Here is a 144,179-nt window from a genome sequence, read left to right on the forward strand (position 1 = left end):
TATTTTGCATGCTTTCTTGAAAGTCATATAAAACGAACCCCTTTTCATAGTTGCTTCTCTTTGACAATCCCCAGATCCTGTCTTTCTTCTTGGCTACCTGATATTTGTCCCAAGAGTGTCTGTAGAGCTAATAAATAAATCCTTTCTTTTATTTTAAATCCAGTCCCTTAAGAACTGGACTGCCAAAGCTCCAACAAGTTGTTCATGCTGTAGTTAGCACCATGTTATAGTAACTTTGTGTGTTATTACAAGAAAAAAAATGAATAGCTAAAGAAATATGTCATAAAATCAAGGAATTGATGACATAATAAAGAGTTAGGCAGCGAGGTGCAGTATTGTTGAGGTGAAGCTTAAGATATGGTTCTGGTGAATAAAACTCTTATGTTCATGGAAGAATTCATGGTATATATGGAAGGAAATGCAGAAAAAAATCTCCATAAGTAGGAAAAATGAAAATTCAAGGATAAACCTGTTTTCTGGTGCCTTAAATAGAATAATGGTTCTACTAAAGGGGTTTTGATATTCCTTCTGTCTAGTGTCTTATTGCTATATGGTGGGTGGTATAAAGGTGTGTGAGATGGTAAGATTTCAGTGGAAAAAATACTATCTCAGATGTGACCCATGGCTCCGGAGATCCTGAATTTTAAGTAATAATGGTATGAGAATTTCCTGGGTTTTTTTTTTTTTTTTTTAATCCCCTGCTTTACAATTTCTCACTTTCAATACTTCTAACCTTCAGTTTTAATTTGAAGCAGTTCCTTGTTTTGGTCAGGGATGATAGAAAGTTAAATTTAACTTATTTAGAGCTTCCTAAGAAGCATGTAGGTCTCTAGGGAAAGTATGTGTCTGGCCTTTTTCAACAAAGTATTTTCAGTAACAAGTTGTCAGTGAGGTCACTGACTAGCCCAGGATTAGATACCACCCACCCTGGCTTGTAACCTCCCCTTCCTTTCTTATCCTGGGTGAGTAGCGGCTCAGCTAAAGTGACTGCCCCCACCATCACTGTCTCTCAGTTTGGTCCTCTGTAGCTCTGTGACTATCAAGAGGCTTTTTCCTACCCTCAGAGCCCTGTTTGGAAAACTCCCTTCAAGAGCTGAACTCCAAGTACAGCGACTTCATAGGAGGCAGCAGAAAGGTAAGAGTCAAGTTTAGGAAGTGAAGAGCTGGGCTTCAGTGCGCTCTTGTTTCTCCCCTGGATTCCTGTGTCTCCTTTATACGCCATGGGTTTATAACGTGGGGTTTCTCCTGAATGGAGGAAGGTCACAGTATTATAGGAAATGGGGATGTTTTGACTAGCTGCAATGAGAAATGTAGGCTTTCATGCTAATTTCAAAGTTAAAAATAACTTTCAGAGTATGCCAGGGAAAGCTAGTAGCCAAGGTCGTGCTTAGCATTCAGAGAGTTTCTGGCTATAAAAAGCCAATTGGATGCTCTGCAGGGAAAGATAAGATATGGCCTGGATGCTTGTGCTTTGGCATGGGGCTGGGGAAAAGGAAGCAAAGTTGAAAGTGTTTGAAGGGGCTTTGCTTTCAACCAAAAATTTATTCATAGGTGTTTTGAATGAAATAGTGGCAAAGAGCATCAGTTTCTGCATTGGTCATATATTGCTTATGTATTTGGCAGTAATATTGAGAGGTTGAGAAATGATCTCAGAACTCTTTGGCATTTTTAACCATGACAACCACAGTGTAGAGTGATTTATTTTACTTATGATGTAGTGTCTATACAGAGGGAAGGTTGCTGGTTGAATGGGTTTGAGTAAATGCAAGTATCTGCTGTCACCTAAATCGAGAACAGGGTTGGAAGAAATGAGTTCAAAAGGAAAGAGGGAATGCAGGACAGACACCAGGAGCTTCATTGGCTGCAGAGGTTTTGAATCACAGATCTATGCCACTACGAAAGACTTGCAACATGTCTGATGATACTTGGGATCAATTGCTTGTTTAAGACACACAAACAGGAAAAGCAAGAATTTAAATGAACCTTGTGGCTAGCTCATTCAGCTAGAATGGAGGAGCAACATAGAGAGAATACTTAGGATTTGAAGCTGTGGGTTATCAATAGCCAAATGGAATGTTTGGCTATGCTTTTAATATTTCAGTGTTCATTATGAAAAAATTATCTCAACAGTGATGAAGGAGGGAACCTAAAATACAGACAGTCAGATATACTCATTTATATTTGTTATACCCTACACATAGTTTGGATGTTTCTTGCTATTTGAATAAAAGATTGGTTTTGGTTTTTAGAATAACATTTTTATTATAAAGCAATTTGCTCATTGTGTGATTTTGAAAGAACAGAGGAAAATTATTGTTTGTGATCTCACTGATATGTGTTTCCTTCTAGTCTTTTCCCCTTGGCTTTATAATATGCTATAATATGCTATAATATAGAGCATCATATTTTTAACCTTGCTTTTTCACTTTACCTGAAGCTTTCATGTTTACATATAATATTCCTTGTTGTGTTGTATCACAACTTTTCAGTGAATATAATTTTGCTAACCATCACTGAACATTCAGGTGCTATAAAAAGACTTTTGCATATTTTATGTGTATTTATATCATGCATTTATATTTAAGATTATTTCCTTACTCCCCATTCCTAAGTGTGGAGTTGTTGGAATGCAGGATGTTACACTTGAAGGCAAAGCTTGTGATTTTTTAATGTGGTTTTTACTGTTTCTCTTTTAAAGCATTATAAAATTTGTCAGCCAAATAAAATATTTATTAAACACAATATCAGGTAGATGGATAACAACATACTAAGTATGTGTAAGGATGCAATCTCTTCTACTTAAAGAATTTCAATTTATAAACCTCAACAAAGCTATACATTGAGTTGAAAGAACTTCAGCTCTTTCTGAAATCAATTATTATTTTGTTGATGATTTGTATCATGTTGACTGTAGAACAGTAGCATTTGTAAATCCTGCTGGAAAACCATGGATGCACAACACTAATTTACAGAAATTTATGATTCAGATGCAGAAATAAATAGCAAAACCAGGAAAAGTCAGTAAATACCTCAGTTATAGGACAACTGGGGAAATCACAATTATTTAGAGTAAATCTATAGGCTGCCAAATTGAAAAAATAAGGAATAAAGGCACGGAATAAGGCATCAATTGAGTGGGAGCTTGCAGATTGAAGGGAAAAGCTAAGACATGATAATAAAAGTGTCAGAGATGGTGGCTTGTGCAGAGAATTCAGGGATGGGGCAGAGATCCTAGTAGTATTTGATGGGAGATGAGGTGTACAGTCATGAATTCTTAAAGGACATATGTTGACTCTTTACAAAAAGCTTTCAACCATGGTCCCTTATATTTGGTGGTACACAGAGGGGCTTCTTAACCAAGGGCAGGCAGGAGTTCTTTAGCCTCTGTGAACTTTGGTTTGCATGTTTCCCTTTTTGAGTTGGAATGGAAAGGATTCATCTTTAAGGAGAGAAGTTCACAGCCCAGTCTTGCCTGAAGAGATACTATATATCTCATAGTGAAGACTTAAAAACAGTATTTATTTGTGGATCATCAACTCGTGCAAATGTTAGTCCAGAGCTTCCATACCATGTTTTTTCTTCTCATTCTTGTTTGTATATTGGATTTTAAGTGACACTGTACTGAGTTAAGTGACAGACAATTGGGACTACAGAACTTTTGAAAGTAAGGACTGTTACCCACTGCTCCTGTTTTCACATGCATAGCTATGCTTCATAATCATAGTGCTGCTGCCTGGAACTCAGCCAGAAATCTATAACCAATATATATTATCTAATTTTCAGGACTAGAAAGTGACTTAAAATTCCTGTGTGCAAAATTGTTGCCTTGGTACCTCTTTTCCTTTCCATTCCTTGCCTTTCATTTCTTTTCTTTTTTATAAAGTTATTATTATTGGTGTGTAGGTGTCATTTTTTGTGTGTGTGCATATGGCAGGCAGATGGTAACTACTGGGAGTTAGTTCTCTCCTTTCATGATTACATGGATCCTGGGACTGTACCTCAGCTTGTTTGATGTCAGGTACCTTTATTCACTGAACCATCTCACTGTCTTGCCTTTAATTTTCTTAACCATTATGCCTGGGTACTTCTGGTCTCTCCTGTCAGTGGGAAAATTGATTTGATATAGATAGAGCAATGGTTAATGTAAAGAAAGAGTAGGTGTTTCAGCCCTCCTTTAATATAATGCTATCCAAAGTATGATCTGCAGTTCTCACTTTGTTACTGGTCCCAGCAAGGACATAAAGAGCTTGTGCCAAAGTATAAATCAGCCATACTAGAAGCATTTTGTATAAGGGGTCTGCAGATGAATAAAGCTGTTATTGATTTATAGTTTCATGGGAACTTCTTGCATAATTCATCTGGAATAGCATTGCTTAAGTAGTTAAACCAAGCACTGATCTCCCCTACCGATATATGTAAAGGCAGAGAATTGGGATTAAGGCATCCAGTTATTACATAATAGATGAATGCCAATGCAAAGAGTCCCTTTTGCACCTCACTGAGAAACCTACAGAATGACTCAGAGGTAGGATTGCTAAAGGGATAGAGGGACTCTTCTAAGAATATCCATTCCGAGACCCCCCACCCCAGCCAGGTAAGCCTTAGTTTTAGGGTTGAAAGTTACAAATTGTCTCCATTGAAACTTATAGGATTAACAGTTTTTTTTTTTTTTAAAAAGATTGATTTATTTCATGTGTATGAATGTTTGCCTGTATGCCCGTGTGTACACCATATGCATGTAATGCCCATGGAGGCCAGAAGAGGGCATCAAATCTGGAGCTGAAGTTAGCTGTAAAGTTACTATGTGGGTACTGGGAACTGAACTCAGGCCATCTCTCCAGGCCCTCAAAATGCTATTCTTATCATAAGGGAAGTTTATATTGGAGCTCACATCTCAACTTTTTAATCTTTTTTCTATTAATATTGATGTTTGTTTCCCCCCCATTCATTATTCTTGTTACTATTTTTGGAGAGTGTATCTCACTATGTAGCTGGCAGCAATTCTCTTGCTTCAGATTTTTGAAAGTTAGTATTACAAAAGTTTTCGACCATGTGCCTGGCTCCATCATTATTTTTTAAAACAATTTCATTTTATAGCATTTTACTTTGGTTTTTCAAGACAGGGTTTCTCTGTGTAGTTCTGGTTGTCCTGGAACTCACTCTGTAGATCAGGCTGGCTTTGAACTCACAGAGATCCATCTGCCTCTGTCTCTCAGGAGCTGGAACTAAAGGCGTGCATCATTATCAACTGGCTTTTATACTATGCTTTTTTTTTTTTTTTTTTTTTTTTTTTTTAAAGAGTGTTGTGTGTGTTTCCATGAAACCAGAAGTTGTCAGAGCCCCTGGAGCTGGAGTTACTAATGGTCCTGAGCTGCACAATGAGGATGTTGGGAACTAGACTCTGGTCCTCTGGAAGAGTAGTGAGATCTATCTTTCTTTTGCTCAAGGTCTGATTATTTACGTGTTACTCTTTAGAGACTTATTTGACTTAGAAGTAGAAGCTTTCAGTGAGGACATCCTATGTCTCTTGGCAATCTGTTCTGGCATTTTACTTTGGCATCCTTCATACTCTTGGCCAAAAGTTTAGCACATTCTGCAGCCCCCTCCTTGTTTTTCTTAGTGCATTGTTTCTTCAGAGCAATAAGTCAGTTGGTGTTTGTGTTGTAGGACAGGTGAAGTAACAAGATGCTGAATCTTGGGTGCTTTCGTCCAGGGCTTCTTACCTTCTTTAAGGACTTTCTGACAACATATTGGTGGACATCATCTTCTTCAGAGAGATCAAAACGCTGTCTGATTCTGCTAGCTCTTTTAGGTCCCAGCTGATGAGGCACGGTAGTATCTGTCCGTCCAGGAATGTTTACCCACCCAATAATCGAGCTGAGAACACTCAGGCATCCACAATGCACACACAAACAGACTGCCCCTCCTCTCTCTAGTTTTCCTTGGTCTAGAACAAGAATGTCCCTTATGCAACAGCAAGAACACTCTGCCATGGGTCAAAATGCCTTGCTTCATGGGAAAATATTGTTTGTCATCTCCACCACTGATTTGGACTACATAACCATCCTGATCTTTACTTGGCACATCAACAGCTACTTCTGTGGCCTACTTCTCATAGAGTGTATATGTTCATTGTCCACTTTATGGATTTCTGACAGCCAGTGGCAGAGAAGGAGACATTCTTCTTCATCTTGGTACAGCCAACTGTTTAGGAGGTGCCACAAAAGAGAGGTGGAAGATCTGTTAATTGCTGCTGAGACATTTCTTCAGCCGTTCACACTATGTTTGCTTTTTAGGGGTTATTTTTATTCACTTATGTGTAGTCATATATGTTTGCCACCTGTGTACGGGTGCCTGGTGGAGGCCAGAAGAGGGTATCAAGTCTCCTGGAACTGGAATTACATAGAATAAGATGAATAAATCTAATAAAATAAATCTTAAAAAATTTAGAGATGTAAGGTACATTGCCCCATATGGGTGCTTTGTCTGAACTTGGGTCCTCTGGGACTCGGAACCATTTCTCCAGCCCCTCATACTCTTGTTTTAAAAAGTAGAAGGATTAGCTTCTGTCCTTATTCTTTTTGCCATTTCAACATTTTCTTAGTTATGAGGTGTTTTTTTTTTTTTTTTTTTTTTTTGAGACATTGTTTCTCTATGTAGTGCTGGCTATCCTAAATTCTACATAGACGGGGTTGGCCTCAGACTCATAGAGATCTGCTCTTCTCTTCCTCCTAAGTGCTGGGATTGATTCTTTTTCTTTAGACAAGGTCTCTAGCCCAGGCTGGCTTCAAATTGTATGTAGCTGAGAATGAACTTGAACTTCTGATCCTCCCTCATCTACCTCCCGAGTGTTGGGATTTCAGGCACGTACCACCATGCTTAGGAGGTGATGGAGAATGAATGTAGAGCTTTGTGCATGCCAGGCAAGCACTTTACCAACTGAACTACATCCCAGCCCAGTTAAATTTATGTGTAATAATTTATCAAGTTCTTCTAATGGTCTTGGCATTTCACTGCAAGGGGAATGAACACGTTTTAAGGTTTAACTTGTTAATATATCTTTCTTTTTCAGTTTCCTTAGTTCTTTTATGTCTTTTGTAGAATTTTAAAGTTGTTTTCACATCATATTTATAAAGTCTGATAACATATTCTCTTTCCTTCTATGTTTTAAGTTATGTACAAGAAGGAGAACTAGTGAATTTGAAGAAATGTTATGGTGTCTGAGGCATGGATGGCATTTTATGGGCTGTGGGACCCACGTCACCATGCTGGCTCTTTGGGATTTGATTTGTACCCTTTCCCAACCTCATGCTTTAAATTTTCTTTTTTTGGTTAATATTAATTAATTGTTTGGAGCCAGCATCTCCCTATGTAGCTGGCTTGGAATTTGCTGTGTAGCCCAGGCTGGCCTTAAAGTCACAAATATCTACTTGCCTTCCAAATGCTTGGATGAAAGGCTTATACCATCACTCCCAGCTAAAATACACATTTTAAAGAATGATCTAAAAGTTCTTAGCTGTGTATATGTGTCCCCGCTTGTTTGTATTTGCATGACGTGTGTACATGTACTTGCAAAATCCAGAAGAGAGTGTTGGATCCTTTATCACTGTAGTTATAGGCAGTTGTGAGCCACCTAAAGTACTCTATCTTGCTGGCTATAATAAATATTTTGATACTTCGATCAATATAAAATTTCCCAGTTTTAATTTTCAGATACTTCTTTTCTGACTCTCTCTCTCTGGCTCTATCTTTCTTGCTTGTTCTGAACCCTTCCCACTTCCATTTTCCATGTTAACCAGACAGTCCAACAAGAACTCTTTGATAACACACACACACACACACACACACACACACACACACACACACACATTTCTATTGCTGTTTAACACAGTCATTCTTAACCCATGATCATTTGTTCCACATGAAGTATTTGGCAGTATCTGAAGATATTTTGATTTTTATAACTGGGTGACAGACAGGTGCTACTAGTGTCTAGTGATTAGAGGCCAGGGATGATTTCAAAACTACTGCTATGCTATGAAAAGCCACCACAGCAAAGAATTATTTAGTTCAAAGTGTCACTTAGAGAAATCTTGCACTAATAATACATTCTGAAATAAACAATTATTTGACAGGTAAGTATAATTTCTTTTAAACATTTGATTTAATTTATTATTTATTATACTTATGTTTATTATTTTATGTATATGAGTGTTTTATTTGAATGTGTGTAAGAATACCACATCCATGTCTGGTGCCCATGGAGGCCAGAAGAGAGTTCTGGATCCTTGGGAACTAGTCATGGATGGTGATGAGCTGCTATGTGGGTGCTGGAACTCAAACTCAGGCCTGCTGCAAGTGTAGCCAGTGCTCTTAACCACTGGGATGTCTTTCCAAACACCATTTGCTTTACTACCTCTCCCCAGTCTCAGTTTCCTTTCAGATTGTTGGCATGATCTTTTCATTTTAAAGAGCATGCTCTTTGGTAGACAAGATAAAAACAAAGTAAAATATTGCCATTTTTCTTCCTCCTTGTTGCTTGTTAACACTGTGAACTCTGCCTGTGTGGGAGGAGAGCTTCTAGTTTTATCTTTCACATTTTTCGCAAGTCTTCTCTCATTCTGAGTTTAGTCCCCTCTTCTATAGCCAATACTACACAAGATGTTGTTTCTCTTCTTTTGTATGTCTGTTAAAACTTCTAGTTCCTTAGAAAGCTCCTTGTACACTACAGTGAGTTATTCATATGTGGGCTCCCTTATTTCTTCCTCATTTGTGATTGTAACAGTGATTTCATTTCTTGACCTGCCTTTGACTTGAGTCTTGTATCTTGTATGAATTGCTAAGCCACCTGAGAGACTTGTCTTACTTTGTGCTGTGTTTCTTTTCTTGGCTTTAATGAACTCCAAGGTGATATGTTCAATTTCCCTCAAGGTTTCTGTCATTTCCACTCCAATGGTATATTCCTCTTTGTTGCTGTGTCTTTGGTTCAGGATAGTAGTTTCATTCTTTGCTTCTTCTGTTCTCTGAATGATAAAATTGCTGGGATAGAGGTGGAAGAAACTGCAAAGGAATCATTCCTAGAGTTCAGACTTAAACTATCCTTTTGGTTATATTGAATCCTTGGATATTTAAATCCTTGTTAGGTTTCTTATTTAATCTATAACAATTATTTAATTTTTATTTTTGACATAGGTCCTTACTATGTTACTCAGGCAGCCCTTGAACTGGAAATCCTCCTGCCTCAGCTTCCTGAATAACTGGTTCTGTAGACCAAAGGGACTTTGCTTCTATCAAAACCTTTTCCTTAACATTACTCACATTTTTAGTGTGTGTGTGTGTGTGTGTGTGTGTGTGTTCATGTGTGCATGTTACTGCCTGCATGTTGAGTGGACAATTTATGGCAATTGGTTCTCTCCTATCATATAGGTACTGGGTATTAAACTCAGGCTATTACTATTATCATAATTTTATTATTTTTTGGCTTTTCAAGACAGGGGTTTTCTGTGTAGCTCTGGCTGTCCTGGAATTCACTCTGTAGACTAGGCTGTCCTTGAACTCACAGAGATCTGCCTGTTTCTGCCTCCTGAGTGCTGGGATTAAAGGCAATGCATCATCACTGTTCAGCCTCTGTCTCAATTCTTACTATAGAGTGCAAGCATGTTTATCATGTTTCTGAGCTATGTGAGCATATATATATATATATGAACTTTTTTCTATCCTTGTTACTTAGTTATTCTTTTTAGAGGTAAGTTTATTGTTTATTCCTAGAAATCTTGCTAATTTAAATAGTACATAAATCCTAGAAATTCATATTTCTGCCCACATCATTTTTGTGTCTATTTTTACCAACTAGGCCCTCACATCCTAGGGGATAATAATATATATCAACCACATAGTGAGTTCATGGCAAACTTAACTGTGTTTTATTTCTAGAAATTATAATCTTCTGACTAAAGATTCTTAGAGATGTACTGCTGGGAGGTGGCCTGAAAACACATCCCACTGGCTATCTAAAAAGCAGTTCCTATGCATTCAGGGGTGTGAGTTGCCCTATTGGCTCTCTATACCATTCTCAAGTCTCTGATAGGATGTGAAGGTATATAGGCGGCTTGTGAGCACTTGGCTATCGTGGCTACTATATTCAGACACAACAGAGTTTTGTTTTAACTCCATCCCAATTTGTACCATTCATGAAGCCAGTAAGAAAGTAGACAGATTTTACAAAATGAAAGTATGATAAACAAGGTTAATTAGATATTGAAGAAGATAACAAGTATTTTTAGTAAGATTATGTCCCAAATATTACACAGAACATAGCTTAGACCAGAAGGTTATTTACTGTCCACATGAAATTGAAGTGGGCATTTTGTGTTCTAATTTAACCCCACATAGTAAGGGACTTTGTTCCCCATGTTTGCAAATTATCAATGAGATCTTCATTCTCTTGTATCTCAGAGGGTATGACAGGGTCCTTTTATGGTTTCACAAAGATTGTCCCATCTAGTCTTTTCCACAGTAGGGCTCATCAACACTTGGAAGACAAAAGGAAGTTTGTAGAGGACCTATAAGTCTTCGGAGAGGGGAATGAAAACCAAGACTTCTTCCTTTTCCAACGAACTTATTTTTTTTAAAATATACTTATTAATTTGCTACGTATGCAGTGTTCTGCCTACATTATGCCTACAGGCCAGAAGAAGGCACCAGATCTTATTATAGATGGCTGTGAGCCACTGTGTGGTTGCTGGGAATTGAACTCAGGACCTGTGGAGGAGCAGCCAGTGCTCTTAAACTCTGAGGCATCTCTCTAGCCCTAAGTTTATTTTCTTATTGTCTATCATTTAATTTTGTGTGTGTGTGTGTGTGTGTGTGTGTGTGTGTGTATGTGTGTGTATGTGTGAGCACATGTGCACACTCGCTCGCACATGCTCTTGAGGGTGCAGGGAGTTGAGGGTGCATGTAGAAGCCAGATATTGATGCCTGGATGTTACTCTCCTTTTTCAATTTTATCTTTTGAGGCAGGATCTCTGATGGAGTTTGGAGCTCATTATTTTGGTGAGGCTGACTGGCCAGCAAGTTCCAGAGAGTCTTTTGTATCTGTCATTCATAACAGTGGGGTTGTGTGTATTTTGCCATGGCTGGCTTTAATGGGTACTGGGATACAAGCTCAGGCCCTCATGCTTGAGCAGTCAGCACTTTACCCACTGAGCCAGCTTCCCAGCCCTAGAGGCTTCTAAAATTATTTATTATTATTGTGTGTGTGTGTGTGTGTGTGTGTGTGTGTGTGCGTTATGTATGTATGTGTGCCATGGTGTTTGTGTGGAGGTCAGGGGACAACCTCATGGACTTGGTTCTTTCTTTTCACTTTTATGTGGACTTGGTATTGAACACAAGTTGCCAAGATTGTGTGACAAGTGCCTATATCTAGTGAATCATCTCCCTGGCCAAAGAAAGTTTATTTTGCAATATTTTAAAAATGTTTAAAAATTAAAAATAAAATTACATTTATTTATTTATGTATTGTGTGTGTGTGTGTGTTTGTGTGTACAGACACACACATGTGCCATGTCATATGTGTGGAGCTTAGAGGCCAACTTGCATTATCTGGTCCTTGGAGAATTCAGCTCAGATTGTCAACCGCAGCAGTAAGCTCCTTTACCTGCTGAGAACTTCTATCAGCCCAGAAAGTATTTTTTCTTGTTTCAAAACACCGAATTGAGGGAGGGCTCAGAGATTAAGAGCACTGACTGCTTTTCTAGAGGACCTGGTTTCCAGCACCCACATGGCATCAGCCTATAACTCCAGTTCCAAGGGACCCAACACCAAAGCACATGGGGGAAAAAAAAAAAAGCCAAACAAGCAAGCAAGCAAACAAACCAGAAAAAGCATCAGAACTGGCCCTGGCCCTGATTAAGATTTGCTAGTGAAGACCTGGAGAGGTGGCTCAAGTGTGAGACTTTGAGAACCTGAGTCAAATCCCCAGAACACATTTAGAAATCTGGCAGTTCATGCCTGAAACCCCAGGGTGGGAAGAAAGACCCTTTACTCCAAGAGGGTCGCATTTGGGTCTAAGTGTCCCTGGGACCCCAGGGTGGGGAGAAAGACCCTTATGTTTCTTGTTTTACTTCAAGAGGGGCGGCGCCTTTGGGTCTGCTGGTCAGTGAACTGGAAGGCTCCTCTGACCCAGCCACCATGCTTGGTAAACTAAAAAGTTGGAGCTATGGATGCTGTGCCTTACATCCGAGGGAGCAAACTGCTCTGTCTTGAAGTCATTGTGGCCTCTGACAGGACCCAGAACAGGAGAAAAGGTCACCCTGGGGGTGTGGGGGAGTTTCCACCAGTAAATCTTGTATTGGGGCAGAGCACAGCATCTTTGAACAGAGCCTGCTTGTGTTCTAAGCCCCCGCTCTGTTTTCTTTCTCCTAGGCATGTAAATCGCCCCCGGAGCTTTTGAAAAGTTTAAGGAACAATTTAGCAACCAGAGTGATTTTTTTTAAAAACTTGAAATATTTTAGATATGGTCTCGTTTTTATCTCAAGCTATTAAAGTAGTCCCTACTGTTACTATATGTATTTTACAAATGTGACATTATAACACATTATTTTATAGTTATTAAATTCTGTAAAAGGCTATTTTTTTCCATTATGGTATGATCTCAGGAGACTATATTTCTATTTTTCTATGGTCTTGTTCTTTGCAGCTTTGTATATATTCATGTGTATGTCAGGGTTTCTTAAACTTTTTGTACTTGTGACCTACTTTACATGAGAAATTTGCCTTGATATACAAATTTATAAAACAGTAGTACAAATCAAACATTTACTGATAATAAAGCATAAATGAATTTAAGACAATTCTTTGGCATATATATGTATATGTATGCATATATATCTTATTAAAGATAAAGGCAAATTTATATATGAGTAAGATGGTGTACATGGTTAACTTTCACATAAAGAATTAAATATTGGCTGAATATTTTATACTGCAGGACATAGAGTTTCATCAATATTTTTCCAAACTTGTCAACTTGTTAAGGTTGAGAATAGCATTTTACACAAATATATATTACAAAATGGCAGAAGTATGTTTAGGGCCATTCCAGAAATCATTAGAAATTCTGATGTAATCCAAAGACAAAATTCATTAAAGGTTTTATGAAACTCCAGTCAACAACTTAAGTAGCAAATTAGAAAAGTCAAACATTCCAACATAATTTAAAGGCATACTAATTTGATGCATGTTGAGGAATAATGAAAAATATTTTTTTTTTAAATCTGTAATTCTTTTTTGTTATTGGTGTTTGTTTGTTTGTTTGTTTGAGACAGGGTCTCTCTATGCAGCCCTGGCTGTCCTGGAACTCACTATATGGTCCAGGATGCCTTTAACTGAAGGCGATCCACCTGCATCTGCCTCTTAAGTTTTGGGATTAAAGGGCCACATCACAATTCCAGGCCTTGGTTCACATTTTTGTTTCTTCCAAGATTAGGCATGTCTTTAGTTAGGAAGCACAAGCAGTTTTACCTCTTAAGAGTTCCAGGCCAGCCTGATCTACATTGCAAGTTCTAGGCAAGCTAGGGCTAGATAGAGACCCTGTCTTAAAAAAATATAAATAACTCTTAATTAGAAAGGAAAAAAAAATCAAACAAAGAATTCAAAGGAGTCAGTATGTGGAAAGTACAGAGAAAAAAGCTGACCAATAAGTAAATGTAAATTTCATTGGCTTGTTTCACCAATTATTGGGTAAGTACAAATTAAAACAAAAATGGGCACAATATTTAATACAGTACTACCTATTAGATTATGTATTTATATGACTCGAAAGTGGCCAGTGAGATGGCTCAGTGAGTTAAGGTGACCTGAGTTTGATTCCCCAAATTCTTATGGTGGAAGGAGAGAACTGACTCTTGGCAAGTTGTCCTTTGACCTTCACATGTGTGCTGTGTTGCGCAAGCACACACACACACACACACACACACACACACACACAAATAAGTAAATAAATATAAAAAAACTTAAGAAATAATTGGAAGCAAAGGGAGCTCTTCTGTTCAGAGATAAGTGTTCAGGGCTTGAGACACAGCTCAGCTGTCTAAGGTTAGGCTCACACCCAAATCATCAGCATATGGTGTTCACAGAATTTCCTCTCCAATAAGAATCTGAAGCAGGGGCTGCAAAGCTGTGGGCAAAGGGCCTTGTGTATGTTAGGCAAGTGCTCCACCATGGAGCTGTATCCCCAGCCCAAGATACTATGATTCTTGCAAAACTGATTTTCTTTTATGCATGTATTTCTTTTCTATTATTATGTAAACTCAGGCATTGTAGAGAGTTAAACATGGCTAAGATAAACATGAATAAAATAAACATAGCTACTTGGTGGTGAAATCCATCACTAGTTTTCTGTTATTATCTTTGTAACAAAGTGTGGGAGAAAGGATTTCCTTCCCCTCTCTCTAATATAGCTCAGCAACCAACTGGCTCCCTGCTCTGGAATGAAACAGGTTGGCATGACTCCATAAGTCTCATGTGGGAACAAGATACAGAAATTTCTATTTTTTAACTTACTGTCATTCTTTTCCTTTGGGTTCAGTGTGCTACCCTTTAAACCACTTCATACCCAGTCTTAAAAAATGCATTCTTATTAATATGTATCAGAGTGTCTTTTATTTTCCTTGTAAAGGAAGCATTTGTGAAAACTTCTGGAGCAGTTTAGAAGTGCTTCTATTTCAGGGCCACATTTCTTTGTTTTCTTATTAGAACTTATCACAAATGGGGTAGATGACGTTCCTGGGCAAAACACATGCGCCCTGCTAAATAAAAATGTGTGACCTCAATGACTGACCATTTTAAAACCAGAAGAGCAATCCATTTGCTGGTTTCCACAGTGGTCCTCTAAGATCTCATTTGAACAAACAGAGAAGTGTCTTTCCATAAGACAACGATGATGGGCCTGTGAGTCATTAGCATAGCAGTCAGTATTCCTTTATATTTGCTGTGTGTTTTATGAGTGTCTCCTCTTCATGGATCTCACTTTACAATATGAGATAAGCAGATAAATGTTGGCCATTGTGGATAAAGCTATGGGATGGAGTTTGAATGTAAACTCAGTGATTTTCATAAAAAAATAATTTGTGCTTCATTGGGATACACATACACACATATAAAATATACTTTGACCATACCCATCATATTCATCTTGTTAGCCTCTTTTGTTTAGGATCTCGTGTAGCCCAGGCTGGCCTCAAACTCCATATATAGCTGAGGATGACCTTGAACTCCTGACTTTACCTCTCAAGTGCTGGCATTGCAGGTTTGCATAACCATGCCAGGCTCTTTCTCTGTGATTTCTCTTGGAAAGCTCAATGTAGTCTCATGGATTAGCAGAAGAAATAGATGGACACTTCCCATGCTTTTATCTCTTACTTTGACATTTCTTTTTAGTTCTTGGACTCTGTATTTGTAGATACCTGTGAGATGCATCTCACATGTGTATCACTTCTTGACACTATCTGAAGCGTGCCAGGATCACAGACACTTCTAGATTTGTCCACTACTTGAATATTACGTCTTATATGCCTGCTGCAACAGTTTAGGGAAATGGTGGGTTCTTTTCAAGGTAAGTGTACACACATGCACATGTGTATGAAATACTGAAAAGTAAAATACATGAATACATTTTTTGCTGAAAGTACAAAGGAGTATTCTAAAAAAGTAATATATATTTGGCAGTCTTCTCTCCTCAGCATTATCATTATTATTATTTTTATTTTAAGCCATTTTAAGTAGAACTGAAACTAAAAGGATCTTTAGACATAGGATTTTAAGGCATCCTGGCAAACCAAATCTGATGGGTGGAACAGTGCTCAGGAGATTGTGTATCAGGAAGCAGACTTGTTGGAAACTAAAGTGGAATTAAGTTGTTACATGAAAGCAGGGGAAAGAAAATCAGTTGCTGTATACCCTGCATTTGTGTGGCTGATTGGCAAAAAAGACGAGCTAATTACTGACAACATTGACTTTTCAGTTTTCTTTTGGATTATTGTCCTATTGGTTACTTGTGTAGCAAGTAAAAAAAACAACCCACATTTTCAGATTTGAGAAATGGTGTGTGTGTGTGTGTGTGTGTGTGTGTGTGTGTGTGTGTGTGTGTGTGTGAATGTGGAGACCTGAGGTTGGCATCAGATGTCTTTCTCAACTGCTGTCTACCATATTCATTGAGGTAGGACCTCTCATCTGACCAGAGTTCACCTTTACGTTCAGTCTAATTAGCTAGCTTGCTCTGGTAGCCTCGTATTGTGCCTTCCAAGTGCAGTGGCCGCCATGCTCAGACATTTACTTAGGTGCTTGGGTTCCAAAAGATGGTCCTCACACTTGAGCAGCAAGCACTTCATCCACTTAGATTTTTTATAGAGCAGATGATTTCAGTGAAGAACCTTCTCTTGCCTTCATCGGCAGCAACAGAATTAGTTTTTGAAGGGAACAAAGCTCTCATTTCCTGCTTTAATGTCAGTGATAATGGTTCTTTTGAGTCTGAAGATTGGCTTCAGTTTTGATTTTTTTTTTTTTTTTGCCATAGTAAACTTGATTCATGTGGTATATAGTAGCTTCAGAGAAGTCTAGAAAAATTTATTTATTGTTAGTCAAGATAAGTTTGGACTAGGAATGTAGCTCAGGGGTGGAGTGCTTGTCTCTCATGCTCCTTGTTGTGGTTGGAATCCCTAGAATGACTTAAAGCATATGGAGATAGCAACCAAAATTTTTTTATTTAAATTTGAAACAAGCTTGTTTTACATGTCAATCCCAGTTTCCTCACCCGCCCCTTCTCTCCTGTCCCCCCCCCCCAATTCCCATCCCATCCCCTTTCTGCTCCCCAGGAAGGGTGAGGCCTTCCATGGGTGGTCTTCAAAGTCTGTCATACAATTTGGAGCAGGGTCTAAGCCCTCCCCCATGTGTCTAGGCTGAGAGACTATCCCTTTATGTGCAACCAATATTTTGCTGGGTGTGAAGGTGCACACCTTTAATCTTAGCACTTGGAAGGCAGGGGCAGGAGGATCTATGAGGGTTAGAGGCTAGTCTGGTCTGCAGAGCAAGTACCAGGGCAGCCAGGATTCCTGTCTCAAGAAAAAAAAAAAAAAAAAAAAAAAAAAAGAAAGAAAGAAAGAAAGAAAAATTTGTGGCACTAGTGATTTTGGCTAGATACATAGTGAAGTTTTTATTTTTAGAGTAAATCAGACCAAATCAAGTGCTTAGTTGTGAAATGAGGACTTTGCAGGTTGCATGAGAAATTTGTTAGTCATAATGTTGCATACTCATGAGGCACATAATTATGCTATCATAACAGCAGCCATCTTTCCTATAATTAACCTGTAGCTTCTCATATGTAAGGGAAAATTAGCAATAACTAAGCATGGAAGTTAGAAAATGAAAGTTAAACAGAGTACAAGTCGAATTTATACTGGCTAAACAAACACATATTTCTAAGTAAGTTTTCTAAGGAACATTGAGATGTTCTACTGCAGTTGCTACTGAAGTATGAAAATAAATACGCAGTATAATATTGAGGATATTTAGAATCTAGTGATACCCTCAACTAGAAACTGGCATTTAAAATGAAAACTAAACTAAACTAAACTAAACAAAACTAAGGGAAATAATCATTGGAGAATTGAAAAGTAAAAAAAAAAAAGTATTACAAAATAATATAGAAAAGTTACAAATATGAAGAATTAAGCTATTGCATCAATGAAATATTTTCCTAAGTGAAACTAAGTAAGCAAATAATCACAATTAGAATTTCCTAGTACTTTGTTCTACTTTTTAACCAGAGAAATCAAAGGTAGGGAAAGAATGCATGTATCTGTTGTCTCTATTCCCCATAAAATTTTGATTAATTTGTGATACTTAAATTACTTAAAATTTAAAAATTATTTATCTTATGTGCATGGTGTTTTATTCACATGTATGTCTGAGCACCATGTGTGTGATAGTGTTCATGGGGCTGGAGTTACAAATGGTCATGAGCCATTATATGAGTGCTGGACATTTAACTTGGGTCCTCTGAAAGAGCAGCCAGGGCTCTAAACTACTGAGCCATCTCTCCAGCTCCACTAAATTATTTAATTGAAAATAAATTTCACTATTTAGCTCTGACTAGCCTGAAATTTACTATGTAGACCAAGTTAAACTTCAATTCACAGAGATCTGCCTGCCTCTGTATGCTGAGATCTGGGATTAAAGGTTTAAATTACTTTGACTAGCTATTTTTACATTACTGTTGCAAGAGCTCTTAACATAATATCTAGTGGTGATATATTTTCTCTGGGTACCTTTATTTGATTTCTATAAAAAGGAATTGGAATATTCTTAGGTAATTTATAAGCGTATGGAGAATGCCTGCTGGTAAATTCTTTATTTCCGCTTGTATAAATTCCATTTTGAATTTGCAGTGATTTGGGTGTACAGAGTACATGGAAGTTGTATTCGAGTTGATCATAGATGACTTTTCATTACACCTTTAAAGATCAGAATCTAATGTTTGGTCTCCACTGGCTTGTTGCTTTAAGAGCACCCATCCCCCTCCTTGCTTGAGCCACTGTGCCCTGTCAGTCATCCTGAAATACACTAGAGTGCTTGTCAGGCTGTTTGCTTACAAATGCATCATAAGCCAAACTGTGAGCTGTAACAGTGGTACTGACTTCCTAAACACACGGCATTGCTTAGGCAGTGGGTCAGTATCTGCGTGTATCTCTGTCCTGCCATAGGTGAGTCAAGTGTGAACTTCTTAAGATCAGACTTTGTTATAAGACCAACCCTAGTAATTGCAGATTATTTGTTGTTCAGTAAGACAACTTTGGGGGAAGTGATGGGACCTTTATCTCTAAAATGGGATGACTAGAAACTATGTTGTGAGTTTATTACTTTTATGAGGTAATTTTCCTTTTAGTTACACTGAACTTTGGATTACTTTATGAAAAGCTCAGATTTTAAAAGTCTGCTGTTCTGAGGAGATCAGCAGGATTTTCAGATGCAGATAAAAAATGTAATGTTTGAACATGTTTTTTTCGTGTATAACAACTCAGGCTAACTCAATTCTGCTACTTGGAGTGCTTGATAGCGACATTAAAAATAGCATGAAAACAAATTCTCATGTGTCAATGCCCAAGCTATAGTAGTCTTACATCAGAGCACTTACAGATTCCTACAGTGTAACGGAGTCATTACTGCTTGAGTAACTGTATGTGAGGCACCAGGGACTTCACATTCTTTCAATATAAAACTTGCTCAGTGAGCAGTTTATTTATGCAAACAATTTGGTTTCTATTATCAGCCTCTAAACTTAAATTGTGCACGAATGTTTTCCTTGTATTACTTGTATGCAGCCTTAAGTATTTGCAAAGAGAGAGCTGACAAAGCAAAGCCAGAAAGAACTCAAGGGTTTGGATAACTTGTATGTTGATATAGAGTTAGAATTTGAAAGCTTTATCTAGGGCAAATGAGAAAAGATTACTTTTGTGAATGTGTAGAAAGACTGCTTATTTATTCCTTGCCTGTTGTAGGAAGGATTTAAGGTGCTCACAAGGTTACATGAAATTCAAGATAAGATAAATTAAATGTGGTGTGAAAAAAAAAAAAGATCAAGTGTGAGAATACAAACCAGCCAAGAATAAGATTAAAAAATGAAAAAGGGAGCAGTTCTCAGAAGTCTTACGGAGGAAATTCATGTAACCGTGTTGCTCCTTTGCTCTGGGGGCATCTTGAGTGAGGGAATGGTATGGTTGTGTTTCAGTGGGAATAAAAGTGGGGAAGCCTCCCATTCAGATTAACCAGCTGATTTACGTGGGCATAAACGTGACCTCAGGTTTTCTAGGCAAGGAAAAGAAAAAGGCCCATTACTGAATCCAGAAAAAGATTAGATAGGCTTGGTGTTTGGGAAGAAACTAAGTTGTCTAAATACAGCTAAGCAGCTACATATCAGAGCAGCTCTGATCAAGTCATTTTGTAAAATAAATCATGTTTAGTTATTTTTGCACGAATCTGTTCATACAAGGCTCTTGTATTTTGTCTAATGCATTGGTGTAACGTTGCCAGTTGCTTTCTCTTTTTTTGTTTTTGAGACAGGGTCTTACTTACACTGTGAACCCGGTTGTCCTGGAAATCGCAGGGATCCACCTGCCTCTGTCTTCTGAGTTCTGGGATTAAAGGCCATTTCATTTTTAAACCATAGTAAGATATAACATTGCTGTGAGCTCCAGAACAACCTCTGCCTCCCAAGTGCTAGGGCTAAAGGCAAGGCATGAACCTGTTTTTTTTTTTTTTTTTTTAAGAAAAGCAAAAAACAATTTTTTTATGTAAATTTAACTTGAATTTCAAATTCATTTAGGCCAAAACTAACTGCATCAGTCTAAATTGGAACAGTTTCTGGGTAGGAGGAAGGAATTCAGAGATAAAACTTCCTAATGTATTTTGATCTTCAAATAGCCACCAAACACCTGCTGTCTTGAGGATTCTGTGCTTGGGGCTGTTTCTCATACCATGCTAACCTTGACCTATGTAAATGAAAAAATGATCGCACAAACTCCTGCTGGCAGCACAACATCATACTGAAAAAAGATAAGACTGCAGCAGTTAAAATTGTGCTAAGGCTCTTCATGTGACTATTCAGAGATGAATGTTGATGTACCAGGTCAGTCATCTTAGTTTCTTTTTCATACTGTTATTAAAAATAACTTCAAGAAGAATTTAAAAAAAAAATAGTATAGTATAATCATTCCCTAAATTTGTTTCTATAGTTTTCACTATAAATACAAATGTGGGCCAACTTAGAGCTATTGCGAGAAAAAAAATTACACATCAAATAGATACCACTCTACTGAGTTATAAATGATACATATCTGCAATTAATATGTAATTAGCCAATATAATTGATCAGATATGTGGGATGACATTGAGGATGACCCGGACACATAGGTTTGTAACCTGGGAAGTAAGTATTATAAGTCAAGTTGCAGGACTGGAGAGATGGCTCAGTGGTTAAGAGCACCTGGCTACACTTGGAGAGGTCCTGTGTTTGATTCTTATCTGTAACTCTAGGTCAAGGGATCCAAATGCTCTCTTCTGGTATCCTTGGCCATTGGATACATGTGGTGGACTTAACATGAAGTCAAAACACCCATACTTATATTAACTTGGAGCTGGGTATGATTATACGTACCTGTAATCCTAACATTTTGGAGACTGAAGCAAGAATATATTGAGTTTGAGTTCAGCCAGGAACATATGAGACCCTGCCTGGGGAAAAAAAAAAAAAAAAAGTAAATTCAGAGATTCAGTGAGGCCTTTGTTCTGAAGAACAGCTGATTAACTTTGTGAGAGTATTTGTTCAAAAAACCTAGTAAGACCTGCTCAACGAGCGCAATGTTATCTTCCTCCCCACTTCTTTCTTTTTGCTGTACTTGGAATCAAACTTAGGACTTCATGCACGCCTGGAAAACCCTCTTCCAGGCCCCAAGTCCAGATTTTTTTTTTTTAAATTCCAATTCACTGAGAACTAGTTTATATATATTAAACTAACTCATGGGCTAGAGGAGATGGCTCAGCAGTTATGAGTATGCATTACTTTTGTAGAGGATTGGAGTCCCATTTCCTGCATTCATGTCAGGTCACCTGTAATTCCAGTTCTAGGGAATCTGATGCCCTCTTTTGGCCTCCAGCATACAACACACACACACACACACACACACACACACACACACACACACACACACACACACACACACACAAACACCCCAATTAAAAATATTTGTTGGGTCAAAAACAGTCTGTTGTCTAAAGTGGCTAAAGAAGTTGTTACTAGCTATGAGATTTTGAGGTGTTTCTTGTCTTTGATCTTATATTGCTTTTCCATTTTAGCTATCCTAGAAGATGTTCAGTAGTATCTGTTGTGAACTTGATTTTCATTTCTCCAGTTACTAGAGATAGTGAGCATTTTCAGGCAGTGAATTAGTGTCACTAGAAAGATGTGAATTAAATTCTACAGATATTATTGAACATCTTTCAGCATTACTAAAATGAAAAAAAGTCAACATATTCCTCCTTTCAATAAACTATTGATAAGGACTAGATGATACTTGGCTAGATTTAGGTTCAATTCCTTTGGAAGGAATACTTCCTAGATGGTGTGACATCATTCTCACTGTGTCCTATTAAGAGCTACAATGTCTGGTGAGTCTCACTGTTAGGGAGGGCAAGACTGATCAGTGGGTTCAGTCTGTGTGTGATCTTCAGTGTTCCTTATTACACATTCACCCAATGATCTTGCCTTTCATTGATGACCACTGTTTGGATCTATCATCATGTTAAGGTTAAAATAGTGATTTTTACCATCCTGTAGTTCTTCTTTATTATTTATATTGCTTGGACTCATCCTATAAAAATCTTTTTTTATTATTAATTACCATAAAGTATAGCTCTCATTTCCCTGTATTTGTCAAGTTTCAGGAAATAGGATATATATATATCCTTTTACATTTCACTTTATATTCCAACCACAGTTCTTTCTCCTACCTCTCCTCCCACCCCCATCTCTTACCCCCCCAGATCACCCCCAGTGTACTTCTCCTCACAGGTAAGGGCTTTCATGAGGAGTCAACAGTCTGACATAATAGGTTGGGGCCCCTCTCCCATGTATTAAGGCTGAACATGGTATTCCACCATAGGGAATGGGCTCCAACAAACTAGCTCATGTACCAGGTTTGTATCATAGTCCTCCTGCCAGGGCCCCCTCTGATAGTTCAACCTTCACAACTGTCTCCTACATATGGAGGGCCTAGTTTGGTCCCCTGGAATCTCTACTACTGTCAGTCTAGAGTTCATTACTTTCCATGAGCTTGTTTCAGCTGTCTCTGTAGATTTCTCCATCATGATCTTGATCTCCCTTGCTCATATGTTCCCTCTTCCTTTCTTCAACTGGATTCCTGGAGCTTGGCCTGATTCTTGGTTGTGGATCTCTGTGTCTGGTTCCATCAATTGCTGGATGAAGGTTCTATGATGACAGTTGGGGTAGTCACCAATCTGAATACAGGGGTAGGCCAATTTGGGCATGCTCTCCACTATTGCTAAGATCTTAGCTGGGGTCATCTTTGTGGATTTTTGGGTATTACCCTAGCATCAGGCTTCTCCCTAGTGCCACAGTGGCTCTCTCTGTTAAGATAACTCGTTCATTGCTCTTCCGCTGCATCCCTCCCCCCCCTTTGACCATACCATTTCCTCATGCTCTCATCCTCCTCACCTCCCCTTTACCAACCCTACCCTTTACCCAGGAGATCTCATTTAATTTTCCTTCCCAGGGCAATCCATGTGTCCCTGTTAGGGTCCTATTAGGTGCTAACTTAACAATTTTGAAAGGCAACTATTGAGTTCTTTCCCTAGGCTAATTTTAATAACTCATTTCTGTAATTTCTATTCCTTTCAGTGCTCACATTTGTGTTAGTAAGAATCTTTTAGTTCCTCAGCTTTTTAAGTTTACTTATTTACTTCTATTTCCATTTTAAATATCTCATTTAAAATCAAGCCACATTTCTACCTGGCTCCTGAGCTTTTGACAAAACCCAGTGGTCTTTACTTCCCCACACATGAAGTCTCCATCTCCTGCCTATGGTCCTGGAACTTCCTTTTTCTTTATGGGAAATCGCAGTTAGTGAGCATTCTACACACTAGAGGTACCATGCTGTCTGTCTCAACTTTTACCAACAGCTAGAAAGTAGGTATTTTTCAGAAAGAGTATATAATGGGCTGTACTGATACTTATGATATAGAATCATAAGCTATAATTTAAAATTTTTCATTGTATATTTGCATAATTTTTCAATACTGGGAACCATTTCCTAATCACACAAGTGAAGTTACTTATGTGTATATATGTATGTATATGTATTTATTATTATACTTAAATAGATATACCTATCTGTATTATAATAATATATTTTACAAAGAATATTTTAATCTTTTTTCTTCTAGAAGTTATCTTTTTTAGGGCTATGAGACAAATACTATGTTTTGAAGTCACTTAAAATTATCCATTTATGTGTGGTTATGAAGTTTAACTGAAATATTAATAAAGTTTATTTTGTTTGCTTTTGATTTTAAAGGGGATTGGATTATGAGTTATTTTTAATTATATAAGGCAGTTACATGACGTTTGTCTTATATTAGTGCCCTGTTGCTGTAATAAAACACTCAAACAAAAGCAATTTAAGGGAGAAAGAGTCTGTTTTTCTCACAGTTCATACTACATCATTTTGGGAAAGCCAAGGTGTTAACACTTGAAGCAGTCTCATAACACATCTGTAGTCAAGAGCGGAGAGCCCTGAGTTGATGCATGAATGCCAGTGACAGCCTCCTTTCTCCATTCTATTTTAAAAGTATTTATTATGGATGAGGTTGGGAAGCTTTTTGGACACTCAAAGGCTATTTGTATATTTTTTTGGTGTGAAGTATTTAATTGTATTTAATGTTAGTGTTTATTGATCCTGTGATATGAAGTATAAGTAAAGAAGAGTACACTTAGTTTGTTCTTGTGTATGCATCATGTTCTTGGGCATAATGTTTTATTTTGCTACCATCACTAAAGTTTTACTTTTTGTTTTTGTTTTTTTGTTTGTTTGTTGTTTCTGGACTGTTTTCTCTTCCCATGTTCTCTTATGATGTCCTATTAACTCTCTCCTCCTTTTGGCTTTGCAATTCTTATTTGCATTTCCCCCTTTCCATCTCTTTCTGAGACAGATTCTCACCAGGATGGCCTTAAACTCAACAATCCCCCTGCCTTGTTCTCTGTGGTGCTGGCCTCATAGTTGCACACCAAAATTGCCTTCTTTTAAAAAGATATTTGTGTGTGTGTGTGTGTGTGTGTGTGTGTGTGTGTGTGTGTGTGTGTGTGTACAGGTGCTCACAAAGACTAGAAAAGAGCATTACATTTCCTGGAGCTGGAGTTACAGGTGGTTATGAGACTCCTAGCATGGTGCTGGGAGCTGAACTCAGCTAGCTCCTCTGGAAGAGAAGCAAGCACTCTTAATCACCAAGCCACTTCTCCAGTCCCCCAACCTTCATTCTTCATTAAATAGAGACTATATATTTGTGTGTGTTTTTATGTATGGTATGTGAACACACATGCAATTGTTTCATTGAACTTCTTCTCTGTTTCTACCATTGGTTCTTATTCATATGATGTTTACTTGGGTTCCTTCCTTCCTTCCTCCCTCCCCTTTTCCTCACTTCCTTTCTTTTTCTTTCTTCCTTTCAACAGGGTTTCTCTACATAGCCCTGGCTGTCCTGGAACTCACTATGTGGACCAGGCTGTCCTTGAACTCATAGAGATCCACCAGGGTTAAAAATATGTACTACCAAGCTTGGCTTTATTTTTCAGTTACTTTGTTGAGCTCTCTGAATTGATGATCTTTTATACTACTGGCACTTCCTGGAAAACAGTCTGAGAGGTCAGGGGTGGGTGAGAGCAAGTTACCTAGTAGCTTTTAGTAGCTTGTGGCATTGAACGATTGTTCATCCACATCATTTCCTTTGCTTCTAGGAGATGCTTTCTTTCCTTATTTAGTGCTCCTCAGTACATTCCATGGGAAGCGCTCCTGGCTAAGTGTCAGTCTCAGAACTGGTGGAGACACTTGGTTGGCTTGTGGTGATTGTGTTAGCTAGAGGAGCTAGGTTGTTAATGGAATGGTCTCATTGTCCTGATTTTGTCTACTACTCTTGTGTGTCTGTGCATTCAAACTGTATTTTTACAGGGACATCCCCCTTTGATTCTTTCATTTATTTGTGTGTGTGTAGAGGTTTGGGGCACAGCGCCTGTGTGGAGTTCAGAGGACACCCCTTGGAAGTCAGTTCTCTCCTTCTACCATGTGGGTCTGGAATCAGAACCCAGTCATCATTCTTGGTCCTAAGCATCCCTATTCACCGACCCTGCCTAACTTCCTTTGATTCCTATACCTTCCATACCCTGAATTTCAGTGCTGTCAGCAAGGACCTTAGATAAGAATTTACCATTGTGGTATATTTATTTCTTTGTAGTATTGGATAATAGCAAGTTTTCTTGAAGGTGATGGCTTTAATTTCATTTATTTTGTTTGTTTAGAAGGTATTGATGTAGCATGAATAATAAAAACATAGAGGTAGATAATTGGGATTAAAGCTGAAGATCAGATAATCAAAGTGTCCACTAGAGAGTTCTCACCTCTACCAATGCTCAGACAGAAGGGGTGATACTGTCCTCAGAGTGCATCTCCAGACTGCACTGCTTCTAAGGTTGTCTAGACTGCTATCCACCAAACCTCAGACTGCACTGTTTTCCACTAAACCTTAGACCCCTGTCTCTGTCTCTGGATTTTTATTATTTGTGCTACATATCTTAGATGTGGGATGATGATTATATTCCTGGAAAGCTGTGGAAATATGAGAGCAGGAGGCATTGATTATATCTAGTATGTGTTAAAATTTTACTTTTTAATTATATTTTTGTTTATATATATGTGTGTGTGTGTGTGAAAGAGAGAGAGGGAGAGAAAGAGAGAGAACGAGCACATGTATGTGATGTATGTGGAGGAAAGAAGAAAACTTATAGGAATTGGTTCTTGCCTTCTATCCTGTGGTCAGGATTACTTGGCAGCAAGCACCTTTGCCTGCAGAACCATGTCACTGTCCCAACATGTATTAAGGCTTAAAATGATTGAGTTAAAATTTGAAAGATGAGTTGGTATATGCCCAGTGGCCATTAAGGAGGGACACTCTAGGCAGAAAGAATAGAGTAAAGGTTTAAGGGTATAGGGGGAGTGACTGGTATAGGGGGAGTACAGACAGGAGCTATGTCAAGGAGACAGGGAGAAATTTGTTGAGGCAGGCTAGAAGGAATTACTGAGTTATTCAGTGAAGTCTGAAATTTATTTATTTATTTATTTATCGACAGGGTCTGACTATGTTGTTTGGCTGGCCTGGATCTCACTTTGTAGACCAGGTTGGCTCAGAACTCATATACATCCATTTGCCTCTGCCTTTTGAATGTTGGAATTAAAGGCAAGAGCCACCATGTTTGTCATTGAAGTCTGAAATTTGTATGTGTCAAAAATGAGGAATTGTGATAGTTTTACATAGGAAGTTAATGTAGCATTTTATTTTATATTAAAGGTATCAGTTCAGGAACAATTTGGAAGATAAATTAGAGGAGTAAAAACTGGAGGAAAGAGGCTAATTGGGGTATCATGGCAACTCTGAATAATTTTGTGAGGTCTGAACTAAGATGGGAATATAGGGCAGACTTGACCAATATGGGGGTTACAGGGAGATAAAATGTGCTCTTCTCACTGGCCTGATGTGAAGAGAAGGAAGAATGAAAGAATATTCTAGAAATTTCTGGGTTTGGGTTTGGTGTCCAGCCTTAGGATGATATCTTTAATGTAGTTTAGAAGTATGAAGTATAAAAGAAAGTAATTACTTTTTTTTTTTTTTTGAGGCAGAATCTCTCTGTGTATCCCTGGTTGGCCTGGAACTCACAGAGATTTGTCTGCTTCTGCCTCCTGGGTACTGTGATCAAAGGTCTGTGCCGCCAACTGGATTTTAGAGCTAAGACCACGAATTCAGTTTGTGATTCAGCCTTGTGAGCAATGGATTAGCAGCCCTGAAATACATAGAGGCCTGGACTGTACAGATGGCTTTGTGGGTCTGAGGCTGTAAATAGAACTGAGACTGTACAGTGACCCTGTTCTGAATGAGTGACACAATGAGATCAGAGAACAGAATGTAAGGGATTAAATCCTGGGAGGGACCGCCATGTGTAAGAAGCCAGAGAAGGACAAGCTACAGCAGACCCTGGGGAAGATGGCCACAGGGCATCGGAGAAGTGTGAGAATAATGCTTTGAAGTCAGGGGAGAAAGCCTTCCATCTCCTATAGAAAAGAAGTGTAGTATGTAAGATCAAAAATAGTTCAATAGAGTTAGTAGGCACATAGCTAGAGTCCATAGAGAAATTTAAAAATATCAGTAAACAATGAATTTGGGTGGTTTGATTTAAAGATTTTTTTTAGAGTTTTAAAAACTTAAAAAAAGGCACCTAAGACCTCCCCACCCTCTCCCCCCAAAAAAAGAAAAGAAAAAAAGAAAAACCCAAGGAATTAGAGAAATGTGACATTTTAAAAAACAGCTATGGCTGGGAGTTGGTGGCACACCTTTAATCCCAGCACTTGGGAGGCAGAGGCAGGCGGATCTCTGTGAGTTCGAGGACAGCCTGATCTACAGAGTGAGCTCCAGGATAGGCTCCAAAGCAATACAGAGAAACAGTGTTTTGAGAAACCCTGCCTCGAAAAACCAACAAAACAAAACAAAACAAAACCAAAAAAACCAACCCCCCAAAAAACAAAAACAAAAACAAAACAACCCCCCAAACCCCAAAACAAAACAAAACAAAAAACCAAAAACAAACAAAAACCCACAAAAACCAGTTACATACAACTGGTCCCCCACTTTCATGTCTTTACTAATTTCTGGAAAATGGATTTAATGTTTTCAAAGATCAATGGTTTGATTTTCTTTATATTACCAAAATGGCTACAAAGAAGAAATGTGATTTTGAAAAACCACAGTCTCTCCTCTCTCTCAATTAGTCATCTGTTTATCTAGATACACGAGTGAGTGTGCATCCCATGATGCTTGTGTGGATGTCAGGAACAATGTGGGAGAGGGGAGGTCAGTCTTTTCCTTCTGCTATTTGGGTCTTAGGATGTCAGGCCTAGCAGCCTGTACCCACTGAGCCAACTTGCAGTCCTGAATTTGTTTTGTTAGTTTTCATTTTGTTTCAAATGAAGGTTGATAAGAACTTCCTTCCCTATTCTCTTACTGGTCTTTCCAAACTACCATCCCTAGGAGACTTCACATACATTTATTTGAGCTATCTTATAATCCAATAGCATGTTGAACCTATAGGCTCATTGGACTCAGAGCAACAAAAAACTGCAGTCACCTTGAAAGTATATGTGGTTGTTTAGGCTTGGTGCATTGCAATCTTATGCTGTAGCTGAGTGTTATTTCTGTTCAGAATAATTCAATGAAAGCTTCTCTGATGTTTTACATTTTAGATTATCTTCTTTGATTTCACTTTGACTAATAGTTCTTTGGCTTTTAGAAAAATCCATATAAGGATTTATTTTTAGAAGGCAGTTTGATATTATGTCCCTTTAGAAAAATAATAACAGTAGGGCCCATGTCTTCCTCAGTCAAGGGTTCTTGGCCAGGACTATAGTCCTGGGCATGAGTTTTCTTTTGTGGAATGAGCATTCAGTAGACAATTGTTGGTTACACCCATAACATTCATGTCACTATTGCACCAGTGGGCATATTGGTAGTCTGGTCATTACTGTGATGTGGTGGTTTGAAAGAAAATGGCTCTCATAGATTGTACATTTGAGTGCTTGATCCCCAGTCAGTGGAACTGTTTGGGAAGGATTAGGATGTATGGCCTTGTTGGAGGAGATATGTTATTGGGGGGGGGGTAAGCTTTAAGGTTTCAAAAGCCCACACCATTTCCAATTAGCTCCCTCTGTCTCTTGCTTGTGTGAGATGTAAGGTTTAAGCTACCACTCCAACACCATGCCTGCCTGCTGCAATGGTCCCTGCCATGATGGTCATGGACTCACCTTCTGAGGCTATAAGCAAGCTCCAGTTAAACTTTGTTTTATAAGTTACTTTGTTATAGTGTCTCTTCACAGCAATAGAAAAGTAACTAAGATATGTGGTTTGTAGAGTTCCTTGGCTTTTAAAATAAGATGTAGGTAACTGTCATGCTGGGCTTATATGAGAGGGGATGCCATTTAGAATCTTGGTTCTACTGTTATTTTTATATAGTTCAAAATGTCTTTATATTGGAAGACATTGCTGCATAGAAAACATTCAAATTTCTGTCCTTTCTCCCTTGCTAAAAGGTTTAAAATATGTGCCATTGTGAAATATATGAGAAGTGGTATTTCATATGGTAACAATCGTAAAGTATGTCATTAGAGGAGGGGAATGAGGTTATCCTGTGAAATTCATACAGACAATGTTACATTTCAGTTAAATCAGTAATGAAATTATAGCTCTCTGCTTCTGTTACAATAACAACAAAAGGTAGGTTGCCAGGATGGCTCAGAAGGTCAAGGCACTTGCCATGAAACCTGATGACTTTGATGATATGAGTTTTATCTCTGGGTTCTGTATGAAAAACAGACCCAACTCCCACCAATTGTCCTCTGATCTTCCTAAGGGCACTACGGTATTCATGCTCCCTCTCAAATAGATAATAAATAAATAAATAAATAAATAAATAAATAAATGTAAAAGAGAAAACAAAAAGGACATTAGTGTCAACTGGTTATTTATGACCAGAGGGTTTTAAGACCTATATATAAGTAAAGTGTGTGGTTCTCCCCCCGCCCCCGTGCTTTTTACTTCATATTGGTTAGAGCAATCCCCACCACTTTTCATTTTAAAGTTTTCATTTAGGTAACATGAGGAAAGAAGCTTACCTTTGAAATGACATGTTTTTTGCTTTGTTTTTTGGGACAGGCTAGTTTTGGAACTAGCTCTGTAGAATAGACTAGCCTCAAACTCACTGAGATCCACCTACCTCCGCCTCCTTGAGTGCTGGGATTATAAAGGCATGTGCCACCACTGCTTGGTGGAAACTCATGTTTTGATTTCCAATCAACTTACCACTGAGGGAGGAGGAAACAGATCATTTTGATAATTTTTCACAGAACATCATTAGGATGACTATCCCAGGGTTTAATAAACAACTCTTCAAATATCATATCCCACTGCAAGAAGCTCTTAAAAGTTTCTGCTATGGGGCTGGAGAGATGGCTCAGTGGTTAAGATCACCAACTGCTCTTCTAGAGACCGGGGTTCAATTCTTAGCATCCACATGGCAGCTCACAACTGTTTGTAACTCCAAAATCTGATACCTTCATGTAGACATACATTCAGGCAAAAACTCCAATGCAAATACAACAAAAATAAACCCGTGTTTGTTTAAAAATGTTTCTGTTACTACATGCCTGTAATATCCAATGTTTGTTCTAATATAGACTGTTCTATTTTATTGAAGCTCCTGAGTTTTGGAACTGAGGAAATGGAAAAAAAACCCCACACTCTTGAGGGTAACAGCATTTAGTACATTTAATGACTGTAGCCCCAGCTGAGAGCAGGGAGCACACCTCTTACTCACCTCTCTTGAATCGATTTCAAAGGGCTCAAGGTCCTTCATAGGGTTATTTTTCATTCAGATTTCCCATCTCAAATTCCTAAGAATGCTGCATTTCTAATTAGTTCACTGCAGGAATTATGCTTTAGATTTTAGTCAAGAGATTCAATTCAAGGAGGCACCAGAGGGGAGCTCCGCTTTAAACTCTTGTTATGAGAATGGAGTGGAAGCAGTCTTGAATGATAATTATGGGCTCTATAGATGAAAGATGTTTATGCTAAATGTAAATGTATACAAGCAGATTCAGCTATCTTACTGAAAATGAAATAATAGGATCAGCTAACATTTGTTGAATCCTTGCTAGATGCCAGAGATATGGGCTGAACTAGATAGGCTATTTATGTCTATATATGACTTATATCACCTTTAAAATCTCTGTGAGGTAGGTTCTCTTACTCTTCTCATTTAACAGATGGTGAAACTAATATTTAGAGAGAATCCAGCAGCTTGTCTAAAGTTCCCAGTGAAAGCCTAGAGAGTTGGCTGAATTTGAGTTTCATCCTCAGAGCCCACATGATGAAAGGACACTTGTGGTGTGTGTGTGTGTGTGTGTGTGTGTGTGTGTGTGTGTGTGTGTATGTGTGTATGTGTGTATGTGCGTATGTGTGTGTATGAAGGCAAATAAATATATAATTGTAAAAACAAAACAAAGCTTCTTCATTATCCCACTGTTCCTTGTCTAACCTCCCCCCCCCCCCCCAGTTATTGGCTATACTCTTTCCAATTGCTCCAGACAAAAAACGTCTCTCTATCCTATCTTTACTCAGGAATTCCATTCAGCTCAACCATCAAAATGTATCTGCAATTGGCCTGATATGGTTTCTTCTGTTGCTATTATTCAGGTCTAAGCCATTATATGATAATCTCTAATTTCCATTGTCAGCTTGATTGGAGGAAAATCCCCCAAGAGGGCCACTGTTTGGTGCATCTGGGAGGATGTTTCTAGATATGATTAACTAAGGGGCAGGAGAAAGGCCAATTCTAAATGTGGCTGGCAGCAACACAGGGACTGGGGTACTAGACTGGGTATAAAGGGAGGGATAAAGACAATTGGGTGGGATGGGTTTGGGGGCTCCGACTTTAAATGCCCTTCCCCTAAATGCCCTTCCCTTGTAATGAGAATGATGACTACCTTAAATGCCATTCTAGAGCCTTTATCTAATAGCTGATGGAAGCAGAAGCAGACACCCACAGCTAAACACTGAGCTGACCTCTTGGGATCCAGTTATAGAGATGGAGCAAAGGGGTTAAGACCATGCTGGGGAAACTCACAGAAACAGCTGACCTGAGCAAGTGCAAAGTCATGGACCCCAGTCTGACAGCTGGGGAACCAACATAGGACCAAACTAGGCCCCCACATATGTGTGTTAGCTAGGAAGCCTGGGCAGTCTATAGTGCCTCTGGTAGTGGAACCAGGATGTATCCCTAGTACATGAATGGACTTTGGGAGCCCATTTCCCATGAAGGGATACTACCTTAGCCTAGATATCAGGGGGTTGGGGGAAGGGCCTAGCCTCTGCCCCAAATGACTTGACAGACTTTGATGATCCCTCATGGAAGGCTTCACTCTCTCTGGGGAGTAAATGGGGGACAGGATGAGGGGGTCGGTGAGGAGCATGGGAGGGTGGAAGGGAGGGGGAACTGGGATTGATATTAGATTGCTTCTAATGTAAATAAAACTTATTTAAAAAAAAAAGACATCTGGGCATGTGTGTTCCCTCTTCTCTGGTTCATAGACCAAATCTCTCTTGAAGCTATGCCCTGCTGACTTTGAAAGTGGCTTTTAGGGGAGTTGGGAGCTGTGAACTAGAGAAGTCCCTGTTGTAGGCAGAGTGTAATTAGCAACTATGGTGGGACTGTGGAAGGCTGGAATGCTAATAGGAATGTGATCTTCTAATATCCTTCTCTGTTATTTCCAGGACATGACTAAAACACAGAATGGGGTGTACTGTAATAGAGAAATGCTCAGGGTATTAGATGGTGAGCCATGAGTTAGATCATACTGATGTATGACAAACTTGTGTCTTTCATGACCGCCCCCCCCAAAGTTTGCTGCATTTAGAAATGAGTGTTAAACAATTTTAAAGTAATTCAAATTTAATTTTAAGCAGGGCAATAAAGTGAAAATTTAGGCATTTTGTGGGAAAAAAGATAGGGAAGGATTGGGTGGATTTGCCTTGTCCTGAGTTTTGTTGCCAGAGAGATCTATTATTTCTGTCAAGAGATTTGTTCAATTGCCTAAGATTCTGAAAACTGGAATTTGGTCCTTGTCTGTCTCTCCCTCCACACTTCTACCACTTTGTAAAACTATCTCCATGCTGAATGGTGGTGGCACATGTCTTTAATTCCAGCACTGGGAAGGGAGAGTCAGGTGGATCTCTGTGATTTTGAGGCCAGCCTGGTCTACAATGCTATACAGAGAAACCCTGTCTCAAAAAAACAACAAAACACCCCCCCCAAAAACAAACAAACAAACAAACAAACAAACAAAACAAACCATCTCTATTGGGTAGGGGTTAAAAGATTTCAAATCAACCTCAAAAAGGCCTTTAAAATAGCAAACACCTTTATTAAATGGTATAGAAAGCCCCTCAGCATTTCTATTCATACAAGCCTAGAATATTGTTGAAATAGTGGCTGACTGTAGGTTTTCTTGAGTGTTTGGAGGTCCTTCCTAACTTCTAATATTTTATAGATTATAAGATTCTAATGCTTTAGAATGTGAGAATATGACACTTTATAATCTGGTAGGATTTTTGCTGGACTCAGGTTGTCATGTTTCTGTAAGAAGCTGGTCACAACTGGACAGACTTTGACCTTTTCTCAGCTTCATTTGCAAGTGTCTGTAGTCTTCTACCACATATGGCCTCAATTTCCAATCAGTCAGGATTACTGAATGGGACAGATACTAAAGAGCAGAAAGACTTCTTTTTTTTTAAATTTATTTTTCTTATAAGAAACAGCATTTATTTGTAGAATAGTAATTATATGTAGTCAAGGTTCTTCAAGGACTTGATTTGTTATTTTATAATTCTGTCATGGAAAAGTAAACTTCTGAATAATGTTCTCTACCTAATGTGAATTAAATACATAAATATAGTCTTAGAATTTACCTTGACTTCATTAGGTTTATATTTTACCTCTTGGCTAAAAACATTCTATACATGTTGTGCTTAATTTTTCCTCTTCCCAGTTTTTTTTTCTCCCTTGCTTCCAGTTTTTAGTGTTCAGTGTATCATTGGAAGCCCGTTGTAAATTCTGTAGTAACCTACTTGTGGAGTGGGGGGTGGGTGGGAAGGGAGGATGGTAGGGGGCATGAGAGTGAAAGAGAAAGGGAAAGAGGGAGAGAGGGAGAGAGAGAGGGAGAGGGAACTGGGATTGATATGTAAAATAAAAATAAAAAATAAAAAATGGAAAAAAGGAAAAAAGATGCATTTTAAAAGTTTTATGAAGGCTCAGTTCATTCTTTTTTCTCTATTTCTTTTTCTTTTTTTTTTTATATTTTTTTTATTTTTATTTTACATATCGATCCCAGTTTCCTCTCCCTTCCTCCCTTCTTCCCTTCCTCCTTCTCTCCCTCCCTCCCATGCTCCCTGACCACCTTCCCATCCCATCCCCCCACCCTGGAGGGTGATGCCCTCCAGGAGGGGTCAACAAAATTTGACAAGTCATTTGGAGTAGGGACTAGGCTCTCCCTCCTGACTATAGGTTAAGGGAGTATCCCTCCATGGGGAATGTGCTCCCAAAGTCCTTTTGTGTACCAGGGATACATCCTGGTTCTACTGTCAGAGGTCCCTTAGACTGCCCAGGCCTTCTAACTGAGACCCATGTTCAGGGGGTCTGAGTCAGTCCAATGCTGCTTTCCCAGCTATCAGTCTGGGGTGGGGGGGTGTTCATTAGCTCCTCCTTGTTCAGGTCAGCTGTCTCTGTGGGTTTCTGTAGCCTGGTCTTGTCCTCCCTCTCTGCATCTGGATTCCATTTCAGCTCAGTGTTTAGCTGTGGGTGTCTGCTTCTGTTTCCATCAGCTACTAGATGGGGGCTCTATGATGGTGGATAAGTTAGTCATTAATCTCATTATCAGGGAAGGACATTTATGATAGCCTTTCCACTGTTGCTCAAATTGATAGTTGGGGTCATCCTTGTAGGTCTCTGGACATTTCTCTAGAGTCAGCTTTCTCTTCAAATCTATAATGGCTCCATCTTTTATGGTATCTCTCTCTTGTTTTTCCTCTAGTCTATTCCTCCCCTGACTCAATCTTTCTAATCCCACATGCTTTCCTCTCCTCCCCTTCTCTTTCTCCTAGCTCCCTCTCTACTCACTGCTGCTCAGTTCATTCTTATTTTGGTTGACAACGATGTCCTCTCTTTGATTCTGAGATGAAAACAAATGTCATGAACCTTGATTTCATCCCCCCCCAAAGGAATATTTATTTCTTTTTCCTTTTTTATTTTTTATTTAAATAAAACAATATTATTTTATATAACAATCCCAGTTCCCTCTCCTTCCTGTCTTCTCAGTCTCCACAGGGGCATTTATTTAAAGAAAGTATTTATTTACTTTATTCTATGTGTATGCTTTGCCTGCATGTATCTGTGTGAACTATATTTGGTGCTCTAGGAAATAAGAGAACTGAATCAGACCCCTGGAATTGGAGTTACAGACAGTTGTGAGCACCATATGGTGCTGAAAACTAAACCCAGCTCCTTTGCAAGAGCAGCCCTCAACTATCCAGCCATCTCTTCATTCCCACTTTCTTTCTTTCTTTCTTTCTTTCTTTCTTTCTTTCTTTCTTTCTTTCTTTCTTTCTTTTCCTTCCTTCCTTCCTTCCTCCCTCCCTCCCTCCCTCCCCCCCCCTTTTTTTTTTTTTTGAGATGTGGTTTCTCTGTAGCTTTGAAGCCTGTCCTGGAACTCACTCTGTAGACCAGGCTAACATCGAACTCACAGAGATTCACCTGCCTCTGCCTTCCGAGTGGTGGAACTAAAGGTGTGCACCACCAACACCTGGCAGTTTATTTCATTTTTAATTGTGTGTCTGCATACATGCTCACCCATTGAGGCTAGAGGCATCAGATTCTCTGAAGCTCCACTTACAGGAACTATGAACTGCCTGACATGAGTACTGGGAATTGAACTGGGTTGCCTGAAAGAGTAATATGCGTTCTTAACTACTGAGCTCTCTGTCTAGCCCAGCAGTTTTGATTTTTATGTTGCAAGTACCTGTCATAAACAGGTTTGCAGGTAAAGCCCTTAGTGAACAAGGCATTTGATCAGACTTATATTTTCAGAGACATTTTTTATTGTATAGATTGACTCTGGTTACACATTGAAGTACATCATTACAGGGGATGGAGGGATAGCTTAGTGGTTAAGAGCATTTGTTGTTCTTCCAGAGAACTGGTAGCTTAAAACCAGTTAATCCAGGGGATCCAATGCCATCTTGTGACCTCCATAGTCACCAAGCACACAGGTGGCACACAGACATACATGCAGGCCAAACACTCATGCACATTGTTAGCTAGAGTTTTATTGCTATGAAAAGACACCATAACCTTGGCAACTTTTATAAAGGAAAACATTTATAGTTTCAGAGGTTTAGTCCATCATCATCATCATGGTGAGACATGGCAGCATGCAGGGAGATATGATGCTGGAGAAGGAGCTGAAAGTCTTACATCTTGGTCTGTATTAAGCAGAAGAAAAAACTGACTTGAGCTTCTGAGACCTCAAAGACTGCCCACACAGTGACACACTGCCTTCAGCAAGGCCACGCCTACTCCAACAAGGCCACTTCCTATGGGCCATTCCTATTCAAACCATGTCACACATAAGGAAAAAAAGTAGGCCACCATGGTAATGTTCTGTCAATTTTACTATGTATCTGTTATAAGAAAGGAAAGTGACAGGTAGAATGGTTGAAAACCAACTCAAACCAAAACGTTTCAGTGCTATGCTGCACTAAGAGAAAACATTTGTCAGTAGTGCTAGGAGTCTTTCTTTTTTCCTTTAAAGAATATTTTCTGTATTCTGAGAAAAGAAACTATGCTTTTACCTTTAAAAAGGAAATTATACAGTGAAAAGAAGAGAGACATATCATATTAACTGTAAACTGAAAGGCCATTATGACTGTATCACAATCACCTAACAGTAATGCACACTACCACCGGTACACGTATGATATATATTATCTAGTACAACATGAATAATTAATTTCCAGCCAAAGTAGCTTTTAAAAAATAAAGGAGAGCTGGGTGATCATGGTGCATGCTTCTAATTTCAGCTCTTGAGAAGCAGAGGCAGGTGGATCTCTGTGAATTTGAGGTCGCCCCAGTCTACAGAGTGAGTTCCAGGACAACCAAAGCTACAGAGAGAGAGAGAGAGAGAGAGAGAGAGAGAGAGAGAGAGAGAGAGAGAGAGAGAGAGAGAGAGAGAGAGAGAAAGCAAAGGTGGCTCATGATTATAATCTAGAACTTAGGAGGCTGAGGGTTGAAGCCTGAGCTATATAGTGAGTTCTAGGCTAGACTGGGTGAGACCCTGTCTCAAAACCAAAACCAAACACAAACAAAAAGAAAAGTGATAGTAGTCCTTGTCAGTGACTTGTGATGGAGCTCAGCATAGACCTAGAACAAGGACACACTTGATTGCCATGAAGTGGGGAGGGAACCTCAAAGGGGCTGTTTGGGTTATGTTCAATAAGAGATCTAGAAAAGTGCTATGTTTCAGAAAATTTGCTCTATCTCTGCAATCAGCTATGATGGTGGGTTTTATATAAAGCTGTCAACATTTAGTATAAATGGAAAATATATAATATATTGTAGTTATTTTGAAATGGCAAGAGGAACCCTAGGGCATCCCACTTGATTTATACAGTGTCCTTTTCCCTCCCACTTAAGACTGTACATTTCAGATTCTTGTGTTGACTACACAATGTTTTGATAATGTCTATGAAGTGAACAGTGTGCACTGGTGCCTTTAATGGTATAGAAAACCTCAGAGCATATGGTTGTACTTAAATGCTCTTATCAATTATTAAGTTTGTCATAATTGTTCCTTTGAGACTTTCAACATAATTATCTTTGTTTTTAATATTAAACTTCACCGAAGACACATGAAAGAATAGAAGTATTATAATAATATTTAATTATAAGCACATTTGAATGTCAATATGTAGATTATGTTCTATGATGCTAAGTCACTGGGGAGAGCCTTTCAGAAAATTTCTGTTATTCTCAAGAATACTTCAGACATACATTTAAAAACTGACAGTTTCACACATGCATATAAAAATTTCAGTGTTTTTCATCTTTCCCATTACATTATCACCTATCACCCACCTTTCTACCTCTACCATTGAAACCCCTCTTTGCCCACCTACTTTCATGTCTTTGTGTGTGTATGTGACCCACTGAGTTTAATTGGGGTTGGTTTCATGAGCATGGGTAGGAGGTTATTTACTGGAGCATGGACAGTGCATGAGTGGTTATACCACGGAAGAAAATGATGCCCTATCCCTGGCAACCATTGACTACCAATAGGGAAGGGTGGGGGCTTTATGAGCCCTTCCAATATCCGTGATGAAATGCTAACAGGCACAATCTTGTGTAGGTAACCACAGATGCTATGATTTATAGCCATTGTAGTCTTATTATAATTTACATATATGCATGTGTTTATACATGTATTTGTCAATATGCATGTGGAGGTCATAGGATAACTTGCTGTCTGAGTTACTTCTCTCCTTTCTCTACCTGGGTCCCAGGCAGCATGGGTGTTTAACTGAACAGCTATCTTGCCATTGTGCTATCTTGCTAGCTTGCATTTTGTTTTATATTAAGAACATTATAGAGATGGGTGTGGTGGTGCACACCTTTAATCCTAGCACTTGACAGGCAGAAGCAGGAAGATCTCTGTGAATTCAAGGTCTACCTGGTCTACAGAGTGAGTTCCAGGAAAGCCAGGGCCACATAGAGAGACCTTCCCTTCCAAAAACAATTTTAAAGGAAGAAAGGAAAATTATGGAGAGTAACCATGTGGGATGACATCTGAAGAGCAGTAAGGCTTCTGACTTCTGGACTCTACAGCATTTGCTTCTATTTTTGTTTAAACAAATTCTGTTATTAATGTAAAAATCATGATATAAAGACAAGAGCCAACATATATGATTCTTACTTATAGGATATTTCTCTGTCTGTCTGTCTCTCTGTATCAGGTCATAGCCTAGATGGCAGTTTTAATGAAGTGTTGATCTTCCTACTTACACACAGAGACATAGACAGAGGTAGTGAATATCTTCGAGTGTATACAACAGCACGTTTACAGATCCATGGGATGGACCCAGAAGAGTGGGGGAGACTGACAAGCAAACTGGTGCTGGTTTTACAGAACTAGGCTAAGGGTAAGGGAAAAGTCTGGGGGGTGAGTGGGAGGAGACTTTCACTGGAGGGATGAGCAGGCACATGGACTCTATCTTACAGTTCTGATGTGTTTCTTAGGAAAGAGAATAACTCAGTCTCCTAGGATTGAGGTTAGGAAGAGCTTTGAAAAGATTGATATCTTATTAATCTGTACTTGTCCACCTAGTTATCTGTCTATTTATAGCCAATTAGTAAATTAAAAAAGATGATAATTACTTGCCCTTACAGTTAAAGCTACTAACCAGAAAAACTAGAGCAATCATCATACTTTCTATTCCCCCTCCCCCAGTTTCCTGGGATTGTTATGGTGTTTGGGAGGGTTATAGTTCACTCAGTCAGAAGCTGTGGGAAACTGGGGGGGGGGAGAATTAGTAGGCACAAAGTGGAAAGATTTTTTATTTATAGAGTCGTATTTCTGCATGTTGTAAGATTTTCTTTTTTTTAATTTTAAAAATATTTATTTTAGTTTTATGTGTATGCTTGCATGCTTGAGTGTATGTCTGTGCACCATGTGTGTTGAGGTGCTCACAGTGGCCAAAAGTGAGGTCAAATCTCCTGGGTTTGGAGTTATAGATGGTTGTAAGCTGCCATGTGGGTGCTGGGGACTGAAGCCAGGTCCTCTGAAAGAGCAGTAAGTACTCTTAACTGCTATTTCTCAAACTTCTGTTTTTAAAAAAAAGTTCTTAAAGTAGGTTAAGTTGATAATACATATATATTTTCTCTGTGAGTAATGTGTACTTGAGTAAATACTTCCTGAGTGATGACTAACAGGGTGAAGGTTAATACAGATTTGTGGATCTAGTAATTCAGCTAATAGTCTTCAGGGCTGATATATTAGTTTCAGTGTTAGTTTCAATATGTTATGACATACCAATCATGATTATGTAATTAAGAATATATGATTTCTTAGCCAGGGGTGGTGGTGTACACCTTTAATTTCAGCACTTGGGAGGCTGAGGCAGATGGATCTCTGTGAGTTCAAGGCCAGCCTGGTCTACAAAGTGAGCTCCAGGATGGCCAAGACTACAAAGAGAAACCGTATTTTTTTTTTTTTTTTTTTTTTTAAAAAAAAGAGTATATGGTTTATATGAAAATCTCAGTGATTAGTTTATGTGTGTGTGTGTGTGTGTGTGTGTGTACATGCTTGTGTGTGTGTGCATGTGTAGGAATGTTTGGTGGTCAGTATCTGTGTTTTTCACTTTTACTCTTCCCTTCTTTTAAATTATTGAATGTGTTATTGTGAGTGGTATGTAGTCCAGGCTGGCCTTGAACTCATAGAGATCCATCTACCTCTCTTTCCCACCATGCCTGGCTTAACTATTATTATTTTTATTTTATCTTGTGGCTTAGTTATTTTTCTATTGCTGTGATAAAACATTATGACCATGGTTGTTCATAGAAGGAAGAGTTTATTTGGGCTTATGGTTCCATGTCTTTAAGAGTCCATCGTGGTAGGGAACATGGCAGAAAGCTGAGAGCTCATTTCTTCAACCACAAGCACAAAGCAGAAAGAGCAAACTGGCAGTAGGATGAGGTCTCCAGCTCTCAAAGCCATCCCCTAGTGACATACTTTCTCTAGCAAGGTCACACTTCCCAAACCTTCCAGAACAGTGCTAACAACTGGGGGAGGGGGAAGTGTTCAAATGTCTGAGATTATGGGGGACATTTCTCATTCAAACTACTACATATTGTCCAAGTATTAATGCTTTCCCATGGGCTTCTCCTTTTTCTCTAATAATTATTCGAATTCTTATTAGTTTCTTTCCTATATGTGAAAGAAAATTGCCCCAACCTCCCTTTACAACCACAACTCTGAAATAAGCAGCCTTGGAAACACATAGACATACACCATGTCTTCCAGCTTCTCATCTAAGTCTTTGCAAGAATGGGCAAGAATACAAAGTCCCTGAGCATTATGTGTCCATGGAAGTCAGATGGCTTGCCTACTGTCGGGTATGTGTCAAGAGGTCGGCAATAGCTTTCAATTAAGGTTTCTGACCAAATGGAAACTGGTTTGATAAGTTTGAAAGTCAATTTTGAATCCACTAGCATTTATTAGAGCTAAGCCAAGGCAGCATGAGAACAGATAATAACTTGGGAGTCTGTTGCTTCTCTGATATTGGATTTGGCACCCTGAGTCTTGGAGGACTGAAAAGACGTGCCAAATAGAAGTCTCCCTTACTCCATGATTGTCGGGAACCCTGTACTTTGGAAAGATTTCTCCTTACTTATAATTATTTTTTTTTGTGTGTGTGTCCTTGTACAGGCACCATGTCTGCAGAAACACCAATCTCCCTGAATATGGACATCCAGGATCTGCAGGTCCAGACAATCACTGTGGAGAAGCTGCTAGAGCCCCTGATAATCCAGGTATGAGCACCGTGGGTGCAACAGTGGACAACAACTGTGTTTTAGCAGAATTTACAATGGTGGGAACAGCAAGGGGTCAAGGGCAGATTTGGTTCTAGATACTAATGAATACATGATCTAACATCATCCTTTATTTAAACTGGTATTAGCTGGGTGGGGTGGTACACACTTTTAATCCCAGCACTCAGGAGGTAGAGGCAGGCAAATAGATCTCTGTGAGGTCAATTCTTGTCAGGTGTATACATGGCCTTAATCCCTCCAAATAAAATGGTATTAAGATATAAAAGTATGTTTTTGATATTAATAATACAATTCTGAAAGTTTTCCTTCAGATTCTTTTTTTGGCACTAACTACAATATTAATACACACACATATATTTTATATATTTGAAATAGGGTCAATGTAGATCAGAGTGGTCTTTAGCACATGACTCCTTGCCTCATCCTAAGTCAGGTGGTGGTGGCGTACATCTTTAATCCCCAGCACTCAGAAGGCAGAGGCAGGCGGATCTCTGTGAGTTCGATGTTAGCCTGGTATACAAAGCGAGTTCCAGGACAGCCAGAACTGTTACATGGAGAAATCCTGTCTCAAAATACCAAAAAAGAGGTGTATGTAACAATTATTATTATTATTACTTTTTTGTGTGTGTGTGCATGTGTGTACATGATGAGTGTGAATGGGCACCTGTGTGGTGGCACATGTGTAGAGGTTGGAGGACAACGTTGTGGAGTCATTTCTCTCCTGGCTGTCAGACTTGTGTGGCAAGTGACTTTACCTGCTGAACCATCTCCCTAACTCCAGATGTATATATAATTGTAAAGCACTGCTATGTAAGTTATCTTGGATACTCCCTTAACCTAGAGACAGGAGAGAAGGCCTAGTCCCTACTCCAAATGACTTGACAGATTTAGATGACCCCTCCTGGAGGGCATTACCCTACATGTGGAGTGGGGGAGGGTGGGAGGGGAAGGTGGTTGGGGGGCATGAGAGGGTGGGAGAGAAGGAAAGAGGGAGGAAGGGAGGGAGAGGGAACTGGGATCTATATGTAAAATAAAAATAAAAAAAAATTTAAAGGACTCCTATGATAGTCTTCCATGAAATAAATAATCATTTGATCATATGAATAATGACTCTCTGACTTAGTTATTATGTAAAACTTGATTTTGTGTATTGGATTTTTTAAATTAAAAATGTTTTTATTACCATAAATTATATATAAAATGGATTTCATTATGACATTTTAATACATACATAAGATTATTTTGATCATATTCACCCCATTACCATTTCTTATCCCTGAGTATTTGATTTTCTTGATGTTGAGCTTAAAAGAATCTATTCATTGATGTAGATCTAAATATTTTACCTTTAACAGCAAAACTGATAAAGCAAAACTCTACATCATGCACTCAGGTCCCTCCTTCTAAAGACACTAAACTCTCAAGGTTTGCTTAGGTGAAAAACTACAGTGATCTTATGTCTGATTATTCAAAAGTGCTCTGTGTCTTTTCTGGGCATGCACGGTGCAGTAGCTCTGAGGACAGACATGGGGCATGTTTTCACTGAGCACAAATTGAGGCCTACTATTGGGAAGACAATTTAAAACATTTCTCACTGGTGACAGCTGAGTTTTATATTAACTGTTGCTGTCTAAAAAGCACTAAAACCTAAAATTAATACTGCTTAAGCCATTTACTGTACTGAATGCTTTCATGTTGAGACACAAAACAAAATATCTATCTATCTATCTATCTATCTATCTATCTATCTATCTATCTATCTATCTACCTACCCACCCATCTACATATCATTTCTCTTTCTCTCTCCCATGTTAAATTTAAACTCAGAGTGCTCCTATCTTTGTTTTCTGGGTGCACTATTATGTCTGGCTTTATTTTGTTTTTCTGACAAAGTTCACTAAAAAAATTATAATCTCCCTGGAGAGCAAAGAAAATTAAAACATATTCAATTTACTATCAAGAAACAAACATTAGTGCATTTTCTTCTAAGACAATAAAATAGTGGATAATTTTCTTAGAACTTTATAATTAAGAGAATATAAATTCAGTGGATAGTGCAGTCCTGCCACACCTCCTGTTTGGGAGGATTAGGTAGCCTAAGATCTCTCTCTCTCTCTCTCTCTCTCTCTCTCTCTCTCTCTCTCTCTCTCTCTCTGTCTCTCTCTCTGTCTCTCTCTCTCTCTCTATATATATATGTATGTGTGTGTGTATTGAATATGTATATATGCACATATGTATATGTGTATATGTGTGTGTATTGAAAAATGTTTTTTCTTTCCTATTTCTGTGTTAAAATACCATGACAAAAGCAACATTATTCAGATCATAATTCTTGGTTGCAGTTCATCTTGGTAAGGAGGTTATAGCCAAGGAGTGTTTCAGTGTTCTATTGCTATAAAGAGACAACATGACCACTGTAACTCTTGAAAGCATTTGATTGGGGGTGTTCAGGAATATTTGTACACTGTGTGAAAATGTATTGCTGTGATTGGAGTAATAAAAAGCTGAATGGTCAATAGCTAGGCAGGAGGTATAGGTGGCACTTCCAGGTACAGAGATAGGAAGAGGAGGAAATAATCAAGGTGTGTGTAAAATGCCAATGACAAATGGAGGGAATTGGATGTACAGAATGAAAGAAAAGTAAAAAAACCATGAGGCAAAAAATAGGTTAATTTAAGTTATAAGAGCTAGTGGGACAAGCCTAAGCTAAGGCCAGGCTTTCATAATTAATAAGAAATCTCTATATCATTATTTGTGAGCTGCCAGCTGACAACAGAACTTGATACAGGGGCTTGCTTACAGTTTCAGAAGTTTAGTCTGTTATCCTCATGGTGAACAATATGGAAATCATGGTGCTAGAGCAGCAGTGGAGAGCTGCACACTCATCCTCAGGCAGGGAGACACAGCTTTTGAAACCTCAAAGTCCACTCCAAGTGACACACGCCCTTCATCAAGGCCACACCTCCCGATCCTTCTAATTCTTTCAAATAGTGCCATTCCCTGCTGACTAAGCATTCAAATATATGAGCCTATGGAGGCTATTTTTATTAAAACCACTACGAGGAGTTTGACAGAATTGGTCACATTTGAATTCACAGTCAAGAGCAGAGAGGATTGCTTTCCTGCCAGTGTTCATCTGGCTCTTTCCCTTTCATCCAGTTCAGGGCTCAGCCCATGAAGGTACCTGCTCACATTCAGGGTGGCTCTTTCCATTCAACATACTCAAAAACATCATCAGAGATCTAGATTGTGTCAAGGTAACAATGAAAACTGACTGTCAAACACACAGACACACAAAGTAGAGAATATGCTGCATATATAGATTATATCTTACTTTTCTATTTAAAATGGTGTTTTGATAGTCTACCCCCTTCTTTTTGTGGTGCTGGGTATTGAACATATGTCCATAAACATTTTAGGCAGTCACTCTAACCACTGAAATACACTTGCAACCCAATTTTTCCATTAAAAAATTTGAACTCTATTTATTATCCAGGTTGTTTTGTCTGCTTATATGTCAGTGTACCATGTTCATGCCTGGTGCCCATGAAAGACAGAAGATGGTGATCCCCTGGGATTAGAGTTACAATGGTTGTGTACCTCTATGTCAGTATTGAGAATTGAACCTATGTCCTCGGAACAGCAGCAAGTACTCTTCTGAGCCATATTGCCAAACCCCATTCTTTTTATTTATTTATTTATCTTATTTACATATTGATCTCAGTTCCCTCTCCCTCCCTCCCACGACCCCCAACCACTCTCCCATCCTATCCCCCCCCACTCCATGAGGGGGTCAACAAAATCTGTCAAGTCATTTGGAGTAGGGACTAAGACCTCCTTCCTGTCTTTAGGCTAAGGGAGTATCCCTCCATGGGGAATGTGCTCCCAAAGTCCTTTTGTGCATCAGGGATACATCCTGGTTCTACTGTCAGAGGTCCCTTAGACTGCCCAGGCCTTCTAACTGAGACCCATGTTCAGGGGGTCTGAGTCAGTCCATTGTTGGTTTCCCAGCTATCAGTCTGGGGTGGGGGGGTGTTCATTAGCTCCTCCTTGTTCAGGTCAGCTGTCTCTGTGGGTTTCTGTAGCCTGGTCTTGTCCTCCCTCTCTGCATCTGGATTCCATTTCGGCTCAGTGTTTAGCTGTGGGTGTCTGCTGTTTCCATCAGCTACTAGATGGGGGTTTTATGATGAATAAATTAGTCACTGATCTCATTATCAGGGAAGGGCATTCATGGTAGCCTTTCCATTGTTGCTCAAATTGTTAGTTGGGGTCATCCTTGTAGGTCTCTAGAGTCAGCTTTCTCTTCAAACCTATAATGGCTCCCTTTTTTATGGTATCTCTCTCTCGTTTTTTCTCTAGTCTATTCCTCCCCTGACTCAATCTTCCTAATCCCACATGCTTTCCTCTCCTCCCCTTCTCTTTTTTCTAGTTTCCTTTCCATTCACTGTCTCCCCTCCCCCCTACAATCCCAATATGCTCAGGAGTTCTTGTTCCTTTCTCCTTCTCTGAGGGATCTTGTATGAATCTCTTAGATTCCTCCTTGTATCCTAGTTTCTCTGGTGGTGTGAATTATAGGCTGGTGATCCTTTGCTCTATGTCTAAAATTCATATGTGAGTGAGTACATACCATGTTCCTCTTTTTGTGACTGAGTTACCTTATTCAAGATGGTTTCTTCATGTTCTATCCATTTGCCTGCGAATTTCAAGATTCCATTGTTTTATTCCATTGTGTAAATGCGCCACATTTTCTTTATCCATTCTTCAGTTGAGGGGTACCTAGGTTGCTTCCAGGTTCTTGCTATTACAAATAATGCTGCTATGAACATAGTTGAACATATGTCTTTATTACATGGATGTGGATCATTTGGGTATATGCCTAAGAGTGGGATTGCTGGGTCCTGTAGTAGACTGATTCCCATTTTCCTGAGGAACTGCCATATTGATCTCCAAAATGGCTGTACACTCCAAAATGGTTTGCACTCTCACCAGCAGTGGAGGAGTGTTCCCCTTTCTCCACATCCTCTCCAGCATAAGTTGTCATTGGTTTTCATTGTTATAGCATTGCCCTTGTAAAATCCCAGTATACTTTAAAGTCTAAGAATTATTGTCTTAAAACAACTCACCTTAAAGGACTTTATGTTCAGCTTTTAAAAGTCTGTCACTTAAAAATACCTATTTTTATGAATGTGTGTGTGTGTGTATGTGTGTGTGTGTGTGTGTGTGTGTGTGTGTAAGCCAGAAGTGTGCAGAGGCCTTCAGGGTCCCAAAGGATGGTGGATCCCCTGGGGCTGGAATTGCTGGTGGTTGTGAGCTACCTGACATGGGTGCTAGAACTCAAACTCTAGGCTCTCTGTAAAAGCAGTAAATACTTTTAAGTTATAATAAGGTTTTTCCTGAGTAACATTGTGCCAGATATACTATTATTCCCCCCAGAGTGTTTAGTTTTTATTTAAAACATTTAATTGACAGAATTATATACTCATATATATATATGTATATATATATATGTGTGTGTGTGTGTGTACTTTATATAATGATCACTACAGCCATATTAATGGATGTATTCATCACTGTCCATAAGTACTATTTCGTATTTGTGTAGCAAAGACATTTGAAGAGTATCTACACTGTACATTTGTTTCATTAAGCTTCAATCATATAATACAGTGTTAACTATAGTTACCATGCTAGTCACAAATTAGATTCCCAGTTATGACTGAAAATTTGTATCCTTTGGCCAAACTTCACATTTCCTATATCCCCATCACCTGAAAACCACTATTTTATGCTAGCCTGTGATTTCATCTATGTGAGATTGTATAGTACTTTCCTTTTGCATCTGTAGACATTATTCACTGTAATAATGGAAACATTATTTAAGGTCAAATCTCCAGGTTCATTCATATTGACAAATGGTAAGAATTCTTTTTCCTAAAGCGACTTAATAATATTTATGTATGTACATACCAAATTTTATTGATTTTTTTTGTATCAATAGACTCTCCCAGAGAGTTGCTGGTTTGAACAGTTGCATGGTTTATACAAGCAGATGATACAGTTCTGATGATGCCAAATACATTTTAACAGAAGCACATCTCCTTTACATTAACCAGTTTAGTAGCTCCATTAAAAAATTCTCACATCTAATTGTTTATCTTTATGTCAAATTCTTTTACTCATGGAGTTGCACAGGAATTACTTATCTTGGTACATAATTCAAAATCAAAATTATATTTTAATTTTGGAGTAATTGGTCATAGATACTAACTATGCTGTTATTCCAAGTTCTTAATTCATTTATGCATAGATCTTTATTCTGCTCTTTTTATAGTAATCAGAGTCTTCCCTACCAAACCTGATTTATTTTTAATCTTTTTTTCTTTCTCTTGAGCACAGGTATATCACTAGGTCATTTTTCAGGGAAGCTCAGCCTGGGGTATATTTCAATCATTCGCTTTCATTTTCTCAGGTGATAACTTACACAGTGCATCCCTTTGTAATAAATTCCTCCAATGGGTCAGAAATAATTTTGTTCTCAGCAATTATGTTTTTATGATTGCAACTGCAGGCATCTGCATTTTATCACTTTCAGGATCTGAATGTGGCAGTGGAGTGCAGAAAGTCTATTTATGCAGAACTGTGCTTCAAGGAGTTTACACTTCTGTGCTGTCTCTCGGAAGGGGACATAAACTCCTAGATCATGCTTAATTATTATGTAATGGATCTATCAATAATCATATTTACCCCAAAATATAATCTTCTGTGTGTCAGATTCATGTTGAATGTGAGTTTAAGGAACAGTTTTAAAATCTCTTAAAATAAAATAATAAATCCCTTTATAAGGAGTTATAAAGATTTTTTTGGCAAAAGTTTAGATGTATTTTATGATATAAATGTATTCCATGTTTTAAAGAGACAAATATAGGATTAAAGTAACAGTAATGAACACTATTTTTCATGGCCGTGTTCATCTCTACTTCCATACTGTCTCCTAAATATCTACGTATATAGACACACTGGGAATCCCACAAGTTTTTTGAAACCTCAGAGTCCACCCCAGTGACATACCTCCTCCAACAAGGCCACATCTAATCCCTCCCACACGTTTCTACCAGCTGGGGACCAAACATTCAAATGTATGAGCCCATGGGGGGCATTATCATTCAAACCACCACAATGAGAGACATGAATAGTGACAGTGACAGCTCCCCTAAACACCATGTTTTTAATTTCTCCCAGCCATCTAGGGAGGACTCTGCTGTACTTCAACTCAACAAAATTTCTTTTTTATTTTTCCTTGAGCCCCAAACCCCAAAACAAAGAAAAAAGAAAGAAAAGGAAAGCAAAAAAGGAAGAAGGAAAAAAGGGAGACAGAAAGAAAGACAGACAGACAGAAAGAAAGAAAGGAAGGAAGGAAGGAAGGAAGGAAGGAGGAAAGGAAAACATTTAGGTGAGCAATACATCAGTTTATATAAATATTTGTAAGAGCCCACAGAGTGAGTTTCCCACTCCTCTACAGACAGATCCTTTGCTACTGGATCATCAGAGGACTCCTGCCATATTTGGGCTCTTAATCTCCAAGAATAGAATTTCCTTTTATTTCTTTCAGAAAAAGAAGTGACTATTGGTGATTATTATCATTTCCATTTTGAATGAACTTAATATCATTTACTTATGTTTCTGTTTTAGTTTTGTCAATTTGACATAAACTAGAATCATTTGAGAGGAAAGTCTATTGAGTAATTGCTTTGGTCACATTGGCTCGGGCACATATCTGTGGTGGGTTTGTTTTGATTATTAACTGACATTGGAGGGCCCAGTCCATTATGGACTGCACCATCCCTCTACATGTGGTCCTGGGTATATAAGAAAGCTAGCTAAACATGTGTGCCTGAGCCAGTGAGAGAGCAGGCCAGAAAGAAGCATTCCTCCATGGTTTCTGCTTCAAGTTCTTGTTCAAGTTCCTGACCCAACTCCTATGGATGGACTGTGACTGTAAGTCAAATAAAGCCTTATCTCTCCATGTTGTTTTTGGTCAGGGTGTTACAGCACTGCAGTTAACAGAAAGGAAATTAGAAGAGCTTCTATAAGCTTTGTTATCTATAATCTTTTCATCTACATTCATCCTGCATTCACCTTTGCTGATTGATTATCTCATCAATAGACTGGATACCATGATTAACCTCAAAGGGTCAAAGGAAACTGTGGACAATTCTGTATACATATAATGTTCTTGTGGAGTAATATTTGTTCAAGCAAATATTGGACTTTTGACTGTAATATCTTAAAAGTTAGTAAATGAAATGCCTTTGAAATACAGGTCTAATGCTTAATAAGTATAATGATGTTATTTTTATGGCAGGATGAAGATGTAAAGTTAGTTTGCCTCCACAGTGTTTTAAAGTTTAAGGTGATTTGGAATAGCTGAGTCAATATCTAATAAAGTGACTTTTCCAACTTCTGAATCTTTTACTGCTAGGAAACTGCTCCTATGGGAAAGTTACTAAGCTAAAGTATTTCTTGAGAAACAAATAGTTCAGAAAAAGGAAGCCCCTTTTCAAAATTAAATTAAGATCAAGAAAAGCCAGCAGTTAGTTGATTAAAATATTGTAGAATCCAGCTGGAGCATACATGACAGGTTTGTCAGAATTTCCATGATGTCCCTGGGACCTGGGAGTTCTCAGATGGGCCATGGGCAGGTGTCAGGGGCTATATCCCTTCATGTCTCCTCAGTTTGATTCCTAGACTTTTTTTTTTTTAATATCAGACTCTGCTTGCTCCAACACTGTTGTCCACTCCACCAGTATTTTTGCTTTTTGTCATCCTTTGGGTGCTGAGATTGTAAGTGTGTCCCACAACATTTAGTACCACTGCTAATGTTTTTATCTTTCAATCACAGCTCATCTTTCCCTCTGTGAATTCATGGATTGCACATTTAACTTAGCTCTCAAATGCACCCTTCCCTCCCACCCCAAACTGATTTTGTAGGCAGCCAGGTGTTAGAAACTGGTAAACATGACCCACCCACTCATCAATAGATGCAAGGAGGCAATTGTGGTTATTTTGGTGAGATGATAGTAAAGTCCCCAACTCTGAAGTTGTGGTCATTTACATTGCTTGAGATGTGACTCAGTCCTCTACAGAATCCACTGGTAGCCTCTGGAGATAGCCTGAAACTTGAAACCTCCATGACTCTAGACCAATGATGGCAATCTTCAGTTTTTTTTTTTCTATATAGGTCCAGATAGTGAACAGCTTCAGATTTGATAGCTCATCTGTTGCGATTATGATGCCTTTACGGTAGGGCAGCCACAGACAATATATAAACAAATGAGCATGGTATGAGAATAAAAATTTCTTATTGTCAGAAATAAGTGAGTGTCCAGATTTTTCTTCAGGGATAGTTTTCAGGCCCTTGTTCTAGACTGACTTTTCCCCCCTGAGATATTCTGCACTCACTGCATAAGGAATTGTAAGGAATGGGTACTATCTCATATTCATTTGAAAACCTCATGGGATACAAATTATGGTAGAGTGGTTTGTGGCCAAACCCTATGAGAGACACAAAAGTCTCAGTTGGGAGAAGAGTACTAAGCAGGCAATTCTGAAAATTCCTGCTACTGTTGAGGAATTTGTTAGCCCAGTGGTTTTCAACTTCCACTGAACGTTAAAATCATTTGGGGAGCTTTAAAAAATCCTGATGCTCAGGCTCCACACAAAGCTCATTCAATCAGAATCTCAGGGAGTAGGGCCAATAACTAATTTTGAAAGCTCCCACATGATTGCCATGTAAGAATTGCTGAGCTGGCCATTATATCAGCCAGTGGTGAACACAACTCTTCCTCTAGGTCCAAGCCTTGCCCTAAAATTGTGCCTCATTATGTTTTTCTAACCTTATAATTGAATATATATGTATATACAAAATATATTCTTTATAGCTATGACAATGAATTTTGTGAATAAAGCTTATTAAATGTGATTTGTGACTTTGCAGATTCTAAGATGTATTTAATTAAAAATGTTATGTTTGTGTGTATGTACACATGAGTGTAGGTGCCTGTGGAATCCAGAAGAGGCTGTCAGATCCACTGGAGCTGGAATGACAAAGTGGTTGAGAGCTGACTGGTGTGGGTTCTGGGATCCGAACTCAGGCTATTGGGAAGAGCAGCAAATGTTCTTAACCCCTGAAGTAACTCTAGCCTACAGATGGGCTTTTGTTTTTAAAGGAATTGATTTGTAGTCTCAGCTTGGATTCATAAGATACCAGTTTTGTTAGGGTTAGACATATTTCCTTTCATCTCTACCTTGCATTTTAGTATTTCTGAAATGAGAATGTATCTTACAACAGCTATAAACATTTAATGTTACCCTTCTTTTTGATGCTTATAGGGGATTACAAATTTGCCCATAGGAATGTACTTCTCTTTCTTTATCTTTTATAAGTTCTGACCTTCTTCATCAACATCTGCCCATTGGAATGGGATAAATTATTCAGCTAGTTAGAGGGTAAAATGGTGGGATTCAATAATTTCAACAGTATTTTTTGGTAACTACTCTATCCCTTATGTAAAATGATCAGAACAGGTGGCGTGGACCCTCACGCCCTGACTCAGGAAAGGCAGCCTCCCCAAATCACTCACAAGAAGTGGTCTTGATGCAAAAGCATGAGGCATTTTATATTCCAGTGCATTGGGGTCCACAGCCATACTCCACGTGGGGTAGAGGACTGGGAACACTGGGTATAGGGTTCAGACAACTTTTATAGGGTTACAACGAAGTCGCACATCATAAACCAATCATCTCATAGCATCCAGTGCGGACCAATCAATTTGAACTATCCAAGCCCACTTAGCCCACGAAGTCTGCTCTCACTAGGGCTTCTGGGTGGTGTTACAAGGGTCATTTCCTGTGTTTATTCACTCACAGGTGCTGTCATAAACTGCCCTAAACTGCCCTGTCGCAAACAGTCAAGAATGTGACCTTTTGCCTACTCACTGCTAGAGGGCAGAGTCTAGGGAGAGTTAGGCTAAATTTTTCCATCCTTACAGTGGCTGGAGTGTGTCTTGTTTACGTGGTAAGAGACTGGGCATTTGGATTGCACTTCTATGGAATGGGCGCTGGTCTAGAATTCTCTGTAGTCTGGTGACCTTTCCTCAGAGGCTGCATTACCATGCACAAAAGGGCTTTTTGCAGAAGCCTGGAACCTGACCTGATCCTCAGAACCCATGGTGGAAGCAGAGAACCAATTTTACAAAGCTGTGCTCTGGCTCGATTTGTGAATCATAGTATATGTGTTCCCCCCCCTCCCCAGTCATCACACATATGCACGCTCATGCACACACACACACACATACACACACGAGCATGCACACACACACACACACACACATGCACGTACATACACACAAACTCATGCACACACACAAACGTACGTACACACACGCACACACATGCACGTACACACACGTGATGATTTTATAAAACCTACAACGTGTTATTATTTAAAAAATATGCACATTTGTTATGGTGATGGCTATGTTAAGTTACAGTGTACTCCTAAATAGAATAAATCATGTCAGGGGAACTGGCTTGTTTTCTTAAATGATGATGGTGTCTGAGAAATCACCTTGTAGTACTAGAACAGAGTTAGGGTTAATCAGGCAACAGACTTAATTATGCATACCCTTCAGTCACACACAGATTCTTCCTCCATTTAGTGGTATTCCACTACCACAGACTAACTAAAATGTCTTCTTCCTTCATCCTCCCAAGAGAGCCATGCTCAGAAATTCTTTCCCTGCTTTTTAGCTATTTCTTTTCTAGTTGATGTCTAAGGTGAGTATCCAAACCTATTTTTTTTTTTTTTGGTCTTTCCACCTCTCATAGAGAGTCCAAGCCCCTGGTTGAGGACCATCTGCTTTACCCCTGTATTTTCTGATGGAAAGCCACATGTCCCTCGGGGCTCTTCTTGGAAGGCCCCATTTCATCTTTGTGATTGTTTGCATCTCTGCAGAACCTTCTATGTACTTTCCGATGTGTCAGCAATTTGTTCTTCTATGGAGTAGTTGCCTGTGTACTTCCCTCATCACCATCTTGGAGCTTATTCATTTTTTATTTCTTAAGTCCCCACAGTCCTGTTTCCAACACAGTATGTGTTCAATAAATGTTTATTGCCTTGAAATGAAGGGAAAGAAGGTGGTAGTTGATTTTGTGAGACTGTTGAATGCTAATTTAGAGGTATGCAAAGGTTCACAATGGTTCAGCCCTCCTAAGTACTTTGCTGAGTGAGCCTGGGTTGGTTTTGCAAGGAAGGAAAGAATAGAAGAGCATCCCCGCTCCCCACTCAAGCCCAGGGAGACATTTTTTCACAGATCACTGTTTAACTTTAATACACGTTTTCCTCTTTCCCACTTTTCTAATCTCTTTCAAAACCCTGACAAAGTTAAAGCTAATTAACATGGCTTAAATGTCTTGTATCTTATTTCATAAATTAAAATTAACTGAAAGGAACAAAAGTAGCCCTGAAGGCTCCTGTGAGCTTCTGGAGGAAGGTTAATAATTCAAAGCATTTTAACTCACAAACAAGAAAAGAGATCGCTGTTAACATGGCCTTTTAATTCCACAGTGATAGCAGAGTGTGAAGAAAAAAATTAGAGTTCGATTGGGAAAGAACAAGAATATAGAATAGAAATGTGTTACCCAAGTTGGCATTTAAAAACTTTCCATAGAGCAAGTGTCAAAGAGCCAGGAGCCAAAGCAATTGTTACACTCATGCACCAAACAAGATTAAACCTAAGCTCCTATTGTATTCCACAGTATTTCTATTGGGATTAGCATGGCTCTTTACAAGGACAAGCGAAGGGCTGATTCACTAAGCATATCAATTTAATCTTCAGTGTCTTTGGAGCATCTAGAGAAGTCCATCTGAATTAGAGTCCAGTGCACTGAGGGTTGTGCAAGGTACCAGCCCAGTATACTTGATGCAGGAAACATCATACAGACTATTTTTTTGAGCTCTAACATTCAATGTATAGTGATGATATACCATTAAGATATACCTGGCTACATGAAATGTTAGACTTTCAAAACTAATAAACTAGGAGTTTCTTCTTTATGTATTACTTGAGACTGCTGACTTAAGACCATTTCAATGAGAAGAAGCCTTCTTCCTGTATCTTTTATTATTATTTAATTATTTGCATTACTAGTGATCAGACTCAGGATCTTGAACTTTCTAGGCAAGTGTCCTACAATTGAGCTACACCCCTAAACCAAACTCCCTGCTAAATATATATATTGGGTCTGGGTCATGTTAAGTTGCTCGGACTATTCTTGAAATCACATTTTAGCTCAGGTAAGCCTTGAACTTATGATCCTCCTGTCTCAGTCTTCCCAGTGTGCTGGATTACAGGCCTGTGGTAATCTTTAATCAACCAGATTTGGTTTATTATTGTTATTATTTATAAGCATATACTAATTGTGTAAGATAGTGGGCTTAGTTATGACATTCCAAGACATCTATGTATTTCACTTTCCTTCGTTTGTCTTCGCTGAAGGTGTTACAGTAAAGCACAGGTGTACAGACTAAAAGAAAGTGAAACCTACATTTGTTTTCAATAAAGCTATAAGCCTGGAGATTTCCCATATTTAAAAATCTTCTAACGCCCCCCCCCACACACACCAAAAAGAGGGAAGAGGGGATATTGTGCATTTGTGAAAAAAATATAAAAGTGATAAAATATACTGGATTCTGTAAGAATCATTTCTGCTGCAGGTTCAACCCCAAGTTTTGCATTCTTTATAGAAATAGCTCTTGGTACTGTAAAGGAAAATGAAGAAACAGGAATTATTTTACAGAATATGTTGAAGTTCATTGTACTAGTTGCTGAAATTTCTTTGGAGATGGGAGACCTTTTCAAATAACACATGCACCTATCCCTCTTGGTGAGACACATACATCTGCTGTAGTGAGTCATAGTCACTGATGGGAGTAGGTGACAGCCCTTAGGTGAATTGAGGTGAAAAAAAAGTTCAACTGTCTTCTCTTTCTGAACAGGATTGCCAAGCCTATTTACTTTCTAAGGTAAAAATGAATCATTGGAAATGTCACTTAACTTTAGCCAGTATTAAATAACTATGTTGGGGCACTTTAAAAGAAGATTTGCATTCAAACTACTTATACAACTAAACAGTTTACAAGTTGCAATTGCATTTTTTTTTAAATAAGCATAATGTTCTTATACAATGTTCTTGTTCTCATTTTTCACTTCTGTGGCATTTGCTATAAAGAACAAAGCATTTCTAGAATACTCATTTTAATTTCAAAGGTTAGAGTATTTTGTGGGAAGCATGTGGTGCTTGGAGGATTCAAACAGTAGTGGAAGACTGTGCACTTAAAATATGGTGGGAAGGAACCTTTTAGACAAGAGCCTCATTCTTCACTTTAAACAAAAGTTTTAAATGAGGTGTTAATCTAGACAAATACCTTTTAACTCTGTAAATAGGAGCAGAGGTATTTGCCTTTTGGTGTTTGCAAAAGCCTCTATGATACATCAGGCTCTTTGTCATCTGCCCATGGTACCATTTAGCTGCTGGTAAAGCATTCCAATGCGCTGAACTGCCCACATTACACTCATTTGGGAGGTGGAGCCTCCAGGAGGAAGATAAGATTATGCCCAAAGAAAGCACCCTTGACTGGGACTGTGGTGACCAATTTTTGTATCTCCATTGTGCACAGACTAGAAAATATGTGGTGTGTCTTGTTATGAATTTTAAAAATACTGGACCTTACTTAATCAATTCATAGTCTTAATGGACAATGGGATATCCTCTCTCCTCCTCCTTCTCCTTCCTCTTCCCTCCCCCACTCCCTTTCTTTTCTTACTTCCTGAGACAAGATCATCAAGATGTCTCAGGAAACCATGATATACAAGGAAAAGACTAGTAAGAAAAACAAAATGCCCAGACAAAGCAATATTGAATGAAAAATTTAAAATATACAATTGAGTTCATTTTTGTATGGTTAATATACCCAATGAGACTCTATGGGAGAGAAGTTTTTCCCTTCCAAGTATAGACAGCTTCTTGGTTAGGGGTGGGAGTCCATGTCCCCTTCCCCCTCTCAGCAGTGGGACCCTGTATGACCTGAATCTGTGCAGGCCATGTCTGCTGCCACAGTCTCTGTGAATTCATATGTGCATCAGTCTTGTGTTTGGAAGATACAGTTCCCTTGGGGTCATTTATCACCTCTGGTTCTTAATCAGCCTTTCTGCCTCTTCTTCACATAGCTCCCTGAGCCCCAAGGGGACTAGATTGATGAAGACATTGCATTTAGGATTGAGTATTCCACAATTTTTCACTCTCTGCACATTGCCCAATTTTGTGCCTCTGTGTTAGCTCCAATCTACTGCAAGGAAACTTCTCTAATGGTGCTTGAGCTAGGCATGGATATATGGGAATAGCAGAATGTCACTGAGTCACTTTATTGCTACATTCCTTTAACAGAATAATATTTGGTTTTCCTATAATCCTATGGCCTAACCAGTCCCAGGTTCTTGGCCACCAGAGCAGTGTTGGTGTGGGTTCCATCTTATGGAGTTGGCCTTAAATCCCACCAGATGGAGGTTGGTTATGCCCATGTTTGTGCCATTATTGCACCAGCATATTGTGCAGGTAGGTCACCTCTGTGGATTGAAGCACTTGTAACTGGGTTGACCGTTATGTTCCTCCTCTTGTAGCATGCAGAGTACCTTCCATTACCATGGGCACTAATCAGTAGTGATGAAGACTCTAGGCACCACCAGGACTTTTCCAAGTTCTATGAAATATGTAAAATGTTGTCTTCAGCAATAGAACCTTTTCATCAGTTTGTGGAAAGCAACCAATATCCTTGGCAATAGCTTGGGATTTGGAGGGTTTCCATGGGACCCTTTAGGCCAATGACTCAACTAGATATTACTCATTCTTGGCACTGGAGATTTCATGTGGTGGCAAAAGATGTCTACTTAAGGGTTTGTCTTCCTCATTATTTGGTGATTCTATCTAGGTTTCTTTCATTTATGTATATATTTTAAGAAGCTTCTGAGTAGTAGGTTTCCAAATGACGCTCAAATGGCCCTTTGTGTTATTTGTTTCTCTTTGTATTCCCCCTTACTCTTGTCTTCTCTCCCTCACCTGTTTAATTCTCCAGCTCCATTCTCTCCCTATCTCTCTATAACTATCTATTCTATTTTCCCTTCTCCCCACTCCTTTACTCTATGCCCAACCTCTGTGGTTATATGGCTTGTACATATAACGTTAAAAGCTAACACCCACATGTAAGTGAAAAATACAGTATTTGTGTTTTTGTGTCTGAGTTACTCAGGATTTTTTTTCTGTAGCTCTATTCATTTGCCTTCAAACTTCTCTTTTTTCCCTTTTGGTTTTCTTCAAGACAGGATTTATTTCTCTTTGTACCCTGGCTATCTGTAGACCAGGCTGACCTCCAACTCAGAGATTTACCTGCTGCTGCCCCCTAAGTGCTGGGATTCAAGGTGTGCACCACCATGCCTGGATGCCAATTTCATTTTTTAAACAGCTGAATAATATTCTATTGTATAGATATACCACATTTCACTATCCATTCATCTGTTAATAGACATATAGGTTGTTTCCAATTTCTAGCTATTATGAATAGGGCAGCAATGAAAATGGATGAGCAGGTATCTCTTTTGTGGGATGTAGAGTCCTTTGGGTAGCACCCAAGAATGGGTAGAGCTGGATCTCGAGGTAGATCTATTTCCATTTTCCTGAGGAACTGTCAACCCCTTATTTTTAAATTTTGTTTATAGTTAATGTATGTGTGTGTGTGCATATGTATAATATATGTGGGCACATGTGCCTGGACCTGTGACAAAGCAGGAAACACCTAGGAGGATCGAAGGACAAGGGATACAAAAAAGGATGGCAGCAAGACAGTATTCTGATCAAGCTGCCAAGTTTTACTTTTTTTAAGGGGAGGCTTATATAGGACCATGGGCAGGATGTGAGTAGGAGTTTGCAAGTGGGCAGGATGAAAGGGTCAGTAGAAGGAATGCCCTGAACTAATCTTTTTTTTATTATTTTATTTAATTTTATATAACAAAGTCCAATTAAATGAAAACAAACATTTATACACAATATTTGGGAATTTGGGCATCATTCTTCCCAAACTACTTCCTGCTGGTAAGGGGCGCTGTCATGGGGGATTCGAAGAAGATTCAGATATCCTGGCTGTAGTCTGTAGGGCTGTTTTGTCCAGCTGTTTTGAATGTAGGATCACCTTGTACTCTGTTTCAGGCGGTCTGGCATGATCAAACAACATTAGTCTGGAAGGAATCCTCATCTTTTCATTTTCTGTGGAAACAAAAATAGAAATCCTTTTCCCCAGTAACTTGTCCATCAACTTAAATTTTGGAGTCAAAGCATTTTTTTTAATTTAATTTATTATTTTACATGTCCATCCCAGTTCCCTCTCCCTCCCTCCCTCCCTCCCTCCCTCCCTCCCTCCCTCCCTCCCTCCCTCCCTCCCCCATCCCTCCTTCCCTCCTTCCCTCCTTTTTACCCTCTCTGCCCTCTTGCATGCACTCTAAACACCCTCCCCTCCCATCCCCCACCCCAATTCCATATGTAGGGAATGCCATCCAGTTGGGGTCATGTAGATCTGACAGGTCCTGTGAAGTAGGGACTAGGGCTTCTCTCCTGTCTCTAGATTAAGGCAGTTATCCCTCCATGGGGGATATCCTGAACTAATCTTTAACTGGCTGTAAAACTGTAGCAGGAAGAATATCCTGAGCGATTCTTTATCTGGCTGTAAAACTACAACAGGAAGACTATCCTGAGCTAGTCTTTAACTGGTTGTAAAACCACAAGCCTGTATCTAGGAATGCTCTGCTAAACATTCTGCTTTTTCTTAAGAGGCAGTAATTTTCTATCTCATAGGCCTGAGATAGTGAGGAAGGTGATGGTCCCCAACATACATGTGCCATAGTGTGCTTGCAGAGGCCAGAGGACAACTGTCAGAAGTTAGTTGTCTTTTTTCTACAATGATTCAAATGATCATGAGGCATACTTGGCAACTGCTTTTACCCAGCTCACTGGCTCTGTTTACTTATTTCTAATTGGCAAATAGATGGGATATTTATGGGATACAATGGTGGTTTGATATGTGCATACCCTGTGGAAAGATTCAGTCTAGCTAATTAACATATTAGCATCTCACTGACTTACCATTGGAGTCCCTATTTCAGTAGGAGCCCCAGGTCTCCTAATTCATATACTGGATACAAGGTATTTTTCTGCTTTATAAAAGTTTTATCTCAAAATTTCACCTGGGTTTCAAGGTTTAATTAAGAAATAAAAGCAATGGATATTTTTCATAAAGTAATTGTATGAACTTGTGTTTCTAAATATATTTTCCCATTTTAAATGGAGAATTTCATGCATGAATATAATGTGTTTTGATCAAATTTACCCTCCCAATTCCCTTCTCTCCAAGTCCTTTCTCATGCTCCATCTACATCTCCTCCCAACTTTATTTGTTCTCTCTCTTAAAAAACAAAAAAACAAACAAACCATGAAGTCCACTTAGTGATCCTACACATGAATGTGGGTAGGAATAGCTATTGGGAGTATGCATAGCCTCTCAGGGCAGAAGAAAACAGATTCTCTTTCTCCTACCACCTGTCAATTGCTAATAGCTCCTCATCTAGGGTTGCAACTTCCTGAGCCCCTCCCCCATCCATGTTGGGGTTTTGTCTAATTTGTTTGTAGTCACGGTTGCTGTAAGTTCATGTGTGCAATGGCCTGTCATATCCAGCAAATAATGTTTCACTGTAGACATTCACTCCTTCTGTCTTTTACAATCTTACTGTACCTTTATCTGTGATGATCCCTGGGCCTATTTAGGGGACGATGACCTTGGACATCTTAAATTCCCACTGCCATCTTCTGATATCTTTCTGCTTCCATCATCTAAGTGCTGGGATAACAGGTGTGTGCCACCAAACCTGGTATGAACTGTAGTAGGGCTTGAACTTAGGGTCTCATGCTTGCTAGTCAAGTACTCTATCCATTGAGCCATGTTACCGGTGTACTTTTTCCCAAGTTCCATTTCTTTATTGAACATATGTATTCTTTCCACATTAAGTTTCTGACACATCCATAGTCCTCTCAGACCTTTATCCAGTAGTAAAACTCAATGATGTTTAATAACTGTGACTTTCCCTTCTAGTCTTCAGTTGGGATTCTGGTGGCTGCTCTTGAGGGAATGACTTGATTTCTGGGGATGTAACAACAGTCCCTGGAATGAGTCTTGTTACTGGGGACATGATTCTGTTTCTTCTGTGCTGTTATACCTCAAGACTGGGTTCACCCTACAATATATTTAATAAGTTCTTTGTGTGTATATGTGTGTTTTTTTGTTTATTTGTTTTCTTCCAATTTTAGGTTACTACACTTGTAAATTGCCCACAGAATCCTTCCAACAGGAAAAAGGGACGGTCAAAGAGAGCCAGAGTTCTCCTGGCTTCTGTGGAGGAAGCAACTTGGAATCTGTTAGACAAGGGGGAGAAGATAGCCAAGGAAGCAACAGCTTTAAAAGAAGAGCTAACAGCTGCACTCCAGGAAGTTCGCAAAGAGAGTGAGTACCCAGTCCCCAGTCAGGAGCATACTGCATATCCTCAGGGTGTTAGTTATTGCAGTAGATGTGTGAGTGTTCTGTTTTGCAGGTTTGAGTTTATTAGTCTTGCACACAGCTGTGAAGTGTGAGCTGTGGGAGGCAGAGTGACTCATTAGGCAGCTCCAAGGTGGATTCCCAGTCCTGGCTCTTATCTGGCTATTGAGTCTCTGAATACAGCTCCCACCTCCAACCATACTGCATGCAGCTTCTCTGTGACAAACAGAGAGGTTTAATGAAGTGGGAGATGCCTTTGCATATACAATGAATTATAAAGCTCTTTATAAACAGTTGAGAGATATTTCCTTTCTGATGGGCTCAGAAATATGTTTTCTGCTTTTCAGTGTTGGAAGCTCTTTTTTTTTTTTGGTAAGACTTTATGTAAACCATACATATTTCATGCTGTGCTTTGCTCACATTATACAATAAAAGCATATATTCTACCTTTTGATAAGATAACACAGCAATCAGAGTTCCCTCTGAAGATTACAAGTCTCATCTGCAGGATATTTGAGACAATATTTAAAAAATTTAATTTGTGCTAATGGGGGTACATTTGTTCAGTTGCTCTTGTCTATGCAGGTGTCTATCTATCTGCCTACCTATCTACCATCTATTTATTTATTTTCAGATAGGGTCTTTCATTGAATCTGGACCTTGCAGTTTTGGCTGGCTGCCCATCAAGCCCATGGGAACTGCCTGTCTCAGCCTTCTGTGCTAGGGTTATAAATAGGCACTGCCACACCCACAGTGTTTTTTTCTCTTTTCACATGGGTGCTAGGGATCTGAACTCAAGTTTCTAGGCTTGCTCAGAAACTATTATATCCATGGATCCATCTCCTAGTCCTACAATTTATCTTTAAAAGAACTATTTGATTATTTTATGCTTATCACTTTGCTGCAACTATTTTGGGAGGGAAAATGAAGTTGAACTTTTTTTGTTTAAATATTTTTATCCCCTGAACCCTAGTACAACTTGAAGAAAATCAGAAAGAACCAGGTACTGTGATCTCAGTACTCAGTTGAAGGTTGGCAAATTCTCAGCCAGCCTGAACTATCTCATGGACCTAACCCCCTCTCTGTGTGTGTGTATGTGAATATTTCTTAATCAATAAACATACTGGCCACATACAGGATACAGGGGTTAATGTTGTAATTAATGCTTAATGTTGCAATTTTTGGTTTTATACCTCTTAAAGTCAATTCTATTGTGTAGACTTGAGGTACATAGCATTGTGTTATGGGGTCCATGTTGCAAAACGGTTTCTACAGTGGAGGACATGGATGTAGCTCTTCCCTCACATGTCTCACTTTTTGGTGACAAAACAGCTTAATGCACTGGTTCAGAAAGGTTTCTTACTGGGATTTACTGCAGCCCCACTGAACATTAGAGCTTCAGTTCCACTCTCCTCCCTCTCTGACACCTTATGCCCTTTGACCCCTCCCTCATCTCCTCACTGCCCTTGTATTTTCACCCTTTCCTGGTAATTACTACATTTGAATTTTATCTCCTTTTTCTTTTAAAATTATTATTTTTAAACTAGTTATTATCATATGTGCATGTAGAGTGTGTGTTTGTGTGTGCACGCAGCATGTGGGAGTTGTTTTGGACAACTTTCCGGAGTTGTTTCTTGTCTTCCACCATGGGATCTGGGACTCTAACTCAGGTGCAGGTTTGCAGGGCAACCCATTTTTACCTGCTGAACCATCTTACTGGAATTCTGAGTCTGGCTAATTCCACTTAGCATAACACCCTCCATTTTTAGATTGTGGCAAGTGGCAGAACCTCTTCTTTTAAAACAAAGACTAGTTGAGGTCATATGTCATATATTGTAGTTTCTTTAAATACCCATCTATCAGTGAAAAAGAAATTCTCAGATACTTCAGGGTTCTAGGATTGTGCAGTAAATGGTTTTCTACTATAACATGATATATATATATATATATATATATATATATATGTGTATGTGTGTGTGTGTGTGTGTGTCGTATATGGCACACACAACAGATACACTTGTTGAAGTGCTTTACCAGCACTTTAGCGTGGGAGGAAAGCATATAGTAGCACATGTTTCTGGAATCCAAGGAATGCCCACTGTATGGAGAACAGAGAGCCATAGTGAACACATTGTGCACCCAACTTGGAAGGAATGTTAGCTGAGTGGTGGGGCTGAAACAGAAGATTGTGCTCTGATCTAACTGACTTTGTGTGATGCCAGAGACATACTTTAAATAGTCTCTGTCCTTTTCTTATTGAACGTCCCTTATCTAGTGGTATGTGAAGGTCTAACAAAAAACAACTAGTAAGTGTGAGGTATTTGGAAAAGTGTAAAAAGCATTGGAAGTGGAAGGTAGTTTTATTGATGTTGTTATTGACTTATTTTCAAGAAGACCCTTGAAAGTAGTCCATAAAATTCTAACAGAGACCTAGAATAGTTTTAGCTTTATTATGAGATTCTGCCCTTTTCTGTTGTACTGCCTTTAGTGGCAGTGATAAAAAAATGAGAATGTTTGTGTTCCTAAAGAAATGTGCCTTCAGAAGGTGGAACATGGATAACACAAGGAGTAGATGATGAAAGGAAAGGTGATACATGGATAGAAGGCAGAGATCCAGCAACAGGACCCATGTTGTAGAGACTCCTTACAGTTACTCTTCATCTTGCAGTACATCATATACTAGTACACCTGGATGCAAGCAAGGAATTAAATCTGAAATTTTATTCAAATAGTTTCAGATTATTTACAAAACCACACAGATACTAGCTAAGAACTATTTAAGTATATAGATTATATGTTTTACCTATAGTGTGTGTACTCCCTTTGAATACCACTACTTCTCTGTAATCTGCAGATCTTACTTCTAAGACACATGAAGCTACACACTCTATTATGACCTACTCAATAAAATTCACATATTGCCCTCACATTCATGTAACTCCATGCAGATCAAGAACTAAAACATTATTAAAGGCTGGGGGTGTGGTGGCACATGCCCTTAATACCAGCACTCAGAGGTCAGAGGCAGAGGCACGTAAATTTGAGGCTAGCCTGGTTTACATTGTGAGTTCTGGGCCAGTCAAGCCTACATAGTGTTCTGTCTCAAAACAAACAAATGAACAAACATTTGGTGGTCAAGAGCACTGGATACTCTTATGGAGGACCCAGGTTCAAATCCTAGTACCAATACTACAGCTCACAACCATCTGCTACTATAGTCTAAGGGGATTTGTGCCTTCTTCTGTCCTTTGTTGGTACTTCATTCATGTGGTACACACACACACACACACACACACAGAGAACATCTGAGAACAAAACAACAAACAAAGTAACATTCTAAAATCCCAGAAGCAGCCAGCGCCTGTGCCCCAATCAGTTACTAAATTCTCACTTCAAAGATATAAATTCTCACTTCAAAGGTAAGCATTATCCCAACTTCTACCACTATAGGTGCTTTAGCCTTTTTTTTTTTTTTTTAATCTGATGTGTGTGAGATTATGTAGCATGCTAAGTTTTAAGTTTGGCTTCTTTTACTTAACACATATCTCAATATATCTTTGAGATATCATTATATATAGTTTATTTTTTTCATTGATGAATAGAAAATGATTTACTTTTCCTTTACTTTTCCACCCTATTGCTGATGGACTTAATTGCTTCAGCTTTTGGTTTTAATGGACATTATTGGTATGTATGCATATGTACATTAATTTTGGTTCATAACTATAAACAGGAATAAATCATTAGCATATGATTAGCTTTAGCAGATATTGTTTTCTTTTCAAGACAGGGTTTCTCTGGGTAATAGCCCTGGCTTCCCAGTGATAGTGCTAATTTTTGAACTGGGTTTTCCTGTTGACATTTCTTAAGAACACTGTACATTTGCCTTGCATTCCACTGTCAGTGTTTTTAATGAAACATTTGCAAGTGTATTCCGGTCTCATTTTAACTTACATTTCTCTAACAACTTCTTATATGTTCTGGTATAAATCTTTTGCTAATTGTCAAGAATTAAAATGTCTCCTTCCTTCCATTATAGTAAACATTTTTTGATATTTTTATATTCTTAATTTTAATGAATCAAACTTTTTGGTTTGCCTCTTTATGTGTAGATTTTTTTTTGTGTCTGTCAAAAATTGTTTAAGATCACTGTAAACTAGAGAAGATACTCTCTAAAGTTACCATTTAGAGCATATTTACAATGGCCTTAGGGCCCTTGGTCATTTTAACTGCAATATCTGATTCATCTGGATCTTGTTTCTACTGACTGATTTTGCTTTATGTCATAGTAACATCTTCTTTTTGTCTGTGTGAATAGTGGTAGTATGTTGAGTCGACTGCAGAGATTCTGTATTCTCTAATCTTCCCCTGGAGACTGTTAAGTTTTGCTTCAGTGAATAGTTGATAACTAAGTAGTCACCAAAGGTTTTATTCAACCTTTTACAAAGGTTAAGTCTGTTAAATTTTCTCTTCAATCTTACAGAGGACTCTCAATCTTTGGGATATAGTCTTTGTGGCATTTCAAAGGCTTATTTGATATGTTCTCCAAACTTATTTAGCACAGAATCTTCTGTTCCCCCAAAGAGTACAATTAATGGAGTAGTACAGCCTTTTACAAATTTATTTATTTATATTTAAATTTTGTACTTATGGGGTCTTTGGGACTGCCCCAGGTCATGCTGTGGATTTTTTAAGGAAAATTCATATTTAGTTTCCTCTTCCATAATTTTTTTCAACCTTCAATTTTTACCTTCAGAAGAAAGGCCACATGATGTTATCTCTCATTATGAATCAGATTTTCTCTAGTTTCTGCTTGCTTTTCATTATCATGTGACTTCCATGGCTGTTTGATATATTTTGTCTGTTATCAGTGAAAGCAACAGTTCAACATGTTTTACTCCATCACTTTCAGCTCTAGAGGCAGCCACCCTCATTCTAATGTTTTAATTCCGTACATATAATTTTAAATTGGAAATGAGTTTTTTTTTTCCCAGCAAGTAGAAGAGACTGTTTCTTTACCCTTTGAACCCCATGGTATCTATTGAGAAGCTAGCCTCTTTGAAGTTACTGGACTTTTCCCTTGTGTTTCTTTTTAAGAATTATTTCTTTTTTTCTTACTAATACTATTAGAGTTTACTTTTATTTGGTTTTCTTGGTGTTTATCCCATTTGAGGTTTCCAACACTTTCAACAGCACCTGTGTCTGTGGAGGTTGAAAGAGAGTGTTGGATTCCCTGGACCTGGAGCTATAGATGGTGTGAATGGCCATGTAGATTATGGGTATCAAACCCAGGTTCTCTGCAGAACCAAAGTGTTTTTTGCCACTGAGCCATCTCTCTAGTTCCAAGAGAACAAATATACTTTATATTCATAGACAGCACTGGATACTGTTCTTAGTTACTGGGTTCTGGGTTCTGAAAGCAACACATTTCCCCATTGTGGCTGAGATAAATCTTGTGCTAACTCACCTTGCTTGGGAAGCTTATTGGTAGCATGCATTGTCTTTCAGAGTCAATTTTAAAGACAAATAGCAAACAGAGGTACTCTATTTATGCTAATGATCTAGGTACAGCAGTGGAAACTGTTGACACAACAATTGTTCACACAAGACCACAGGTCCCTTATTATATTTTTAATTAATTAAGAATGAGTTTTTTATACTATAAACATCCAAAAGCAATATTAATTAGGATAAAATAGTTTTCTTATACAAACATTAACTTCCTTATCATAACAATAATATGGTTTTAGTGGCGAAATAAAGTAAATATAAAAGACTTGGTTTCTTAATGTAAAAGGAAATAATTAATCTGAGATTTCAAGAGTGTTCAGGGAAAGAGGCAAGTTCAGCACTCTTGAATATGGTTCACACAAGCCAGAATGCCTGTTTAGATGGAGAAGAACAACAACACTGCCTCCCTCTGTAACTACTTGAGTGTGAATCATCTGGAGCTGGAATGCACAGCATCATGTCATCAGTTTTGGTAGTTGTGCCTACCAGAGCCAGCAACTGCATAGGGTACCACAGGTTTTATGTCCATATGTGAGATGAGAGGAGACCTGAAGACATACAGACTATGTTTGTATGTAATATGGGAGGAAACCTGCAGCAAGAATTCTAGTTGTTCTTAATAATAAACATTTGCAATCAGATATTGGGGTTGATGCTGAACATCAGAGAAGCAAAGCAGCAAGCCACTAGAGAGTTCTCACCTCTACCAATGCTCAGACTGAAGGGGAGATCCTGTCCTCAGATTGCATCTCCAGACTTCATCTGTCTCCACCAAACCTCAGACTGCACTGAACTCCCGTTTCCTCCCTCCTTTTATTTCTCTCTGGTACTGGGATTAAAGGTGTGGGATCCCAAGTGCTGAGATCACCTTTGTGGGGCTTTTGTTTCTGTTTTAGTCTGGACCAATTTTGTGCAGCTTAGGGTGGTCTTGAATTCACAAAGATCTGCCTGCCTCTGTCTTCCGAGAGCTGGGATTAAAGGTGTGTACCACCACTTCCTGGCTTCTATGGCTAACTAGTGTGGCTGCCAACAATGCCTGGCCTCTATGGCTAACTAGTGTGGCTAGTTTTGCACTCTGATCTTCAGGCAAACTTTATTTGTTAGAGCATAAACAGATTATCACCACAGGGACCTGCAGATGTATTAGATGTCCTGACACTCCTGAAAGACTTCCTATCCAATTTTATTTGTGGGCATCTACCAAGTAATCTACCACAACCAGTTGGAGGGATGCTAAGATCATCAAGGAGCTTTGGGATTTGCCAAGGGCTTTGTCTCTCTTAAGTATAGATGGTGTCATCTTACACTAAAGGAAATGCTTTGTTCTCCAAGGCACTCTTGAGAGAACCTCCTAGAGGCAAGTGTGTACAATTTAGGCTTATAGCACTTCATCCATTGTATCATGGTGCATGGTTCAGAACTATTTCTGGCAGACCCTTCCCTGTGGTAGAAATTAGGAGCTTGTTCTTGGTTGGAAGTAATCTACTTTGTTCAAATGTACATTCTCTGGTCTGGTGAAAGGCTCAGCAGGTAAAAGTGCTTGCCATCATGGAGGTATTCACACATTCATATAATAGATAAATGAAAATGTAATAAAAATAGAAACAGATATTCCTCATATTTCTTATATACAAATGTAAGTATTCAGGTTATAGTGTCTTTAGAAATTAACATGTATTTTTAATTGATTCAAAGTAATTGAATATTAGTGGGATACATATGGTATATATTTCAATACATTTATACATATAATGTATAATGTTTGTATGACCACCATCTCAGGCCTTTTTTTTTTGGTTAAGAACATTCAGTATATTGCTAGTTATTAATATTTTGAAATGTTCAATTAATTGTTAACTCTAGTTATTTTCCTGTGCTATAGAAGTTATTCCATCCATTCAGGTTCACCCTTGTATTCAAGGTTTATTTTCTATTCATCTTCCTTTCCATATTTCCTTAATTTTTTATCTCTATGTTTTTTTTAAAACCTCAGGCCTATAGATTTATTTACCACTAGGAGTTAGGAATCTAGAGTTGCCATCATTCATAGTAGTTAGATAAAAAGATGACTTCTAGAAATAGGAGAATGATACCCTAAAGGTGGGATTAGTCTTTTCATCAGTGTATGGGATTCATGCTTTACCTAAAGTTTCTAATGTGGATATCTCTTCTTCTCCTTCTTCTTCTCCTTCTTCTTTTCTCCTCCTTCCCTCTCCTCTTCCTCTTTCTCCTCCTCATATTCTTCCTCCTTCCTTACTTCCTCCTTTTTAGAGATAAGCTTTCTTTATATATACATGCCTATCCTGGAACTTGCTCTGAGGAGCAGGCTGGCCTCAAACCCACAGAGATCCACCTGCCTCTGCCTCCCCAAGTGCTGGGATTAAAGGTGTGTGCTACACTGCTCAGCTTCAATGCATGTTTAAAAATTATATTGTTATTATTATTATTTTGTGTTTGAGTATTTTGCTTGCCTGTATAGGAATGAGCCAGATGCATGCCTAGTGTCCATGAAAACCAGAAGAGGGCACTGGAACTTCTGGGACTGGAGTTACAGTGTGAACTACCATGTTGGTGCTGGACATCAAAGCCCTAGGTTCTCTGGAAGAACAGCCAGTACTCTTAATCGCTGAGTCATCTCTCCAGTATCTCAGTGCATGTTTTAAATAAGGAAGCAAATATTGTCTTGATGAATCTTAAAAAAGTCACTGGTATCCATTCCATACCACCTATATTACATAAGTTTGAAATTCAACTATATTAAATATTCATTTGTAAAGGAAGGTAACAGTTTAGTTTTAATTAACTGTTCCTGAATGGTCAGCTCCATCTCTTCTGCTCATCAATGTTACAGTAAGGGGTTTGATAAAATGTTTGGTATTTAGCACCAATTACTCACAGCATATGTCTGGGTTCAAAGGCAACAGCTGCTGCCCACATTATTTCCATCTATTCATTGTGTTGATATTTGACTGTGGCTATATCTCCAGTATTCTTAGGTAATCATTAAACCACAAACATAATAGTCTTTCCACTAAATCCTAAGATTCAGAAAAACTCTTCACTTGGCACATATTTTAACATACATACGTGGTATTTGTTTTTTATGATAATTTTTTATTTAAATTTGAAACAAGCTTGTTTTACATGTCAATCCCCCTCCTTCTCTGTCCTCCCCCAATCCCTATCCCATCCCCTTTCTGCTCCCCAGGGAGGGTGAGGACTTCCATGGGGAGTCTTCAAACTCTTTCATTTCATTTGGATCAGGGCCTAGGCTCTTCCCTATGTGTCTAGGCTGACGGAGTATCCCTTTATGTGGAATGGGTTCCCAAAGTCCATTTGTAGACTAGGGATAAATAATGATCCACTACCAGAGGCCCCATAGACTGCCCAGTCCTCCTAACTAACACCCATGTTCAGGGGGGTCTGGGTTGGTCCTATGCTGGTTTCCCAGCTATCAGACTGGAGTCCATGAGCTACCCCTTGTTAGGGTCAGCTGTTTCTGTGGGTTTCTCCAGCCTGGTCTTGACCCCTTTTGCTCATCACTCCCCCCTCTCTGCAACTGGATTCCAGGAGTTTGGCTCTGTGACTAGCTGTGGGTGTCTGCTTCTGCTTCCAACAGCTACTAGATGAAGGCTCTAGGATGGTATATAAGGTAGCCATCAATCTCATTATCATGGAAGGGCAATAAATGTAGCCTCTTCACTATTGCTTAGATTGTTATTTGGGGTCATGCTTGTAGATCTCTGGACATTTCCCTAGTGCCAGATTTCTCTTTAAACCTATAATGGCTCCCTCTATTATGGAATCTTGAAATTCGCAGGCAAATGGATGGAACTTGAAAAAAAAAAAAACATCCTGAATGAGGTAACCCAGTCACAAAAAGAGGAACATGGTATGTACTCACCGATATATGGATTTTAGACATAGAGCAAAGGATCACTAACCTATAATTCACACCACCAGAGAAACTAGGATACAAGGAGGAACCTAGGAGATTCATACAAGGTCCCTCACAGAAGGGGAAAGGAACAAGATCTCCTGAGCATATTGGGAGGGGGGCAGTGAGTGGAGAGGAGTTAGGAGAAAGAGAGCTCTCTTATTTGCAACACCCAGACAGGAGAGCATCCGGAGACCTCCTTGGGACCAGGAACCTACTGGTGTTCATCTGTCTATGTTGTAAGTTATTTCTCCCTGAATAAACCTCTATTCAGCCTATTTGTTTCTCCTGATCCTTATTAAATCATGGTATATTCCCATTTCTTTGGTTTCAAAAAGAAAATAGTTCTTTTAAAATAAAACTCTTTGAGCTGTTTCTGGCCTTCCTCCTGGTGCCCTGCTCAGAGCATCCTGAGGACTGAGGACTTCGTGTAGGGGAGCCCTCCCTAGGGAACTGGCCCACCTAGAGTCTGCCAGTGTCCTGGTCCCACCTCCAACCATGGGAGGGGGTAAGTGTGGGACTGTTTCTGGCCTGCCTTCAAGTGCCCTGCTTGGAGTATTCTGAGGACTGAAAACTGAGGACTGCATGCGGGGGAGCCCGCTCTAGTGGACTGGCCCATCTGGAGTCTAGCATCCTGGTCTAGCATTCAACCAGGGGAGGAGTCTGCCACCATCCATTGGAGTAGCAGAGCCATGGGTAGACGATAGTATAAGAATACAGTCAACAACAGAAAGATCAATATGATGCAACCAGAGTCTAGGGACTCCACACCAGCAAGACCTGGACATCCCAACACAGATGAAGACAAAGAGAATGACCTGAAAAACAACTTTATTTCGATGATAGAGACCCTCAAAGAGATAATGAGAAAATCCCTTAAAGGAATGGAAGAAAAAATGCAAGAAATGGAGGAAAGGACAAAACAAACATTGCAAGAAACATTTCAAACAGTGCAAGGTTTGAAAGCTGAAATAGAGACAACAAAACACCAAAGCAAACCAACCAACCAACCAACCAACCAACCAACCAAACAAACAAACAAAAAGCCCACACAGACTGAGGGAATGGTGGAAATAGAAAAGTTTGGCAAACAATCAGGAACTACACAAGCATTACCAATCGAATACAAGAGATGGAAGAAAGAATCTCAGGTGTTGAAGATACACTAGGACAAATATATTCATTGACCAAAGAAAATAATAAGTTCAACAAGTTCTTGACACAAAATATACAGGAAATATGGGACACCACGAAAAGGCCAAACCTAAGAATAATATGTATAGGAGAACGTGAAGAAACCCAATTCAAAGTTGCAGAAAATATATTTAACAAAATCATAGAAGAAAACTTCTTCAACCTAAAGAAAGACATGCCAATGAAAGTACAAGAAGCTTACAGAACAACAAATAGAGTAGACCACAAAAGAAAGTCCCCTAACCACATAATAATCAAAACACCAAACATACAGAATAAAGATAGAATATTAAGAGCAGCAAAGGAAAAAGGCCAAGTAACATATAAAGGCAAACCTGTCAGAATTACATCTGAATTCTCCATGGAAACTCTGATGGCCAGAAGGTACTGGATAGATATTCAGCCAACACTAAGGGATCACGAATGCCGGCACAGACTATTATACTCAGCAAAGCTTTCAATTGCTATAGATGGAGAAACCAAGGTATTCCATGACAAAACCAGATTTAAACAATACTTATCAACTGATCCATCCCTACAAAATGTTCTGGAAGGAAAACTCCAACCCAAGGAAATTAACTATACCCACAAAAACATAGGCAATAGATAATCCCACTTTACCAACAGCCAAAAGAAAAATGGGGGAAATCCACACACAGTACCACCACGAACAATAAATCCAAAACAAATAAGAATTAACAATCAATGGTCCTTAATATTAATGGTCTTAACTCGCCTATAAAAAGACACAGGCTAAAAGAATGGATACAAAGACAGAATCCATATAAGAAACACATCTAAGCTTCAAAGACAGACATTACCTCAGGGTAAAGGGTTGGGAAAAGATCTTCCAATCAAATGGACCCAAGAAGCAAGCAGGTGTAGCTATCTTAATATCTAACAAGCTAGACTTCAACCAAAAATCAATCAAAAGAGATGAAGAAGGCCATTTCATATTCATCACAGGAGAAATCCATCAGTACAAAGTCTCAATTATGAACATTTATTCCCCAAATACAACCCACATTCGTAAAAGAAACACTACTAAAACTCAAAGTTCACGTAAAACCTCACACACTTACAGTGGGAGATTTCAACACTCTACTCTCAACACTAGACAGGTCTACCAGACAGAAGCTTAACACAGAAACAAAGGAACTAACAGAAGTCATGACTCAATGGGGTTTAACAGACATTTATAGAACATTCCATCCAGACACAAAAGAATATACCATCTCAGCTCCACATGGAACCTTCTCTAAAATCAAGCACATACTCAGCAATATAGCAAACCCCAATAGGTACACAAAAAATTGTAATAACCCCCTGTATCTTATCAGACCATCATGCTTTAAAGTTAGAATTCAACAACAACACAAATTGCAGAAAACCAACAAACTCATGAAAATTGAGCAATGTACAATTGCACCATTCCTGGGTCAAGGAAGAAATAGAGAAATGAAAGACTTCTTAGAATTCAACGTGAATGAAGGCACAACATATGCAAACTTATGGGACACTTTGAAAGCAGTGCTAAGAGGGAAGTCATAGCCCTAAGTGCCCACATGAAGAAACTGGGGAATAGTCACATTAGAGAATTAACATCACAACTGAAAGTTCTGGAACAAAAAGAAGCAAACTCACTCCGGAGGAGTAGAAGCCAGGAAATAATCAATTTGAGTGCTGAAATCAGTAAGGTGGAAACTAGGAAAACAATACAAAGAATCAATGTAACAAAGAGTTGGTTCTTCAAGAAGAATCATCAAGATAGACAAACTTTTATCTAAACTAACCAAAAGACAGGGAGAGAACATGCAAATTAACAAAATTAGAAAAAGGGAGACATAACAATGGACACAGAAGAAATACAGAGAATCTTCAGGTCATACGTTGAAAACCTGTGCTCCACAAAATTAGAAAATTTAAAGGAAATGGACAATTTTCTGGATAGATATCACTTACCAAAATTAAATCAAGACCAAATAAGCAATTTAAATAGGCCTATAACCCCCCAATGAAATTGAAGCAGTCACCAAAAGTTTCTCAACCAAAAAAAGCCTAGCGCCAGATGGTTTCAGTGCAGAATTCTACCAAAAATTCCAAGAAGAGCTAATGCCAATACTCCTTAAAGTGTTCCATACAATAGAAGCAGAAGGGTCATTGCCAAACTCTTTTTTACAAGGCTAAAATTACCCTGGTACCCAAGCCACACAAAGACACAACTAAGAAAGAGAACTACAGACCGATATCCCTCATGAACATTGATGTAAAAATACTCATCAAATACTGGCAAATCATATCCAAGAACATATCAGAGAACTCATCCACCATGGCTGAGTAGGCTTCATCCTGGGGATGCAGGGATGGTTCAACATATGAAAATCCATCAATGTAATCTATCACATAAACAAACTGAAAAACCACATGATTATATCACTAGATACCAAAAAAGCCTTTGATGAAGTCCAACACCCCTGCATGATAAAGGTCTTGGAGAGATCAGGGATAACAGGAACATAACTAAACTTAATAAAAGCAATATACAGCAAACCAATGCCAACATCAAGCTAAATGGAGAGAAACTCAATGTGATTCCTCTAAAATCAGGAACAAGACAAGGCTGCCCACTCTCTCCATATCTCTTCAATATTATACTTGAAGTACTAGCTAGAACAATAAGACAACAAAAGGAAATCAAGGGGACACAAATTGGAAAGGAAGAAGTCAAACTTTCACTATTTACAGATGGTAAGATAGTTTACAGAAGTGACCTGAAAACCTCTACCATAGAACTCTTATAGCTGATAAACACCTTCAGCAAAGTGTCAGGATACAAGATTAACTCAAAAAAGTCAGTAGCTTTACTATATACAGATGATAAAGGGGCTGAGAAAGAAATCACAGAAACATTACCCTTTACAATAGCCACAAACAACATAAAATTTCTTGGGGTAATGCTTACCAAACATGTGAAAGACCTATATAGCAAGAACTTTGTGTCTTTAAAGAAAGAAATTAAAGAAGATACCAGAAAATGGAAAGATCTCCCATGCTCTTGGATAGGAAGGATAAACATAGTAAAAATGGCAATCTTGCCAAAGCAATCTACAGATTCAATGCAATACCCATCAAAATCCCAGCACAATTCTTCACTGACCTTGAAAAAATAATACTCAACTTTATATGGAAAAACAAAAGACCCAGGATAGCCAAAGCAACCCTGTACATTAAAGGAACTTCAGAAGGCATTACCTTCCCCGACTTCAAGCTCTACTACAGAGCTATAGTCCTGAAAACAGCTTGGTATTGGCACAAAACTAGACAGGCAGGCCAATGGAATAGAATAGAAAATCTTGTTATTAACCCACACACCTATGAACACCTGATTTTTGACAAAACAGCTAAAATTATACAATGGAAGAAGGGAAAGCATCTTCAACAAAGGGTGCTGGCACAAGTGAACTTTGAGTTTTTAAAGAAAGAAATTAAAGAAGATACCAGAAAATGGAAAGATCTCCCATGTTCTATGATAGGTAGGATCAACATAGTAAAAATGGCAATTTTGCCTAAAACAATCTACAGATTCAATGCACTCTCTATCAAAATCCCAGCACAATTCTTCACATGATAATGAGATTGATGGCTACCTTATATGCCATCCTATCCTAGAGCCTTATTCTAGTAGCTGAGAGAAGCAGAAGCAGACACAGCTAAACACTAGCTGAATTCCTGGAATCCAGTTGCAGAGAGGGAGGAGTGATGAGCAAAGGGGTCAAGACCAGGCTGGAGAAAGCCACAGAATTAGCTGACCTGAACAACAGGGAGCTCATGTACTCCAGTCTGATAGCTGGGAAACCATCATAGGACAGACTCAGACATTTTGAACATTGATGTTAGTTAGGAGGACTGGGCCGTCTATGGGGTCTCTGGTAATGGATCAGTATTTATCCCTATTGTACGAATGGCCTTTGAGAACCCATTCCATATAGAGTGGTCTAGACACATGGGCCCTGATCCAAATGAGAGTCTTTGAAGACTCCCCATGGAAGGCCTCACCCTCCCTGGGGAGCAGAAAGGGGATGGTTGGGGTTTGGTGGGGGCAATAGAGGATTATGGGAGTATGAGGGAACTGAGATTGACATGTAAAACAACCTTGTTTCAAATGTAAAAAATAAAATAAAATAAATAAACCCTGACTTAAATAAGTACAGGTAAAAAAAAATCTTTGAAATTCATTTGGATCCTAGCCTCCCCCTTCCCTGAAAAGACTTTCTCTACAGTGTTATTTCTCTTTCACTGGTTTTTCCTTTACATGCATTAGCTTGTCTCTACCTGATGATTAGAAGTACTCACTAAAAAATTCCACTTCCGGTTTCCTGTTCTCCTCTTATATTCCTATTTTACCTTATCTGTTCTGGTGCATGGATAATTTATTATTTATTATAATTACTTCGGCACACTTGTTGAAACTTTCCCTCCTTCTTTCTCTCTAGGACATTACACATGTTCTCCACCTCTTTTCTCACTTTCCTTGTTGACTTGACCCTATCATTTCCTTGTATTTTTTCCTTAAGCATTCATTTTAGGAATGTTCTTTCTCCTCATTTCCCTGAGGAATCTTTTAATTCCCATGGATTTAATTATAACTACAATGCTAACAACTTTAGCTCTCACAGAAGGCTCTGCTTCCAAATTCTTCCAATTTCTCTTCATCAGTACTTTGGTAATTTTGCAATCTTAGTTCCATAGTGCATCCTTCTTGGAATGTTTGATGTGTACCACAAGAGTTAAAACCCTGTTCCCCAACTGAAAGTCCTCTCCTAGGCAATTCTAGGTTATGTCAAGTTGACAGTTGAAACTAATTAGTACAGTCTCAGTGAATCAGTGTGTGCAATCACTATGCCATGTCAAGAAGACACTGTTTCTTAACACTTTGTCCTAACTACTGGGTTTTACATTTTTTTCTTACCACTTCTTCTTGAACATTTTTGGATCCCTGGATGGAATGATACAGATATTTCATTTAGGGCTGAGCAATCCACACGTTCTTATTCTCCATATTTTGGCTAATTTGTCGTCTCTGCATTAACTGCTGCTTGCCATATTAATGATTCATTTTTGACCTTTATTTTTATTTTGAAGCAGAATTTTGCTATATAGTGCAGATAGCCCATGAGCTTATGCTGGGATTATAGGCATATGCCACAACCATGGTTCCTTTGTTTTTTTGTAAGCACTAACACTTGCAAATGTGCTGATCAATGCTATTTAATATTGTATATATAGCTTGCATTAGCTTTCTTATTGAATAATGTTATGCTAATTACCAGCTGTGCCTGACCCCAGAGGAGAGCAAGCACATGCATGGAACCAGAGCTGTCTCCTTTAGAGACAGGAAGGTAGCCTTTGATGTCCTAGAGTTCATAGTCATGGGCTACTAACACTGGTAGCCTCTACTTCACTTGGAAGCATAATTTCTAGGTAAAATACAGTTTTGAATCTTTTGGATTCTTTCATTAATTTGATTATGTGCTATATTGAATTTGACTGAGAACTACAATATAGTTAACAAGGTCTCAATGGACAGGAGTTACCAAGCTCTATTGATTTTCTACATTCTGTTAATACTTAGGGGTCTGTCTTTGTGGGCCAATGTCATTGTGTTTATCTGTTTTAAGGCTTGTTTCTGAATCAACTACATGGTAGACAACTATCAATAGTTTTGATTTCTTTGGAGAGAGCTTTATGTATTATGTGTCCCAAGGAGAATTTTACTGTTCAGAGCTATGATGCTTTCAAACTTGGGAGTTGATGATGCACAGGCAATGATAAATTGAGGTACTGTCAGTTTACTGGGAGTCAAGGAAATGGAAAAGACTCAATAAGATATAATCCTTAGAGCCAGAGATAAAAAAATCTTTTCTCTTTCTCCCACTTTGTATGCTTGCAATTTGGACAAAAAAAAGAAAAAAAACAAAACAAAACAAAACAAAAACAAAACAAAACAACAACAAAAAAAAAAAAAACAAAAAACCAATGAAAGTCTTTTCCTGGGAAGGAGAGATGATAAGGCTGCAGTTAAATGGAAGAAACATTTCAGTGCTATGAGATTAGGCTATGAGACAGAATAGGCCCACCCTTCTTATCTTATATACCAGAGTGGATAGAAAGCCCCATAGAATAAATATCTCAGAACTCCTAAAAGTCAGGCACAAACATCTAAGGGCAAAAAAAAAAAAAAAAAAAAAAAAAAAAAAAGACAAAGGGGAATATTGTATTATGGATAAAAGAAGGTCATGTGTTAGATAAGAAATTCTAATGTCAGGTTTCTTTCTCTCTGCCTCCATCATTTCTTTCCTCCATCCCTTCTTTAACCTTCTCTTTCCTGGATATTTAATATACTAGCCTAACTAAATGTTTATTTTACTATGATTTCATCATAAAGAAAAAGTTATGATCCCTTCTCTTTATGAAATTAAAATAATAGACATTAATTTTAGAGTATTCAATGAGAGTAATTATAGTAAATATAGAGTTGAAGGTGTTATAGAATCTTCAGATACACAAGTGTAAGAAAGCAAAAAATAGGGGAATGGTAAGAATAAAAAGATCTTATAATTGTTTCAGGAGATGTTGAATCTGATTTTGACCTATAAATACCTTATAGTAAAACATGCACTTCATTATTGTAGAGAAGCATATGATGGAAGGCAACATCTCCTGCACTTCTTGCTACTTTCATTCTAGCATCATGAGTGGAGCCTTCATTGCCTACAGCCTCCTCTCAGAGGAAGCCCTTTCCATCTTATCTCTTCTTATGGTTACTCCATAACTTTCATCATTTGCTAATAACATTTCCCCTTGACTGTTCAACCAACAATATCATTTTATATTTACTCTTTTATAACATATGAATCTTGATTTTATTTTTTGATGATGCATGGCTTTTAGATTTACAGTTATCCATATTGCACATGCTGTCATTTGTAGACAATTTCCTGACTGGTTTTTATAAGGCTAGAACAGAACCCTCTCCATCCCTTCTTTGTTCTTGACAAGACAATTGTCATTTTATTGATGACATATAGAAGAGCAATGAAGTTATCCGATTTTTTCATTAGTTGATAGTAAAAGTTGAAAAGTAGCACATGACATCAATGTTACCATGTTTTACATGCTATGTGATAATGTACTTTATTGAAACTATCTTAAACTGTTACAACCTTGGGCTAATCAAGAGAAAAAGATTCCATGGTTAAGATCAAATGCATTATCTCTTCCAATTCTTAAAATTATGTTATTTTAGGGCTAGAGAGATAGATAGCCCAGTACTAAAAGGTATTGGCTGCTCTGTCAGAGAATACAGGTTGAGTTCCCAGAGCCCACATAACAGCTCACAACCATTTGTAACTCCAGTTCCAGGGGATCTGGTACCCTCTTGTGGTCTCTGTGGGTACTGCAAAGACATGATACATAGGTACTGGCATGTACCATCATCTAAAGTCACACCATGCCCTTTATTTAACATCTTTCTCTTCTTGGCATTTTTCCTCTTTCTTACCATAAGGCAGCAAAATACTAGTTAGGTCAACTATTAGTATATCTAGTAAGATTGAAACTTATCACATAAGACATTATAAAATATGAATCTAAGGAATACCCTTCAAGCTTTATAAAGAATTACAAAGGATTATTGGGAGCCAGTGATTCTGTGTCTGAAGGGTCACTATGGAGAGAAAGAAGTTGGTGAACCCAATGCATGTTCTTTACTGCTGATTGCCTCTTGTACCTTTTCCTTTTATCTCACACATGTACACTCTGCATTAAGATCACTTCTAAATTTGAAAGTGTGATTGAGTGACAGAATCAGAAGTTGTACCAGTATTCTGTGTTAGTGAGTTTTAGGGTTACAGAACAAGAAAAGCTTCTGGAAGTGAAAAATGGATAGTTACTAAGGAATCAAGAAAGAAAGAAAATTTTGTTATAAACTATGAAGAAAAATTGTTGCTCAGGAAGCTCAGACTAGTTTCAAACTTACTACATAGCTGAGACCGGTCTTCCATTCCTGAGACCTTTGTTTCTAACTCCCCAAGTGTTGGGATTCTATGTGAGCCATACTGTCTGGCAAAGACAGAGTTTTACATAAAAATTCTACACATTACTCTAAATTCAGAAGGTTCGAATTGTCACACTGAGATCAACTTGGAGGGGGGGAACAAAACAAAAAACCAAAACAACAACAAAAAACCAAAACAACATAAGAGACTCTCCAGCCAGTCATGATTATACTCAAATCTTCCATGGTCTATAATTACATGAGTCTTGTATGTTCTTAGCCTTTCTCTATGCTCACACATTATTGCAAGTTATATTTCTATTCTGATTTTTTTTGCAACACTAGAGACTTTCAAGGAGATTTAAACATATTTAAGCATCCATTCTCCTTACTTAATTCTCAACCTATAGTGGTGACCCCAAGGAAGGAACTAGGGTCTCTGATTCCCTTTACTCCGAATGAAAAATTTCATTGCTTGCTTTTTTTTTTGATCAATATTTTTTACCTGTCCTTTTTTCTTAGGCTTGGCATTTACTCAGTTCAGTAAATACCGGTTTCAGCCATTTTGGGAGAGAAAGCATTTGAGAGTGAAGGTCACCATTGATAGTCCACTGGCTAGAAACAGTTGAGCTTCTGAAATGATGTGGCTGATAACAAGAGTTTCATGATGGATAGAGAGAAGACATCCTATTGCAGTTCCACAGTTATGAAATTATTCTAGAAGTTTCATAGGAATAACTTTGATTTTGACATAATAAACCTTCACATAAAAATGATAAAATATTAATGTGATATGGAGAATACCTTTGATTCTCTATGGGTATTTAATACTTTTTTCTGGAGAGCAGAACATTTCATTTGTTTTCCTTGTAGTGTTCCTATAATCTTTGTGTTTGAATGATGAATTTGATATAGGAAAATAATTATATGAATTTCTAAGGACTTCATAGAAACTTGGTGAACTAGCTAGGTGAGCTAGAGGTTGAATTTTACAATAGTTTCCCACTATTATGCCTAGAGGGGAGAACAAAATAATAATCCATTTTTGGGATTATAACGGGAGAATTAGTTAATTTTAATTGCTCCAAGGTTTTAATTTAGCTAATAGTGACATTTGCAGGATATCCAGAGATCTCCCTGCTTGCCCACTCTGTGTATGTGTGCTCTTCATTACTTTTTTTAACTTAAAGATTCACTTATATGTGTATTTTATGTATATGGATGCTCTATATGTGTTATGCCTGCATAGCAGAAGAGGGCACCGGATCTCATTACAGATGGTTGTGAGCCACCATGTGGTTGCTGGGAATTGAACTCAGGACCTCTGGAAGAGCAACCAGTGCTCTTAACCTCTGAGCCATCTGTCTAGCTACTATTTTTGTTTTAAAGGAAAGATTTATTGGAGTTAAACAAATTATTTCTGTGTATTTGTGAGGATATGTTTACATGACTGAAGTTGCCTGTGGAGGCCAGAAGGGGGTTCCCTGGAGCTGGAGTCAGTGTTGTGAGTCACCTAATGTGGGTGCTGGGAACCTCTGCAAGAGCAGCACACACTCACACTGAGTCATCTCTCTAGCACCTCTTCATGGGTACTCTGCTGCAGTACTGCATGCTAGAGATCTCCACAGCACCCTTTAATCAACCTTTTAATAATCTCAAGTTTCCCCTGTCCCTAAGCATGGGAAGAAGCTAGCCACAATGTAAACACTGCCTTTCTACCACTTCCTTCTAGAAGTAACAGTTAGTACAGTGATCACTTCCAACACACACACACACACACACACACACACACAATCGTTCTTGTTTCTCTTCCTGTGCTGTTCAGTCTCCAGTGTCTTGCTCCTGAATATTAAACATATGTGCCTATTTTTAATCAATCAAAAACAATCTTGGCAAAAGGCTTTACTAAAACCTTAATGCAGATGTAATTATGCATTAATAATTTAGATTATATTAACATTAGAAAATCTTTTTATGTGCATATTGGTCATTTGTATTTTTTCTTTAAAATGCCTTTTTAGGCCTTTGCCTATTTAAAAGTTGGATTAGAGTTGGAGTGAAACACAAGTAATGAAAACCCAAAGACTGATTTGGGGGTTTATGCTGAAGATCAGAGAAGCAAAGCAGCCAAGCCAGTAGCTCTTACTTCTACCTCAGACCAAAATGGGTGATCCAGTCTCCACAAATCCTTAAAGTACAATGCAGACTACACTGCTCTCTACCAAACCTCAGACTGCAATCCCTGAGTTCCTGTCTCCTCCAGCCTTATATTCCTGTCTCTGCCCAGCCATATCACTTTTGTCTCCACCTCCCTTGTGCTAGAATTAAAGGTGAATAATCCCAAGTGCTGAGATCACCTTTGTGTGAGCTGTTTCTCTTTTATCCTGGATCCATTTATGTAGCTCACTGTGGCCTTGAACAAACAGAGATCCCTCTGCCTGTCTCCCTAGTCCAGAGATTAAAGGCCTCTGTGGCTGTGGCTAGCTTTGCATTTTGATATCCAGTAGCTTTATTTAAATCATAACTAATATATTGCCACACTGGGGAGCTAGCTCAGAGTTAAGAGCATTTGTTGTTCAGAGGACCTGGGTTCAAGTCCCAGCAACCACACAGTGGTTCTCAACTGTCTATAACTCTAGTGCCAGGGGATATGATTCCCTTTTTGTCCTCATGGGCACCAAGCATACACATGATGCAGTACATACATGTGAATAAAACACTCATACAAATAAAAATAATAAAGTAAATAAACTCAAAAGTTGATTTATCTTTTCATATTAAGTTACAAGCTTTAAACTAGACTTTTTCATTTAATTCAAATATATTTATTGAATAACATTTACATGGTAGACACTGATTTCTGGCCTTACATGCATAACAGGGAACTAGTTAATGGAGGCTTGCAAATTACCAGGTGTTTTCTACAGACAGTCTGAAAAGTCAGGATTGTTGAATTTATTTTCCTATCTAAGTATCACCTGAGAGGATGGACTTGGAAGCTTTGTTAGCAGTCTTGATATGTGTGTCAGATTCTTGGCAAACTTGCCCTTGTTTACAACCATACCCTGTCAGAATTTCAGGTTGGAAAAATGAAATGTTGGCATATTTGATTCTTAGGCCCATTAATTGAATAGCATATCTAGAAAGAACACATGTGGCAATGGGAGCACAGTCCTTGGAGTTCAACATATTTGAGCTGGAATCATCTCATTGTCTGGCCGCAGGCACAACTGCTTCCCCTTAGTGAGTCGTTATTTCCTCAGCAGCATAAGGTAGTACAGATGTCTGGGGGTCAAAGTTTCCACAGTTGTCACCATAATGTTGATCTTCTACTTAGAATTATTTTATTGTCTCTTCAATCTCTTAGCAAATAGCAATGCATTAGTACTACTCTTCTCTGATGGAAGGGATTAAAGCCCCTTTAGATATATGATATAAAATTATCCCCCCTGTTTTATAGATTGTCTTTTCATTTTCTTTTTTAAATGGAAGATTTAATTATTTTTATTTTATATGTATGAGTGTTTTACCTGGTTCATGTGTGTGTGCCTGCTTCCCTTGGAGGTCAGAAAAGTGAGATGGAAGAGGTTGTCAGGTCCCCAGGAAATGGAGTTAGAGACAGTGTGAGCCACCATGAAGATTCCGGGACAGTCCAAACTTGGATCCTCTTTAAACACAGTGTATTTCCAGTCCTCCCTTCTTTTTCTTGATGCTTTCTCATCTAAAACTCAGAAATCTATGATGGAAAAGGTGGCTCAGTGGTTAAGAGCATGTCCTGTGATTGCAGATGACCCATGCTTTTTTTCTCAGTATCTCTTTGGCTCACAGCAACCTGTAACTTTGGTATCAGGGAACCTAACACCTAACCAATACCTCCCCCCAAAAAAACAAAAACAAAAACAAACAACAACAACAACAACAACAACAAAAACACTGAAGCCTCATGGTCACCTTGTCCAGAAACTTGTGCTTCACATTCTAACACATGACCATCCTTGCTCATAATTTCTCAGTCTCAACACCATTGCCATTTGCAGCTGGGTAAGTCTACGTGTCTGCTCTGTGCACCACTGAGCAGTGTGTCTGCCCATCCCACTATACACCTGTGGCAGCTCCATCTTGCCTTCAACTGTCACAACCCACAATGTCTCTGAGGCATTGCCAAATATCCATCTGGGAGGGTACAAAACTGCCCCAAGGTTGGAAGCATCACTATCAGACAAAAACAAATGAGGCCGTGGAAAGATCAGGAACTCAGGAGCCAGCTGATGGAGGCACAGATTCTCCTCACATTTCTGACTGTGTGACATGGGCAAGCTATTGCCCACTGACTTTGAACCTCGATGTTCATGTCTGTGTCACTACTAACCACCTGGTGTATGGAGAGGGTCAAATGAGTCTTTAGGTAGCTGCACTCACAAACATTCATGTGTTCACACACACACACATATACAAGCACATGATTAAAAATAATAAAAAATCATAAAAATAAAGTTCATAAATGTTAGGCTTGATAGTCTACTATGTTGTTTTATTGCATGTGCTTTTGGTGCCACATTTAAGACCCTCTCAGAATCTGAGATCATAAGGTTTGCTATGCCCAGCTTTATAGTTTAAGTCCTTGCATGGCGTTCTGTGACCCACTGAGTTGACTTTTGTTGTGATGTGAGACAGAAACGCATGTTCTTTTCTCTCATATGACTATCTAAGTAACTTAGAGCCTTTTATTGAAAAACTATCACAAAATAAGACCACGTTCTTAATGACTTTTCTTGGAACCTTTGTTGAAAATCAGTTGATCATGATGTTAAGAATTGTTTGTCTGGGTTTTTGTTTGTTTGTTGTTACTTTTTTTGTGTTTTTTTTTTTTTTTGAGACAGGGTTTCTTTGTGTAGCCCTGGCTGTCCTGGAACTTGCTTTGTAGACCAGGTTGGCCTCGAACTCACAGAGATCCACCTGCCTCTGCCTCCCAGGTGCTCAAATTAAAGGTGTGTGCTATCACTGATGGGCTAAGAATTGCTTTGGGAATGCCAATTCTATTTTTTTAAAAAATAGTTTTCTAATAAGTTTTGAAATAAGAACAACATTCTTCCTTTTTTCCCAAAGATGGTTTTGTCTATTATTAGTTTTTTGAAATTTCTATATGAATTTTAAGATTAGCTGTTGAAAAAACAAGACCAAATATTTTGTTAGGGACAATTGCTTTTTTTTATATTTTTATCATTCCATTTACAACCAAGGAAAGTAAAGCATAGAGAAGGCATGAGACTAGACACAGAACCAGGCTGGCTTCAACTTCTGCACTGTTTACTGCTGTGACTCTTGACCATCTGGCCCATTGTGTTCAGAAAGTAACTGGTAAGCACAACTAACAAACTGTGGAATGTTTCTATGAGATGACACTCCTTGATGATCCTTTCTATAATAAGTTTAAGATTATATTTTTATGACATGAAGTCTCTGTATGCATATATATATATGTATATATGTTAAATGTGGATGTGTATGAATATGTTCACAAAGTATATGTATATAAAGCATGCAGATACATTTATAAAGAAATGAGTGTGTATGTATACACATGAAACAGAAATTCAGGGAGAAATTTCTATATATGTACATAAAAACAGAGTAGTTGGTGTTTTTAGGCACCAGTATGGAGAATTAAACATTTTTACTTTATATTCTTTATTATTCTGAATTATTATTAAGAGGAGATTTATTATATTTACTCTTAATAAATAAATAAATTAATTAGGTGCGCATGCATGTCAGGACATGCTTGTGGAGGTCAGATGATAACTTAGGGGAGTCAGTCTCTCAACTGTGCAGATCATGGGGCTTGATCTTAGGTTGACAGCTTTGGTGGCAAAAACCCTTACTGAACCATCTCATCAGCTCCCCTAGATTATATAAGAGAAATAATATGCATAACTTGAATGATGAATTAAGTTTGTCTTATGAAGCATGAACAGCAGTTGTAGTCATTCTCTGAGTTTGGTTGCTGGGGTTGGGGATGGGGAAGGCAGTCTTTCCCTTTTCATTTTAGGCTCTTCCATATCGGTAGCTTTAAAAGCAGTTTGATGGAGCAACTGCAGGAGCCAACAGCAGTTCTTACCTGATGTTGCTGTCAGTTGAGAAGAATTTTCTCCAGGAGAAGACGCACACACTTCTTTGACCTCCGGAGCACTCATCAAAGCAAGTGCAGATTGGAAACTGCCTTGTTTCAAGATGTGTTGCTCTGAGAATAATATGATAGTTTGTTTTTAATGTTGTGGCTATTCATGGAAAATTCTTGGAGTTACGTTGGCTGATTAATGCTGAAGTAGATATTGCTGAAATGTAAATGGTTAACTTATTTGAGGTTATGTTTTCCAGGCAATGCTCTGAAGGTATCAGCGGAGAGATTTACAGATGACCCCTGTTACCTCCCGAAAAGGGAGGCTGTTGTTCAAGCCGCCCGCGCCTTGTTGGCAGCAGTTACAAGACTCCTTATCCTTGCGGACATGATTGATGTCATGTGTCTCTTGCAGCATGTGTCATCTGTAAGTAGAAGATGACTTAATTTGCTTTTATTTTTAATTCCAATCCTGAAGTAAGCATAAATCCTGGTGCTTTCTGCCTTACTTTATCAGAAGCTGACCAGATAGGGTTGTAAAAACTAGTATACACTTCTAAGGATAAAGCCAGAATTTGGTAGTCCTAGCGCCATTTTGAAACTAAGAACAACAGGTGGCTTACTGAAGAGGAAATGGCAAGGAAACTCTAGACCTTTGAGCATTGAGATTAGTATGCCCTATACCAAAATATTTATTTTAGTTTTTGTGTGAGTGAGTGTGGAGGACAGCTATTGATGTCAGATGTCTTCTTTGATTACTGTCTATTTACTGAAGCAGGATCTCTACCAATTCCCTGTTTGTGATTTGTCTAGTCTGGCCAGCCAGCTTCTCTGGGGATGGTTTGTCTCCAACTCCAGAGCTCTGGGATTACACACAAGCTCCTTTCCCATGCCCACTTGATTTTATGTGCTGCTGAAGACATGGACCCCAGTCCTCACACTTGAAGAACAAATGCTTTACCTGCTAAGCCACTTCCTCAGACCCCAAAATTAATTAAAACAAGTAACAGCACAGAGTGACATAGATAGTATCATAGTGTATAAGTGTAAATAGTCTGAGGAAGAGTAACCTTAGCTTGAAGCATAAGATATTCAGAGATTTAACCTCATTGATAAGTAGACACTGCTGTTTCCTTTCTGTGGTATGAGGTGGTCAAACCTATGGCTGTGCATCTGCAGGGCTGATGCTCTTTGTTAGAACAATATCCTCACCGTGTCAGCTCTTCTGTTTTTAATTTTTCATCAAAACAATATTTTTTGTACATTTTAATTAATCTCTCCTCCTCCCCACACCCTCTTAGATTCTCTCCATCTTCTCACCCATCCCAGTTCATGCTTTCTTAAATGCCCCCCAAGCCAAGAACTAAAAAAACAGAACAACATAGCAAAAATAACAAAGAGAAAACACAAGAAACACACACACACACACACACACACACACACACACACAGAGGCATACACAGGCACACACACAAAACAAAACAAAACAAAACAAAAAGCCCATAAAACCACAAACTAGAAACCATACTGTACAAGCAAAAGACCAGTGAGGTAAAAAATACCCAAACAAAGAAATATGAGTCAAAAAGTCTGAAAACAAAATACCATTGAGTTCATTTTGTGTTGACCATGTACTGTTGTGCTGACACTCTGTTGGAGAAAACCAGATTTTCCTTTGCACATAGTTGTCAATTACAGATAGTTTCTTGGTTAAGGATGGGAGCTCATGATCACTTCCTATTCTCAGTGCTGGGATCCCATCTAGCATGGACCTATGCAGGCCCAGTGCATGCTGCCACAGTATCTATAAGTTCATATGTGTGTAAGTCCTGTTGTATCTGGAAAACACCATTTTTTTTGGTGTCATCCATTCCTTCTGACTCATAATTGTTCTGCCTCATCTTCTACAGAGTTCTCTGAGCTGACAGACAAGGAGTTTAATGAAGAGATCCCATTTAGGGCTGTTCAAAGGTCTCTCATTCTCTGACTAATGTCTGTCTGTTGGTCTCTGTATTTATTCCCCTTAACTGCATAAGGAGGATTTTCTGTTGATGGCCTAGCAAGATAATGATCTATAAGTATAGCAGAATGTATTGCTACATTCCTTTATCATAACAATAATATTTGTTTTCCCCCTGGGTCCATAGCTATCTAGTCTCAGGTTCTGGGCTACATTAACAGTATCAGGCCTGTGTTGTATCCCATGAAGTGGGTCTTAAATCCAGTCAGATAGTGGGTGGTAACTCCCACAATATGGTGTTGCTATTGTACCAGCACATCATGCAGGCAAGTCACCATTGTAGACTGCACATTTTATAGCTGGGTTGCGGTTTACCTATTCCCTTAACACTAGTCAGTAGGGGTGAGGGGCTCTAGTTAGGCTTCTGTTTTCAATGAGACATGTAAGTATGGTCTTTAGCCATAGGGCCTACCATTAGTTTGTAGAGAGTAACCAATAACCTTAGAAATAACCTTAGTTGTTTGGGGGTTCTTTTGGAGCCCTTTTGGCCAACAACTCAATTATATGTAACCCATTCCTGGCACTGGAGATTTCACTTGGTAGTGAAAGATGTCTAGTTGGGGCTTTATCTCCTCTATTATTTGGTAACATAATCAAGGACAAATAGTGTATATTTACAGTTACTCTGTGATGCCTGCAGCAGTCTATTATGAAAATTGATTTAATATAAGTAAAAGTATGCATTTATCTAAGAGAAAATCCAAGTAGGGAACCTGTCTGCTTTACTTTCCAGGCAAATCAATTTGGCATACATAGTTCAGTATAAAGGAAACGCTTTCTTCATTTCATTACTTTGTTTGACATTTTAATAAATAGTCCAAAGGCAGAGGTTACAAAGAACTTGGAATCTCTACTGATTTCCCTGCTTTACACAGGACCTGACACTTCTGTCTATAGACACATCTATATTTCCATAAAGGTTCCCAGTGGCAATTAGCTAAATCTTTCTTTAAATATTGCTTGCTTTTACTAATATCTATTTTTGTCATTCTAGTGATCTCCCCTTTTTACTTTCACACTCATCTTCTTTCTGTGTGTATGTTGTATGTGTAATGCATGCACCTGTATGTGTGGGTACATGTACCAGTGCATACACACAGGGAGACCACAGGAAGATGTCAGATGTCTTCACTTTTTGCTCCCTCCCACATTCCCTTGAGACAGAGTCATCCAGTGAACAGAAAATTCACTGTTTGGGCTAGCCTGGAGTTCTTGGGATGCCACCTCTCTGTGTTCTCCAATGCTGGGGTTACAGACAGGCATGGCTGTGCTCAGCTTTTTACATGGGTATTGAAGACTCAATCTTAGGTCATCATGCTTTCGTAGCAATTACTATTACCCACTTATCTATTGGCTCAGTCCTCATTTTAATTTGCTTTTTTTAATGGTAAGAAAGAAAACAACTTGTTATTTTGTTTTTATTACTTGATTATTTGTTTAACAGTAGACCAATCCCAGAACATTTCTGAGACCAGTTTTCTCAAATGTTAATATATATATTTATATATATTCTAAGAGATTCATATAAAGTCCCTCACAGAACTGGGAAGGGGCAAGTCCCCCAGAGCTCAGGTGAAGTGGGGGAGGACAGCTAATGGAGAGAGAAGTAGGAGAAAATGAGGGGGAGGAAAGGAAAACATGTGCGACCAGGAAGATTGAGCCTGGTTAGGAATAGACGATAGGAAAGAGAGAGAGAGAGAGAGACAGAGACAGAGAGAGAGAACATAAAAGAGGGAGCCAATATTGGTTTGAAGATAAAATTGAACACAAAGAAAGGTCGAGAGAACTATAAGACTGCCCCCAACTAACAAGTTGAGCTTACGTGGAAAGGCTATCATAAATGCCCTTCCCGGAGAGTGAGATCAACAACTAACTTCTCCATGGAGCCCTCAACTAATGCCTGTTGAAAACAGGATCAAACACCCATACATAAACACTGAGTCGAACTAGAACCCAGATGCAGATGGAGAGGACAAGACCATGCGCCAGAAACACATAGAGACAGCTTACCTGAACAAGGAGGAGCTAAGGGCCACTAGACTGATAGCTGGGAAGCCAGCATGGGACTGACTCAGGCCCCCCCTGAATATGGGTCTCAGCCAGAAGGACTGAGCAGTCTAAGAGACCTCAGACAGTGGAGCCAGGATGTATCCCTGGTTCACAAAAGAACTTTGCAAACATATCCCCCATGGAGGGATAACTGCCTTAATCTAGAGACAGGAGAGAAGCCCTAGTCCCTACTTCACAGGACCTGTCAGATCTACATGACCCCAACTGGATGGCACTCCCCTACATATGGAATTGGGGTGGGGGGATGGGAGGGGAGGGTATTTAGAGTGCATGTGAGAGGGCAGAGAGAGTAAAAAGTGAGGGAAGGAGGGAGGGAATATACATACTTTTTACACACTGATTGGCTATGTAGTTTCTACAGAACATTGGCTTAGATTTATTTAAATATGTATTGTCAGGAAAAAGGAGAATAGATGTATTTTGGGAGAGAGAGAGAGTGCTAAGTCAAACTCACAAACTCACAAACATTTTCCTGTTGCCTATTTCATGCTTCTTTTTTTCTTGTGAGACAAATTTTCAGTTATTTTAATGGGAGATGAGCGGCCATGGCCTCTGCTGTTTTGTTTGATGGATTGCTATTTTTATTATTTCTGAACTGAGACAATGTGATGGAAGAAGAGTACACTGCGGAAGTTTGTGATGCCTGCTTGGACTCTGGTATTGCTATAGGGATATTGTCTGCATCTCTTTGCTCTTATCTCATATGCCCTTCGAGATACGATAAGGTAGTCAAATAGGACAAAATTGGATTTGTTTCTCAGCTCAGAGATCACTTTAATATCCAATCTCCACAGTTTTAGAAAACACCCACTTTTGTTTTTATTTCCAATTGATTTGCTGAATTTCTTTTAGGGTTTGAATTTGGTTTGTGATGAGGTAAAACAAGAAAGCAGACAAATTATTTCTTGATTCTTGGCTCAGATTAAATTTCCCCTTAAAAAATTGAACATGTAAATTCCAGGAATACTAATATTTTTTCAATGTAATTGTTCTTCCTTTCCCAAATAATTTTCAACCAATGAATTAATTAATAATTAATTAATTAATTAAACTACAGTGTACTGCTACTGTAGACAATCTCAGAGGTTCTTTTGATGGTCAAGCACCTAAAAGAAAGAACAGTCCTCAAAACAAGTCAATAGTCAGTCTTTTTTTTTTTTTTAACACAACTGAGATTGCCCAGGTTTGTCTTTATCTCCTGTGCTTTACCAACACAGCAAAAGTATTGCTTTTAGTATGTAGCACCCTAAGTATACATATAGGTAGTTGGCAAGGGTGCAGAATGCATAACAGAAATCCAACATCATGTTGTAAATTTTATACATCTCTGTGATGACTGTAAGTAGGAACAATCTAGTTAAAAAAAAACCAATCTAGTTGTAGTCATGGCAGTCTTAAGGGACCCAGAGCACTTTAATATTGATAAATGGAAGAGATGAGTCCTGATGATGAAACTCAAGCTAAATTTTCCATATTATGCAAACGCTGACCTTCAGTTAAATCACTCTCTGAATGGGGCATTACTGGATTTTCTCACTTTCTTCTTTGGCCATGAACATATTACCTGGAAATAATGTTTTTGTGTGTTTCATATTTTGAAGTTTCCTGGAGTTGCTTAATGTTCACATAGCTAAAAGAGAACATGATGCATTTTTAATTAGGAAGACTGTTTTTTAGGGAAGAGAAAATGTAATGAAACTTTTGGTAAATAGCTGATAGTAATTGATTCCTAGAGAAAATACATTGTTTAGAGTCCTGTGTCCAGTGTGATTTTGATTTAAACATACAGAGAAAGGACCAAAAACAAAATCCATGGTGCAGAAAAGATCACATGACAAAATAGATATTTAATATAAAGATTATTAAAACTATGTTGAAAAGAAATTGTTTTTTTGGGTTACAAGAGTGGAGAAAAGAACAGATTTTGGCTGTGTTTGAATGGATGGAGAGGGGAGGGGCTGGTGAGATTGCTCAGTGTGTAAAGGTGCTTGCTGCCAAGCCTGACAACTTGAGTTCCATCCCTGAGTCCACATAGTTGAAGGAGAGAACTGAGTCTCACGAGTTTTCCTCTAACTTCTACATGTGTGTCATTTCATATGTGTGCCTGCATACATAAATAGATAAATAATAAACATGAATAAAAAAATTAAAGCAGATAAACTGATGAATAGAGTTGGTTCATCCCTGGGACTCTGAAATTTCATGTTCTCTGTGGTCCAACTCACATTCCCTCATGTCCTCTGTGTCATGTGATCCAACACCCTGTCAGTCACTCTCAGTGAGCTTTAATATGTTCACTGCATGCTAATCTCACCTCTCATTTGGGCCCCATTTTGTATAGAGAGGTCACAGACACTGGAGTAAAGTCTCTGTTCAGGCAAGCTTTCTGAGGCCCATTTTACTTACTTGAGCATGAGAAGGACTAGGTACTGCTGTTACTGATGCAAGAGTGCAGTTGGAAGGCATACCACACTGGGGCTGAACATGCACATGGGAGATGTCAATGCCCTTCCCACTTCCGGGTTTCATGTCTACTTTTCTCTGTAATCTTTAAGTTCCTTCAGGGAAGGAAATATGTTTTATAGTCACAGTACCTCGGTGAGAGTAGGTGTCAAGTGGTATTTGTTGGATTTAATTTGCTGTCCTTTTATGGAAGTGTTTCAGTTTTCTCTTCACCTTGGATTGAGATAAACATGCTGCCCTTATGAAACGGAGGGCATAATTCAGCAGAACACCATTCTAATACAACTCAGTCCTTAGGGTTTGATACATCAAGGATCAAATTGCACCCCCGGGAACTTTTATATCCTATAAAGCCTTATTAGCCTGTCTCATGGCATCACAATAGGGGATTTTGGTGTGTTTAAATGGTGGTCTCTATCTGTGGAAATCTATGTAACAGTATAAGATGAGAATATAGGAAATAAATGGCATAAAAAGAGCAAATGAGAATTATGTCCCTAGACATTTTCAATTATTAACCCTCCAAAGTATGTTTTAATTTACTAAAATAAACTAAGAATTCAATTTCTTGTGATCTCCCTTTACTTATTAGTAGTGAGAAGCATTCGGTGATCTACCACAATTTGTCACCTATTTGTCCAACATGTGACTTGAGAATGGACAGGAGCATTCCAATTCAGCAGAAATGATTTTGTAACTTATTGGTTATAGAGCAAAAATGAACACATGTTTGCTGAACATGCCACATAGGCTTCAGTCATCAACATGTTGGTGTTCTTCGCGTCTTGAAATACACGCTTTGAGACATTTTCCTTTCTGAAACTCACATCTACAGTCACAAGCCTAGTCTCATGCCACAAAAGGAGCATAAGCAAGCAGCTAACCTTCCATACCCTTGCTTGTTTCCATGATTGGCATATGAAAACCTGATATTTACCTCGCCACTGTGGCTCTTTGTTCCCTCCTAGTCCCACTGATCCCCTTCCTTCTTCCAAGCAGAGAATCTCTTTCTTCCCATCTGTCTGTCTGTCTCTGTCCCTCTATCTTTCTGTAGGCATGCACCTTTCTGCATGTGGATGTAGGCCAGAGGTCAGCATCAGATATCTTCCTCAGCCACTCTCCACTTTATTTTTAAAAATTTAAAACTTGCCAGGTGTTGGTGGTGCACACCTTTAATCCCAGCACTGGGGAGGCAGAGGCAGGTGGATCTCTGTGAATTCGAGTTCAGCCTGATCTATCGAGCTAAGTCCAGAACTGGCTCCAAACCAAAGCAAAGAAAACAAATGAACAAAAAAAAAAAAAAAAAAAAAAAAAAAAAAAAAAAAAAAAAACAACAACAACAACAAAAAAACAAAAAAAAACCCAAAAATTTAAAACTCATTTAATTTACAAATTATAATATAATTACATCATTTTCCCTCTTCCATTCCTTCCTCCAACTCTTCCCATGTACCCTCCTCTTGCTCTTATTCAAATCCATGGTCTCTTTTTTCTTTAATTGTTTTACACACACACACACACACACACACACACACACACACACACACACACACACACACATTTGCTGTGTGTGTTCTTCCCTAGGGAAGACTACTTCCCCAGCTCTCACCATTCCTTAATTGTCTGTAATTCTTTGTCTAGGGTCTGCTAAGTTTCCCCCCCTCTCACATTGACATGTCTATTAATATCATCCTGGTTTGGTTCACGTTTAGGCGGTGTACATGTTGGTGAGACTCTGTGGGTGTAGCATGTCTGACAAGGAGCCACAGTCTCACAGCAATTGCAATCTTTCCCCCACCCTCTTTGACAATAATCTCTGAGCCTGAGGTTCAGGAATGTGCTGTAGCTGGGACTGGGAATCACAGGTCTGCATTTTGGTAAGTTGTGTTTTTCCATAATAATCTCCATCTGTTGCAAAGAGAAGTTTCCTTGATGAGGGTGAGAGCTACACTTATCTGTGGCAATAAGGACATATCATTAGAATGTAATTAGGGATTATGCTGATTTAGTAAAGTGGTAGCAAGCTTGCTAAATGGCTAGGCTGGCTCGCCATTGGGCCTGGGTGATTGTCCTGTCTATGCTTCCCCAGTGTTGGGATTACAAACATGAACATGGATTTTCCATGGATGGTAGGATTAAATTCAGGTCTTCAGGCTTGCACAGCAAGCACTTTACTGACTGAAGCAACTTCCAGCTTTGTTAGACTTAAAAAATTACACATCAAGTCTCATTTTTTTTCAGGGTATCCTAAAGCATGAAAGTTCTTTTATTCTGAATGACATATGCTCTTTTTGTTAGAATGAGGACCACATGGACCTCTAATTCATGTATAATATTGGCTGCACAATATAATTTCTACCTCTTCATAATCATTTCTAATCAGTCCACTGAAAGATAATTAGCTAGCATTTGTTGTCTCTGAATCATGGTGGGTAAAACTGAAGTACATTATTGACACTGTTAGCTAGCTGGGGATTTGAAGAACATTTGTCATTATTATAATCTGCTTTCCTTTTCATTTGCAGTTCCAAAGAACATTTGAGTCTCTTAAAAATGTTTCCAACAAATCTGACCTGCAGAAGACCTACCAGAAGCTTGGGAAAGAGCTGGAAAACCTGGATTATTTAGCCTTCAAACGTCAGCAGGTATGATTCAGGGCTCTCCTTTGGTGGAGAAGGCCAACAATTCTGCTTCCTGCTGTCCTACCCATCAGAGGTTCAGGAAGGTCGGGGAGACTTATCTTCTAATGATTGGGGCAGATATAGCTTGTGCTGATATCTGTCCCTCTGGCTACCCACAGTGTTCAGTGTGGGCTCTTAGATGGGTTCTTAAGGGGTTTCTGCAATGTCCTTTTATTCCTTCTAAAGAAGATTCCTGCTGCTTTGTGAAGGTCTAACGACCCTTTGGTAATGATGTCTCAGCAGCACAAAGGGAACTTCTGTGAAGGCTTGATCACATGGCTTTTGGATTCTGCAGGGTATTTCAAGGTGGATCAAAAACCACCCAAAAGACCAGGAAAAGGGTGCGGATGAACATACAGAGTGAGCGAAAAGAGTAAGAATTTTCAACAATAGCAACTAACCTCTGCATTATTTATTTATTTATTTATTTATTTATTTATTTATTTACTTGTAATGTTTGAAGATGAGTAAAACCTTGTTACATGTGGAAGGGTAAAGGGAAATATTATTAACAAATGCATGCCTTTTGGCCCACCTGGATAGTCTCAAGATAATCCTAGAGACACATCATGGCGTTATAAGTTTGCTTTCAGAATCTGTACAGTCCACACCCAGTATTCACAATGATACATTCAATGCGTGGCAGACACAGACACTGCCGCAGTGGCTCGCTGTACTCTTGAGGCTGAGTTGGCTGCAGTTTCTGTATGGCCACTAGGTGTCAGGGTCGTCAAGCTTTTACTTTATTGCCAGGCTTATTGGGATTAGAGTAGACCATTAGCCTTTTCAATTTGGTTGCCTGAAAACTGAGAACATGCTCAGTGATAGCTGGTGTCTAGGATCACGGCAAAACGGATGACCTGGCATTTAAGAATCTCCTACGTTAGCATGTCTGTCAGAGAATGCCACTGTCTCACTGTTGCCTGATTCACAAGTTTTGGACCTTGTGTGTGTGTGTTTTCAAAGCAGGATTTTTGTTAAACCACATTAAATCCATATGATATTGGCTTAGAAACATTAGCTCAAGAAGAGAATTGAATTGTGGTCTAGGTTCTTCCTCTATCATAGATGTAAAACAGTTTCTCTTTCTGTGGCCTTATTTGTCTAAGAGTCATATTTGTTTTATGGAATGTTCTAGACTAGGGTCAATGGGTTATCTTGACACATACTTTATACAGAAAAAAACATGCTATTTATTTATTTAAATGGGTGTAGCAGATATAACACGGGGTGTCAGCATTACTGAGAGCTACCACATTGATTTGCCAGATGCTGCTTCTCAGTGTTCACACTACAGATCACTGCTCTCAGTCTAGTTTTGTTTCCAAGATCATATTTTACCATCAGGAGTGTGTTTGAATAGGCAGGTAATAGACACTGCCCTCTTGCCTGATTCTCATTAGCACGTTGCCCATGATTAGATTCTTACATTAGCCGACTGTAAATTTGGCAGAAAGTAAGTGTTGCAAGGGCAGAAGGGTAGAGCTCTGAAAGGATGGTACTGAGGACAGGTATGTGTGAGGAGAGGAGACAATGGCCACATGGAGTGCCTATGGATGTGTGAATGTCATATATGCTACTGCCTAAGCCATCACTCCGTGACACACAGTAAGACTAAAACATTGATGAAGGAAGTCACTAAATGTCATGACAGTGCAGTACAATCATTTTTATTAAGACCACTCGTAGATGAGAACACTAAAGAGTTATGTAACCCTCTTAAGATGGTTGTGTGGAGGCAAGAAGCTGGATTTCAGGCCTAAGTCAGACTGACTCCTGGAGTCAGCATTGCCTTACTGGCCAGGGCTTAAAGGGTCAGAGCATCAGTTGCTCTTTGACTTGGATGGGCCTTGTCTTTATTTTCTATCCTGTTCCTTTAAAGCTCAAAGAAAAAAAAATCTGTAAAGCACATAGTGAAAAGTACTTTTTCTTGGCCCTTTTCATCTTACTGGGAAAGATTCAGATCTCTGTAAAATTGCTAATTCAGCAAGACAATTTTCTTGTTATAAAAGCTGGATTCTTTATACCAAGATCTTTATACCAAGATCTTCTGGTGACTGGTTTTCTGATCCCATGGTACTCACTGTTCTTTGCTGTAGCACAGTGAGAGCTGCAGGAGGATAGGGTCTGTGGTTGCCTCCATTTGTGTCCCCCTTCCAGGCTCACAGCACCTGACCACGGCAGTACTCAGGAGGTGCTGCTGCTGCCATTGTTGTCATGAGCAAAGACACAGGTCCAATCTTGGCCTCAGCCTGTGGGCCATCAAAACTAATGTGTTTTGCCTTACTTTGAAAGGCAGGTAGGCATTAGCCCTTACCTTCTTGTGTGCAAATGCTAACAGATTTTTCCCTTTGCTCAGTCTTAGGTGTTCTAATTTATTTCATTCCTGTAACCAGTTTGGAAAAAAAGAAAACACTAGTATCATCCAAGCTCTTCAGTTATGGTTGGCCAGTTCATCAATTATAATACTTTTTATGATTTCATTCATTGAATTTTCTTTTATTTCCCATGAAATATTTGTATATATAAATCTCTTGTATATATCTTTCATAGAGATTTTATTATAAGTATACATATTTCTTTAGAAAATTTAAATGCCATAGGTTTATTTTATTTCAACACATTGACTATATTTTAATATCCTTGTTTGAGATATTTCTTTCTGAGTGATAGGTAGACCCTTGTTGTATTTTGCTTTGTTTCTGATGGGAGATGTCATTTTGTAAATAAGTTTCTCTTATTGGTTAATGAATAAAACACTGTTGGCTAATAGGAAAGCAAGATAGGCAGGACTAGGAGACAAGGAGGATTCAGGGAGAGGTAGGGGGAGATTCAACATGTAGAGACTTGAGGGAGAAGAGGTCCGGACCTTCTCTCCAGTAAGATAAGATCACGTGGAAATACTTAGATTAATAAAAATGGGTTAATATTTAAGACAGATCTAGATAATAAGAAACACTAGTAAACAGGCCAACAACTTTGTATCTAATACAGTGTCTCTGTGTGTGTTTTGGAACTGCCATGGCTGTGGGACCAGGCTGGCAGAAAACTGCTTGTAACAAAATGGCGCCTGCAACATGGGTACTAAAAACTTCCCCTTAAAACTTGATAAAAGCTTAAAAACAGATTTTAGAAACAAAAACAGAGACAAGCAAGGCTTCTTAGTAACAACGTTTTTCTCAGTTGGGCTGTTTTACTAGAGACAAAGAGAAATTTGCACAGCTCCTTTAAGGGAGGTTTCTTTTTTTTTTTTTAAATTTAATTTATTATTTTACATGTCGATCCCAGTTCCCTCTCCCTACCTTCTTCCCCCCTCCCTCCCTCTCTTTTACCCTCTCTGCCCCCTCACATGCACACTGACCACCCTCCCCTCCCATCCCCCCACCTCAATTCCACATGTAGGGCAATGCCATCCAGGTAGGGTCATGTAGATCAGACAGGTCATTTGAAGTAGGGACTAGGACTTCTCTCTCTTGTCTCTAGGTTATGGCAGTTATCCCTCTATGGAGGATGTGTTCGCAAGGTCCTTTTGTGCACCAGGGATACATCCTGGTTCCACTTTCTGAGGTCCCATAGACTGCTCAGTCCTTCTGGCTGAGACCCATATTCAGGGGGGGCCTGAGTCAGTCCCATGCTGGCTTCCCAGCTATCAGTCTGGGGGCCCGTTAGCTCCTCCTTGTTCAGGTCAGCTGTCTCTATGTGTTTCTGCAACCTGGTCCTCTCCCTCTGCATCTGGATTCTAGTTAGACTCAGTGTTTATGTATGGGTGTTTGCTTCTTTCCAACAGGTATTAGATGAGGGCTCCATGATGGTGGATAAGTTAGTTGTTGATCTCACTATCTGGGAAGGGCATTTATGGTAGCCTTTCCACGGATGCTCAAATTGTTAGTTGGCGGCAGTCTTATAGGTCTCTAGACCTTTCTTTGGGTTCAGTTTTCTCTTCAAACCAATATTGGCTCCATCTTTTATGTTCTCTCTCTGTCTTTCTTTCTCTGTCTCTCTCCTGTCTTCTATTCCTACCCTGACTCAATTTTCCTAGTCGCACGTGTTTTCCTCTCCTTCCCTTCTCTTTCTCCCACGTCTCTCTCCATTCATTGCCTCCCCCCCCCCCCGCCACTTCCCCTGTGCTCTGGGGGACTTGTCCCTTCCCAGTTCTGTGAGGGACTTTATACGAATTTCTTAGAATACACCTTGTATCCTAGTTCCTCTGGTGGTGTGAATTATAGGCTGGTGATCCTTTGATCTAGGTCTAAAATCCATATATGAGCGAGTACATAGTATGTTCCTCTTTTTGTGACTGGGTTACCTCATTCAGGATGGTTTCTTCAAGTGCCATCCACTTGCCTGCGAATTTCAAGATACCATTATTTTTTTCTGCAGAGTAGTATTCCATTGTGTAGATGTTCCACATCTTCTTTATCCATTCTTCAATTGAGGGGCATCTATGTTGCTTCCAGGTTCTTGCTATTACAAATAATGCTGCTATAAACATAGTTGCATGGATGTGGATCATTTGGGTATATGCCTAAGAGGGGGATTGCCGAGTCCTGTAGTAAACTAATTCCCATTTTCCTGAGGAACCACCATACTGATCTCCAAAATAGCTGTACGAGTTTGCACTCCCACCAGCAGTGGAGGAGTATTCCCCTTTCTCCACATCCTCTCCAGCTTGAGTTGTCATTGGTGTTTCTAATTTTAGCCATTCTGGCAGGAATAAGATGGTATCTCAGAGTTGTTTTGATTTGCATTTCCCTGATAGCTAAGGATATTGAGCACTTTCTTAAGTGTCTTTCAGCCTTTTTGATTTCCTTTATTGAGAATTCTTTCTTCAGTTCTGTACCCCATTTTTAATAGGGTTGTTTTGTGTTTTGTGGACTAGTTTCTTGATTTCTTTGTATATTTTGGATATTGTATATTGTTGGATATAGGATTGGTGAAAATCTTTTCCCAGTCTGTGGGCTGCCGTTTACTCTTGCCTACTGTGTCCTTTGCCTTACAGAAGCTTCTAAGTTTGAAGAGGTCCCATTTATTAATTATTGCGGTAAATAAGGGTCAGGATAAACAAATAGGCCGAATAGATGTTTATTCAGGGAGAAATAACTTACAACCTAGACAGATGAACACCAGGAAATTCAACCCGATCCTCTCCTGTCCGAGTCACGCCAGAAAGAGAGCGCCTTCCTCGCCCCCTCCGACCTCCTTCCTCAGGTCACCTCCGCCCATCGCTCCACCCCCCAATGGGCGTGGTCAGTGCTACAGAAGGACTACCTCACTACAATTAATTGTTTCTCTCAGTGTCTGTGCCCCTGGAGCTATGTTCAGGAAGTGATCTCCTATACCAATTTGTTCAAGGGTACCTCCTATTTTCTCTTCTAAGAGGTTCAGTGTGGCTGGGTTGATGTTGAGATCTTTGATCCATTTGTTCTTGAGATTTGTGCATGGCGACAGACATGGGTCTATCTGCAGTCTTCTACACACCCTCATCCAATTGTGCCAGCACCATTTGTTGAAGATGCTGTCCTCGCCCCATTGTATAAATTTAGCTGTTTTGTCAAAAATCAGGTATTCATAGGTGTGTGGGTTAATATCAGGATTTTCAATTCGATTCCATTTGTCTACCTGTCTATTTTTGTGCCAATACCAGGCTGTTTTCAGAACTATAGCTCTGTAGTAGAGCTTAAAGTCAGGAATGGTGATGCCTCCTGAAGTTCTTTTATTATATAGGGTTGTTTTGGCTACCCTGGGTCTTTTGTTTTTCCATATAAAGTTGATTATTATCCTTTCAAGGTCGGTGAAGAATTGTGGTGGGATTTTAATGGGGATTGCATTGAATCTGTAGATTGCTTTTGGCAAGATTACCATTTTTACTATGTTTATCCTACCTATCCAAGAGCATGGGAGATCTTTCCATTTTCTGGTATCTTCTTTAATTTCTTTTTGAGGGAGGATTCTTGACTCAGCATAAGAAGCAAACCCTTCTAACAAATATTTTTTAAAAATTGTGGAGAGAGAGAGGGCGAGATTGAATGTATTTATGCAATACATTCTATGATATGTGGGTGAGGACAGAGGATAGTGTGTGGGAACTGGATGTCCTCTCACAATGTGGGTTCCTGGGATATGGTCTGCATCAAGAGCCTTTACCTGCTGAGCCATCTCACTGGCCATTCCATTTCCTTTTAACTTAGGTCTTTTGAAAAATTATTGCATGCTGCCTCATAAGCATAAGTGGGCTTTTGTTGTTGTTCTTCCCTAACGAATGAATGCTTACACTTGATTCAGATCAGAAGAATCTTTCTATCTCCCCATGTTCAAAAAGGGTAATATTGGGAGTAGCTTTGGTGGAAAAAGGTGAGAAAGGTTGTGGTAGAAGATGAGGGGCAGGTACACAAAGATGAAGATTGCAGATGACAAAGCAACATTGACCTGATGATTTGGAAGCTCATTTCTTGGTATCTGGGACAAAATCTGGTTATTTACATAACCTGCTTAGATTTCATTGTATTAGTCAGTGCTACAAAGGCATGGTGACAGCAAGTACCAGCTACTGCATAGATCCTAGACTTAAGTATTAGTTTGAACAGTTATAAATCAAGACATGTTCTTGGGGTTTTGTTTTTTATGAATAAAATAAGGTTTGCTAATCTAGATTGTAATTTAAATCCTTCCTCTCTTCTATCCTTAATGCTTACAATAGCATTGTAAAACACATCCTGTTTCTATAGACCTTTGTTAAAAATTAGAATTGACATTATGGACTTGAGTGCTATATGGGCCAAAAGTAGTTTGTATGTCAATGTGAATGTATCTTAAATGAAAACACCTTATTTCAGCTGTGTGTCCAGGTTGGAACACACAACACAGTCTTGATTCTTGTCTCCCTGATTATGTCTGTTATCCTTACCTTCTGACCTTCACACACAGTTTATATAACTTGGTATTTAGACTATCTAGCCCCTTTCATTTACTTATTTAACTACTAATCATTCTTTGAAGTTATACCGAAGCTTTGCTTTCCTCAAGACACCTCATCCAATGTCCTCCGGTCAATATGTAACCTTCATTCATAGTTTTTGCCTGTGAGAATTCAAGTAGTTCAGTGGATAGAGGATGGGTTTTGTAATTATCCTGGTTTACAGTGTTTGCACTGCCTTAGCCACTAGTCTTTCTTCTTTTAAAACTTGGGGAAAATAGCACCAGACTTATGCATGTTTTGAGAAAATACAATGAGGTGTAAAAAAAAAAAGTCCTTTAATGTTTTTAAACTGTTCCACACAGCATCTAACACATCTAGTATTAATAGCTATCATGATGTTGTTTAGTGTTAAGCTCATAAACCCATTTCTTAAATGGTTTATAATTTCCATAGGGATATCTTCTCCATTTATATACTATTTCACTACAGATAAGGTCTAGTGCTGTTCTAAAATATAATATGGTATGGAATGATTTTGGATGTATGTATGGCTGGTGACTAGGGTCACATAAAGTAATATTCTCAAAAAGGGAGTTATAATGGGGATTGGGAGATGATTCAGTTGGTAAAATGCTTATGAGGACCTGAATTCAACCCCAAAGCCCAGTCCTAAGGTGTGCGCCTTTAATGGTGATGCTTGGGAAATAGAGATGGGAGGATCCCTGGGGCTTGCCAGCCAACCAGTCTAACCACTTTGGTGACCTTCAGGTCAGTAAGAGTTCCTCCTTCAACAAGGTTAGGTAGAGAGTGATGGAATAAGGTACCAAACATAGACCTCTGGCTTCTAAATATACACAGTAACACACACACACACACACACACACACACACACACACACACACACACACGAGTAGATGGCAACATTTGGTTTCAATATGCCTTTACAGCAATGTCTCTTGACACTACCTAAATATAATACCAATAGAACAGACACTAGAGCAACAATCAATAAATGGGACCTCCTGAAACAGAAGCTTCTGTAAGGCAACAGATACGGTCAATGAGACAAAATGGCAGCCTACAGAATGGGAAAAGATATTTATCAACCCCACATGTGATAGAGGGCTGATCTTCAAAATATACAAAGAACTCAACAAAGTAGACACAAAATAGAAAATACCGAATTTAAAAAATGGAGTACAGATCTACCAGAGAATTCTCAACAGAAGAAACTTCAATGGCTGAAAGGCATTTAAGGACTTGCTCAACATCCTGAACCATCAAGGAAATGCAAATCAAAATGATCCTGAGATATCATCTTACACCTATCAGAATGGGTAAGATCAAAAACACTGATGACAGCTTATGCTGGAGAGGATGTGGAGTAAGGGGAACACTCCTCCATTGGGTACTCCATTGGGTATGTTTTACTTTTATTTTTGTTGAATTCTAGGAAGTTTTAATATCTTTATTTCTTCCTTGATACAGTGATGATTCAGCTGAGCATTGCTCAGTTTCCATTAGTTTGTAGGCTTTCTTCAACTAGTATTGTTAATTCTAACTTTAAGCTATGATGATTTGGTAAGATACAGAGGGTTAGTCCCCATTTTTTTTTTTTTTTTTTTTTTTTTTTTGTATTTGTTGAGGTTTGCTTAGTTACTGAGCATGTGGTCAATTTTAGAGAAGGTTCCAGGAGGTGCTGAGAAGTTATATCCTTTTGTGTTTGGGTGGAATGTTCTGTAGATGTCTATTAAGTCCATTTGAGTCATGACATCTGTTAGTTCAGTTTTATCTCTGTTAAGTTTCTGACTGGCAGACATGTCCAGTGGTGAGGTATTGAAGTCTCCCACTATTAGTGTATGCGGTTTGATGTGTAATTTAAGCTTTAGTAATGTTTCTTTTACAAATGTGGGTACCCTTGTATTTGTGGCATAGATGTTTAGAATTGAGACTTTATCTTGATGCATTTTCTCTATTTTGTTAATATTAGAATAGCTAATAGATCTATTCAATTGGAAAATCTTTTTCCAACCTTTACTTTGAGGTAATGTCTATTGAGGCTAAAGTATGTTTCTTGTATGCAGCAGAAGGATGGATCCTGTCTTCTTATCCATTCTGATAGCCTGTGTCTTTTTATAGATGAGTTGAGACCATTGATATTAAGAGATATTGATGAACAGTGATTGTTAATTCCTATTATACTTGGTTTTGTTTTTTGTTTTTGTTGGTAGTGTTTGTATGTTCCCCTTCTTTGGGGTTTGCTGGTGTGAGTTTATCTGTTGCCCTTGTTTTTATGGGTGCAGCTAACTTCCTTGGGTCAGAGTTTTCCTTCTAGTACTTTCTGTAGGGTTGGATTTGTAGGGCCGCTGGTTTTGTCATGGGATACCTTGTTTTCTCCATCTGTGGTGATTGGAAGCTTTGCTGGGTATGTAGTCTGGGTTGGCATCTGTGGTCTCTTAATGTCTGCAGAACATCTGCCCAGGACCTTCTGGCTTTCAGAGTTTTCATGGAGAAAATTCTTATAGGTCTGCCTATATAATTCTTATAGGTCTGCCTCTATATGTTGCTTGGTCCCTTTCCTTTGTCTCTTGTAGTATTCTTTCTTTATTTTGTATATTTAGCATTTTGATTACTATATGAGGAGGGATATATATATATATATACATATATACATATATAAATACATATATATATGTATACATATATATATATTCTATTTTGTGTTCTATAAGCTTCTTGAACCTTTGTAGGCATATCCTTCTTTAGGTTGGAATTTTTTTTTCTATGATTTTGTTGAATATATTTTCTGTTCCTTTGAGATTGGATTCTTCTCCTTCTTCTATCCCTATTATTAGGGATAGAAAAGACCCTATTGGTCTTTTCATGGTGTCCTGGAGTTCCTGGATGTTTTATAGTAAGAATTTGTTTGATTTAACATTTTCTTTGACTGATGGTTCTATTTCCTCTATTGTATTTTCAGCGTCTGAGATTTTCTCTTCCATCTCTTGCATTCTGTTGCATCTTTAGTGCCTGTTCATTTACCCAAAATTATCATCTTCCAAATTCCTTCAGTTTGTGATTTCTTTATTGCTTCAACTTCAATTTTCAAGTCTTGGGCTTGTTTGATATTTTTTTCTTGACTTTCTTTAAGGGATTTGTCGATTTCTTCCAATTTTTTGTTTTTCTTTTCCTCTGTTTCTTTAAGGTAATTTTTCATTTCCTCTTTAAGGGCCTCTATCATCTTCATAAAGTTATTTTTAGGTAATTTTCTTCTACTTCATCTGTGTTGGGATGTTCAGGTCTTGCCTTTGTAGAGCCACTAGTTTCTGGTGGTGTTGTACTGCTCTTTAAGTTGTTGAATGTGTTCTTACCTGATGTCTACCCATCTCTTCCTCCAATTGGTGCAGATGGGGCCTGTGGCTCCAGGGGTTGCTATTCCTCCAGGTGCAGGTGGGCTATGTGGCTCCCTTGGTCACTGATGCAATGGGAGAATTGTTGAGTGGTGCGGGTGAGGAGGATGTTGCTGTCTGGTCACTGGAGCTGCAGTAGATGGACTGGGGCTCAGGATATGGCCCCAAGGGCTGGGGCCTAGAGAGCAGGGCTACCCAGAAGGGAGATCAGGCACCTACCTCTTCCTTCAGGTATGGCTGAGGCATGTGGACAACACTTTTCAGATAATTAGAAGACCAGAAGGAGCATTATGTTCAGTAGAACTGAATTTAAATTAGTCTTACCAGTGAAGCAAATTGGGAATAGATTTCATGAAATTTACTTTGTAAAAATGCCTTCAGCTCTTAGTATTCCTTAGTTTTTTGTAGTTTCTTGTCTAGCTAGGCTTGGCATGAAATTATGTATACACACACACACACACACACACACACACACACATATATATATATATGTAACTACACAGACTAAGCAAGTTGTATTTATATATTTAGGTATATGTGTAAATATAAATAAATAAAATATATGTAACAAGAGTTAAAGAAAAAGAAGCTATGAATTTGAGAGAGAGGAGGATTTCATGGGTGTGTGGGGGAGTTGGAGGGAAGTAAGGGGAAAATGATGTAATTGTATTTTAATTAAAAATTAAAAAAGAAAAAACTCAAAAGAAATGCCTTCAGGCTAGTTAACTGCCTTAAATTAAGGGGTCAAGGGAATGATAGAACAAGAAGTTATTGGTCAAAGGATACAAACTTTCAGCTTTAGTATGAAGGGATTCTAGGAATCTGTGTACAGCATGGGTAGTTCTTGTCATATTAATATGATTATAGTAATCAGTATGTATTTATTTAATAAGTGCATTATATAAGTATGTCAGGTATAGTTCTTACAATCATCGTTTAGAATATCTTGTATACACAAATAAAAATTAAAAAGGAAAAAATTCCAGATGGGTGATGACTAACCACAAAGAAAATCATCCTAGGCTAACCCTTGAGTTTAAGAACCCTGAGGAATTAAGACAACAGAAGTTTAGGCTTATTTATTAGTACATAGAGGAAAATGAGAAATTCCAGCCACATAATAATATATGGAAAGAAAGGAGTCATGTGCCACTGTCATGGGGTGGCCTAAAGAACATGTAAGGTAGAGGAAGCCCCCATTTAAGCTTTTATGAAAGTGGAGGTTGCACATATTTTATTGAAGACTTAAAAGTGTATACATAAGAGTACATTTGGAGTTATGTAGGTGCAGTCTAAGAAAAACTGGAATTGGGAACTGGGAGATGGGAGGTGTTAAGCTTCTGGAAGAATCTATAAGCAGGAGATTCACATCAGTGGCCATTGTTAGATGAAATGTGTTAATTGCTCAATTGGGGGGAATATCCTTTCTCACTCTGTAATGATCTTAGCTTTCTTGAAAGAATCCTGATTAAATTCTTCCTTTTAAGCATAAGTGAGCCAAAGACCGCTACATTAAAATATTCATGTCTGTTTTACATAGCATTCTGTTTCTTATTTACCAAGTCAAGTAAAACGACTATTTATGATGCTTAAAAATCTGCTTCTGAAAATCTCCAAGCATTTCAGATATCATTTTAAGAATTCATTATGAAGTATTTAAAATGTTCAATTATACAGTACCATGGTCTACTAAAATTCAATCCATTTCCAACATGCTTCATTCTATCTAACACATATTTTATTGATGTGTACATTGGACAGGAGATGTCATTACTTTCATTTTTCAAAATTCTCTCCCCATAAACATGGGAGGTTCTCAAAAACCCTCCACTCCTGGGTATATACACAAAAGATTTATGTCAGCATGTCATGGAGATACATGCATATCTGTGCTCATTCCTGTAGCATTTGTAACAGTCAAGATATGAGACAAGTATAGATGTTCAGTAACAGATGAGCAGAGAAAGAAATTGTAGTGTATATGCAACAGAATTTTATTCAATCATAAAGAATAATTAAATAATGGTACTGGAAGGAAAATTTATACAATCCCACACATATACATACACATGTACACATGCATGTACACACACATACACAGAGAATTTCATTCATTATTAAAGATTATTCTGAGTCAGCAGTTCCTGAATTTCCAACTTATTGCCATAACCATCCATTTTCACTACTTCACAAACCACAGATCTTTATAAGGTACTTCCTTATAAAGTTAAAAATCTGCAGAAAATTATGAATTTTTATGTGAGAACCCTACCCTTAAAAATAAATGTTCAAAATGACTCTCCATCTAAAATTTGATTTCCACTTTGGTAGTTAACACTCAGGACAAGCAGGGATCTTCTATTAAATTGGTAAAGTAAAAACACGGAGTCATATTTTAAGTCAAAGTCTTGTTGCTCTATTTCTATCTGCTGTCCTTGCAGTGCAGTTTATTGGTGTCACTTCAGTCACTTAGGGAGGAGGCCATTGAATAAAGCATGTTTGAGCCAACTTTCATGTACTAGAAAAGATTTATTAAATTTTGACAAGGTTGTTTGCCATGTGATAATTTGCCTTGTGGGCAGTTTATAGCTACTTTATACTGGGGAATGTTTATTGAAATAGTTAATGCTTTGTTATGAGTTGTTTAAAAATTTACAATGCTGACAGGAATAAGGGAGGTGGCAAACATTTTGGCCTTTCTTCAGTGTGGTGGTTACTTGTGCATGTCTTAGGCCCACCAAGGCTGTAAGATTGTTGATGAGAGTTGGCATCGAGGGAACAAAGTCCTGGGAGAGTTACTATCAAGAGGATCTTGTCTGATGCTACCTTTCTTTTAGTATAGACTAGTTGTACAAGATGTTGATTTCATTATGATACTTCCATACAATGTACTTTCTGATCATATTCACCTCCATACCCTGCCCTGTCTCCCTCATATTGGTACTTTTCCTCTTCCCAAATTGTCCTCTGTCTATATATGGCTCTGAAAAAGACTAGCTTCTGCATATGAGAATGAACATGTTTAGCTATCTTCCTCAGTCTGGCTTATTATACTTGATACAATTCCCAGCCCCATCTATTTTATTTTGGGTAGTTTTTAAATGGCATTTCCCTAATGTCCTAAGGACTTTCTACTAGGTCCTACTTATTAGAAGTGCTGTCACTTCTCACAGTATCACACTAAGGACCAAGCTTCCAATGTAGAAACCTTGGGGGTTAAAAAAAATGCAACCTAACCCAACCCAACCTAAACCAAACCCCATACATCATAGTACCAACTTTACTGTAATATCCTCTGTTGAAAATTTTGTAGCTGTGTTTTATTTTTCAAACCTTAAAATGTATAAATTTATTTATACAGCAAATAAAATTGTATATAAAACATGGTAATATGATGCTTTGATGTACACATACAGTAAAAATGACTAGCAATGTAAAGTCAGTTCATGTCAGAAGTTATTCATCTTGTGACTAGAACTCTTTGGTCAGTATCTTATTTTCTTCTTCTGGTCATGACTCCTCTACTGTCTGCTTATGTGTTCCATGTTGTTAGATTCCACATACTAATGAAACTATGAAATATTTGACTTTCTTTGTCTAGCTTTCATTTAGTGTAATGTCCTCTTAGTTTCATGTGTTATAAATGGGAAGATTAGCTTCTTTTTAAAGGCTGAAAACTGTCATAAACTATATTTTATTATTATTTTTTTACATGAAATAAACATTGTCTATTTTGTATGTAGTATACCAGGCTTCCTTTGTCACTATTTGTCTGTAGCCTCTTATGTGATTTTGGCTATTGCACAGAATGCTGCAATATATACAGGAATGACTTATAACATTGAGATCATTAAGATAGCATCTCCAGCTCCACCCAATGTATATTTTTGACACTTTTGTTGACAAGTAGGTTGCTATAACAACCCTGTCTCCCTCTCTATCTAAGACTTACTCCGTTTTGCTGGGTGATCCTAGGTTTTCAGTGTTTGTGATTCTGCTAATTGGTATATGTGTGGTTGGGTGCCCATTCTTGTGTTTACCTTTGCCACTGAATGGTCTACTTATACCAGAATCCTGGCGTTCTTCTTTTTTCTTTTTTTTCTGCTGGGGCCATAGCTTCCCTATGGTGGAGAGGGACTCCTTTCTTTCTTTCTTTCTTTCTTTCTTTCTTTCTTTCTTTCTTTCTTCCTTCCTTCCTTCCTTCCTTCCTTCCTTCCTTCCTCCCAATTTTTATTTTACATATGGATCCCAGTTCCCTCTCCCTTGCTCCTTCTCTCCTTCCTTCCCTCCCTTCCTTCCTCCCTCTTTCCTTCTTTCCCACCCTCTCATGCCTCCCGACCACCCTCCCCTCACATCCCCTCCACTCCACTTGTGGGGTGATGCCCTCCAGGAGGAGTCATCTGTCAAGTCATTTGGAGTAGGGACTAGGCCTTCTCTCCTGTCTCTAGGTTAAGAGAGTATCCCTCCATGGCGGATGTGCCCCCAAAGTCCTTTTGTGCACCAGGAATACATCCTGGTTCCACTTTCTGAGGTCCCTTAGACTGCTCAGTCCTTCTAGCTGAGACTAGAAGGACTGTTCAGCGGGTCAGAGTCAGTCCCATGCTGGCTTCCCAGCTATCAGTCTGGGGGCCCCTTAGCTCCTCCTTGTTCAGTTCAGCTGTCTCTATGTGTTTCTGCAGCTTGGTCTTGTCCAAGAGGGACTCTTTCTACATTTTAGAAGCTGAGTGGTACTACACTTTCTGTCTTCCTTGGTGGAGCTGTTTGGCAACACATTATGTCTCTCAGAATGGTGTCCTTCCTCCTTTAGCTGGAAGGAAAAGCACAAGAGGCAATGAGCCCCTCCTTTATTGGCTTCCCAGCTCTCTGCAAATCCCCTATCTGAAGTCTAGTCACTCTCTTTCATTTGTGGTCCAGAGTGGATCATGTAGGGAGGGGAATGGGGTCATGGTTCCCCCTTTCCCACTCCTCCATTTAGGACTCTGAGAATGTGTTGCTTAATTATAAATCTAACTTGCTGGATTTCTGTAGTTTGCCCCTTCCTTCCTTCCTTCCTTCCTTCCTTCCTTCCTTCCTTCCTTCCTTCCTTCTTTCTTTCTTTCTTTCTTTCTTTCTTTCTTTCTTTCTTTCTGTGTTTACTGTGATCTTGATCCTGTCCCTCATCCTCATATCACTCATTGGTAGGGCATCAGGCATTTTCTGTGAGAATCATGGAGATGAAGTAGAACATCATTTGTTCCCCTTACTCACCTGGAGACTTGGGACTGAAGTCTCCAGTGTTTCTTATGTTACAGAGACATTTAACCCTTATTTCTGATTTGAACATCCTTCATCTTTTTTCTTCCATTGTTTGGGCAAAGATTTCCAGAAATATGTTGGATAGAAGTGATAAGAGTGGACATCCTTGCTGGGCAGTGGTGGTGCATGCCTTTAATCCCAGTACTCGGGTGGCAAAGGCAGGTGAATCTCTGAGTTTGAGGCCAGTCTGCTCTACAGAGTAAGTTTTAGGATAGCCAGGGCTATACAGGGAAACTCTGTCTCAAAAAACAAAAACCTCCAAAACAAAAACAAACCAACCCACCTCTCAAAACAAAACAAAACAAACAAACAAAAAAAAAACAATCATGAATGAACAAACAAAACAAAACATCAACAAAGAAAAAGAATGGACATCCTTGTCATGCTCCTAATTTTGGAGGAAAAACTTAATTTTTAGCCCCTGAGTTAAATGTTAATTGTGAACTTGGAATGTTTGTCCTTTATTAGGTTGAAATATGTTTTTTTCTGTGTCTAGGTTTTTTTTCCATTTGAGAACTTTATTGTTATGGAAGACTTTGTTCCTAACAATATTGAATTTTGTAAGATGTTCTACATGGATTGAAAAGTTCATTAGTTTTGTTCCTACTCTGTCAATGATATATATCATATTCATTCATTTGTATATGTTGAACTATCCTTCAACCCTAGGACAAATACCACTAGACCATGATCCTTTATAATGCTGCTAAGGTCAGCCTGTTACTATTGTGTTGAGTTTTATGTCTATGTTTTTCAAAGATACTGATATGCAATTATTTTCTTATAGTGTTCATATCTGGTTTTAATATCATGATTATGTTGGCCTTTAAAATTAATTTGAAAATAGTCACTTCTTTCAACCTTTTTGGGAGAATTTGCAAAGGAGTGCTATTAGTTCCTTTAAAATGATTTTTAAGATTCAAGTGAACCATCAGGCAAAAGGCTTTTCTTTGGTGGAGACTTTGTTGTTGTTGCTGCTGCCACTATCTCCTTCTTCTCCACTAGACAAGGTCTCACTTAGCCTGGCCAGTCTGGAATTTACTAAGTATACCAGGCTGGCCTCAAACTCAGAGAGATCTGCTTGTCTGTATACCCTAAGTGCTGGGATTAAAGTATGTGCCACCATAACTGGCTGTTTAATCCTCTTATTTATTAATCTGCTCAGGGTTTCTGTGTCTTCATGGTTGTTTTATATGTCTTCATGGTTTGGTCTTGGTAGACTGCATCTATCTAGAAATTTATTAATTTCTTCTAGATTATTTAATGTATTGGCATGTAGTTATTCATAGCTGTTTCCCACGAGTCTTTACATGTTTATGGAATCGGTCCTCTGTGTTTTTTTTTTTTTTATCTCACTTCTGATTTTTTGCAATGTAGTTAAAAGTTTGTCATTTTAATTTATGTTTTTAGTTCTAGTTTTTGAAACTTATTTTTCACATGAAAGAACAGGTATCTGCATATAATAAATTTTTGTAGTTCACATTATGTCAAGAGTTGTAGAAATTGTCTTTGGTGTACTGCCTTGCTATAAATGAAAGAGAATAGATTGAATGTGAGATAGCTCAAGGGGAAGAAGAAAAATGAGGAGGAAGAGGAAGAGGAGAAGGAACATGAGGAGGAAGGGAGGGGAGGAGCAGGAGAAGAAGAGGAGGAGGAATAAGAAGGTAGTCATACTTATCCCTGGATTGTCCACTCTTGAGTTGGCCAGACTGATGGGACCACATAGTATTGACTCAGCAGCATTTGTTCCAGAAAAACAAGCTGAGTCACTTGTTTACCATGTGACTAATGAAAATGCTGTCAAACATTCTTACTAAACTCATGTTTCCAGATGTGCACCTCTTCCCTGTGTGCAGTCGAAAGAACATCATGATGACAGTTGTGTCCTTGTCAGGTGAATACATGATTGCTACTATCAGTGCTTTTCATGTTAATGGTAGCTCTAGGAGAGTGCCTACTGTGCTACTGGCTAAATTTCAGAAGCAGGATTGGGGTTGCTTAGATGATGCCAGAGGTTCTGAAAGCAGACTTTAAACACACGCATGCACGCACACACGCACGCACGCACACACGCATGCATGCATGCACCCCCCCCCCACAGCCTTGCAGCCTTCTGTAGATGGGAAGCTCTATGTCAGGAGCTGATGCCTGTGGGCTAATTTAATATGTAATAAAAAGATCAGTTTGTTAGTTTATTTTTAAAAAGCATACTAAATTTTGGTCTCCACTATGTATTTGGACAGCTCCAAGTTTGCTCCTTTAAAGGTAACTATAATCAGCTTTTATATTATATCTCATTCTCCAAATGTGACTGCTATAGAAACATTTATTGCTGAAATACATTGAGGTAAGGAGAAATGTCACCAGCATTGTGGGTTTGTTTCAATCAGTGGTTTACACAGGGTTTATACAGATTTAGTCTCATTTTCATAGACTCTAGCTTTGAACAACAACAAAATAAATCAATGTCATCAATAGTTTTCATAGTCAGTATGATATCTTAGAATTTTTCTAAGTAGCCATTCTTCTATGGCCAAGTGGCACATATTCATTGATCAAATAAACTATATTGAGTAGAATATTTTTAGTATATCTTAATATTTAAACATGTTGCAGTACCAACCTATAGTGCACACTGCATTTCTCGTTATATTTTGTGAATCTAATTTTTCATCCTTTTTGGACTATAAGTATGAAGAGTTAAAATATGCTGATATTCTCAATATAAATACATCCCTTAATATTACAGCATCTGGTAGCATCACAGTTCAGTATTTATCATCTACTCCATTATAAAATCTTTGTTCCAAAAGAGCTGTATGGGCCTATTAGACAGATCTGCAATTACGTTGGTAATGGGCTGTAGCCGCCTCACACAGCACCAGCAGATGACCTGTGGCAGGCTTTCTGAGTGCCATACAGCTTGTTGGTTGGAAGTACTCAGATTACAGGAAGAAACTGTTCAGATTACTTTGAGATTTTTTTTTTGTTTTTTTGCTTTCAATCTTAAATTGCATATTTTACATATTTTAACTTGTTTGCTCTCTTACTGCTTGGCTCCCCTCCCCCCCCACAACATTTTGTGAGAGTCCTTGACAATAATTGTGATGCTTTTGATAGTGTCAATAAGGATCATGTTAGCAGTGAGGGGACAGAGACAAAGATTTATACTGTCACCTTCAGTGGTCTCAGGAGTTTCCCTCATCATGTAGGGACTGCCACTTAGCTAAACTGGTGCAGAAAAGAATTTTAGGACTAGCTGTTGTGAAGCAGAGCTGAGGTTTTATTAAAAAGAGAAAGACACTTAAGAAATATATAAAACCACACCTCAGAGCATGGGTGGATTCCAAGGATACAGTTACAGTCTATGAAAGGGCACTTATTGATTTTGTTATTATTATTTTATGTGGATGAGTGCTTTGCCTGCATGTATATATGTGCATTATATATGTGCAGTGCCCGTGGGGGCCAGATGAGGTTGTTGCATCTTTGTGACTGGAGACAGTTGTGAGCTGCCATGTAGGTGCTGAGAATCAAGCCTGGGTCCTCTGAACGAGCAACCAGTGCTCTTAACCATGGTGACATCTCTCCAATCCTCACACTTAAAAATTTTTTAAATATAAGAGTTAAGGGGAAAATTATCTCAGAAAAGATAATACATAAGCAAGAGTGGGTACAGGCTCCTCAAGAGAGAGTTACACGTTTCTCCATGTCAGCCACATAGACTACTTTGCTATTTCTTAGGTCACATCTCAAAAGCTTGCTAAGAAATGCCTCTCCTAGGCAGGAGGGAGAACGTAGTCCCTATTTCAAATGACTTGACAGATTCTGTTGATCCCTCCTGGAAGATATTACCCTCCCTGTGGAGTGTGTGTGGGGGATGAAATGGGAGGGTGTGAGGGTGCATGGGAGGGAGGGAGTTCAGAGGGGCATGGAGGGAGGGAAGGAGAGAGGGAACTGGGATCGATATGTAAAATAAGAAAAAAAAAAAAAAGGAAGAAAAAGAAATGCCTCTCCTTTGGCTCTCTTTTGATAAATAACTTCATAAGGCAGCTTTGGAGATGACTTGGATGGAGCTATAATTTGATAAGGTAAAAACAGGAGCCATGAAGACTGCATAAAGAATTTGGTATAAATGGGCTTCCTGGCGAGACTCCTAAAACATTGCAGGTTTGTAGATGGGGAAGGAGAAGGGCATTAAGCTGAATTGTGTTGGATTCTTCCTCTGAGCTACTGAGAGTCTTGAACCAGACCCTCTGGTGAGGGCCTTCCCCCTTCTCATGTCCTCATCATGTCCCCCGTCTTTCTATCTTGCCTAAATCACATGTGAATTTGGAGAAATTAAATATAGGAGGTACTTCACCAAATTTTTGGCGTCTCCTTTCACTACCCTCTCCTCCTGCCTCCTCCCCAGCCCTTTTCTAGAAGGTGAGGATGTATTTATTTAACTGACCTAAGATAAATGATAAATGGGTGTTTATTGGAGAACAATTAAACAGAAAAATACTAAGAACCACAGAAGTGTTTCTCTGTCCTTTCTACTGACCCCCAGAAAAAGCACAAAGGAAAGCCACACCTCAAGCTTCCCTCTTTCTGCTTCCTTATGGCTGAGGCCACGCCCAAGAGGGTGTGGCTACTCTTACACGTTCACTGCAAGACCACAACATTTTCTCTCTTCTCTCCTTTTCTTTCCTCTTTTATTGCTCGTGGTTAAATGTGGCCTTGTTCATGCTAGGCAAGTGCTTCACCACAGCAGTTCCTAGGAGTATCATATAGTGACATACTCAACAGCAAGCATCAAGTTCCTAAAGTAGACAGAAAAACCAGTGACCACACTGAAGAACATGGGTAATTTTTTTTAAAGTTAAGTAGATTATAATGTTCATTATTTTTAAAATGAATTTTGGAATTAAAGCATTCATTTTGAGAGTTATTAAAATGAAAGTAGTCATCCCACTTCAGATAATAAAAAAGTAGTTAAGGTAGATATATAGTGTATGGAGGGTGAATTATATGTTTTCTTGAACTCTGAAAATGAGTATAGTAGAATTATAGACACTGGACATGATACTATATAGCTTATGATTATTAATGAAAACTATGGTAGCCTTCTTATTTGTGAACTTACTCGAAAATTGATGGAATTAAGTTAGTGCTAAGAGTTCATTATATCTTTTTCTTCTTTTTTCTTTATTTTATTTTCTTTCTTATTTATTTATTTATTTTTCTGAGACAGGGTTTCTCTGTGTAGTCCTGGCTGTCCTGGAACTTGCTCTGTAGCCCATGCTGGCCTCAAACCCACACAGATCTTTCTCCCTCTGCCTCCTGAATGATGGGATTAAAGGCATGCACTGCCAAGTCCAGTTGAGTTCACTGTATAATAGCCCCAAATGGTTCTATACCACCCCCCCATTCCAGGACTCTGGAATCATTGTGGAAGAGCTGTTAGAGAGACAGTAAGAGCCGGAGGTGGTGGTTGGTGAGTACAAAGAGACAGTACTTTCCAGACACAGATTGCAGCTGCCCATACAAACTCATGACAGTTATGACAGCATACTGTAGCATGCATAAGCCTGGGCAATATCAAGGCAGATAAAATTGCAGCATTAAGAGGGGAAGTAGGCCTGAAGTCTCACTCCTAGCTGAGGAGTTATGAGCATTGATAGCTGGTTGGGAAAGGAAGAGTCAGTTGTCTTTAAGGATGTAGCCTTGAGTGGGTTGACCATGTTCCAGTGGAAGGCTACACATCCAAGAACATATGGGTAGCACAAATTGGACTTCATGAATTTTAAAAAAGAAAGAGGGTGGGCCCAAATTTGGGTGAGTAGCAAACAGGGTTAGAATGTGGATCTGAGAGGAGTTGGGGCAGGGAGTGAATATAATCAAAACACACTGTATGTAATTATCAAGGAAATAATAATAGAGCTTATTATATCTTATTTAAACTATTAAAACAATTTCCCTTAAGGATAGTAGTGCTTTCAAAAGCATAACTCATTTGTCTTTTGCTTATCTTACCCCTTTCCCCCCCCCCATCCTGTGATATAGGCTAATAGACAACTTGGACTATTCCTTAGATTCTTCCCACCTTATCTTTTTAAGACAGGGTTTCTAACTGGCCTGGAACTCACTAAATATGTCAGGCTAGATGGCCAGGATACCCCAAGAATATGACTGTCTTCATCTTCCTTGTGCTGCAATTACAAGCAAGTGCCACTATGCGTGGTCTTTGACCTACACACACACACACACACACACACACACACACACACACACATGCCACTTAGGCTTTTTTTTTCTTGTGTGTGTGTTTTGTGTGGTGGTGGTGATGTGCTGTGGTGCCTGCGTGTAGTAAGAGAAAAAATCGGGGGAGTTGATTGTCTCCTTCCACTGTGGGTTCTGGAGATTCAACTCAGACTGTCAGGTTTGAAAGAAAGCACTTTAACCTGCTGAGCTATCTGGCTGGCCCTCTCTGCTGTCTTTCTCTTTTTTAATTTATTTTTTGCATTCCAATCCCAGTTCCCCTTCCTTCTTCTCCTCCTGTTCCCCCCACTCCACCCATATCTCCCATATGCTCCTTGGAGAGGGTAAGGCCTCCCCTAGGAAGTCTACCAAGTCTGTCCTATCACCTCACTGAGGCAGGAGCAAGGTACCTCTCCACCCCCACATCCCTGTGATGTAGAAATCCACAATTGAGGTGAGGGAGGAGCAATAATATAAACAAAGGAGTCAAGACTGTGGAGGAGAAACCCAAAGAAGCAGCTGACCCGAGCTAGTGAGAGATCACTGACCCCTGCATAAGACCACTAACCCTGAATAAGATTCAGATAGACTCCCTTAATACAGGTGACAATGGTGTGACTGCGACAATATATGACGCCACTGGGTCCAAGATCTCTGTCTTTTTAATTCAGGATTTGGGGATTAAACTCAGGCTGTCATGCTTGTAAGGCAGACTGAGCCATCACCCTAGCCTCCATGTTTTCTTTTTTGAGACAGTCTTGTTAGGTAGCTCAGGCAGACCTTGAACTCAGGATCCTCTTACCTCAGTTCAGAATTATAGGTGTGCACCACCATGCATGTAAAACCATAACTCATTTTATTCCTAGTCATCCATGTGACTGTGCCCCTTAATTAAGTTCTACAACATATTTGAAAAGATCCTTTTGGGCCAGGGATAGAATAAACAATGGAGTGAGAGTTTCCCATTAAAAGGAAACTAAGATTACTCAGTAGTAATTTGGGATGTTTGGACTTGTTTCTCAGTTAAGGCAAGTGCATTAAAAATAATAAGATAGTGTATTAAATCACGACAAAGCTTTGACTTGGGACCAACCTTCAATCAAGGCAGAAAGTATTTTTAGAACTATTTTCTTCCCAAGCACTAACACAAGCTGTGCATTCATGAAGAAAATCCCACCAGTGTGTGAGGCCAGTTTGGTGAAAATGAAAAGGCACACATAAATTATCATTCAGCAAGATGAAACCGTGCTTTTCATGCATGGAAACCATTTTCTATTAGAATTACAAAGAAAGCCAGTTTATGGAAAGAACATGGAGTTTTGCATTATGTAAAAAGTCTTTCTACTAAATAGGCTTTGATGTAGAGTCACAGTCACGTTAACAAAGAGAATGTGAGTGACCATTGTCCACATCATACAGAGGTATTTTCCTATGCCTGTTGTGATTGTTACTGCTTTGTCAAGTTGACATGACCTAGAATCACCCAGGGATGGAGTCCCAGTGAGGCATTGCTTACATCAGGTTGGTCTGCTGGCATGCCTGTGAGGGATTTCTTTTCCTTAGTTGGGTTAACCAAAGTGAGAAGAACAAGCCCACTGTGAGTTGTGCCATTCCCTGGGTTTGTGACCTGCAGTATAAAAGAGTGGACAAAAGTGAGTGTAGCAGTTAAGCATTCACTTTCTTCCTGCTCTTGACTGTGAATGGGACTAGTTTCTTTAAGTTCCCATTGCCTCAACTGTCCCCCAGTGAAGGACTAGAATTGTTAGCTAAATAAGCTCTTTTCCTTTTCATATGCTTTGTGTCAGGTATTTTTCAGAGCAACAGAAACAAAACTAGGACATACTCATTTTCATGCTCAGACAACTGATAGAGAAGTGCAGGTGTTAGGAGTCACTGTGTTCTGCTGATTCTCTGGGGCCTGTGGATGCCTGCTCTTCAGGTTAGGTCTTTAATGTGTTTAGCAACATATGGATCTGTGACCTAAGCCACAAACTGATGAGTAAAAACAGGCTACACTGTTTTCTTCTAACAGAAACCAAAATCACACTCCTATTGCTCAGGCAGGCAATGACATTATTTAATAAGAGACAGGGATGGGTGCAGAGTAATTACAAGGGGAGATTAAATCCCTGGCAGGGACTAGAGTTGTCTAAGGGGTTCAAGGTGGCTACTTGCTGATGAAAGATTATCAAGAAATGAGACTGACCCAGCAGAGCTGGATTTCTGTGTAACATGAAATCAGAGATCCTTTCCTAGAATCAAAACACAAGATTTTGTGTCAGGATTTTACTTTGAGACGTTAATCATGTTCTGTATTTTCTTTCTCCTTTTAAAACATCTTCTCCCACACTGGGCCACCCACTCCAGAGGAAAGTTTTAAATCCGGCTTAAATAATAAAAATGACAAATTCTTGATATCTTGTAAGAAGAGGCGGGTTAGCTGTAACCAGATTGCCTTCCTTCACTCTTTCCTGTCACCCCAGGAAACTCTCCAATTTGGGTAGAAGTACTGGAGGGGAGTGGGAGCTTAAACATGGCTTGTTTTCATGCAGTTTCCTGCTACTCCCCCGTTTGTTCCACCATGGGAGCCTTGCTAGGATTTACTCCAGCAGAGTTTGCCATATCTGAGGTGGCCAGTAGACCCAAGGTCCTGTATGGGCCCCTGAGAGAACATAACTGCCTGTGAGCCTTAGGGTTAGAGCAACTATTTCTTGCCCTTGTCAGGTCAGAATTCCCTTTTTAGTTCTGGAATATTATTCGAAGACATGATGTATTTTTCCTTTGAGACCTGACTATAATATAAAAATCAGCTGAGGTCAAGGAACTTGATCACTTGGAGGAAATATGAGACAGCAGACCAATTTGTTGGCACAAAAGTGAAGCTGATTCCTGGGATTACTAATGCCACAGAGTACAGTAGGAATTGAGAGTACTATACATTAGCTGGTTGCCTTTCAGGTCAGCACTGTCTGGTGCTGAAGACCAGATGGTGATGTGGCATCAGGAATAGGAGGCCAGCAGATAACCAAAGCAGATGCAGATGGGTGTGTACATATCTATTTGCCAGCCTCCTTATACTGGCAGATGTGTGAACCTCCTCTGCCTTAGACTCATCCTTAGGGAGGAGATCACAGGAGACAAATTGGAGAGGGATTTAAACATTAATGTGACTTTGTTATAAACCTAAATAGGCTGAGAAGTGACTGAATTGGGATTAGTTTACTTGAGAAGGATTAGATTAAGTTGTTACCCTAAAAGCAAAATGAGACTTGGGGGAAGAAAGAATTTTATTGTAGGAACAAAATATAGTTTTGCATCTTTATGATCATAAAATTCTTTCTGCAGTAAAGGTTCAAATCTAGGTATAGATAGAGGAAAAACATTGCCATGTCAGGAAGTATAGCAGAGATTTAGACTGGGGAGAAAGAAGGGGAGTGGGGAGGGAGGGGAAAAAGGAGATAGGAAGGGAGGGGAATAGAGGAGGGTGCTGTGTGCATGCTGGGGAAAAGGGAGGGGAATAGAGCAGGGTGCTGTGTGCATACTGGTGGATGTGCATGTGTGTATGTGTAGGTGGGGAGACCTAGCACTGGGGACTTTAATCATTTACTTTGGGTTTCCTATCCATGTCTGTCATAATGAGGGGCAATGAAGTATCATTTTGGTTAAGTTAAAATATAGAGTGTTTGATTAATTTAAATTTCAGTTCAATGAAGAATAATTTTCCAATAATTTTGAATGCACATGACCTATACATTGCATGGGATGCACCTGCATTAAAAAGTATTCATTATGAACTGGACATAAGATTTAAATGTGAGTGATTTGTTTTTATTTGCTAAATCTGGCAACCTTATTCTTTGGTCCTTGAGTCAGTGAAATAGTAAAAACATCCCACACTTTACCCACTCATCTATGAAGTTGTGACTGTGAAACAGGTGCTGATATTACATGCATTGGCTAAGACAATTCTTGAATTACCTAGATGGGTTAGGCAACCACATAAGGCCAGGCAGAGTGGAAAAGTTTAAGCCATAGAGAATTATAAAAAAAGTAACCTACTTAGTAACTTGTTTGAGAATACACAAATAGTGAGTGGCATAGTTAGATTTTTCTGTGTCTGTGTTGCTGGTACAACACAAGCTTGGTTTTAAAAGAAGTTTTTGGGAGTATTTATGGAGTAAAGCAAGGGATTCTTAAAAGTCAAGTGGTTTGTCAGTTGCTTCTATTTCTCATGCCCCTCTGCACAGTCAGGCCTATGAAAGAGTGCCTGCAAGTCCTTTGCAGGGAGCAGGCCTTTGAAGTTAGTTGACTTTTATAAAGAAATTGTGAAGTACTTCATTTCAACCTGGCATTTAAGTCCAAGGATGTTTCTGAAATTAAACCAGTGGGAGTTCAGCCAAAATAGTGACAGTGATGTCATTCAGAGGAGTATTGTGCTGCACTAAATGGCTTTAGTTATTAATGACTTTTAAACCATGCAGCAGTTTCTCACAACCCTCCTCTGTGATAGTGTAACGCAGGTTGACCAAATGGAGCACTTTACCTGGTTTGGATGCTTGTCTTTTAGTAGCTATTTTGAGATCTCACTGTTAGAGGTTTCCTGTCCTTAAACTAAGTTTCCTTTTGTATCACAGAATGATGCTGTGCTCTGGATCTTTTTATCCCAAGGACTTTGCTTCTTCAAGAACTCTTATTTTTACTTATTTTTAAAACTTGTTTTCTTTTTTTTAAAATCTCACATATTAACCCATTAAAATTGATTTAAAAAACCCCACAATAATGAGAACAGCATTGTCCAACATCATTGTCATGATCAACACAATGACAGCCTTCATTCACAGCAATATTCTTTCTGATAACTGTCCTACCTTTCTTTCTTTCCATAGTTCTAAGCGTTTGGGTAACAAACCTGCTTTATAACAATACTGTTCCCTGGACTAGAATGTTTTCTGTTTCTAATTATTGCTAATTGGTTCTGGTTTCACTGAGTATCAGGTACTCAACATTTCCACCACTGAGCATGAAAAGAAATGGAACAAACAAATATATACCTTTTAAAATATGTGCTTTACCACGTTTCCCATGGAGGTATACTCCCTTAACCTATAGGCAGGAGGGAGGGACTAGGCCCTACTCCAAATGACTTGACAGATTTTGTTGACCCCTCCTGGAAGGCACCACCCTCCCGGTGGAGTGGGGGAGGGATGGGAGGGAGGGAGAGGAAACTGGGATCAATATGTAAAATAAGAAAAAAAATGTGCTTTACTAAGAAAACTAAATTCTCCTTTCAGTTTTATTAATTTAACAAAATATTGTTGTTTTATGGTAAAGGACTCTGATGTGCTTTGTTTTCAAGAAAAGTAGCTAAATACTTTGTGTAACATTGAGAGCTCAGCAATTTCTAAACTTTTTGGCAGATTATTCCAAGGTACTTATTTTCTGCAGATAATTGTCTTAGCCTGAAAGAATGTGGCCAGGGTGTCCTTTTTGGACTTACACCATGCTTACATATTTGCCTTTCCTTAAAAGAGCAAAGATCACTCTCTCTATAAGCTTCCAGCAGATAATGCTCAATTACAAAATGATAACTTAGGTTGAGAAATAATGCTTCATTTTTTTTTCTCGACCAAAATGACTAACTTGTGTGTAGGTTGTGGTTGCAAAGTGAGGAATGAAGAAACTATTAATTTCTTATCAGATTCCATCTTTATAAAATATATTTTCAGTAATTAAATAAGCCATGTTTTACTTTGATTTGCATTTGAATAATTTCCTCTAAGGAAAAACTAGATCTTAGGTATATAGATAATGATCCCCAAGAAAACTCCATAAGATACACTAACAGGATAGTTTGGTTTTCTGTTTATAGAATATTTGAAGTAATAATGCTTGTTAGGGAAAAGGAATTAGGTGCAACAAAAATCAAGCTGATTCAATAGATCTCTCCGACCCACAGAGACCCTTTCCTTGTTGATAGTCATCTTTTTGGGTCTTAGTATTTTTTTTCTTTCAGTGCTGTATCAGTTAATTTTTGTTGGTGTGATAAAAACATCATGACCGGAGGCAACCCAAAGAAAAGAGGGTTCCAGAGGGACAAGAGTGCATGGCAATAGGCAGTAGGAAGGGCAGGAATGATAGTGTGAGTAGGAAGGAGAGAGCGCATATCTAAATTATAGTTACTAAGCAGAGTGTGGTAGTTTGAATGAGAAATGTCCCCCACACTCTTTCATCCCAACATTTGGTCCCCAGTTGGTATCACTGTTGGGAGTGGTCCAGGACAGTTGGCTTTGCTACAGGAAGTGTGTCACTGGGCAGGGGGTGGGGGGTGTGGTGGGGCAGGCTTTCAGATTAAACCCTTGTACCATTTTCAGTTCTGTTTCACTTGACTTGTGGTTGGTATGTGAACTCTCTGCTTCCTGCTCCTGCACCATTCCTGTAGCATGCTTGCTGCCATGCTTCTTTATGATGACAGTCTCTTACTCCTCTGAAAGCATAAGCCTGAATTAACTCTTTCTTCTATAAGTTGCTTTGGTCATTTTTTCTTTTTAATCAGAGCAACAGAAAGTAACTAATACAGAGAGTGAACTGGAAGTGGAGTGACACCATGGATTCTCAAAGCCCAACCATCTCCCATGACATACTTCCTACAACAAGGCCATACCTCCTCAACCTCCTCAAACGGTGTCACCAACTGGGAACTAAATGTTCAAATGTCTGAGAATATAAAGGACATTTCTCATTTTAACTTCCACAAATACTTTCTTTTCTTCTTTTTTAAAATTTATTTTTATTTTTAACTATGCTTATATATGCTGTATATACATAAGGTTTTGTGCATATGAGTGCAGGTAACTGAAGAGGCTAGAGGCAGTTGTGAACCATCCATTGTGGATGCTATGAAGCAAAACTACCCTCTTGGGGCTAGAGAGATGGCTCAGAGGTTAAGAGAGCACTGACTGCTCTTCTAGAGGTCCTGAGTTCAATTCCTAGCAACCACATGGTGGCTCACAGCCATCTATAATGAGGTCCGGTTCCCTCTTCTGGTATGAGGCAGACATGGGGGCAAAATGTTGTATACATAATAAATAAACAAATCTTTAAAAAAATTTAAAAACTTCAAAATTGCTTAAAAAAAAAAAAGATCAAGAGTACTCTTAGCCACTGAGCCAGCTCTCCAGCTCTCCACTTACTTCTCTATATTCCTTTTAAATTTTTGAGTGTCACTGTTGTGCTTTTATGCTATTTTGCCAGGCTTTGATTCCTTCATTCCTTGTCCCCACCTCATTCCTCATCATGAGTTATTTCCATGATATCTCTTGTTGGCCAGGATCCAATTTAGAAACTTTTTGGAGGTCTGTGTTTTTGATCTCTTAGCTTTTGCCTTCCTCACAAACATACCAAATGCTCTAGTTCCCAAGTTCCCATAAGGTGTTGCTACAAGCAGGTCACCTGTTTTCCTCCTTAGCTTGGTGTTCCAAGTAGTTCCCTACTGCAACAGATCTCTTGGATCCATGAGCCTTTTTTTTTTTTTAGGACATTATTTATCTATTTTTATATGTATGTGTTTGTTTATATGAGTTTAAGTGCCTCACATGTGCAGGAGTCTTTAGAGGCCAGAAGAGGGCATCAGATTCCCTGGAACTGGAGTTTTGTGGCTGCCAGCCACCAGGTAGGTGCTAGTCACAGAACCTGGGTCCTCTGCAAGTTAAGTGCTCTTAGTTGCCTAGCCATTCCTTTAGCTGTGATTCAGAAAAGGCTGATCTTCCCATTAGGCATCATGTGACATCCAGGGAGTGGAGCTGATGAAGATTTGAAGAGTGAATCTGCTGGAGATCACCGGCTGGATTTTGTCAGTTGAGTGCATAGCTTTTCATACCAGCTGTAGCTGTGTTGCAAGGGGCTATACCACAAATCCAACCTAGCCCTTCAGGGTGTACCTCTCCCCTCCCCGGGAAGCCATCTATGGAATAGGGTGGCTTATTTTTAGATTCATGAAAATAGTTCTTGCTTATCTTGAATGATTTTACATTCCTTTTGCCCCTATAACCCAACTTGGGAGAAGTAGCTACTTTTGTGTTCCAAGGATTGTCTGAGTTGTATAGTTTGTATAGTTTGGCCAGAAGTTGAGGAGAATGTACACACACACACACACACACACACACACACACACACACACACACAAACACACACACACACTGAGTGGATTTAAAAGCCAGCAAAACAAAAGTTTCATCCATGTGCACAAGGTGAGATGAAGAGACTATGCAGTGAGTGAAAGAGACATTTTTCTAAGGGGAATGTCCTACTATCAAGCTATACCATCCATGCTTAGGGCTGTCATTTATATGTAGCTCCTAAGTAGACTACAGGGAATGGACACTTCAGCAGGCCATATGCTGCTCTTTGATCCTGCTAGAGAACTTCTTCAGAGTTAGTGCTCTGCATTTCAAGGGAGGAATTTATAGTTCAAGAGCACACACACACACACACACACACACACACAATTTGTGTATGTGTGTGGTGTGCATGCCTGTGTTTATATATACATGTATACATGGATTTGAAGGCCAGAGTTTGACATTAGATATCTTCCTTGATTGTAAAACTAACACATGCCTTATGTATATGTCAGGTGGGGGTATGTTCATGCCATGGTGGATATGTGAGTCAGGAGATAGCCTTGGACATCAGTTTTCAGATTCTGCTTTATTTGTAGTAGCTCTCTGCAGTTTGATGCTGTATAGGGCAGATTAACCAGCCCAGGAGCTTCTGGGGATTCACCCTTTCTACCCCCACCTCCTCAAAACAGCACATCTGAGGTTACAACTGTGAGATATAGGGCTCTACATGGATTCTACATGGGTTCTAGGGATTTGAACTCAGGTTCTTGGTAGCATTTAGATATTCATACACTGGTTTGCATTTCAGAGTTTGTGATATTTCTCTAGCATTCTTTCCCACAAGCTGAGAATGTCTTCCTTAGGAGACAGACAAACTTATATTTTATTCTTGCTATCTTTTCTGGCTTTATTCACATAAGAATGTGCTGCCAACTTTGGAATTCCTCCTGTTGAGAAAAATACATCATACTTTTTGGCTCTGCATCTCTAATTAACCAAAAAGTAATACCAGTGCCAAACCTTTCCCATAAAGGGATAATAGTAATACTTGAGTTGTATTAGAGGAAAACAACTGCTTATACCATAGCATTCACAGATGTATTATATTTGATTATTTGACAGAATATATGAAGATATTGCAGGGATAACCTCATGAATTACTTTGTGGTACAACTTTGAGAGTATTTAGATTACTTATATTTTCAGAAAGAATCTGGGCATCCTTCCTCTGTGAGATACCATTAATAATGCTTTGTATGAGATTAGGAACAGCAACATTGTAAAGATGAGAAGCCAAAATGTGCTTTGGCAGAAACCGATTGTGGTGCATATTAGTATGTCTTTAGATCTAAGGAACACTTGATAATTATGTGCAATTAGCCCCAAATAAGTCTCAGTTCTTCTTTGGGAGCATTCACAGAGTTCTGGTTGCAGACGAATGTTTTAATGTGAACAGCAATCTGACAGGTAGAAAATAAATCTGTAGACATTCTTCAGAGATAAACCCATACAGGTGAAAATAATACAAAAATTGAAACAAAAATATGACTTTGGGAGGAGAGGAATTGTTCTCAGTTGACAGGGTAAGTGGCAGTGTCTTGACACTGGAGAAAAAAATAACCCAGTGCTTGATTTTATGTGTGTATTATTAATTTTGTGCATTGCAAAGAGATATATTTTTGCCTTTTCTCAAGAAAAACATTCCACACCATCCCTGTATTTTATTTTCCTAATAGGCAATAGTTCTTTCGCAGATGCCAAGTTCATTTCCTTGTGAGTAATAACTGAAGCTAGAGATGAGGCCACACAATAGGACCGGGAATAATTATATACCTTTCCCTGAAGGCTGAAGAATTGTTCTGAAATGTCCTATTTACTTAAAAATCATGTTTATTTGTTTTAGAATGTTTTCATTTTTCATCATTATAAGGTGGTGAACCTTTACTGGGAAGTTGATTCTTAGCAAATTTCTTTTACTTTTCTCTTTTTAATCATCTAAAGTACAAACTCTCTTGCTGTGAGATACTTGTGAAGGATGGTTTCATGGCATCGCTCTACTGTATGAGAACACTAGACTTGGGGCTGCTGAGACAGAGAGTTAAAACTGAAAATGGTTTTGCTCTGAAGGTTGAGGAACTGGAACAAATAGCTACTTTTCAAAAACTAGATTTTTATGTGAAAAAGTGATCCTTTCTCAAGAGAACTCAGTCCCTTCAAACATCAAAAGTTACTATTTATAATACAACCACATACATAAAGTCTTATTATTTAAAATGATGTAGAATGTCACTGAATCTTTCTAGCTAGATACTAAATGCTTCCAAGTTAGCAACGCCAACTCCAAATTACCCATCTTTGGTTGTAAAGAGCCAGAAAAACACAATCACATTCACAAAACATTAAAAATCTTTTAGTCATTCATTATTATTTCTTTCTTAAGCTTCTAAAAGGAACCATCTTAAATGATTTATGCTTTCATTGTTTCTTTCTTACCCATGCTTTTGATGGGCACAATAGGAATTGCTCTGTTCTGAGGGCTTTAGGTAAAAGAGAAGCAGAGCTCAACAGCTTGTACTCTCTGGAGTGGCCTTCCCATGGGGGCTTGCTTTTGGGTGGGCAAAGAATCCCTTTCCTTCTTAAGGTCATTTTCAAAGCTACTTTTGTTAGAAGGCCCACATCTTGCAGAAAGACTCTTCATACAAAGATGCATACATGGATGTCTTATCCCATTGTGTTAAGGAACTGTATGTAAACTATATGTAGAACTTACTGTGGAAGGTCTGCTGGGTTCTCCAATGGGGTCTGAGTCCAAGTCTTCACCAAACCCTACTTTCAAGAACACAGTCTGCCTGCTTCTCCTGTATTAATCAAACAGCAACAGTTACATTGAAGGAATAGACAGAAAGTGGCCGGGGCTGTGGGAGTGATATGTAGCTGACCCGAACAAGGAGAAGCTAAGGGGCCACCAGACTGATAGCTGGGAATCCAGCATGGGACTTACTCAGACCCCCTGAACATGTTAGAAGGCCTGGGAAATCTAAGGGACCTCAGACAGTGGAACCAGGATGTATTCCTGGTGCACAAAAGGACCTTGTGGGCACACCCCCCATGTAGAAATAGGAGAGAAGTCCTAGTCCCTACTTCAAATGACTTGACATATTTAGATGACCCGCCCCCCTGCATGGCATCGCCTTACATGTGGAGTGGGGGGGTGATGGGAGGGGAGGGTGGTTGGAGTGCATGTGAGGGGGGAAAGAGGGAAAGAGGGAGGGCAGAAGGGAGGAAGGGAGAGGGAACTGGGACAATATGTAAAATAAAAAAAATAAAAAAATTACATAAAAAATTTCCATTTGCACTAGAGAGGTAATTGTTGCAGACCAGAGGGAATCAAGGACATTCTATTTGGGAGTTTATGTTTTGGTGTTTGGAGGAGTTCAAACTGATGAAGATGATAGAAGAGAAGGATCCTCTTGTAGGGAAAAGATGAACAGAAGAGCAATTAAAGTCATTTCTGAGAACAACAACAACAAAAAAATGAACAACCAATTTAGAAGAAGAGAGTTAGGAAGGAGGATTTGGTTGGAGTCAGACTGTAAGGAGTTAGGATGAGAGTCTTTTTGCTAAGGAGTGGAAGATGCTTGAAGGATTCTGATTAGAGTGAAAGATTCACGTGATAGAGATTAAGGGATGAACAACAAAGTGGTTTAGGAGGCTGTTTCAGAGGTAGACTTCTGGACTCATGAAAGCACAGATAAGGGGCATGGACAGAGGTAGGAAAGGGTAGCAGGACAGGACAGGCTGGGGCAGGGTGGGGTGGGACAGGGTGGGGTGGGTAGGGCAGGGCTGAGGAAGGCTTCTTTTTAGAGTTAAGTTTGCAAAGCTGGTCTGTGTCTTAAAGTCAACAAAATCTGAGGCATTTTCAAGATTTAAAAGCCATATGTTCTTGCATTTAAAATTATATGTATGTATTCTTGAAAGTTAGTCATTTATATTACCTTTTATTGTGGTATTAAAGATTGATCCTGGGACCTCACAATAATATGCTTTATTACTGAGATCTACCTCTCTCTCTCTCCATCTCTCTATTTGTATACAGGTTTTTACTAATTTGTCTGTAATGGGCATCTGGGACTTTAAGCCTGTGCCACTATGCCTGGGTCAAATTATACTTGTATATATTAAATTTACACATTAAGGGACATGAATTAACAGGATTTCTGTACATGTATACATAGGCTACACTTTGATCCTATCTGTCTTCCCAGCAATTCTTTCTCTTCTTTCTCTCTTTTTTGTTTTTGTTTTTGTTTTGTTTTTTTTTTTTTTTTTGAGACAGGGCTTCTCTGTGGTTTTGGAGGCTGTCCTGGAACTAGCTCTTGTAGACCAGCCTTGTCTCAAACTCACAGAGGTCCACCAGATTCTGCCTCCTGAATGCTGGGAATAAAGGCATGCAGCACCACCTCCTGGCTTCCAGCAACTCTCTAACTGCCCAGTCAATGCCTCTACCTCTGAATCTCCTTACTATTCTCTAGTAGTTCCTATGCAACTTTCTTATTATTATTATCATATAGTTTTAGGGCCCAAATGCAAAAGAAAATAATCAATACTTGTCCTTTTGCATTTAGCTTATTTCATTTAATGTGCTACCATTCATTTTTCTGCAACTTGCATGATTTTGTTCTGTATGGCTGACTAATTTTATACACATATACCATGTTTTTATTTGTTCTGCTGTTGGTGGCCACCTTGTCTGATTCTATAGTTTGGCTACACTCATGGGTCAGGAGTTATCTCTTACCGTATGTACTTTTAGATCTAGCTCAGAGATTGGCAATATACATAGTCTATGGGACAAAGTCAGACCATTTCAGTTCTTTTCTTTCTTTTCTCTCTCTCTTTTTTTTGCTGTTTTGAAAAGAATGTTATCTTAGAAAGCAGACACACTGTATTTTATCTATTACTGGTTTTGTACTTCAGTGCAGAGTTGAGCATTGGCAAAAGAGATATTTTTTTTCTCAAAGAGCCTAAAGTATTTGCTCTCTGATCTTTTATGTAAAAAGTTTACAGATTTCTGCTCTGTAATTATTAGGTAATTCAAGTTAAGTCAACAAAAATAAATCTTTTGGTACTGGTTTATAGTCATAGGTTTCAGGAAAATTGAATCTTTTACATATTGTTCTAAACTGAACACATAACCTGAAATAGATGTTCATTGTTGCCTTTCTCAGAAGACCTGTATATAATCACAAATTCTTTCTTATGTGCTTTGTATCATTTCAGTTCAGCTGGTAAAGTTCTTTTGTTTTAGAGCAGGTAGCCTGATGAGAGTTTGTGCGCTAAGTGTCCTCAGATGGTCTTCATGTTTGGGAGTCAGACTTCAATCAAATATCATCAAAGATAAATCACAGTTTCTTTTGACAAGAAAGTCAATATTCCGGTTGTGGACATAGTTCAGAGGAAAAGCACTTGGTTCAACCCTTGGTACCACAGAAGAAAGTTAGCAGTAAAAAGTTCAAAGCATCTTGATAATCACACAAGCAGGAAACCAGATTTAATAAGTATTTATAGTACAGTGAATTCTGTCCTGATGACTTTGCTTATATTTTATAGCGTCATCTTCGGAGAAATCTTGTGGTAGGGAAAAAAAGTTCAGCTGCATGTTATTGAATATAATGGTTACTCTTGATGGATTGAAAGATACCTAGGAGATCAGCAAAGTATACTTCTAGGTGTGAACATGCAGATGTTTTCAGAAGCAACTGACATGTCGATAGCAACCAAGGGGGAAGAGCTTCCTGAACATGGGGCCATGGCCATGGATGACCAGTAGGTTGCAGATCCAGATAGGCGAGAAGGAGGAGGAAGTAGTCCTTTAAACCTAGGTATGATCTGTCAGTCTTTGCCACACTCTTCTAAGATGTTCTGCTTCACTAGAGGTCAATACCAACAACTTTGGAGGCTGTAACTAAAACCTCTGAAGCTGTGAGCCAAAAGAATCTTCCTTTAGGCTGTTTTCCTCTGGTATTCTGTTACAGTTACAAAAATCTAACACATCTAACACATGCACACTCCCACTTATTCCCATCACCCACACATAAACTTCGTTCTCAGTGTTATACAACTGGGTTCTAGTAGTCTTTTATTTGCCATGGAAGTTTTATCTCAACTAAAATAGATTGGTCTTAGAGTGTGTATTAAGAGCCAGTTCCAAGTTAAGTCAGTTAGAGCCTTGGCCTGGGATTTTTCTTTTCTTTCTTTCTTTCTTTCTTTCTTTCTTTCTTTCTTTCTTTCTTTCTTTCTTTTATATAACCAAGTCCATTTAAATGAAAACAAACATTTATAGACAATATTTGGGATTTTAGGCATTGTTCTTTCCAAACTACTTCCTGCTGGTAAGGGGCGCTGTCAAGGGAGATTCTAAGAAGATGCAGAAATCCTGGCTGTAGTCTGTAAGGCTGCTTTGTCCAGCTATTTTGAATGTAGGATCACCTGGTACTCTGTTTCAGGTGGTCTGGCTTGATCAAACCACATTAGTCTGGAAGGAATCCACATCTTTTCATTTTCTGTGGAAACAAAAATAGAAATCCTTTTCCCCAGTAACTTGTCCTTCAACTTAAATTTTGGAGTCAAAGCATTTTTTTTTAAAATTTAATTTATTATTTTACATGTCGATCCCAGTTCCCTCTCCCTCTCTCCCTTCCTCCCTTCCTCCCTTTTACCCTCTCTGCCCTGTCACATGCACCCTAACCACCCTCCCTGCCATCCCCCCACCCCAATTCCATATGTAGGAGAATGCCATCCAGTTGGGGTCATGTATATCTGACAGGTCATGTGAAGTAGGGACTAGGGCTTCTCTCCTGTCTCTAGATTAAGGCAGTTATCCCTCCATGGGAGATGTGTTAGCAAGGTCCTTTTGTGCACCAGGGATATATCCTGGCTCCACTGTCTAAGGTCCCTTGGAATGCTCAGTCCTTCTGGCTGAGACCCATATTCAGGGGGGGCCTGAGTCAGTCCCATGCTGGCTTCCCAGCTATCAGTCTGGGGGCCCGTTAGCTCCTCCTTGTTCAGGTAAGCTGTCTGTATGTGTTTCTGCTGCCTGGTCTTGTCCTCTCCATCTGCATCTGGGTTCTAGTTCGACTCAGTGTTTATGTATGGGTGTCTGCTCCTGTTTTCAACAGGTATTAGATGAGGGCTCCATGAATAAGTTAGTTGTTGATCTCACTATCCAGGAAGGGCATTTATGGTAGATGTCTTTGTTGCTTGGATGTGGATCACTTGGGTATATGCCTAAGAGGGGGATTGTCAGATCCTGTGGTAAACTAATTCTCATTTTCCTGAGGAATTACCATACTGATCTCCAAAATAGCTGTACGAGTTTGCACTCCCACCAGCAGTAGAGGAGTGTTCACCTTTCTCCATATCCTCTCCAACATAAGTCATCATTGGTGTTTCTAATTTTAGCCATTCTGGCAGGAGTAAGATGGTATCTCAAAATTGTTTTGATTTGCATTTCCCTGATAGCTAAGGATGTTGAGCACTTTCTTAAGTGTCTTTCAGCCTTTTTGATTTCCTTTATTGAGAATTCTTTCTTCAGTTCTGTACCCCATTTTTTAATAGGGTTATTTGGTGTTTTGTTGACTAGTTTCTGAGTTCCTTGTATATTTTGGAGATCAGTCCTTTGTCGGATATAGGATTGGTGAAAATCTTTTCCCAGTCTGTGGGCTGCTGTTTGGTCTTGTCCACTGTGTCCTTTGCCTTACAGAAGCTTCTAAGTTTGAAGAGGTCCCATTTATTGATTGTTTCTCTCAGTGTCTGTGTCCCTGGAGTTATGTTCAGGAAGTGGTCTCCTATACCACTTTGTTCAAGGGTACCTTCTACTTTCTCTTCTAAGAGGTTCAATGTGGCTGGATTGACGTTGAGATCTTTCATCCATTTGGACTTGAGTTTTGTGCATGGTGACAGACATGGGTCTCTCTGCAGTCATCTACACACCCTCATCCAATTGTGCCAGCACCATTTGTTGAATGTGCTGTCCTCAGCCCATTGTATAATTTTAGCTGTTTTGTCAAAAATCAGGTGCTCATAGGTGTGTGGGTTAATATCAGGATTTTCAATTCGATTCCATTTGTCTACCTGTCTATTTTTGTGCCAATACCAGGCTGTTTTCAGAACTATAGCTCTGTAGTAGAGCTTAAAGTCAGGAATGGTGATGCCTCCTGAAGTTCTTTTATTATATAGGGTTGTTTTGGCTATCCTGGGTCTTTTGTTTTTCCATATAAAGTTGATTATTATCCTTTCAAAGTCAGTGAGGAATTGTGGTGGGATTTTAATGGGGATTGCATTCAATCTGTATATTGCTTTTGGCAAGATTGCCATTTTTACTATGTTTATCCTACCTATCCAAGAGCATGGGAGATCTTTCCATTTTATGGTATCTTCTTTAATTTCTTTCTTTAGAGCCACAAAGTTCTTATTATATAGGTTTTTTACTTGTTTGGTAAAGTGTTACCCCAAGATACTTTATGTTGCTTGTGGCTATTGTAAAGGGTGATGTTTCTCTGATTTCTTTCTCTGTCCCTTTGTCGTCTGAAAAAAGTAGGGCTACTGATTTTTTTGAGTTTATCATGTATCCGGCTAGTTTGCTGAAGGTGTTTATCAGCTGTAGGAGTTCCCTGGTAGAGTTTATTGGGTCGCTTATGTAAACTATCATATCATCTGCAGATAGAGACAGTTTGACTTCTTCCTTTCCAATTTGGATCCCCTTAATCTCCTTTTGTTGTCTTATAGCATTAGCTAGAACTTCTAGTACGATATTGAAGAGATATGGAGAGAGTGGGCAGCCTTGTCTTGTTCCTGATTTTGGAGGAATTGGCTTAAGTTTCTCTCCATTCAATTTGATGTTTGCAGTTGGTTTGCTGTATATATTGCTCTTATTATGTTTAGGTATGTTCCTGTTATCCCTGACCTCTCCAAGACCTTTATCATGAAAGGGTGTTGAATTTTGTCGAAGGCTTTTTCAGCATCTAGGAAGATGATCATATGGTTTTTCTTTTTCAGTTTGTTTATATGGTGGATCACGTTGATAGATTTTCGTATGTTAAACCATCCCTGCATTCCAGGTATGAAGCCTACTTGGTCATAGTGGATGATTTCTCTGGTGTATTCTTGAATTCGGCTTGCCAGTATTTTATTGAGTATTTTTGCATCGATGTTCATCAGGGATATTGGTCTGTAGTTTGCTTTCTTAGTTGTGTCTTTGTGAGGTTTGGGTACCAAAGTTATTGTGGCCTCATAAAAAGAGTTTGGCAATGAACCTTCTGTTTCTATCTTGTGGAACAGTTTGAGGAGTATTGGTATTAGGTCTTCCTTGAATGTCTGGTAGAATTCTGCGCTGAATCCATCTGGCCCTGGACTTTTTTGGTTGGAAGGCTTTCTATGACTGCTTCTATTTCATTGCGGGTTATAGGTCTGTTTAAGTTGTTTGTCTGTTCTTGATTTAATTTTGGTAAGTGATAGTTATCCAGAAACTTGTCCATTTCCTTTGAATTTTCAATTTTTGTGGAATACAGGTTTTCAAAGTATGACCTTAAAATTGTCTGGATTTCCTCTGTGTCTGTTGTTATGTTCCCTTTTTCGTTTCTGATTTTGTTAATTTGCATGTTCTGTCTCTGCTTTTTCGTTAATTTGGATAAAGGTGTCTATCTTGTTGATTTTCTCAAAAAACCAACTCTTTGTTGCATTGATTTTTTGTATTGTTTTCCTGATTTCTATTTTGTTGATTTCAGCCCTCAAGTTGATTATTTCCTGGCATCTACTCTTGTGGGGTGAATTCGCTTCTCTCTGTTCTAAGATTTTCAGTTGGGCTGTTAATTCTCTTATGTGACTATCCTCTGTTTTCTTCATATGGGCACTTAGTGCAATGAACTTCCCTGGTAGCACTGCTTTCAAGGTGTCCCATAAGTTCGGGTATGTTGTATCCTCATTCTCGTTGAATATTAGACAGTCTTTAATTTCTTTCTTTATTTCTTCTTTGACCCAGGAGTAGTGCAATTGCACATTGTTCAGTTTCCATGAGTTTGCAGGTTTTCTGCTATTTGTGTTATTGTTGAATTCCAATTTTAAAGCATGGTGGTCCCATAAGATACAGGGCACTATTCCTATTCTCTTGTATCTGTTGAGGTTTGTTATGTCACCTAGTATGTGGTCGATTTTAGAGAAAGTTCCATGTGGAGCAGAGAAGAAGGTATATTCTTTTGTCTTTGGATGGAATGTTCTATAGATGTCTGTTAACCCCAGTTGAGACATAACTTCTGTTAATTCTTTTGTTTCTTTGTTGAGTTTCTGATTTGTGGTCCTGTCTAGTGTTCAGAGTGGAATATTGAAGTCTCCCACTATAAGTGTGTGAGGTTTTATATGAACTTTGAGTTTTAGTAGTGTTTCTTTTACAAATGTGGGTGCCTTTGTATTAGGGGCATAGATGTTCAGAACTGAGACTTTGTGTTGATGTATTTCTCCTGAGATGAATATGAAATGACCGTCTTCATCTCTTTTGATTAATTTTGGTTTGAAGTCTAACTTGTTAGATATTAGGATAGCTATGCCTATTGCGGTAAATAAGGATCAGGATAAACAAATAGGCCGAATAGATGTTTATTCAGGGAGAAATAACTTACAACCTAGACAGATGAACACCAGGAAATTCAACCCGATCCTCTCCTGTCCGAGTCACGTCAGAAAGAGAGCGCCTTCCTGGCCCCCTCCGACCTCCTTCCTCAGGTCACCTCCGCCCATCGCTCCACCCCCCAATGGGCGTGGTCAGTGCTACAGAAGGACTACCTCACTACAATTCCCCTTTTAGTCTAAAGAAAAGATTTAGGCTTAATACAAAACTATATACAAAACAGTGAATAACAAGTGTGCTCTAAGAAAAGGAAAATCGAGAACAAAATGACCTACATATCTAGTCCTAGGGTGAGGGCATAATGGAGTTTACAATAGAGTTGTCCTAAGCTGGAAAACGTAAGTCTAGTACCTAATATATCTAACTAGGAAGAGAGAATAATAGTTGTGATAGTTTAATCTTCAACCTCATCAAGAACTGAGAAGGAAAATAACAATACTAGAGTAGACAGGATTTCTCTGTATTGCTTTGGAGCTTGTCCTGGAACTATCTCTGTAGATCAGGCTGGCCTCGAACTCACAGAAATCTGCCTGCCTCTGCCTCCTGAGTGCTGGGATTAAAGGCCTGTGCCACCAATGCCCATTATAGATGGCTGTGAGCCACCATGTGGTTGCTGGGAATTGAACTCAAGACCTTTGAAAGAGCAATCAGTGCTCTTAACCTTTGAGCTATCTCCTCCGCCCATCGCTCCACCCCCCAATGGGCGTGGTCAGTGCTACAGAAGGACTACCTCACTACACTATGCCTGCTTGCTTCTTATTTCCATTTGATTGGAAAATCTTTTCCCAACCCTTTACCCTGAGGCAATGTCTATCTTTGAAGCTAAGATGTGTTTCTTGTATGCAGCAGAAGGATGGATTCTGTCTTCGTATCCATTCTGTTAGCCTGTGTCTTTTTATAGGTGAGTTAAGACCATTAATGTTGAGGGTGAGTAAGGACCATTGATTGTTGATGCTTGTTTGATTTAGGTTTGTTGTTGGCAGTGGTATTGTGAATATATTAGTTCTGCTTCACCCTTGGTTTCTGGTGTAGTTGGATTATCTGTTGCCTACATTTTTGTGGGCGTAGTTACCTTCCTTGGGTTGGAGTTTTCCTTCCAATACTTTCTGTAGGGCTGGATTTGTAGATACATATTGGGAAAATCTGGTTTTGTCATTAAATATCTTGTTCTCTCCATCTATAGTGATTGAGAGTTTTGCTGGATATAGTAACCTAGGCTGGCATCCGTGTTCTCTTAATACTTTTAGAACATCTATCCAGGACCTTCTGGCCTTGAGGGTTTCCATGGAGAAGTCAGGTGTAATTTTGATAGGTCTTTTTTTATATGTTACCTGTCCTTTTTCCTTCGCTGCTCTTAATATTCTTTCTTTATTCTGTATGCTAGGTGTTTTGATTATTATATGTCGAGGGGTCTTTTTTCTTTGGTCCAGCCTATTTAGGGTTCGGTATGCTTCTTGTACTTTCATGGGCATGTCCTTCTTCAGATTTGGAAATTTTTCTTCGATGATTTTGTTGAATATGTTTTCGGCACCTTTGAGCTGGGCTTCCTCACCTTAGTCTATGCCTATTATTCTTAGGTTTGGCCTTTTCATGGTGTCCCACATTTCCTGGATGTTTTGTGTTAAGGATTTGTTGGATTTATGATTTTCTTTGGTTGATGAATCTATTTCTTCTAGTTTATCTTCTGTGCCTGAGATTCTCTCTTCCATCTCTTGAATTCTATTGGTTATGCTTGTGTCCGTCGTTGCCGATTTTTGCCCAGCTATTCAATTTCCAGCATTCCTTCCGTTTGTGTTGTCTTTATTTTCTCAATTTCAGTTTTCAAGTCTTGAACCGTTTCCTTCACCTGGTTAATTGTTTTTTTTCTTGGCTTTCTGTACTTTCCTTAAGGAATTTGTTCATTTCTTCCACTTTTTTGTTTTTTTTTTCCTCCATTTCTTTAAGGGATTTTCTCACATCTTCTTTGAGGGCCTCTATCATTTTTATGATGGTAATTTTTAAGTCGTACCCTTCTGCTTCCTCTGCTTTGTTGTTGTGTTCCATTCTAGTTGGTGTAGATTCCCTAGATTCTGGTGGTGTCATGTTTGTCTTTCTGTTGTTAGGTGTTCTCTTGTATTGCCTTCTTCCCATAGCTTCTTTCAGTAGGTGTTGGTGATGTCTCCCCCCTCTCTCTATGGTACTTCCCCGATGGGCTTATGTGGGTCTGAGATTCAATATCTGTAGCTCTGTGTGGTCCAAGCTCTCTAGGAGGTTTCTCCACAGACAGGGATCCAGGGATGGGGTCAAGGATGAGGATCCAGAAGAAGATGCCAGCAGGTACTCACAGTGGACCTCTGGCCAATAGCTCTGGCCAATAGCCGGCGGAAGAGGAGGAGGGCTGAGCTGGAACTTGAGAAGGTTTTGCAGGGTAGTGGGATCTCACTGGAAATCGGTGCTCTCCAGCTGAGACCTTGTTCTTTGGCAGAGGCCAGGATTTGGGGGTCAAGGATCTTGCCCGCGGGAACTCCGAGTGGGCCCGCAGAGGTAGGTGGATCTCTGGGAGGGGCCCGGGACTCCAGCAGAGGAGTGGAGGCGGGGTCAGAGACCAAGCCGGTGGAAATTATGGGTGGTCCTGTGTGGATAGTCAGGTCTCCTTTGTTCATAGTTACTCTGAGAAGTCTCCGAAGTAGGGTGGACTGTTGGCTCCACCCTCTGTCCCAGTGCTCAACCAGAGTGGCAGGACCGTGGGGGGGGGGTTGGGCACAGGGTGGGGGGGTAGGCTGGAGGTGGGGATGGGTGGGGGTATATCAGAGCTCCAAGGGTGCTCTCGATGGGGATTGGAGACAGGAGCAGCAGGATCAGGGGTCAACCCAGGGAGTTCAGGCATGGGAGGGGGGAAAAGAGGTTGTATGGGACAGGTAGCCCCAATTGGGCCCAGACTCACCTCAGGCCAATAGCTGGGGGTGAGGACGAGGGCTGAGCTGGAACTTGAGAAGGTTTTGCAGGGTAGTGGGATCTCACTGGAAACTGGTGCTCTCCAGCTGAGACCTCATTCTTTGGCAGAGGCCAGGATTTGGGGGTCAAGGATCTTGCCTGCAGGAACTCCGAGTGGACCCGCAGAGGTATTCTGTAGTTATTTCTATAACCTTTTCCCCCTGGGGTTTTTTTTTCATTCTCTATTTATTCCTTTTTGGTGACTCAAAAATCTGTAAATAGTGAGACTTTCTTAACGGTGTTCATATAAGTAAATGCCAAATTGGAAAATTGCTGTACTATGGTTCTGTTCCATAGACTATACATCAAACTGGTGAAGAAACTGAGTTTGGGGGCATTTGTAACAGAGCACGTGGCAGATACTTGGAACTCTGGAGATCTCAGAATACAGATTTGTGATCAGAGGTTCATCAAATGTCTGTTCTAAAGATAGACTGCAAAAGAGAAATAACTGAATATCTCAGGGTTTCCCACTGTTTTGGGGTTTTTCTCTCCATAGTAAGATCATCTTATCCTGTTCAGAAAAGTGCTTATTCCTCAACTATAGCTTGGGAATTGCTTTTTGAGGAACTTGCCTCCCCCCCCCCCCCGTAACTTTGAGTGAGACAGAATGCCTGACAATTCTTAGTATCCATGCGGTATAAATTCTGTAAATTCAGCACTTTTAATCCAAATTACTTACCAATCTTCTTTTGGTGCCAGTTTCACACACCACCAAGTCACAAATCATATGCAGTGCAATGGGGCTGGGTATCCACACAGTAGAGCATCATTGCCTCAGTCATTTATCCCACTGCATCGGGATTTTGAATTGTCGTCTCAGCCTGCACACAATGCATTTTCATTTTCTTTGTTCTCCTTTTTGATATCTTCTGCTAATATTATTTTTTTATAACAAAATTTGTATTGGAAAAATAAAGATTCATTTTTAAAAACAATGCCAAAAGAATCCACACAGCAAAAATAAATAAACAGAAAAAGAGAAGCCCTTTCATATATAGTAGTGTCCCAGCATAAAGGTAATGAAAGATCAAAAAAGTAAGGAATCTGCTTTGTTCATGTTGTTTCCCATTTGAAAAAAATTATCTTGAAAATATCTCAGGTAATTTCTGTAACTGAAATCAGCCTTTTTCCTTTTGAAACAAATAGGCAGATAGAAATATATCAATTACTGAAGATCTCTTGGACAAATTTAAACAATGTGCTGCCATCATAAATTTGATATGCTACTAGGATTACTCACACTATAGTTTGTTTCTCACTGTCCATACAGAGATAATGTCTTACAAATACCAGCAACTCTTCTGAGTTGAAGTCCAACCTGGTGTTCCTATGTCCAGAAGTCAAAGCTCAAATTTCTCAGTATAATGAAAACACAGCTTCTGAAAAGCATTGTTTTTATTCCCTGCTCCTCCCCAGACAGTGATGAGTACACAGACAAATGCTGAGTAATAGTCAAACAATATTTGTCTAAACAGAACATAGCATCATTTGCCTTCCTAAAGCACTCAGAAACTTCAGTATTATCCCTGAGACAGGAACAGGAAATTATGAAAATGTTTGTGAGGGAAAAACAATTCATGAGACAAGGCACATGTGAGCATTGGTGAAGGGTCCTTGACTTTAGTTAAAAATGTATTTTTTTGGCTCAGTGGTGTATATTGGGATAGATAAAAAAGTATTAAATAATTATAAAGCAAGGAAAAGTTATGAAATTTAGTCTTTTGCCAGTAGATGGAAAGATGAAGCATTTATCAAAAGAGAAATTTATCTTCATAGTAAATTTATTTACTTCCTATAGAACTGTTACCACTGGGAAAGAAAAAATGAAGAATTATAAAAACAACAAAAATTCAAGGCCTTGGCTTGGTAAGATGAAGACATCCTATTTTAAAGACAAACTCAAATTGATTTTTCATGTATTCACTTTTATGCAAAAGACAGCAATGGTTGCTGCAAGCTAAAATTAGATGCCCCCAGTCAGGGCAAAGCCCAAGATCTAAACACTAGCAAAATAAATCAGCCTTGAGTCCGCATGCTCTACTGAGTAGTTCTACCCTAGGTCATTATCACTCCCTTCATGCTCATATGCACTGAGAGAGAAGACTGTTGTTATTTGTGTGAGAATGCTGAGTGTATTAAAGACAGTGAGATTTGAGTGACAGCACCATTGTACTTATTTGTGGATAATTAGATATATGGTTAAGTGGACAGTGCTTGGGACTGGAGAGATGGCTCAGAGGTTAAGAGTGTTTGCTACTCTTGCAAGCTACTCTTGCTACTCTTGGTCTTACAGAACCCAAATTTGGTTCCCAGCACCCATATTGGGCAGCTCACAAATGCCTGTACCTCCAGGTTAAGGGAAATCTGATGCCTGTGCCTCTGCTATCTATACTCATGTGTACATGCCACCTCCCCTCTCCACACAATTAAAAATAATAAAGATAAATCTTAAGAAATAGTGCTCAATATTCACATATTTTCTTACAAATTTCTGCTGTTTTAGGCATTGCCTCTTTCAAACTAAAGTTGGATGCCACTGATAGGATGTTTACTTTCTTCTTATCTTTCACCAGTACAGACTGGCAATGTTTGAGGAAGTAAAATGAGAAAGAGTTTATGTTTATGGGGATGAAGAAAGTCTGTGCTTAGGGAAGTGTGCACTGATGGGTGTTTTCAGAGACCCAAGTCTGAAGACAATCTAGACAATGTTCACTTGAAAACAGTGATATTGCAAAGCCCACATTTATAAGTGACTAAGCCTGATGGTATAGTTCTGCTTCTGTAGTCTAGTTGGATCTGGCATGAAGATTTCGCCTCCAAAGTACCAGTCATTGTAACCCCCAAGCTCCTCTTTTCTCTCAGAGAACTCATTTCCTCCTGATTCATCACTGCTAGAACCTTTTTTTTTTTTATTTTTTATTTCCAGAATTGGAATACCAACTCCTGTGAGGAGAAAGCTTGTTCCAACCCAGAAGTCTATAGGCAGTAAGAGATAATCCTAAGGTTAATGTAAATATTCTTGTACCAGCCAGGTTTCCCAATAGCTGTAGACCTTGGGCACCTTATTCTTTTCTTTCTTTTTTTATTGCTGTAATTTTGAAACAAGGTTTCTCGGTGTAGCTCTGGCTGTCCTGGAACTAGCTCTCTAGACAGGCTGGTGTCGAAATCACAGAGTCCGCCTGCTCTGCCTCTTGGATGCTGGGATTAACAGCATGTGCCACCACTGCCCGGCTATTCTTTGTTGTTGTCATTCACACTTGTGATGTGAAGTGAAATGAGAAGAGTAGAGGATTTCTTATGGCTCCTCATTTAATTAATTAATTAATTAATTAATTAATTTATTTATTGCAGTTTAGGGAATCAAATCTAAGGCTGTGCTCACCAGATGAGTACTATGCCTTGGAGCCACACTAGCCCTGTTTCTCTACACTAGCCCTGTTTCTCCAAGTTCTAACACTGTATTCTTGAGGCTATAGAGACACTGTTGGAGGTGGTACAGCTGATTAACAGAGATATAGAAGAAGCAGATGCCAGTGTAGTATATAAGTCATGGAAGAGATTTATTTATGGTAAGGCTTTGATGGGCAATGGAGAGGAAGGGCACTCAGGGAGACTAGAAAAAAAATTATCTTCTTGGATCTACATCCCAATAGCTTTTTACAATTAAAATATGTAGTTCTCTCAGCTCCACATGAAGGTATGGAAGCAGAATAATAGTTCCCTCTAAATGTCAATGTACTTATCCTATAACCCATGAATATATTGTTACATTCCAAAAGGCCATTAGGTTAAATGTGGAATTATGTTTGATAATAGTTGACTTTAAAATCTGGAGGTGATATTGGGTCATTTGGGTGGATGCAGTATCATCATAAAGCTCTTGAAAGGATACAAGAAAGACAGAACAGAGAAATAGCAACATGTGAAGCATGGGCCTGACCTTCTTGGTTTTGATAGAGATGTGGGGTCATAAGCCATGATTGCCAGTGAGTTCCAGAAGTCAAAGAGCCAATGAAACTGATTCTCACCTAATGCCATTAGAAGGAACTCAATCCTGCTAACTCCTTGGCCTAGTCCCATGAAACCTACTTTAGGTTTATCTTTAGAATTGATGATTTATCTTCAGAAGATGACAAATTGGTGTTTTTAACCATAAAACTTGTTTAATTTGTTACAATAGCAATAAAAACTATTGCAGAACTGTTTTATAAATATGATAACTGAGCTTTAGAGTAGTTATATAAAATTCTCATGTTCTCAGAACTAAAGACAGAAGATTCTAATCCAGATTTGTTTATTTCCACAGTCTACACTGCAAAGACAGTTGCATCTTTCTTGGTTGCTGAGGCAGTTTTAGCTGTTCTTGACCTCACCCTTGGTTCTAGTGAAGGACCACCACACATGTATACCACCCAGATTTTTAGAAATGCTTTCAGGTACATCTCAGGGGCAGGGGCAGGGGGAGGAGAATCCTGTTCACAGGACAGTTCTTAGACCTGCAACTCTTCCATTCTGTCCATCCCAAACACCCTTGCCCACCCTATCCACAATCTGAAGCACTGGGCTGGTTTGCCCTAGTGACTAACTTTCCATTCTAAGAAAGCATAAGGTAGAAACAATGAATAGAAACAATCTAGGGCAAACACATTCCTCTTCCCATACACATTCTTCTTCCCACGTAATCTGCCACATTTGACTTACAATGTT

At 38.9% G+C, this 144,179-nt stretch overlaps 1 protein-coding gene across 1 annotated transcript; it reads left to right on the forward strand.

The window, feature by feature from the left end:
* Positions 1-1,005: 1,005 nt before the first annotated feature.
* Positions 1,006-106,296, forward strand: LOC127223891 (catenin alpha-3-like). The gene is made up of 6 exons (XM_051186581.1): positions 1,006-1,135; positions 41,967-42,070; positions 61,556-61,748; positions 86,858-87,024; positions 95,676-95,795; positions 106,192-106,296. The coding sequence occupies exons 2-6, from the start codon at positions 41,972-41,974 to the stop codon at positions 106,294-106,296; spliced, it is 684 nt and encodes a 227-aa protein (XP_051042538.1). The 5' UTR covers positions 1,006-1,135; positions 41,967-41,971.
* The last annotated feature ends 37,883 nt before the right edge of the window (positions 106,297-144,179 follow it).

The sequence above is a fragment of the Phodopus roborovskii genome, unplaced genomic scaffold (assembly GCF_943737965.1).
Source record: "Phodopus roborovskii unplaced genomic scaffold, PHOROB, whole genome shotgun sequence".
NCBI lineage: Eukaryota > Metazoa > Chordata > Mammalia > Rodentia > Cricetidae > Phodopus > Phodopus roborovskii.

Coding starts and splice junctions, on each gene's coding strand:
- LOC127223891 (XM_051186581.1), top strand. CDS start 41,972: ATGTCTGCAGAAACACCAATCTCCCTGAATATGGACATCCAGGATCTG. Junction 87,025..95,675: donor TCTTGCAGCATGTGTCATCT/GTAAGTAGAAGA, acceptor TTTCATTTGCAG/TTCCAAAGAACATTTGAGTC. Junction 95,796..106,191: donor TAGCCTTCAAACGTCAGCAG/GTATGATTCAGG, acceptor CTATTCCTCCAG/GTGCAGGTGGGCTATGTGGC.